This window comes from Melospiza melodia, chromosome 30, assembly GCF_035770615.1.
Source record: "Melospiza melodia melodia isolate bMelMel2 chromosome 30, bMelMel2.pri, whole genome shotgun sequence".
NCBI lineage: Eukaryota > Metazoa > Chordata > Aves > Passeriformes > Passerellidae > Melospiza > Melospiza melodia.
This window is the reverse complement of record NC_086223.1, coordinates 2,656,406-2,783,396: the sequence shown is the minus strand read 5'-3', so window position 1 is coordinate 2,783,396 and position 126,991 is coordinate 2,656,406. Positions and strand designations below refer to the sequence as shown.

Here is a 126,991-nt window from a genome sequence, read left to right as displayed (position 1 = left end):
TAGCAGTTTGATTTTCACCTAAAAGGTGATTTTACAGCAAAATATCAGCTGGGAGAGAACTCAGCTTCTGGAATCTCCCCCCTTCTCTGCACAGCATGGTCCTGTGTGAGCTCCTGTCTGGTGGGTTCTGGAGCTTGGTGCTGTCAGGCCCAGGGGTTGTGCTCAGTTTGGGGTGTTGGGGAGGGAGGGGCTGTGCCTGGGGGTCCTGGGCTCAGAAAGGGGCACAGGGGCTGTGCCTGGGGGTCCTGGGGGCACAGGGGCTGTGCCTGGGGGTCCTGGGCTCAGAAAGGGGCACAGGGGCTGTGCCTGGGGCGTCCTGGGCTCACCCTGCCAGTGTGGGGCTGTTGGAGGCTGCAGTTTGCTCAGAGGATGGGTGTTTGTGCATGCAGGGCTGTGCTGAGAGAACCTGCCAGCGATTCTTTGCCTCCCCACGGCAGAACAAACCCTGCAGGGAGCTCCTTGCACCAGGTGGTCACTGGGAATGGCACCTCTTTGTCTTCCTCCCTCCCTGCAGCAGGACAGGGACTCTGAATTCCATGGTGTCGTGGTCCTGCTGTGGTGTTTGGTCAGGATTCTTGACAATCTGCTTCAACAGAGGGAAAATTTAAGGGCTTAAATTTAGAATATTTTACAACTCGTTTGAAGCTCAGCTTTCTAAGTGAACCAGTGCTGAGTAATGCTTTCAAAACCTGACTCTCCCACGTTTGTTCAAGTCCTTCACGCCAGTGTGAGGGATGGACCCAAGAGCAGCTGGGTCCTGGCACTTTCCAGGCTCTGAAATGGTGAGAACGTGGGGAACTGAAATACTGGTCTATGCACACTGATGCTTCCTTCCCCAGCTTTCCTGGCACTGTAATCTGAGTTTACAAGAGTTTAGTGGCATTTTGGTTCCATGACATCTGGTCCTGTGTGTGTGTGTGTGTGTGTGTTGATGTCACTGTACAGTTTGGGCTGTTCTCAGTCTCCCATTGCTGAGCAGAGCCATGTTCTGTGTCTGTCAGTGAGTTTATTCTCATTTTCCCCTGCCCCAGGGAAGTGTGAGCAGCTCCCTCCCTTCTCTCCAAGCTGCCTGGGCCCATTCCTTGGAGCACAGGAGTGGAATGGCTCTGCTTCTGGGAGAGGAAATGTATACAGCAGCTATTTATAACCTGTACATGAATGCATGATTTAATGTAGTTCAATATTCATATGGTGAGTGCCAAGACTTTCTACAGCACGTTGTTACGTGAATCAAGGTGAAGGCAAATGCACAGAACCATGGGATGGGTTGGGCTTGGAGGCTTTTAAAAGCTGCCAAGTCCAACCCCTGCCATGGGCAGGGACACCTTCCACTAGCCCAGAGTGCCCCATGCCCTGTGCAGTCCCTGTCCCCTGGCACAGAGCAGGGCTTGGTGGCACCTGGCACCTCAGGGCAGCAGCAGTGTCCAGTGGCACTGTGACCCCACCGTGTCCCAGCACGGCTTGGGGAGACAAAAATCTGCATTTTCCAAAAAAATGGGCTCAGCTGTGCTTTGCTTTGGAGTGTTGCCTCCACACGTGGTGGTTCCAGCACATTGTCCATGGGTTGTGGTTGGGTGTGAAGCTGAGTGCCAGGGCTCCAGCTACCCACACCAGCCCCAGGGATTTGCCACAATGAGCATCTTCAGGTGATGCTGTCCCAGAAGGACAGAGAGGTGCAGAGGTGGTGCTGTGGTGGCACGGACACTCTTTGGTGTGACTCTCAGCCTGGCACCTCCTGCCAGGGCTCTCCAAGGGGGAATGGCTGGTGCTGTGGGAGCTGCTGCTCTCCAGAAAGGCCTGGAAAGAGCAGAGCTGCTGTGGCTGAGAGCCAGACCAGGCTGGGGGCGTTTTCCAGCAGCTGAGTGTGGAGTGGATGCTCTGAGCAGCTCGAGAGCTTCTCTGGGGAAGTTGTGAAGAGAAGTGTGTGAGTGTGGCTGTGGGCAGAGCTGGCATGTGAGGGCTCTGCTGCAGGACTGCAGCTCTGGCAGGGAGATCAGGAATTGTGTGGCTGTTGGGCTTTGCCTTGGATGTGGTTTTGTCTGGCCATGCTCAGAGAATCGTGGAATAGTTTGGGTTGGAAAGCTGTGAAGTCCATTCAGGAGGTTCTGGCCACCCTCTCAAGGTTCCTCATTGCTCTGGCTGCACAGAAATGTACCTGATTCCTGATTTGCTTTTGATCCTGGGAGTGTTCAGTGAGCAGGATCCCCAGCGCTGCTGGCTGTTGTAAATGCAGAAATGCAAGTTGAAAAATGGGAGAAAGACAAATTGTTCAGGTACAAGAGTATTTTCCATGGAATAGAATGGCCCCTCCACTCTCTGTACCTGCTGAGACACAGACTGGGCACTGCTGTGGTGTGTCTGAGATGGAGGCTGGGGCCAGAGTCTGTCCAGCCACACTGGCCCTGGGCCTGCAGCCATCCAGCAGCCCCAGGGCTGGGCCATGTGCTGCTTTGCCACTTCCAAATGACCTCCTCAGTTTCACTAATAACTCCAGATATTCTCTTATCTCTAATGGATGGTTTTCATCCTGTTTAAATTCGTGCCTTGTCCTTTCCCCTCCTCTTCCCTAGGGAACAGGACAACTGTGTGCTGCAGCCAGCCGTGTCCCTGGAGCAGTGCTGTCCCTGGGTGGCTGTGGCAGGGCTGGGTGGCAATAGCTGGTGGCTGTCCCTGCCCTTGGCTCTGTGGGGCCATTCTGGGTCCCTGCATGACTGTGGGAGCTGATGTGAAACTCTTTGGCCTTCCTGGCCCACTCCCAGCATCATGGATGGGGTTATTCCTGTTTGGAGCAGTGCTGGGCATTTTCCCTCACCCAGATCTGAGCTTGGAGGGGCAGCTCTGCCTCTGTGCTGGAGCGTCCCTGGGCACTGCCCAGCCCTGCTGCCACCCCAGCCCTGTCCCCAGTGTCCCCTCCTGGCTCCTGTGAGCAGAGTGAGGTGTGAGGCAGCATCCCAGGGGCCGGGGGAGCCCCCAGAGCCCCACGGTGCCCGCGGGTCACGAGTGTGGAGCAGTCAGGACAAACGCAGGCGCCGATGCGGAGCCGCTCGGAGAGGAGCTCGTCCCTGCGCTGCCCTGTTTCTCTGAACTGGAATTGGGAATGTTTACCTCAGTGTACATAGCTCAACCTTTCCCTGGGAGGAAAGGGGAATTGCATGGAGCAATTGCTGTCCCATTGCTTTGCCAAACTCCTCGTCCTCTCCCAGCCGGGCTCCGCATCGGTACCAGCTGTCCCTCTTGGACCTTTCTAGGATGTGAATGGTAAAAAAATGTGAATATTTGTTGTTTACTTCCTTAGCAGAACTCCTGATGCCGTGTTTGTATGGGAAATCAGCCTGAGCAGACCCATATGCAATCGGTTTTACTTTATTATAAACTGTATATGATGTACAAACTAATAAAAACTCAAACGACGACAATGTCACTGTTGTTCTTGAACAGGCAGATGAAGGAGAGATTCCAGCTGTGTATTCTGGTGCTGGAGTGATCTGGGCACTGGGGGTGTGGGCTCAGCCAGCCCCTGAGCAGGTGCTGGCAAATCCCTTGTAGAGCTTTGGTGGAACAAACCCTTAAGGTTCTGTCAGCTGAGTGTTGGGCACTCGGCTGCTGCCAGTGTGGAAGGTTAGAGGGATTTCTCTATGAAGGGTCACAGGTGCTCTGGGTGGGTTTATAGCTCACTATTTTATGGTAGAACGAGAATTTATTCTTATCCTTTGCTTCTGATCAGCAGGAAGTATTTTGCTTTCACGGCAGAGTGTTTGGTAGCAGAAAAGCACCAAAGCTCTCCCTGCTTTTGGCCTCAACAATCAGAGAGAAATGCTCCTTGCCCCAGCAACATTGGACTCAGGGTGAGCTGCGCCCAGGCCTCAAACACAGTCAGTATTTACAGGGTTAGTTGGGTTAATTCACTCTGCTGGGAGCGTCCCTGGGGCTGTTAGTGGAGCTTTGTGTTAAACAATGCCCAGGAGCCACGGCCCTGCTGGGCCAGGGCCTGCCAGAGCACAAACCCAGGTTTCAATAGAACACATTTAATGACACAAGTGCTGGGTCAGTAACTTCCAGCTGGGGTTTAGGTTCGAGCAGACATGAGTTACAAGGTTACGGTGCCTCCACTTCCTACACTACGGGGTTACTCCAGCCTAACTCTTAACATTCAAGTGCATTAGAGGAAAGGAGTAAAATCTTGCATGAAGTCCAGTTGTGTACTTCAGACATGATTTTAGTTTCTTATCAAATAAGATGGAAAAGATGTTAGTTCATCTCTTCCACTCCCTGCCAAGGCAGGATTGTTCCCTACAGGACAGGGGATGGTGCTCGGTCCAGCCCAGGTGGAGGGAAATGGCTGGAGCTGCTTTGCAGGAATTGGCTCCCTGTCCTGGTGTTTCACTTGATTTCCCCAAAGTTGGTGTCTTTAAGGCATCACCTGGCACGGTGCCCTCCTCCTGGCTGTCCCCAGAGCATCCCAGGAGCTGGGATGGAGCCCACTGGGGGCAGCTGTGATTAGGGCTGCCAGGACCCGCTGCCCTCAGCAAGGTCTGTCCTTAGGGCCAAACCCTTGGTAAGGGCAGGACTCCTGACAGGAGTGACCCATGCCCAGGTCTCACTGGTTCTGACCCTGTGATCAGCTGCCAGAATGGCCAGTGCCAGCCCCAGGGTGTGGGAGGGGAGGGACATCCTGCAGTTCCCTTGGCTCCAGACCAGCGACTGCCAGGCTTTGGTCAGTGCCAGCAGGTAAAGATCGAACGATTGTGGTTCAGAGGGAAGCAATAGAAGCCCCAGAGCTGATCTTTCTCCAAGGAAGAAAACAAGCAGGACACCCCAGCAGGTTCCCTCCAAAACTCACATTAAAATCCGAGACAGTTGCAGTCAGGAGTTGCTTGTTTTCTTCCTTTCCTGAGGCCGATAACTCCCCACAGGCTTCACGCTGGGGTGGGCAGGAGGGTTGACTTTAGTAAAGGTAGAAATTATTTCTCTTTACACTTTTAAGGTTACAGGATTACTTGCCTTTTAAAAACAAACCGAGGAGCTGCCCTGCCCGTGCTCCTAGATGATGGTGCAGGAGCTGAAGGCAGCACCCCGTTTGTTGGTGCTCTGCGTTGGCACGAGCTTTCCCTTCCCGTAGTACCCCGAGAATATCGCCCTCACATCAATCTTCTTCAACAGCACAAGCATCCACATCCCATTATCAAAATACAGCAGTTTCCCTCCTCCAATTTCCCCCACTTGCTCCCCTTTGTTCCCTGCCTTTTCCAGCTTGACAAACTCCAGCAGGTCGAGCCCGGTCTGGACGGCCTCGACGCCGTTGGCGCAGCCCAGGGTGATGTGGGCACGGCTGCCCCGGGGCAGGTTGTCCGTGGGCAGGATCTTGTCAGCATCCCCCGGCCACAGCAGCAGCTGCTGCTCGCTCAGCTCGATGCGAGCCCCGACAGTCTTTGTGGTGATGAACAGGGCAGAGATGGACAGGGTGAAGCCTTTGCCATAGGAAGCCTTCACAGCCTGCAGAGGGACACACACAGGGGACAGGGTTAGTGCCTCTGGTGGGGATTCACTGGGGCAGCTCCTGCTGTGACATGGACAAAACATCCGGAGCAAGGAGAAGGTCAGTGCCTGGTGTGCCCGCTCTGTGGATCTGGAGCTGGTAACGTCTTTCCAATATTTCACCTTTCCAATATTTAACCTGGCCTTATGTGCTCTGAAATAATCAATCTGAGGATCTAAATACCTCAATTCGTCATCATTCAGCTCAAGCTGTCAGAGATGATGCTGGAAGTCATGTGTGATTGGGGAAAGTTGGGGTTGGAAAGTTGGTATTTTGTTTGGAAATAGGAAACAAAATCACCATGTCCACAGTTTGGAGTTTTCTCTGCACAGGCCATATGGATGTAGTTCCTGTCCCTATATTTGGCCTCTTGGGTCAGAGCAAAGCCCATCCCCAGCCCTCTCTCAGGCTCATGGACACCCAAAGGGGAGGGAGGGGACGTGGGGGTGTGGGGAGGAGGTGGGACCCCAACACTCACTTCCTGCTGCGCGTATTCCTCGGCTCCAGCTGCTTTTCCAAACTCAGTGTATTTCGTGGTGCAGTGCAGGACCCCAGGTGGCCTCTTCACAAAGTAGCTGGTGAGATCTGTTTTTATTTTGGGATCTTCGATAGCAGAAGGAACTGCAGATACAGGTGAACAATGTCACTGTCACAAAGTGATGGCCCTGATGTCAACCCACGAGCCCTGGTCCCGTCACATCTCATCTCTGACTGCTGGGTGGGAAACCAAACCCCTCCCTCCTCCCAGGCTCACTGCAGATGGAGCCAGGGAACAGAAGCTCCTGTGCATCATCGTGGCTCATCTTAAACCTGATGAGATGTGAGAGTCCCCTAAGGGATGGGATGTTCAGTTCAGCCTTTCCCATTTCCCTCTCTTTGCCTTTTTCCCACCCAACCCCTTGGAACCAGGGGACACCCAGGATCCCATGTCCTGCTGCTGCCACCTGAGCTCAGTGCCCTGTGGCGCCAGACCTAAACAGACTTGGGAAAAGCTCTTTAATTTACTCAAAAAAGCAACTTTGTCAACTATGAAGACCAGGTTAGTAGCCTTAAAAAGCTTTTTTTGTTGGCAGTGTTAGAAATTTACTTTAGAAGCTAATCAGACTCATCAAGAGGTAAGAATTTGTAAGATAACATCAATACATACAGTATTTACTCTCCTTTTTGAAGGCTTTGAGACTCCCAAGCTCATCCAAGAATGCCTGGCCAGCCTTCCTCAGGATCTCCGAACTTCTTTTGCTCAAAAACCACCCAAAATACATGGGCAGGAATTCCTTCTCTAAGCTTGGCTTCATCTTCTTCAGCTCTTCCACAGACAGTTTCCACTGGTTCTTGTCCTTGAGCTGGGGGCAATCCAAGCGCCAGGGGGTTTTGGGCTCGGCAAAGATGACTTTGTAGCGATACTTGTCAGCAATGTCAAAGAGCTGCTCCAGCCGCTCCCGCTCGTGGTGGGTGTCGTCCAAAACAATGACGCTGATCTCCCGTTTGCAATAGTCAACTAGATCCTCATCCACCTTGGAGTACTCTTCAGGAATGGAGCTCCTGATTAACGGTGTGATTTTGTAGTGATCGACAGAGATGACCTTGCAGGCGTCTTTGTAGCGATCGTGGATGGCCTGGGCCAGGGTGGATTTCCCGCTGCCAGGCAGGCCCCGGAGGATGAAAAAGGTTTTGGATTCTTTCAGCGTGGAGATGGTGTCTTCATCGTCCAGGAATGGGAAATGCAAACTCTCAGGTCTCTCTTTCGCAGATTGAGTAGACATTTTTCTAAATATTTTAGGCAGGAAAGGGTGACTCTTCTTGGAGAAGCCTCTGTTCTGGAATGGAAGGAGAAAACACTTTGCAGGGCAGGAACCCCAGAGACAGTGTGGACCTTTAGTGGAAAGGATGGGCACAGGGAGCTTCTCCCCCACACTGCCTCACTTGGGTGCCCTGCTCAGCTGACTCCTTCTCCCACAGCTGCTCTGGGTGGTTGTACAGCAGGGATCCACTGAATCCCCCCCAAGGGCTGAAGGTTCAGCTCCCCGCTCTGGGCTCACAGCTGCAGTCCTGCCCCACTGGGAAGGGATTTCTCAGGCACCAGGAGCTGCCACAAAGCCCCAGCCCTCCTCGTGTGGCACATTCAGTCTGAGCTCTTGAACAAACACACCTGTGGCTGCCGGATGTGAGGGCAGTGACCCACGGAGGAGCCCAGGGGAACGGAAAGTCCCAGCAGGCTGAGAGCTGCCACGCTCCCGTCCCTTCAGCTGAACCACAAACTCAATTCCCAGGCTGTTTCCTAGAGCAGCCCACAAGGATGCTGCTGTCTCTGTCTGAGCTGCACTGAGGATCAGCGGCTGAGCACCTCACAGGAGGGAATTTGGGCTCCCAGGAAAGGCAAACCCCTCCCAGCAGGTGCAAGGCAGAACTCGAAAGTGAAACCTCGAGTGCTGGAGGAAATGAAACACTGGCGGTTGGCAGCAGTGAGCGGGAGATGCCGCGGGGAGCTGGCACGGCTGTCCCTCCCCTCCTGCCAGCAGCTCCCGTAAGCAGAATCCCAGATGAATTCCCAGTAGGGCCTGGGAAAACACGGGACTGAAAGGAAAGCAGGGATTTCTTCAGCTGTGCGAGTCCTCAATAGTATCACCGAGGCAGACAGTGTTTGTTGGGTCAATAAATGAACTGCCTGTGGGCCAGCCCAGCCTGGGATGCACTGGACTGTGGGAGTGATGCCCAAGAAGTGAGTTTTGCCTTTGATGCAAAAATTGAGAAGTTTTACATAAAATATAACCGCACTGCCTGGGCCAGAAAAATGTGTTTCCAGTTCGCAGTTTTTAAAAAACACTTTTCAAGTGTTGATTTCCCCATCTCTTTATTCCAGAAGGTACAGATGGGTTTGGTTCCAAACGCCCAAATGGGAGCAGAAGCAGGACCCCACATTTCCCAGGGGCACTGCCTGCCCTGGGCTCAGCTGCAGCCGGAGGGACAGAGGAGCCCCTGAGAGCAGCGGGGACCTGCGGGCTCCCCGTGCTGCTTTCCCGGCACACTCGGGGCTCAAAGTGCTCACAGCGGAGGGAGCCGTGAGTTACCTGGGGCGCAGGTGCCCCCTTGCCCGGGGGGCGCAGGGCCGGGCCGTGCCCGCTCCGCACCGGGCTGTCCCCGCTCCGCACCGGGCTGTCCCCGCTCCGCACCGGGCTGTCCCCGCTCCGCACCGGGCTGTCCCCGTTCCGCACCGGGCCGTGCCCGCTCCGCACCGGGCCGTGCCCGCTCCGCACCGGGCCGTGCCCGCTCCGCACCGGGCTGTCCCCGCATCGCACCGGGCCGTGCCCGCTCCGCACCGGGCCGTGCCGCGGGCGGGGACCGGGGCCGCTGTTCTGCCGCGGCAGCTGCCGAGGGGACTGAGGCGCTTTTCAGCCCCGTGAACAAAGGAACAATCGCGGCCCCCCCGGGCCATTGTTCGCCGCCGGCTCGGGGACAATGGGCGCCTTCACGGGCCGGGCCGGGCGGACAAAGGCTCCGCAGAGCCCGGGGGAGCGGGGTCCCGCCGGACAATCTCCCATTGAGCCGCCCCCACAAAGCTCCCGCTTGTCTCCTGCTCCCCGCCGTGGAGGGAGCCGTCGCTGCCGGCCGCGGGCTGCCCCGGCAGCCCCCAGAGCGTCCCGGGACCCCCGAGAGGGACCCACGGACCCCGGGGCCGTTCCCGGTGCCCGGCTGCCTCCGAGCGCCCTCAGGCTCAGCGCCCGCGTGTGGGCACCGCCGCCGGCGCTTCCGCCCTCCGGGGCATCGGAACCTTCGCCGGGCGGAGCCGCAGCCCCGATCCCGGTGCTGATCCCGATGCTAACAATCCCGATGCCAGTCCCGGTCCCAGTCCCCGTCCCGCTTACCATGGTGAGGGCAGCGGCTCCGGGGCGGCCGCCGGTGCGGAGCGGCGCGGCGGGGAAGCGGCTCTGGGGCGGGCGCGGCCGCCGCTCCTTTCATAGCCCCGGGACTCGCCCGCCCCCGAGGGCCGGACCGAGCCCTCCCCGGGGCGGCGGGGGGGCCCCGGGGCTCAGCCCTGCCCCGCCCGGTGCCGGGGATGCTCCGGGGCAGTCCCGGGGTGCGGGCCGGGGGCAGGCAGCGCTCCGAGATCGGCGGCGGCTCGGACCGGCTCCTTCCCGGCTAGGGACGCACCACTGCACTGCTGGGTACGACGCTTGCTCAATATTTATTTCAACTTCCCGCCTAGGCTCTACTTTTTCCCTTTGCTGTCCTTTATTTCCTTGTCTATTTTCCCCCTTTAACCTTTTCTTCTGCTTATTTACTTCCCCCCCCCCCCTTTAACCTTTCTTATTCTCTATATCGTTTCTGGCTTCCTCTTATGGCTGTTCATCTTCATTCCCTTTCTCCTCCTCCTCTTCCACATTCTCAGCGGTGGTTTTTATGCTTTCCCTGCTGAAAAGGCGATCTGGGAAGGGAAAAGGAAACTTAAGCCAAGTCCTAGAACACAGCGCCCTGCCAGAACCCTCCCCGAACCCCAGCAGGGCTGGGACAGGGCTGGGATGATGGTGACATTGTGACAGCCTGCAGGGGACACTCAGGGAGCTGGGCATGGCCAGACCTGGGAGTGCAGCTGAGGCAATCCCAGACTTCCACCAAGATTTTAATTCAATACTTGCAAGGAAACGGGTGCTGTGGGAATTCTGAGGTGCAGAACAGGAGAGTGGGGATTTTCCCCATTTCTGGGTGCAGAGGTGTGAACAACAAGTACCTTCATGTGAGGGAATCGCCCCGTCTTTCTGGCCTTTGTTCAGCTCTGCAATGAGGCTTTTGCTCACGTTATCCAAGGCCTGAAAGGGATGAAGTTCTTAATAAAAGCCCCAGAAATGCAGCTACACACCCAACATTGTCCTGTTTTCTATTGCTATCATTACCAACTTCTTTCCCACTATAAAACTGCATTTCTGTGGCATTGCTGGCTGGAATATCCCAGCTGGGATAACAGCTTCTCCCAGAGGCTGCCCAGAGCTCCTCCTCCATCTCCCTTACCGCAATGATGCCATTTTGAGCAGTTTCACTGGGCAAAAGCCTTGCCTTCTCCAGAGCCCTTTCAAAATTCAGGATTGCAGACGGGTAATTTTTCAATTTCACTGGAACAGACAGGGATATCAGCTGGTTTAGCCCAGGAGCAGGAGAACATCAAGAAGCAATCAAGCCAGTCTCGACCTGAGCAGTTGCTTTGGCTGTTAAATCTTAGAGATGTTTTCAGACCAGCTTTTCCACCCTGTGCCCACATCTTTACCTTGTGCCTGTGCCACCAGCACAGTGGCATGGAGCTGCCACTCCACATCTCCCTCTTCATCGGCTGACTGCAGGGACTGCTCTCCATAATCCTGGGCTACTTCAGCATTGTCCAGCTCGAGGTAGCACCGCCCAATTTCATGGAACAGCCAGGCCTTCTCCAGGCTGGACTGGGCCAGTGGAATCTTCTCCTCCCAGCTTCAAGCAGAGTAAGACAGACAAACCTTTACCAACCATCACTGGGTACAGTTATAACTCAAACACTGATTTGACAGCAAAGGGTTCATGTCACAGACATCTTTTCTGAAAAATCCTTTCCTTAGGGCTTTTCCTCCTGAGAAGCTGAGAGGCCTCAGGAAAAAATGTAAACAATGGTTATCTGCTGCTGTGGAATGTAACAGGTAGATCTTTAATTAGCCCATGTTGCTTGTTTCTAATTAATGGCGAATCACAGTCAGCTGGCTCAGACTCTCTGTCCGAGACACAAGCCTTTTTATGATTCCTTCTTTTTCTATTCTTAGCTAGCCTTCTGATGAAATCCTTTCTTCTATTTTTTAGTATAGTTTTAATGTAATATATATCATAAAATAATAAATCAGCCTTCGGAAACATGGAGTCAGATCCTCATCTCTTCCCTCATCCTCGGACCCCTGTGACCATCGTCACAGGCTCAGGTGTGAAAATTTCCCCAGGCCTGGCTGCAGTGAGAACACACAACTGAAAAACCACGACCTGGGTGCCTCCAGCCCCTGATGCCTTTGCTGCAGGGCTGTACTCACGTGCTGATGGCCTGCTGGAACTTTCCAAGTCGGGCGTACACGTGGCCGATGTTGTCCAGGGCCCGGGACACGGAATCTGTCAGAGAGCTGGGGCAGGGAGACAAAGGGATTGTGGCACTGACATCCTCCTGCTCCTCACTCACTCTGCACTTCTTGGTGCTCCCCATGCCCTCAGAGAATTGTTAGGAAGTAAAGGGCCCCAGTCAGGCTGAAAGTCATGAAATCAAGGTGGATTTTCAATTTTATCTACAGCTCTGGCAGCTGACCCCATGAGACTCAGGGAAAATGGTTTAGCTGTGCCTTTGATTATTAATAATTTTTGTGCAAATCTGACAGCCCTTGGGAAAGTCTTCCCACTTTTTTCCTCTGTTTCCCTTTGTGGGAACAACCAATGGCTGATTTCTGTTTTTTAAAGCAAAGACACAAAAAGGTGTCTACAGTGTGTCTGCAGGTCCCTGACACCAGCCCTGATCCTGTGCTTTGCTCCATGCTACAGGCAGCTCCTTCTATAATAAAATTCTTTAATGGCCTTTAATTTTTTTCTTAATTATTGTCATTCTCATCTTCAGAAGCAGTCAGATGCTTCTTTGCCTACCTTTACCTTAGAGATGGAGAAGCCTGTGCGAGGAGCAGATAAATGCCATGGGAGTCATGGAATCACAGAGCGGTTTGGGTGGGAAGGGACCGTAAGGACTCAAACCCCCGTCAGGGGGTAATTAACGCGAGTAATTAAGGAGTCATTAGCGGCATCTCCAGCTGCAGCCGCCAGAGGGTGCAGCCTGTCCGTCCTTCCCAGCACCTCGGGTTCAGCCAGGTCCCAAACGCGGCATCTCCTCCCCTCTCTCCTGCTAATTCAGCATCTCCTCCCCTCTCTCCTGCTAATTCCTGCCTTTACCTGGCCTGCTCGGGCAGGGCCACCACCAGCAGAGAGGCAGCCTTTTCCTAAACCAACATTCATTTCCAAAAGGATTTTTGAAAATGAGAAACAACCACCCAGTGATATTTTAAAAGCTCAATATACTTCTGCCAAATCTAAGTCCTAAATCACTTCAGGGCACTGTTGCATGATTTCTGCTATGTTTTGCAAATTCTTCCTACATCTAAGACTACATTTTGCTCCACTGTGGGTCAGCTGTGTCTGGTGCAGACAGGTAAGTGCTCCTGGAAGTGACCTTTATTTCAAGCCATGCTTAATGGTCTCTATGAAAAGAAGTTTAAGACAAAATGTAGCAGAAAAGTGGAGCAATTTCAACCCTGAACTTCCTGAGAAGAAAGTACCTGCTCAAGATTTCAGTGCTGAAACTGGGAGTTGTGTTCTTTTGCTTTGCTACAGAAGAGGTTTTGATGTGCCCTGTGCTGTGGGTCCTTAAAAATCTGCTTCAGGTTCCTTATTTTGAAGCACTGAAGATAAAAATTCACCACACACCCTAATACTTGTGCAGAGCTGAATGTGTAACCCTGTTAAACCCCCCCAGGTGAGGATTACTTTACCTAATGCTAAAACACCCCCACAGAGGTATTTCCCAGAACTTACTGCTCCCTGGCACATTCCAGATCCATCTTATGGCTGTGCAAAGCTGCCTCCATCTGTCCCATTGCCAGCTGGGCATTCCCAATGCAGCTGTGGAGGTTCCCAATCAGTTCATACTTGTTGGGAACATCATCCTCTGACCAGGCTCGTATCTTCTTCAGCAGATGTTCAGCTTTCCTGCAGCTTTGCTCAGCGGAACCTCTGGCCAGCACTGGGGACAGGGAGCAGAGTTGGACACTGGGGTGTGATACAGAGACATTGAGAAGTTGTGAATTCCCCATCCCTAGAGGTGTCCCAGGCCAGGTTGGATGGGGCTTGGAGCAACCTGGGATAGTGGAAGGTGTCCCTGCCCATGGTGGGGGGGTGGGGTGGGATGAACTTCAAGGTCCCTTCTGTCACCATCATATTTTCCAAAAAATCCTCTTTGCCCAGGATTCTTCTCCTGGGAAGCTTAGAGGCCTCAGAAAAAAAAGGAAAACAATATTATCTCATTTGCTTCTCCTGTGTTTTGGTGCTTTGGAATGTGATTTGGTGAGTGTTTACCCAACAGGTGGTTGTTTGATTAGTTTCATGTCAATTGTTTTAACTTAATGACCAATCATGGTCCAAGCTGTGTCGAACTCTGGAGAAAGAGTCACAAAATTCATTATCATTCTTTTTAGCCTTCTGTAAGTATCCTTCCTCTATTCTTTAGTATAGTTTTAGTATAGCATAATATAATATAATATAATATAATATAATATAATATAATATAATATAATATAATATAATATAATATAATATAATAATAAATTAGTCTTCTAAGAACATGGAGTCAGATTCATTCCCTCCTGCCACAGGGAAATATCACAACCTTCCAACCCAAACCATCTTGGTATTCTGGGATACTTGGGAATTGAGACCTGGTGAAGTGGCTAACCCTCAGACAAAGCTCAGGAATAGTCCCCACAGCCAGGAACCTACTCAGCTCAATATCCTCCATCTCCTTGGCAATGGCCCTGGCAATGTCAGATGGTTTCTGTTTCTTGTCCTGTGCCCAGCTCTGCTGCAGGACCCTGTGCTCATAAATCAGCTTTCTGCTGCTGCCAGAAGTCTCCTGCCGCTGGTTCAGGTAGGAGATGCCACCCATAACCAGGTCCATGACTTTGGTCCCCTGCCTTGTGAATTCCCCATCCCTGGAGGTGTTCCAGACCAGGCTGGACGGGGCTTGAAGCCACCTGAGATAGTGGAAGATGTCCCTGCCCATGGTAAGGGTGGTGGAACAGGATGAACTTCAAGGGGCCTTCCAACCCAAACCATCTCGGGACTCTGTGATACTCAGGAATTGAAACCTCAGAGCTCAGGAATAGATCTCCCCAGAGCCAGGAACCTACTCTGCTCGATATCCTCCATCTCCTTGGCGATGGCCCTGGCGATCTCGGCTGGTTTCAGTTTCCTGTCCCGCCCCCAGCCCAGCCGCAGGAGCTTGCGCTCGTACTCGCGCGCGTACATCGGCTTCTGCTGCTGCCAGAAGTCCCGCCGCTGGTTCAGGTAGGAGATGCCACCCATAACCAGGTCCATGACTTTGGTCCCCTGCCTTGTGCTGCTCTGCATCAAGTCTGGGAATAAGATAAGGTAGAATTGAGGTGAGAATCAACAGACCTGAGCTGCAGCAGATTGGGAATATTTTTCTGTTCTGACACAGACACTCCTGGACATGAAAGTGTCCTGTGCTCCTCAGAGCTGAGGTGATGAGGGAGCTAACAATAAACTCTGTGACATTCACATTTTCTGAAAAATCCCTTCACCCAGGATTTTTCTCCTGGGAAGCTGAGAAGCCTCAGAGAAAAAGGGAAACAATTCTTATCTCATTTGTTTCTCCTGTGTTTTGCTCCTTTGGAATGTGTTTGGTGATTGTTTGATTGGATTCTGCTGTGAGTTGTTTTCACTCATTGGCCAACTGGGGCCAAGCTGTGTTGAGACTCTGGAAAGAGTCATGAGTTTTCATGATTATCTTTTTAGCATTGTATAAGTATCCTTTCTGTATTCTTTAGTATAGCAGAATAGAATAGAATAGAATAGAATAGAATAGAATAGAATAGAATAGAATAGAATAGAATAGAATAGAATAGAATAGAATAGAATAGAATAGAATAATTATCTTTCTAGCATGGTATAAATATCCTTTCTGTATTCTTTAGTATGATATGATTAATATAATAGCCTTCTGAGAACACAGAGTCAGATTCCTCATTCTTTCCTTCATCAGGGCACCCCACAAACACAATAAAACTCTGCTGCCCCTGTGGTTCAGTGAGCTGAGCTGGCGTTCCAGCCTCATCTCTGCTGCCTTCTCTGCTGATCAGAGCCAAGAAAGGGCCCAGGAAAGGGGGCCAGCTGTGCTGAGCACCTGTGCTCTGGGTCAGAACATCTGTATGGCACATCTGTACTGACAGGGCACTTTGAACAGTGCTGTGGATCAGGCTGGCAGATGGAAAGTGAGAGGGCTTTTACCTGCCTGCAAACCAGACCGCCCACATGGGTAATTAGTGCTGGCAACACTGTAAAACCTGTGAGCAAAGCAACCTTAATAACTTCTCTATTTCTGGGGGAAAAGTTCCCTAGAAATATGACTAAAGGAGCATCATCTTTGTGCCTTTTTCTAAAATAAGATACTTCTCCAATTCCTGCATTTTGACCTTAAAGCATTTATAACAAACTCACAGAGGAGTCACAGCCCCATGAGCAGACACCTGCCTGTGTCCCCACCACTGTGAGCTCTGGAATAGTTAACTAAGAGTCACAGGGATTTAAAAGAAGAAAAGAAATAAAGAAGAATAAAAAAGGGATGAAAGAAAAACAGAATGTGCTGAGAAGGAGAAACACCTTCATCCTTGAGCAACTTCTCCAGATATGCCTTGTCATCATAAAGCCGTCCCAGAAGCTGTTGCTCTGTTTTTGGACTCTTCTTCTTGGTGTGTTTTTGATCCTTTTGGTCCTTTGGTTTTTTTTGCTGTTTCTGGCTGTCTTTTTTGCTCTGCAGCTAGAGAAAAACAAAAAGAGTTGAGGGACATCGGTGGGGAACACTGGAATGAGCAGAATTCTGTTTACATTCCATATATGACAATTTATTTTTTAAATAAAAGCAAAAAGCCAAAGTCTCATCAGATGCTTTGGCCATGAGCAACTGAAATTCTGCAGCCAATTGTGCTCCCTGAGGATCACAAGGGTGTTACAGAAAGGGTAAGAACTAGTTCTGGCTTTTCAGAGGAACAAGACACTACTGCAGTGGAGCCCCAAAAGTGAAGCAATAAAGAAAGTGTCCATTATCAAAACTGTGACCCTTAAACATTAGGTAAACCCAAAATCAATACTGGAGCTCACTGTGCCCTCTTTGACCTCTGGGCTGTTACTCATTAGATGGGTGGCTGGAAACACCCCCAGACATGGGGCTGGAGGAGAAATTCCAGATTTTGTTCTTGCATGGTTGCTCTTCCTGCCCTTCTGATTCTCCCTTTAAATTCTGGGTGAATTGAGCCAGACCTGCATTAGAAGCAGGTCACAAACCATGACAGGTCAGTGTTTTTAATGCTCCAGAGGCCCTTCAGCAGGCCCACTGCTCCCACAGCCACGTCCCTGCAGGGACTGTCCTTCCTCTGGTCTCATTTCAGCACCACAACAACTCCAGAAGCTTCTCCAGCCAGAGCCCTGTGCTGTACCTCTGCCTGCCTGCTCACAAAGCACAGCCCCTCCTTGTTCTCCAGCTTCACTGTGGATGGATCTGCAAACACAGAGGAGTCTGGGTTAGTGCTGCACTCAGCCGTGCAGGGTCTGCTGTCTGTCCTGGCCCCCAGGGGAGCTCTGACTCTGACCCTCACTCATGGAGAAAGTTTCCCAGACTTCAAGATAGACTGGAATCCACAAAAGTGTGAAATGGATTATAGACAGCAGTGTAGGCGCATCACTGGGTGAGAAATTTACCAAGTAAAAATTCTCACCAAGTATTTGTGAAATAAATACTCACAAATTGAGTTGAGTAAATTTGTGAGTTGTGAGTAAAAAGCCCATAAATGTGCCGAGCACAAAACATTCAGTTACAACCCCTTTTCTCATCCCTTCCCATGGGATAGGGGGTGTTGGTGTGTTCTGGGAGCAGGGAATGCCACCAGCTCCTCTTGGGATTTTAATTCACACAGTTGCAATATTCCTACAGACAGGGTTTATCCTGCATGGAAACTGAAGGAGAAGGATGCAGCTGCTTCTGGGGGATCACAGCTGGAGCATGAAATGGAAGGAAAGGTGTTTTACAGGTTTGTGCACTGATTAGGGCAAAAGGCCCATTGTGTTTACCACCATCTGTCTGCACCCTGGGAAGGAAGAGTGAGGAGCAGCTCTTTGTTTGGTCTGAGGGAAGGACAGAGCTGCCAAGGCTGCTGCAGAATTCCCTTCAGCAGCCCTGGGGCCCAGAGCAGCAGCACAAACACAGGGGGGTCACAGGGGCAGGTGTCCCCACCGAGCCAAGGAGGCAGCTTGGGGATGTGCCCTGTTAATGTGTGTGCATTTCCCAACTGTTCAAACATCCACGTGTTTCCCTGCACCTCACAGCTATTGACTGATTTAAAATATTTTTAGTTATATTAGTTTAGTTATGTTTAGTTAAATAGCAGTTTTCTATTTTTTAAATTCATTTTTGTGCCTGCAGCCCAGGGGGTCCAAAGGTGGTTAAAGCTCTTGGCTCAGGATATCAAGCTGGGAAGATTTCAGCTGGAGCTGTGATGATACCTGAGCATTGTGCTAAGCTCAGGAAGCTGCAGGAATGGAGGAAAGCAAGCCAGATCTGGAAACCTTCCCTGTTTTTTTTTTTTTTTAAACAACTATCCCATCTGAAAGTGCTGCAGGCTCTGGTGCCACTGTTTAACAGGGGGAAGGGCTGAAGTTTTGAAATTTTGGGAGAGGGAGGCCCTGGCCTAGCTGGGAATGTGTGTGGGGTGTGAGTGGGGTGTGCCAAAGCTGGGCAGGGACAGGCTCCAAGCCACCCCACAGGTTTGGCAGCCTCAGAGGAGCCCTGCCACGTGTTGCACTCACATGGCAGAGGAGGCAGCCCCAGGTGAGTGAGCTGTGTCTGTGCCCCACACTGGGACACGTCCTGTCCACGCCTGCTGCCAGGGCTGAGGGCAAAGCTAAGTGAAAAGGGATGAGTTTTCTGTTTGTTTTAAACCCCACCAGGTCCTTGGCCTTTTCTGTCTCTCCAGGAGCTGATCTGAGCCAGGAATGGTGAAAGCAGAGCTCGTTACAAGAGTCAACAGTTTCACTGCTCTTTTGCAATGAAAATTGGAGGAGAGTCAGGATTTCAGGAGGCCAGCCTGAGGTGGCATGGCACATTGCACTCCAAGCTTTGAACAAAAGGGAGAAAGGTCTCAAAATGGATTCTGCCTTTAGTGCTGCAGGTAGATCAGAGAATCGTGGAATCCCAGAATGGTTTGAATGAAACAATGGAATCCCAGAATGGTTTGAATGAAATAATGGAATCCCAGAATGGTTTGAATAAATCATGGAGTCCCAGAATCGTTTGAATAAAATCATGGAATCCTAGAATGGTTTGAATGAAATAATGGAATCCCAGAGTGGTTTGAATGAAACAATGGAATCCCAGAATGGTTTGAATAAAACAATGGAATCCCAGAATGATTTCAATGAAATCATGGAATCCCAGAATGGTTTGAATGAAATCATGGAGTCCCAGAATGGTTTGAATAAAATCATGGAGTCCCAGACTGGAAGGAACTTTAGTGCTCATGCAGCTCCATCCCCTGGAATTGCACCTCCCATGGGCATGGACACCTTCCACTACCCCAAATTGCTCCAAGCCTCATCCAAGCTGGCCTTGGACACTTCCAGGGGTGGGGCAGCCACAGCTTCTCTGGGCACCCTGTGCCAGGGCATCACCACCCTCACAGGGAATGAATTCTTCCCAATATCCCATCCAACCCTGCCCTCTGGCAGTGGGAATCCATTCCCCCTTGTCCTGGCACTCCAGGGTGTCTCCACCTTCCTTGTCAGCTCCCCTCATGTACAGGGAGGCCACAGGCAGCTCATGGATTGGATGAGCTGCTCTGCTCTGTATTCTCTGGAAAGTTTCCATGATGACTTTGGAAACTGGAGTGTCAGGATTTACCTACAGAACTAAAGGGATCAGGCACTGCGTGTGAGCAACATTCAGAGAAAGAAAGAACAAAAGAAAAAAAGGAGCAGGGTTGGCTCTTTGTGGTGCCTCTGGATTTATCTGGCACAGAGAACAAGAACCCAGAAGCAGAGGGGCTCTGCTGTGGGGCTCTTGGGTCACTTGCAGAGCTGCTTTGGCACCAGCTGTGCCCTGAACAGCATTGTCCAGGCTCGTGGGGGACAGAAGGTGACACTCCTTACTCCCAATGCAGTTGATTATGGCCTCCTCAGCCTTGTGGATGCCCAGCAGGAACTTGTGCAGGTCGGGGCGGAGCCTTCGGCCTCGGTGGTAAAACACCAGTGCAAACTCAAAGTCCCCCATGGCATACAGGCTCTCTGCTTTCTGGTAAAGCCCCTAAAATGACATTTGGGGGAAGAAATTGATAAAACGAGGGAAAGTTTTGATGGATCTCAAGTAACTCCTGTGTGAGAGCCCAGGGCTGTAACAGCTTGCTGTCACTGACATATTGTGTGAAAAATCCTTTGGTTAGGATTTTTCTCCTGAGAAGCTGGAGGCCTCAGGAACAAAATGTAAACAATGGTTATCTGCTGCTGTGGAATGCAACAGGTGCATCTTTAATTAGCCCATGTTGGTTGTTTCTAATTAATGGCCAATCACAGTCAGCTGGCTCGGACTCTCTGCTCAGTCACAAGATTTTATTATCATTCCTTCCTATTCCTTTCAAGCCTTCTGATGAAATAATTTCTTCTTTTCTTTTAGTATAGTTTTAGTATATAATTATCTTTTAATATATCATAAAATAATAAATCAGCCTTCTGAAACATGGAGTCAAGGTTCTCATCTCTTCCTTTGTTGGGGTTTCCTGAAATTCCACATTTGGTGAGCCCTGAGTGAGGAACATTGCACACATCAAACCCCACACCTGAGAGCCCAACAGCTCTGAGAGCAGCAGAAATCTCAGGAGGGTTTGGAGTTTCCTCACAGCTCTGCCTCAGACCCTGCAGGGTCTCACAGATCCTTGGCCACCCCCTCTCCTACCCCTCCAGCTGGTTACCTCATAGAATGTATCGTCAATTTGGAGAGAGGCTTCGGCATCTTTCAGGGAGTTTTCTGTGTCCCCAAGTCTCAGAAAACACTTGGAGCGGGTGATGAGGCAGTGCTTGTCTGCTCCTCTCAGCTTCAGGGCCTGGAACCACAGACAGGGACGTGTCACCTGTGCTGGACATGTCACCACACGCGTGACAGTTGAAGTTTTGAAGTTTTTCTCAGCCTTCTGATGTTTACATTCTTGTAAGGAACTTTCTCACACGCTTTATGTAAATAACTTATTGTTTTGCATTCTTTTATGGAGGAAGAGAAATTTGATGGGCTGTTGGTTTGTCCAGGGTCATTGGAGAGGTGGCACTGTCACCCTCCAATCCTCCAATCTATAAATGTTGGAGTCAGAAATTCAAAGTTCTCTTTTTACCATCAAAAAGCTGCGTGTCCTATAGCGACAGATAAAACTGCAAGGATTTTACTGAAGAGTCTGCTCTCGTTTTTCACAGTTGCTGCAGCCGCTGCCCTGTCCCTGAACTGCCCCGTCTGGGTCACACGTCCCTCCGTGTCCCCCCCTTGCCCCGCTGCCTCTTCCTCCGCCTGAACCGAACCGAACCCGAGGCCCCTCCCGCCCGTGGGCATCCCGGTGCCCTCGGACCGCCCGTGGGCATCCCGGTGCCCTCGGCCCACAGTGCCCTCACGTCATTGAAGCGGCCCAGAGCCTTTTCGTGCTGGCCGCGCCGGCTCAGGGCTATCCCCTCGCTCATGAGGTTCCCGAAGGAGAGGACGGGCAACAGCTCGTCGTCCGCCATGGCTGCGCCGCGGCGCCGTTGCCAAGCAACGGTTACCGGGTAACGCTCACTTCCGGTGAGCTGCCCCCGCCCCGGAAGTGACGGACGCGCCCACCCGGTGCCCACGTGCGGCGCCGGTGGCCCCGCTCCGGTCTCGGCGCTCGCTCGCTGTGCCTCTGACCCGGCCCAGGCACCCGCGTTCCCGGAGCCCTGCGCGGCCGCTCCGTTCAGCCGCGGTGCCACGGAACACCGGGCAGAGGCGGTTCCTCTGCCCTGGCGGGCAATGGCCCGTGTGTCCCGCAGGGGCAACGCGAGGGCAGCCAGTGCCTCCCTACAGCCGGTTATTCGGTACCGGTTTCGCCGCTGAGGGCGAAATCCTGGCCAAATAAATGAACGGCGAACGCTGCTCGCTCCCTCCCATCAGCACTCCGGTCCTGACTTTATTTTGGCGCCGGTTCAGATTCTCGCTTGAAACACTTTGTTCCTGCCAAGTGACTCAGAGTAAGGGCGGGGGGAGGACGAGGGCGTCTGTCCCGCTCGGCACCGGGGACATTTAATGGCACCACGAGGCACTGCCCGGCTCCACACGCTGCTCGGCGCTGCCCGGGGCTTGGCCCCGGCCCAGCACCGCTGGCCGGCCGCCGCCGGGGCGGGAGGCGGGGTGGGGGTCACGCCAGAGTGGGGAGACACGCACTGCCGAGCTCCGGAGTGGGCGGCCGGCCTGACACACCCCGTCTCCGGGGAACCGGGCGCGCCATTTCAGGCAGATTAAGCGCTCCGTAGCTGTTTTACCGGGAGATTTTCCCCCACTGGGTGTAAAACGCCGTCCCCAGCGGGGCGGGCAGTAACACTGTGTTCGTGAGGGGCTGCCGCAGGTCTGTGCCCATCCCGGTGACATTGCCACCACACCGGGACAGGGCTGCCCGTCCGCCGAGCCCGGTGCTCCCTCAGCTCCCCTTCAGCGCCCCGGTGTTCCCTCAGCTCCCCTTCAACGCCCGGTGCTCTCTCAGCGCCCGGTGCTCCCTCAGCTCCCCCTCAGCGCCCCGGTGCTCCCTCAATGCCATTCCTCAGCGTTAGTCACGGGCCGGGAGCCCCGGGGAAAAGCCATTTGGGGTGGGGGTTCCCGGGAAGCGGGAGAACCGTGGTGGCTGCCCTCAGAAGCTGTCAGGAAACGGAGCAGCGCTCCCGGTGCTTCGGGAGGCACCGGTGACCCGGCTCTGGCAGTGCCGCCAATCCCCCGTGGATACCACCGGGCACCGCCCGGCCCCGCAGCCACAGTCCCAGCGCTGGCGAACGAGCCCCGTTCCCGCCGGCGGTACCGCTGGGCGGTGGGCCTACTGACGTCATCGCCGCCGGTTACGTCAGCGGCGGCGGGTCCGGCGTGGGGGGTCACGGCCGCGGGCTCCGCCGAGGGCGGGGCGAGGGTGCCGGAACTACGACTCCCACAAGACCGCGCGGCCGCACCCCACGGGCGGCTGCCAATGGGTGCGCGGCGAGCGCTCAGGCAACGCGCACGTGGTAGCGGCGGCGGCCAATGGGCGGCGGCGGCGGCCGTAGCCCGATGGGCCGGGGAGGCCGCGCTCCGCGAACAAAAGGCGGCGGCGGCGGCGCGAGCGGGGCCGGAGCGGCAGCGGAGTGGGGCGGGAGCGGTAGCGGCCTGAGCGGGGCCCAGGTGAGTGCCGGGGCGGCTGCGGTGCCGGGCTCCGCCTGGCACGTGGCGCGGCCCCTCCGCCAGTGGCGCCCACGCGTCTGAGGAGGCGGGAGCCGCACCGGCTCTGGCCGGCCGCGGCCCCCGTGGCTGGCGGTGTGGGCTGGCGGGCACCGGGAGCGGCCCGCGGGCTGAGGGGGCGCCGCGGGCTCGCTCCAGAGGCGGGTGTGCTGTGCTGGCCCTGACCTTGCTGGGGCTCCATCAGCCGTGCTGATGCCCCGCTCGGGGCGCGGTGGCACGGCCGGTGTGCGGTGGTGACAGCGCGGGGGTTATCACGGGACTGGGAAAGGGTTTGGCTTTATGCATTTCCCCCCCTGGTCTGAGGGGGCCTTGGCTAAAGCGCTTTCCTCTCCTGCCATGAGGAAAATCCCTTCGGTGGCACTGTCACCTTCCAATCCACCGTCACTTTTGGAAATCTATAAATGTTGGAGTCAGAAATTAAAAGTACTCCTTTAGGAGCAGCCCCGCATGAGGATCGCGCTGTTCCCGTGCGGGCGGCGGTGTGTGCGCAGCCCGTGTGTCGCTCCCTCCCCAGAACAGCCGGCTGTGTTCCAGCTGTCCTGTTTGCTGCTTGCAAACACCTCCTGTTTGTCTTGCTGCTTTCGAAATTCTCATCCTGCTCTGCGACTCTCCCTCCTCTCTCTGTTGAGCAGTTTGTTGTCTGCAGGCTGAAAGCTGAGCTGCGCCCTGGCTGTCTTGTTTGGAGGTGCCTGTACTTTCTGATCCCTAAGTGGGTTTGGAGCTCAGAGTATCAGCTCTGGAAATGCTGGGGCTGTAGAGCCCCCAGATTCCCTGCTGGGTAGCTGCTCACAGCTGGGTGTATGAATTCCATCCTTCAGAGTGCACTAATCACAGGGTTTGTTTGATGAGAGCCCCACCAGCCCCCTCTGACAGGGTTTGTGCAGTGTGGTTTCCAGTGCTGCTACCCAAACCCCGGTGGGTGTCCTGCATGTGAGACTGTGCAGCTCTCCCCAGGTATCAGGGCTATTCCAGCACTGCCTGAGGTGGTTCCCAAACAAGGACAGCCACAGTTGGAAGTCCTGCCCATTCATGGTGGCCAGGGAGCCCTTTATTGCTATACACTGTGCAGGTAATTTAAGGAATAAGCTTGTTAAGGAGCCCTAAGGCTGCAGAATGAGATGCTCTTCAATGACAGGATTCCCAAATTCCCCCCGCCCCGTGGCACCCACCAGGTCTCTGTTGGCCACATGTAACCAACCAGTCCATGCTCCCTGCTCCTCCCTGGCTGCCGTGTTTCTCTCAGAGGTTCTGTGTGTGCAGGAGCCTCCCCCAGAGCTGGGCATGCAGCACCTGTTTGCATCACCCCACAGAGCATTTCCCAACCCCAGCTGGGGGACCGTGACCTCACGTTGGCTGCAGCTCTGAGCCCTCACCATCCTCTGATGAAACACACGGGTCTGCCAGGTGGGAGCTGATGTAACTTTTCACGCTGCCATGGGCTGAAAATACTGGCTTGGCTTGAACTGTGTTAATAAATTACCCAGCATGGAGGGGAGAGGCTGCTTTATGGTGTGGGTTTGTTGACACGGTTCTTGGGAGAGTGGGCGTCGAGCCTTCTGCAGAGGGAGTCCTTTCCTCCTGGCCTGAAGTGTTGTTCTGGTGCAGCTGGAGCTCAGCACCCATCCAGATCTCAGGGAGCTCCCTATGTGAACACAGATTGGTGAAGCTGAGTTACACCTCTTCTTCTGGCTAGAAGAAAAACAAACTAAATCAATGTCTGATGCTTTTTCTCCCCTTGCAGAGCAGACTTTGTCACACTGAGCAGTGCCACATCACTGATCTCCTGGAAGTCAGGGAAATTTCCCCTGAGTTCTGTGTCAGGAACGCCTCCCTGTTTCTCCAGCTGTGTTTCCTTTGGATTTTTTTGGGTGCACCCTTCAGCTGGTAGCAGCTACACCACAGCAAACACAACATCCAGCTCCAGGACTCTTGCCTGCCTTGCCACCATCCCGCTGATTTCTCTGTCACTACACTCAGTAAACTCTCCTCAAGCATCAACTTATCTGTATATATTTGACAGGTGATGTTTTGAGGGAATAAGTGCTGCTGAGCTCCTGAAAATATGATCTAATCCATGTCTCTTACTTGCTAGCAAAGGCTGGAATTCAGCTCTTTTTGAATTGTTGGGTATGGGTGATGAGGGAAAGGTCTCCAGGGTGTTGCAGGGAAGCTGTTGGTGTTGGAGCCTCACTAAATGAACACAATAATTCATGGAAATCTGTGGCACTGGTCCTGCTCACATGAATCTGCCCTTGTGTGTGGTGGGTGCAAGGTCTGGGGCTTGAAATGCTGAGAAAATTTCAGATCAGTCTTGGCAATGAATGCTGAACAGAGCAGTGGAAGAGAACGTTGTTATCCCACAGCCTGTGTTTTGGGCACAGAAAAGGCCGTTTTTCCCTGAGTTTACCTTCAGAGATGCAGCCTCTGCTCTCCCCAGGACTGCAGGTGCTAAACACGACTGAAAATAAGATTAATTCTGACAGATAAGAGTTTGAACCTGCCTCATTGCTGGGTAACGGGGGAGATTGAGTTCCTCTGTAGTGACATGAGCTGTGCCCTGTTCTGTTTGGTGTTAGCAGAGCAGATGCAGTGAGTTAATGAACCTGCTCTGATGGAGCTGCACAAGCACACACAGCCAGCAATTGCTGATGCCCTATGGATTATTTTCCTGCTGATCTCTCTTAGCTTAACAGTTCAGCAGACTGAAGCATTTGCTTTGTGCTCTCTGTCCCATGAGAAAGGCAGGGTTAGAACAGTGGAAAAACTGAGTGAGGGGGGTGATTAAAGACTTGCTAATATTTAGGAAATGTGAAACTCAGGCAGATAAGGTCAGAACAGCCTCATTCCTGCTGTTCTGTTGCCATGACACAAGGATGTTATTATTCATCTACTGCTATTGTAAAAATTCTGTAGTTTCCTTTCTTTACCCCAGTAGTGTTACTGCAAAAAAGGTGATGGAGTTGTGAGGGAAAGCAGGGGAAGAGCAGAATGGAGCAACATAAAAAAGACCAGAAATGGTTCTTTCTGGGAGGGGAATGGCTCAAATTTAAGGAATCCCATGCATTTCACTTGTTCCCACTGAGGCTTTTTTATAGGACTACTCTTAATAAAACCTGAGGAACAGCCTGGCTCCAGTGTCCTGCAATTGCAGGGTATTCATTGGCATAACCAGCATCAGCCTGAGTGGTTTTATTTGTAATGGTGGGCTGAAATTCTGCAGTGCTGTTTAGAGGCTCTGTGACACCCTGGAGAAATGACAAACACTAAGAAGTGCTTATTTCTTAAAGAAATATGTTTGCCATTTTCTTTTACCCATCTGCTTGTGCTGCAGTGAGATGTGACACTGTTTCTCTGGGACAGGCCCTGAGCAAATTGTGGAATTGGTGGATTTTGAAGCAGGAATATTGCAGCTCCCTCTCAGGCAGAACAAATGGTGGCTGTAGGTATTGTGGGAGCAGGTTTGCTCTCAGAAATAGCTCTGCTCAAATTCCAGTGGGAAGTTTTGGGCTCTGCAGTACAGATGAGGTGTGTGTGTGTGCAGTCAGGCTGGGCAGTGCTGTGGTGCCTGTGGGAATGTGTCTGTCTTTTGGGGTTTGGTGTCCTCTGGCTGCTCACAGGAGCTCCTCTCTTGTCCAGGCCACCTTGGGGCTAACAAACTAACAGGGGCTGTTTCAGCTGGGACAAGATTTCTAGTGGCAGGATGGGGGTTGAGGCTGATGAAAGATGGGGTGCTGCAGGAGCGTTGCCCGATCCTGTTTTGAAATGGGATTAAATTGGAAGCTGTGCTGCAATCCCGTTCAGGTTTTACATCAGAGCTCTTTGAAAGTGGGCCTGCAGTTCTTTGTCTTTTGCATTTGTCGATTTTTAACCCTTTAAATTGCATTTGAAAAGGTGGCAGTGGCAAGGTTGGTCCTTGAGCACAGTTATCAGCTTTCAGTAATAGCACTTGCTCAGCCTGACCTATTTGCTTTTGGAAGCTCAGGGAATGCAGCCTGCCTCCTACCATGGAGTAGGAGTTGGGATGGACCCACCTCCTCCTTTCTGCACTAGGGAGAAAGGTTCTTTATTTCTAATTGTAGCTAGTTAATCACTGCCTATTCTGTGTTTGCTTGTAGGATGAAAAGCCCAGCTGATTACTGATGGTTATTACCCAGAGGGCAGCACAAGAAATAATTGAAATTTATTAACTGTTTCCCTCTGTGGGTCTGCAGTGGGGTATGTGTTTTGTGAGGACAGGTAGTCTTACTGAGCAGTTCTAGTATTTGGCTGTCCAGGTGTTTAGATGGAATCTGAATTCCTCTTTTTTGTGTTGGTGCTTCTCTGCTTTGCAGCTCTCCCAGAATCCATCCCAAGGGTGCTTTTGCCTTGAGGAAAGAGAAAAGGAGGAAGAGAAAAGGGAAGAAAGGTATTTTCTTAAAAAATACCTCCTAGTAGTCCTTTAGGTGAACTTTTAATAAATTGGGATACTAATGAGGGAATGAAGGATCTAGATAAAATAAAAATTATAAGGTACTGTACAAAACAACACTGGCAGTGCTTGGGAAACAGTGACATGACCCCAGTCACTCAGAATTCAGGAGGAGCTGCTGCTTGAGCCTCCCTGTCAGCAGTGTGACCCCCAGACACACCAAACCTGCTGGCTGGTCACAGCACTCAGTTCTGATGTGTGACACATCAGACAGGGTCGCTGGCATGAAGTATTCTTTTAAAAAAGTGTTTATGGCAGCCAAAAATAAATGGGTCTTTGACACCTTATCAAAAAGAATAGTTGCACTCTTGAGGTCAGAAATTATTTGCTTGCATCAGTTTGGAATATGCTCGAAAAGAGAAGAAAACCATCCATAGGAAAGGGACTGAATTTAGGATTTTTCTTTAAAAAAGCAATCCCAAAACCAAAACAAGCTGTCAAAACTTAATCTTTGTTGTTGTCTTGAGCATCTTATTCTGTCAGATGTAAAGCTCTTTCCAAGAAACCTGGTTCTGAAACAAAAACCAGTGATGTAAACCTATTCTAGTTTTGGTAATCCTGGCAGTGTTTTCTTTTCCCTTTGGAAAAGGGATGGGGATTGCTGACATGCCCACAGCCAGGCTTGGCTGGGAATATGGGGTGCCTTAGAGAAGTGAGTAGGAGGGAGGGATCCCTCCCTGGAAATGCACCAGGAAATGGGGTAGGTGGGTTACACCAGGGGCAATCCTGGGGTGCTGTGACACTGGGGAGAGCTGGATGGGAGGGGATGCTCCAAGCTGTGGCTTTGGGAAAGGCTTGGTGCTGCCTGGGACAAGCTGCAGGGATTCTGCCTTTCCCTGCAGACAGGGCTGGATGAAAACAGTGTGCACGGCAGGGGAGGAGTTTTAAGCAAAGTGAGGAATTCTTGCTTATCAGGGGAGTTTTATGATCTTACATATAATTGCTTTGCCTTGGGTTTGTGTTGAGCTGAGTGATGCAGGGCTCTATTCCTGATGGATTTTTGCTTTTTTTTTTTTTTTTCCCCATCCAGACTAAGCAGCCATGTCAGCCAAAGCCATCTCAGAGCAGACAGGGAAGGAGTTCTTGTACAAGTACATCTGCACGTCCTCTGCCATCCAGAACCGCTTCAAGTATGCCCGGGTGACGCCAGCCACGGACTGGGCACGGCTCACCCAGGACCACCCCTGGCTCCTGAGTGAGGTAAGGGCAGGGACAGCAGGGTCTGCCCTCCTGCAGCCCCTGGGCACTGCTCCACACCCTTCCTGAAGGACCAGCTGCAATATGGTTTTCTTTGAGTTAGGTCTCATAAGAATTTGGAGATAGATTTTGCGCCCAAGATAGCTCAGCTACCTTATCCTGATGGTTTTATGCTTTCTAACTTCTGTTATTTTGCCTTTTATCAAAACCTTTTTGTTTCCAAACCTTTTTTGGGACATAAACAAATAAAAACCAATCTAGGTGCAAGAGGTTGTTGTTCCTGGTAAAACACCTCACAAAAGCCATTAGTTCTTTCTTCTCTTCTTTTTCCAATAAATTGCTCAGGTGAAACTTTTTGGATCCTGTCTAATTAGCTATCCTTAAGTTTAAAGTGAAGTTCCCCAAGTCCTATAAAATGCCTTTTCACCTAATTGAGAAGAGAAACTTTTGGGCTTATTTTGTTTTTACGGGGATAAAGGATAGTTTTGTCACTCCATCAACAAAGAGCACATTCCTATAACCAGTCACTGCTGCTGCTCTGCAGCCTGATGAAGAAACAAATCTTGCTTCAAAGCTCAGTATCACCTCATGGGGGGCTGATTATTCCTTTAAGACTGAAATATAGGAGCAGGGATAGCTGTGAAGCAGTTGCTCATAACTGTAAAGACGGTTGATTCAGAGATGTCAGTCCCTGTTCTCAAAGCTGAGCTCTCTGAAATGAGAAACTCTCTCTGAAACTCTCCCCATGTCAAGTTAGGACACTGCTTTTCTTGAATCCAAGCAAAATGTTAGGGAAAACTTCCTTTTTTCAATTTTTCAGTGCAAAATCATTTATCTCTCTATCTCATATCCTCACACTTTCTGTAGAGAAAACATTCCCAGAGCTCTTTTTTATTAGCTGTCCAAGCTGGCTCCCTCCCAGTGGTTAATATAATTAAGTCATTGGCTGCAGAACATGAATGTCTCATAGTCCTTGACTGACTGACTGACTGATAAAAGCCCTGCACTAATTAGATGTTCCATGCTCAAGTGCCTGAATGAACTGCAGGAGGAGATCAGCAGTGCTTCTGAAAGCCTTGCAGGGAGCCAGAAAGAGAGCAAGGTTGTTTTTGGGATTTTAAGGCAGGTTCTGTAAGGCTGGGAAGAGCTTCAGGTGCAGCAGCAAGACCATGCTCAGTGTCCTTTACTGCAGCACAGTGTGTTCTGACTCTTCAGTTGCTGAAGTTCCAAGACATGTCAGTGGTGCAGGAGAATGACAACCAGTTCTAGTTTGGCTCTTTAAAAGGATATTTGCAAGCTGGAGATGTGTGTAACCCAGGAGCAGCTATCCATGGGTATCTTCTAAAAAGCCACAGCCACTTGGCTGAAATGTGTATGACCCTGGCCCTAGCAGGAGCTCTTTTTTTTTAAATTTTTGTGAGCAACTGTCTATGTCTGTCATGACTTTTATTGGGTTTTTTCATCAAAAAAAAAAAGGCAGAACAAGCTGTCACCTCAGCCTCTGATGTCTGCTTACAGCTGAGTAGAAACAAGGCAGCTTTTCTCAAAGTACAGCATAAGAAAACCCAAACTTGCAGGCATACTGTACCAGAAGATGGATTTACCAAGATTAAAAGAATTTTACTAGGATGGGTGCTGTGCAGAACTGATTTAAGTTTTTACTTCACTATTTGCAGAAAGTACAGCATAAGAAAACACAAACTTGCAGGCGTATTGTACCAGGAGCTGGATTTGCCAAGATTAAAGGAATTTTACAAGGATGGATGCTGTGCAGAACTGATTTAAATTTTTACTTCACTATTTGCAGAGAACCACTCAACCAAAATCACTTTCTAATGCTTCTTCCTTTAACTCTTGCCCAACCCGTGCAGCGTTTGGTGGTGAAGCCAGACCAGCTCATTAAGAGACGTGGGAAGCTGGGACTGGTTGGGATTAACCTCACCCTGGATCAGGTCAAGGCTTGGCTCAAGCAGCGCCTGGGCCAGGAAACCACGGTGAGTGAGCCACAAAAGTGGCTTCATTTTTGTTCCCAGAACAGGAAAAATAGCTCTAAAATCCTCTCCTGCAGCCAGCCCGTGTGTTTTAGTTGATTGAGTGTTACTTCAGGCCTTTATTTTAACTCGGTGCTGCCATATAATATTTATTTTCCTGGGAATGACAGTGCAGTGCTAATGATAATGAAGTGCCTGCCATGCCTGCTGCTGTGTGTTGGGAGCTGATGGAGTGCTGCCTGAAGGAATTTATGCTTTTGGCCCTGCTGGGATTGATTTGCCTCTGGCTCTGAGCTGGTGCAGCAGGAATTGGGAAACAGCAGGAGCAGCTCTGTGAGTGCTCCCCGTTGGGAAAACCATGGGTGTGGAAATTACTCCTTTAGCACAACAACAGCCATATCAAAAGCAAGGTCTGGGCCACAGACTCAGGACCACTGGTGTCCTCAGAAGCAGGGAGTGTCCCCCAGTGTCTCTTGGGTTTGGAGATCAGTGCCTGCACAAAACAGTTCCTGGACTCTTAAGAAGAGGCTAAAGGATTTTCCTGCTCTTCTGTGCTCCCTGATACCATTTCAGGGTGATCACTACTCTGAGGCCTCTGCTCCTGCCACTAGTCAGGCATTCCTCACTTCTGAGTTTTCCACTACTCCAAGAGCCTCTCAAGCCCTTGTGCCTCACTGTGCTGAGCAGGGCCCAGTGACAGAGCTGGCTCTGGGACAGAAGAGGAGAGGAGAGCAGCTGTCCTGGTGTAATTCTGATACCCCTCTGCCCTGTTAGGAATGGGAAAGGTGAGCATCTCCTGTAACCAGATATCCTCAATGCTGTGCTGGACAGGGAGCAGTGGTTCCCCAGCAGGCACAGTGGGAGGGGATCAATTTTAGAGCAGTGCTGATTAATTCTCAAAGCTTTCCTTATGCTGTCACAAATGTGCTGGACAAGTGGTTATGGGTGTTTATCTTGTTTCTGTCCCCAGATTGCTAATGCCAAGGGAATCCTGAAGAACTTTCTGATTGAACCCTTTGTCCCTCACAAGCAGGTTAGTACAACATTAAAGGGGGATTTTAAATCTCTCTGGGCTTCATGCTTAGCTGGATTGCTACAGTGGAGAAAGCAGAAGTTTGGGAGTGTGCTGTTGAGCTGACAGTGTTGCTGCACTCCCTGGGCAAAAGCATCTTCTGTATTTCCACACTGAAATTTTAAGTAGAAAATTAATTCATACACTTTCATATTCCTTATAATTTTTAATCAGTTTGCCAATGAAGTGAAAACTCCCAAGAGAGTACATCATAGCAAGGCTACTACAAAACAAATAAAACTGCAATTATAACAGAAGAAGGGTCTGCCAGACACTTCTGCACACAGATCTTTTTGTTAATCATGGTCTTTGCTGAGATAATATTTCTGTTTCTTTTTCCTGTTTGAAATAAAAATGACTGTCAAGTCTTTCTCAGTGTCAGGGCCACTCCAGCACTGCTGCTCCTTGGTTGTAGCTGCTCTGAGAGGCCCTGACAAGGGAGCAATGATGAGGAGGACTCCATGGATATCAGAAGGCTAATTAATTAGTTTATTCTATATTATACTATATTACATTACATCTAAACTCAATCTGCCAAGCACTCACTCTGCACACACTGCACAGAATCTCGTGGCTGTCAGTGACAGTCCTGACACACACACACACACCTGGCCCTGACAGGCCAAGGAAACAAACACCATCACTGTGGGTAAACAATCTCCATATTGCATTTTACTTTGGCACAAACACAGGCACAGCAAATGATAAGACTTGTTTTTCCTTTCTCTGATGCCCAGAGAATGTGAAACCCAGAAATATTCTCGGGAAGAATTGTGCCTTGCTTTTCTCTGTGAGGAGACATGTGAGGCTACACTTGAGAAGCTTGACTTTGGGCTCAGCTTCCCCAATCCCAACACTGGCACAAAAGCCTCTAGGGTCCCTGCTAAATGCTTGTCCCTGCTGTGTGGCACAGGAGGAAGAGTTCTATGTGTGCATCTATGCTGCCCGTGAGGGAGACTATGTGCTCTTCCACCACGAAGGGGGTGTGGATGTGGGAGATGTGGATGCCAAGGCTCAGAAGCTGCTGGTGGCAGTGGATGAGAAGCTCAGTGAATCAGATGTGAAGAAGCATCTCCTGCAGCATGCACCAGCTGACAAGAAGGAGTAAGTAGAGATGCAGTTCTGGGTAGGAGCAGCCATGCAGCAGTTGCTGTATTTTGTCTCAGTGCTACATCTCTCTGTTTTCTTAACCCTGAATCTCACTCTCCTGCCCTTCTTGCTGGTCTCCAGAATATGCCATGCATCCTGAATCCAAGCTCTCTGACCTTATCTCAGCTGCCTGTAAAACCCAAAAATAAGATTTCCTAGTGCTGAGCCTGTACTTGGCAGCAGCACTTGTCAGCCTGCTTAGGTCTCAACCTGAGACTGGAGGCATGTGCTGAATTCTGATCCTTTGTGCCAGCATAGAAGTTTCTTTTGTTTAGTGAACTGGTGGTGAGATGTGGCTCTGACTGCTAATTCAGAATATCCCTTTCTCTTGCTCTGGCCTGATCTCCAAAGTTATTCTCCTGTTCTTCCTTCTGCAGGCTTATCTGTAGATCTCCAGGCTTCTGCATCTCCCTCAATTAGATGCCCATACTTAGTTAGCTTAATATGAGTCATGATTTTTCCAAACAAGCTTAATCCTTGCTGACACTGTGCAGTACTGAAGGGTGAAGGAGCCTGTCACTCCACCAGTTGACTGCAGCCTCCCCCTTATCACAGCTAAGGAAGCTCAGATCTGACAAAGATGGGTATCAGCAGAGAGGCAAAGATGTGCTTCTGTCTTGTAGGGAGATAAATCAGACTGCACAGCTCCGACAGTTGTGAGCAACTGTGTCCTCAGCAGAGTTTGGTGGAGGGTGATTCAGATGAGTCATCAAGGTCTTCCTTCCCTTGAGTCATCCATCACCCAGGCTCCATCCAGAGGAGATGAATGAGAATGAAAGAAATGGATGCCAAGTAGATTTGCAGATTGCCACTCATACCAATGAACAGAGCAGGCTGTACTTAGATTTGGCTACTTTCATTAACTTGTGTTAATTTTTTTTTCCTCTTTTTTTACAGCATCTTGGCCAGCTTCATCTGTGGCCTGTTCAACCTTTATGAAGATCTGTATTTTACGTACCTTGAGATCAATCCATTAGGTAATGAATATCTTTGGAAGCAGAACTATCTGTTCTGAACTACTGAAATGTGTTCTTGATCCTTCCTTTGGTTCTGTAATCCACAACAGCAGCAGGTGCCATGTGCAGAAGTATGGAAGTGGCAGTGATCTGTCTTTGAGCTGTTCATTCGGTGAAATAAAAATGAGGAAATGAAAAATTCCCTTGAAAGGAATGTCAAGGCAGAACTGAAGAATATAAAAATTACACTTTAGAACAAAATAACCCATGAGACAGAGCTGGACCATGGCCACAGTTACTGGTTAATTCCTCAGGGAACTTGCTGGGGCTGGTCAATACTGCCCAGTGCCAGGGGAAACAGCAGTTTCCAATTTTGCAATGATGCCTGTGTGGTTCCAGCTGCTGGAGTAAATCTGTAATGTGTCTCTGTACAACCCAGAGCTAACTGTGATGTTTTTCCCTGCAGTGGTCACCAAGGATGGTGTTTACATCCTTGATCTGGCTGCAAAGATTGACGCCACGGCTGACTACATCTGCAAAGTGAAGTGGGGGGATGTGGAGTTCCCCCCTCCTTTTGGCAGGGAAGCTTACCCTGAGGCAAGTGACAGCTGAATTCCTTCACTGTGCCATGAATTTACCATTGCTTGTATGCCCATGTATCACCAAAGGGGTATCAGGGACAGACAAAGGTGATACAGAGACTCCATCATGAAAAGGCACTTTATTATTAGAAATCCACAGTTTTTATACAGTGGTGGACCTAAGACCTGATTGGCCTTTGGGAATCTTCTCTCACCTATTGGTCAGGAAGGGAAAACTCTTTCTTGTAAACATCTCTGACAAACAGAGCTTGCCTGCCAGGTGCAGAGGTTGAGATAATAATTGTTTTAATTCTTTCTCTGAGCTTTCTCATAGCTTCCCATGAAAATCCTGGGAGAGAAATACTGTTCAGAGGATATGTGACTACCACATCCATGGCATTGCTGTTTCCAGTGGTTTTGTTGTTGTGTCTCAGCCCCCTTGGCTGTGCTGTCCATGATAACCCGTGCATGGTTAGCTGCAGTTCTAGGGCTGCTCAGAATCACACTCTGAACTGCAGCTGCTTCCCACCTCTGTTTGGTCAGTTCTTTAATTCAGAATTGACTTTTTTTTTAATGGAAGCTGATATTTAACTTCCATCAGCTGTGTGCCAAAGCTCTGTGCCTGTGCAGAGCTTCCTTTTGTGCTTTCTGCCCATGTTGCTGCCCTCAACATCACTGTTTTCCTCTTGGAGCAGTGGTTACTGGGAGCTGACATTCCCTCAGAGCAGCAGCTGTGTGCCCATGCTGCATCCAAGGGTGAACCCAGAGAAAATAATCCCCATTTCTGGAACTTCTATAAGTAAGATGATGTTAATACACCTATTTTTCCAAAAATTTACCATGAGCACTTTCTTACAAAGCTGGCAGTGCCTGTTCCCTCCCCAAATTCCCTGGGTCTGTACTGCTGGATGCACAAGCGTTGCTCCAGACAGGTCCCAGCAGCTTCAGAGGCTGTTGGAAGTAGAGCTCTCTCCCTAATTATTCTGTTACTTATTTCAGGGGTCTGTTCTTCTCTCTCCAAAATGATTTCTGTCCTGACTTTTTTCATTTTAATCATTATAATTATGCTTCAGTCGGAAGGTTTTTGTACTGTGGCCAGGAAATCCATTTAGCTGTTCCTTTCCATGTAGCTTGCTGGATGCCAACACTCAACTCAGTTTGCTCTTAAAAGGATTAGTTCAGATTTTGTCTCTGAATCATCCCTCTCTGAGTCCCTGGGAAGGTTGTTATGGCAGAGTCTTTGCTGGGAATGTTAATGAACTCTGATGAAGTGCTGCTGGCACACTGGGCTGCAGGGGCACCACGTTGAGCCAAATCACAGCTCTCAGTGATTTTGTTCCTGGCTCCAGCACAGCCAGAGTGGGCACCATGGGTGGGATGATTTTTAGATTCCTTCAGGTCTCAGTCTTGGACGAGGCCAGAGCAGACTTTACACTTGTGTTCAGATTTTGTGCCTGTTGTGGGATGGAGGGATGGAGCTGGGACTGACAATCCCTGACAAATGCTGAGTTTGCAGCCCTGCTGTCCCTGAGGTGTGACTGTCTGTGGGTCCAAATGCACCCAGCACTGTAAGCCCTTGGGATGGAGAAGGGGGATGCAGGAGGGAGCTGAGGTTGTGCTGCTCTCTCTGCAGGAAGCCTACATTGCTGACCTGGATGCCAAGAGTGGGGCCAGCCTGAAGCTTACCATCCTGAACCCCAAAGGCAGGATCTGGACCATGGTGGCTGGTGGTGGTGCCTCAGTGGTGTACAGGTACAGGAAGCAAGCTTTCCAGAGGGGGAGGATCTCAAGTGCTGGCAGAACATAATTGCTGCAGAAAGCAGAGTCTCCTAAAGCCATTTTTCCTGTGCTGTGACTGTTTGGGATCTGTTCAGAATGAAGATGCTGTGTGGATTTTTCACGTAGTGTCGGCTGTGGAATTTAATTTTGCAAGGGTTAGGGTTAGGTACAGTTTCTTACAGAGTTACTGTAAGTACTGTAGTTACTCTACTGTAACTAACTCTGTCAGTTCCTTTCTGACTGACAAAGAAACAAGCTGGCTGGAGGCTGTTGAGGGTGATATGATTGTTGTAGTGGTCACTGAGTTTGCATCTGGGGAACATGACAATATTAATTGTAACTGGCACCAAGATGAGAGCAGCTTTGTGTTCAGCAGACAGCACTGTCCCTCTGTTAAGAGTCCCACTTCCCAGGGATTTGGAATACTTTAGGAACTTTATAGTGGCTCAAATTATAACTAATCTCTTAAATAACTGCTTTTTTATTGTTAGTGACACCATTTGTGACCTGGGGGGTGTGAATGAGCTGGCAAACTATGGGGAGTACTCAGGAGCCCCGAGTGAGCAGCAGACCTATGACTATGCTAAAACCATCCTCTCCCTCATGACCCGAGAGAAGCACCCAGAAGGTAAGGGAGATGCTGCAGTTCCAAAGCTGTGAACCTGGCTGGCAGAAGAACCTGGAGAAATCTGGGCTGTTACTATGCTGAGCCTTCCCTGGCAGAGCTTTCAGTGTACTTCTGCCTTCTGAACAAATCAGGGTTGGATTTCTGTCAGCTCTTGCTTCTAAGAGAGGACTTGTGGTTTTTCATGGGGCCTGAGAGATCCTTATCAGACATTCTTGCTTGGTACAAAGCTCTTATCTTGCAGGCTCTACTAAACTTAACTGCTTTAGGGTTTTTTTTGTTTTTTTTTTTTTTTTCTACTAAATACAGCTGGTTACTCTGCAGCTTTGTTTGACTTTGTCCTTAACTGCTTCCTGATCTGGGAGCACTCTGCTCTGGGGATGGCTTTACTTACCTGTGTTTCTTCCCTCAGGGAAGATCCTGATTATTGGAGGCAGCATTGCAAACTTCACCAATGTAGCAGCTACCTTTAAAGTAAGTGACCAGTCTCAAACAGCAGCAAACACACAATTGCCACCCTCCAGCCCTTCTTCCCAATTCCACATTTGGCTGAGGCTCATAGTCCATCTCTTCCAGGAGTTTCTGAGATGGTGGGACAGGGTGAATGTGGCTGCCTGGGTCACCAGTCCTGTGTGTTTCTTTTAGGGCATTGTGAGAGCAATTAAGGATTACCAAGGCCCTCTGAAGGAGCATGAGGTGAGGATCTTTGTACGGAGAGGAGGCCCCAACTACCAGGAAGGGCTGCGTGTCATGGGAGAAGTTGGTAAGGACCAAGCTCATCCTTAAGTTTTATTCTTGCATCTTTTGATTTCCACTGTGGGAGTTTCAGTGGTTAGTTTCTCTGGGTCAGGATTGGAGGCACTTGAGACAGTAGTTCATGTTTGGACTCAAGTGTTTGTTATTTCTTATCAGTAAAACAGTCTCACCACTGTGAGTTGGGCAGCTTTTCATTAGAAGGCACAAAATGGCCAACAATCTCTTGGTACAAGGTCTTTTAAAACTAAACTATCCAATTAAGAACTGACACGTGGATTATTTTCCCTTTTAACCCAATAACAGATCCCAGTGTGGACTTTTCTGCCCAATTACAAAATGCCACCCAAACCCATGAAGAAGGAGGAAGAAGAAGAAACCCAGGACAACACCCTGTGCCCTCCATCTTGCTTCCATCCACAACACACTAAAAATCCCAAAACCTCAATTTCTCACCAAGTGATGCACCTACACTACTCTCTATAATCTATTTCACACTTTTGTGGGTTCCAGTCTATCTTGAAGTCTGGGAAATTTTCTCCATGAATGAGGGTCAAAGTCAGAGCTCCCCTGGGGGTCAGGGCACCCCAAAGCAGACACAGAAATATTCCCTGGGTGCCCTGGGTTTCCAGAGCTTTCTTACAGAGGATCAGTAACACCAGGACATCACACCATGATCAATCTGATCAAGTGAAACCAATTTATTGCAAAAATCAAGCTGTATTTATACTGTTTTCTATTGTTCACGCCTCAAGCTAATACATGACTGGTTAAATCCTTCTAGACACTCATTTTAATATTTTAGTTAGTCCTTATTCATGTGTCTTGCTGTGGTTTTCTTGTCTGCCTTTGCATCCTGAACTGTCTCCTTCTGCTTTTGTGTCCTTCAAGGGTGCTGTGACCTTACTCAGGTCTCTGAAGGCTGCATTGTGCATATGTTGCACGTGTCCATTGTCCTGCAAAAAAACCCTCAGCTCTTTCTCCTTGAGAAAGTGTTTTCCCCTGAGGATACTGACTGCTCTTGTATCCTTCCACAGGGAAGACCACGGGGATCCCCATCCACGTGTTTGGCACGGAGACCCACATGACAGCCATCGTGGGCATGGCCCTGGGCCACCGGCCCATCCCCAACCAGCCTCCAGCTGCAGCCCACACTGCCAACTTCCTGCTCAACGCCAGTGGCAGCCCCTCGGTGAGCTCCTCCCCATGGGAGGGGACAGGATCAGGAGCCTCCCAGAGGCAGCTGGAAAGGCATTTTGGCCACTAGTGTGTGTGTAGGATGGTTTAGGAAAACAAACGTGGCTCTACTGGGGCAGTTCAGAGGCCACCCCAGTCTCACTCATGCACAGAATGTGGCCTCTCAAATTCCTCCTCAATGCCAGCAGCAACCCCTTGGTGAGCTCCTCCCCATGGGGACAGGGCACAGGGTGAGGAGCATCCCAAAGGCCCATCCAAACAGGCTGGAAAGGCATTTTGGCCACTAGTGTATTTGTAGGAAGCTTTAGGAAAACAAATGTGGCTTTACTGGGGTAAATTATCAGGAGAGACCACCCCAATCTCACTCATGCACAAAATGTGGCCTGTCAAATTCCTCCTCAATGCCAGCAGCAACCCCTTAGTGAGCTCCTCCCCATGGGGACAGGGTCAGGAGCCTCCCACAGGCAGCTGGAAAGGCATTTTGGCCACTAGTGTGTGTGTAGGATGGTTAGGAGCTCCTCCCCATGGGGACAGGGTGAGGAGCATCCCAAAGGCCCATCCAAACAGGCTGGAAAGGCATTTTGGCCACTAGTGTATTTGTAGGAAGCTTTAGGAAAACAAATGTGGCTTTACTGGGGTAGTTTATCAGGAGAGGCCACCCCAATCTCACTCGTGCACAAAATGGGGCCCCTCAAAGCTGGCAGTGTGACTGTTGAACCTGCTGGGTGTTGTAAGGGTTTCTAGGACAAGATGAGAGATGAGAATCTTGACTCCATGTTTCAGAAGGCTGATTTATTATTTTATGATATTATATTATAAGAAAATGATATAGTAAAACTGTACTAAAAGAAGAGAAAGGATACATCAGAAGGCTGGACAAGAATGATAATTAAAACCCATGACTGACCAGTGTCCCAACACAGCTGGACTGGGATTGGTTATCAAATCAACACTATTGATGTGGAACTAATCAAAGATGCACTTGTTAGTAAATAACTTCTAAACTATATTTCAAAGCAATTAAATAATTATTATTTGCATTTCTTTTCTGAGGCTTCTCAGGAGAAAAATCCTGGCAAAGGGATTTTTCATAACGTATCACAGTAACAACCAGGTCATTCAGTTTTCTGTTGCTTGACTGAAAGCTCATTTTTTTGGTTTTATTTGTAGTAACCAGTGTAGCCAAAGCAAGGCCACCTCCTCCTCTGTGCCCCAGGCCATACCTGGAGCACTGTCCCTCACTGACTTGGCTTCTGAATCTTTCAGACTCCAGCCCCGAGCAGAACTGCCTCCTTCTCTGAGTCCAAACCAGATGGCATTGCTCCAGCCAAGAAGGCAAAACCAACAGCTCCTCTTGGTAAGTCCAGCCCTGGCAGTGCTGCTGGCAGTGCTGTGCTGTTCCCAAAGGCAGGATGGGCATGAGACAAATGCTTTTTTACCTGGATGTAAAGGGAAGCAGTTTTGTGGTGCCTATCTTTGTCTGGAATGTAAAGTGGTTTAGCAGTTGTGCCATGAGCTCATCATACACACAGCAAGTCAGAGTTGCCCTGATCTGGGATGTTCAGGAACAGCACAAACAGAGGAAATACAGTGAGAGGGCTCCAGTTTCTTGCTTTTTTAACAAGAGCAAACCCCAAAGTGCTGTGGAGAGGAGAGCAGGGCTGCTGCAGCACCTGCCTGGGTGCCTGGCCAGGGGCTGGCAGCAGTCAGCTCTGTCATTCCACTGCATGAGTGATTCTCTCTCCAACAGATTCAATCCCAGCCTCGAGACCTGGTTCAGGTAGGACCTGTGTGACCTGCTGAATGTGCCTGGCCTGGCTGGCAGCTGACTTTTTTTAGTTCTTAGTTTTGTTGCTGTTTTATCTCTCCAAAAGTTTGCTGTGTTTGTTGTCTGGTCCTTTCCTCCTGCCCAGCATTTTTAGCTGTCACCATGTGAATTCTCATCTGTTTTTTCAAGTGCCTCTGCACAAATACTTCCCATTTCTGCGGGAGAGAGGGCCAGGTCTCAAACAAACTTTGTTTTTTCTTCCCTTCCCCCCACACAACCACCACAGAGAAGATCAGCCTGAGGCACTTAGTGAAAAGTTCTCTTTGCTTTCCAAAAGAAGGAGTGACCAGTAACTGGTATCTTATTTCAAAGGGAAACAAAGTAGTGCAGGGGGTGCTGGTTATCAGGTGTGGAGAGTACAGAAAAGTCACAAATTAACTAGATGTTGTCTTAACAATCCAGCAAACCATTAAAGCTCAGTGAAGTTATTTTGTAGGGACTTTAAAACTCTGTTGGGCTCTGTGCTGTGTGACAATAAACTGCTGAACTGAGGCAAAGTAGAGCTTCAAGTTACCTCCCTTATCATGAGGAGGGAGAGCAGAAGGGGAATTCTTGGATTGTTGCTCTCAAACAAACATCATTGCCTCTCTGGGTCTGCATTGTGGTGTTCCTGAGAACATATTCACAGTACCCCCCTGCAGGCACCTGCAAGACAAACAGAATTTTCAGTTCCCTAATAACAAGTCATGTTGCAGTGAATGTGAACTCTGATATAAATTATTTGAGCCATGAAATTTGTGGTGGATTCTGATAACTAAAGAAAAAAAAACCCAAGTGTGTTGAGCTCCTTATTTTTTTTTAAGTTTTCTATCATTCTGCTATGGTGCCCTGACCAGCCTCTCATGGTTCACCCACACTGGGTTACATGCAAATAAATACATGAAATTCAAAGTTCTCTTCAGCTTTGCATAAGAAAACTGGGAGAAATATGAAAGGCTCATGAGAGAAGAGGCAGTTTTCACTGCTCTCCTATACCAGCTCCCTCCTGTGATTCACTTGCCCATTTTTAGTGAACCCCAAAACCTGGCTGTTGTGTTCAGAATCCAAGGAAGGGATTGCAAATTCATCTACAGTTTCTTAATTTGCCCAGTGTGCCTACTCCATCCTACAAACTCCATTTCATCTCCTGGGTTCAGTTTGGAGGTGGGGGAATTCTCATCCAGGAGCCTTTCAGCAGGCATTTGGTGAAGTTGCAGTTTGTGTCTTGCTCGAGTTTGAACTTGGATTGGTGTGATATTTTCAGGGACCCCCTTGAAGGCGGGAAAGATAAATTTGACTCTATGTTCTTAGAAGGCTAATTTATTATTTTATGATTTATATTATATTAAAGAATGCTATACTAAACTATACTAAAGAATAGAGAAAGGATACAAACTGAAGGCTAAAAGATACTAATGAAAAACTTGTGACTCTCTCTTCAGAGTCCAACACAGTTTGACCATGATTGGTTATTAAGTAAAAACAATTCACATTAAATTAATGGAACAACTACCTGTTGGATAAACAATCTTCAAACCACATTCCAAAGCAGCAAAACACAAGAGAAACAAATCAGATAATTATTATTTTCATTTTTCTCTGAGGCTTCTTAGCTTCCCAGGAGAAAATCTTAGGCAAAGAGATTTTTCAGAAAATACGACGGTGACAGATTGATTTTTGGTTTTTTCCCCTCTTTGTGAGCAGGTAAAGCCACAACCCTGTTCAGCCGTCACACCAAGGCCATTGTGTGGGGGATGCAGACCAGGGCTGTCCAAGGAATGCTGGACTTTGATTATATTTGCTCCAGGGATGAGCCCTCAGTGGCTGCCATGGTTTATCCCTTCACGTAAGTACCTGTGACTGTGTCACATTTCCACTTCCCTCCAGCTCTTCTGTGACCTTCCTCCTCTCTCAGTCTCTGTGGTTCTGTAGTGGGGCTCTGCCCTGGTCTCCATCCCTGCTGGAACACCTTCCCTCTGCTCCTTTCCACCCTGGGTTGGCTTTGTAGGCTGCTTTCTTCAACCATTGATTTTGGGCTGTGCTGTTCAAACAGCTTAGTTTGAAGTTCACCACGGAACTGAAGTTCCACTTTTTAAAAGATGTCTGTGGCGTTTGCAGGGGTCCCCAGGAGAAGGTGAGAGATGAGTGAATCTGACTCCATGTTCTTAGAAGGCTAAATTATTATTTTATGTTACTATAATATAGAATGCTGTACTAAAACTATACTAATGAAAGAGGATACAGACAGAAGGCTTAACAAGAATGATAATGAAAACTTGACTCCTCAGTCTGACACAGCTGATGGTGATTGGTTATTAGGTAAAAAACAATTCACATGAAACCAATCAAACATGCACCTGTTGGTAAACAATTCCAAAGCAGCAAAATGGGGAGAAGCAAATGAGATAATATTGGTTTTTCTCTAAGGCTTCTCATCTTCCCAGGAGCAGAAATCCTGGCAAAGGGATTTTTCAGAAAATATGACAGTGACAAGATTTGGCTACCTTGGCTTTCTTTCCAGCCCCCTGGCTCAGCAAAGGCAGGCAGGCTGTGTAAGGCTTCTTCCACTCACCTGCTGTTGGCCATGTGCTTGTCTAAGACACCTTAATTTGTGCCTGCAGCAGCAGGAATTACTCCTCCAAATATTATCCACAATCATAGCAGCTCTGCTGACAAACCAAAGCCAAACAAAATTTAAAAAAAAAAATAAAATCTTGTTCATTTTCTTTGCAATAGGGATTTCTTAGCAGGCAGGAAGCCTGTGGATCCTTTGGTGGAATAGAGAGTTCCCTTGTGGTGTTGACCCTCTTTTACCCATCCCTACAGGGATGAGAAGGGCTGTTGGGTGTGCATGAGCTGTTTTATTGTTCCTCCTCAGTGTGGGGATAGGGAAAATAGGGAGAAAGGAAACAGCAGCTGTTGCTTCCAGAACAGTGAGGTGGGAGCCCAGAGCCTGGCAGGAGCTTTGGTTCATTCCTGTGGTATTTACAGACATCCTGGAGAGCTGATGTCTAATCAGCCTCTGTCCTGCAGAGAATTTCTCCTCTTGACAATTAAGACCTTGTACAGTTATTCTGCAGCTCTGATGGTAATTGCAGCTCTGTAATAACTTCTCAGCAAGGGCAAACCTCAGGGTACTGAGAGCAGGCACAGCCATGTCCAAATGTGAGTGGCAGCCTCAGGCAGTGCTGCACTTGATTAAGGAGGAAAAAGCAACAGGGATTGAAGTTAAAGGCTACCTGTAATTATCTGATTCTGCTTGACCTTTTGGAGGGAGCCAGGCTGGCAAAACCTGGAATGTTCTGTTGTGAATGTACTGGTATGGGAGCACAGCCAGTACCCACACACACAAATAACTGCTCAGTCAGACTTCACTGCAGTTCCAGTCAGAGCATCTGCTGTGTATAAATACCTACAGTGAAACCTTCCCAGGTGCTGCCCCTCCAGTGCCTGTGGGATGGGCAGAATTGTTGAATTTGCAGGCAACCCTGACTTGAGATGAGAATCTTGACTCCATGTTTCAGAAGGCTGATTTATTATTTTATGATATATTAAAAGGAAATTATATATTAAAACTATGCTAAAAGAATAGAAAGGATTTCATCAGAAGGCTTGAAAGGAATGGAATGATAATAAAATCTTGTGACTGACTGGAGAGTCTGAGACAGCTGGACTGTGATTGACCATTAATTAAAAACAAACACATGAGACCAATCAAAGATGCACCTGTTGCATTGCACAGCAGCAGATAATCATTGTTTACATTTCATTTCTGAGGCTTCTCAGGAGAAAAGATCCTAGCAAAAGGATTTCTCATAAAATATATCCATGACACAGAATCCCCCTGTAGCAGGATTGGGAAGCTGACTGGCCCTCCCATGGCTGTCCTGGCTGTTCACTACAGATCTTGGTTTGCTGTTCCCTCAGTCCAGTGTTAGCCCAGCCCAGTGACACAGCTTTGCACGCCTCTCATTCATTACTCTTTCTGTGCCTCATTCTGTCTTCCAGCTTGGAGTAGAGTTAAGGCTCTGGTAACTTCACTGTGGGAGAGCTTATTCATCTTGCTGGATGCCTCTGTCCCCATTAGCCCGTCTCCTTCCATATGCTGCTCTGTCCTATTCTCTGAAGATCCTTCTGCTGTCATATGGTCCCTCCCCAGACACGCTCACGTGCTCGTGAGTGTCTCAGTCAGTCTCAGGGACTGAGAACATGGGGTTTGTAAACTCCTCTGTCTGCATGCACTGTGTCCCTTTGCCTTTCCAGCAGCCTTCAGGTCAGGGCTTTTCTGTCTTCTCTTCCACAGGGGTGACCACAGGCAGAAGTTCTACTGGGGCCACAAGGAGATCCTGATCCCAGTCTACAAGAACATGTCAGATGCCATGAGGAAGCACCCAGAGGTGGATGTTCTCATCAACTTTGCGTCCCTGCGCTCTGCCTATGACAGCACTGTTGAAACCATGAATTATCCTCAGGTGAGTGCAGGATCCAGAAGAAGCCTAAACGAAGAAGGAATCATTTACCCAGTGAGGTGGTAGAGGCATCATCCCTTGAAGAATTCAAAAAAAGACTGGATGTGGCACTTGCTGCCATGATCTAGTTGAACAGTTAGAACATCGGCTGGACTAGATGATCTTATAGGTCTCTTCCAGTCTTGAAATTCTGTGATTCTGTGATTCTGTGTGACCCTGTCAGCAGGATACTGGTGTTTCTTAAACCATGATGGCATTAGCAAATTGTCTTGGTTTTCTGAGTTAGTAGATAACCCCCAATTCTAACCCTTTACAGAATGTAAGGAGGATGCTGAGGGTCCCTGGCAAATCCTAATGCTGGACTTGCAATTTGTTTAAGAGGAACTTGGTGTTTCTGGGTTAGCAGTAACTACTTCAGTGCTGCTCTGATGTGCAAGGGGGAGAAAATTCCCTGACCAGAGCATTGAGGCTGTTGTGAAGATCATGGCAACCTGCAGATTCATGCACTGGGGCCTTCCTGGATGAGAATGCACAGGGTGACCTCCCAGGGGCCTGGCAGGGGCAGCTCTGTGGGGTACCAGTGATTTTCTTTCTCTCACCATTGGCAGATCCGCACCATTGCCATTATTGCTGAGGGCATTCCGGAGGCCCTGACACGCAAACTGATCAAGGCAGCTGATAAAAAGGGAGTCACCATCATTGGGCCTGCAACTGTAAGTGCTGATGGCCACCTTCTCCTGTCTTTCTTAACCTTCAGATCAGCTTTCTGCAATAAAGACAATCCACTTTGTCTTTACTCACAGGAAGTGCATGCTAGTCTCCCACCTTAAAGTCTTTGCCATCCTCCATCCTCCTTTCTCTATGGAAGTGCTGCCTTACACAAATGTTCCTGAGTTTCACAATTTTAAAGAGCTTTACACCTTTCTCTTCCAGGTTGGTGGGATCAAGCCAGGTTGCTTTAAAATAGGCAACACAGGAGGCATGCTGGATAACATCCTGGCATCGAAGCTGTACCGCCCTGGCAGCGTGGCCTACGTGTCCCGCTCTGGAGGGATGTCCAACGAGCTCAACAACATCATCTCCCGCACCACTGACGGGGTCTACGAGGGGGTGGCCATTGGAGGGGACAGGTATGAGCTGGCACCTTCAGCTGGCACTGGTTTTCAAGTTGGTCAGCAGAGGAATTGTTGGTAATTTGGAGAAGGAAGTGTTGCTGTTTGCAATTCGGGCTGCAACAAGAGCAGGTTGGGTGTTAGTTTTTCTTTCCGAAAAATATATGTAATAAATTTCTACCATTTCTTCTGATTGCACACAGATATCCTGGTTCAACTTTTATGGATCATGTCTTGCGTTATCAGGATACTCCAGGAGTGAAGATGATTGTAGTGCTGGGGGAGGTGAGTGAGACCACTTAACTCTCTGAGAAATACCTGTGTGTGGTTTTTGTTTTGGGAGCATCTGACCTGGTTACAAGGATCCTAAATTGCAGCTTCTACTGTTCCTGAATATTCCAAATTTTATTTCTTGCTGCTTTCGTCAAAAGAAATTGAATGTATTCCACAGGCAAGCATAGTCTTCCCTACTTAAAATAAATAAAAAGAAAAATCAGGAGGTTTTGTTATGACACTTAAGCCATTATTCTGTGAAAAAGGAGGAAAATTCTCAGCAATGCTTCTTTGTGTGTTTTGGAGCTGGTTTTAGCAAAAGTGCAGCTTGAAACCATCTCTCTCTCCTTCAGATTGGAGGCACAGAAGAGTACAAGATCTGCAGGGGTATTAAAGAGGGCCGGATCACCAAGCCAGTGGTGTGCTGGTGCATTGGTACCTGTGCCACCATGTTCTCCTCAGAGGTATGTGTAAAAATGGGGGAAAATGCATAAAATAGGAATATATCCACAACAGGAAATAAAACACAACTTCATTCATTGTACCTAAACCTTCCAGAACTGGCAGTAGTAACTTTAATGTGCAAAAGTTCATAAATATAAATTATAAAGTTAAAGATATCCTGTGCTTCTCTAGTTCTGTCACAGGAAATTTCCAGAGGATTCTGCTTACTTGTGAAGGGACCCCAAAGATGCCAGGGAAAGTAACAAATTCCAATAGCTGCCTGTTTCTGGAGTGGGAATGGCAAAGATCTATGTTAAACAGCTCTGAAGAGGGGCAGTTTAGGGAGCCAGAAATTGAATGAGCCTGGAGTGATTCCAGTTCAGAACATCCCTGTTGGCTCTGACTGTAACCAGGAGTTTTGGCAGCCTAGATGAGACAGATGTGCAGCCACTGCTGTTCCCAGTCAGGACTCTGTTCTGTTGCACTCTGCAGGTAACAATCTGTATTCCTTAGTGCTCTCTTCTCCTGTTTGTAGGTGCAGTTTGGCCATGCAGGAGCTTGTGCCAACCAGGCCTCTGAAACTGCTGTAGCAAAGAACAAAGCCTTAAAGGAAGCTGGAGTGTTTGTTCCCCGGAGTTTTGATGAGCTGGGAGAGGTCATTCAGTAAGTCACACTCACAGGACACCTTCAGCACTGTCAGGACACTGATTCTGGCCTGATAGGGAATATATTTTTGCTTAAGGAAAGCAGATTCTACTTATTGTGGGGTTTTAAGGTCTAAGGGGTTTTAACCTCTCTTGGATCTTTTAGAAGGACCGAAGTTACTGAATGGATTCTCTCCCTAGGTCTGTGTACCAGGATCTTGTGGCCAAAAGAGTGATTGAACCAGCTGAGGAAGTGCCTCCTCCCACTGTACCCATGGATTACTCCTGGGCAAGGGTGAGCTGTGCTGGTTTAGCTGCTTTTGGGTTTCTTGGAATCTGCCAGAGCATTGGCTGTGATTCTGGATGCCACATTGGGGTTGTACCTTGTGCTTTGTAGTGTCACTTTGTGAGCTGTGCTGATTTTGGGCTGTGGAAGCTGCTCTGAGGGCAAGCCTGAGGTGTTGCTGTTTGCCCTCTCTGCTGCAGTGGGGTGTTTAACATCCTGTTTCACCCTGAATTCCAGGAGCTGGGGCTGATCCGCAAACCTGCTTCCTTCATGACCAGCATCTGTGACGAGCGAGGCCAGGAGCTGATCTATGCTGGCATGCCCATCACTGAGGTCTTCAAAGAGGAGATGGGAATTGGAGGGGTTCTAGGCCTGCTCTGGTTTCAGAGGAGGTGAGGTGGTTCTTGCAAATTCTTTGTCGTTTTGCTTGTTTATTAATGGACTTCTAAGCAAAAAAAAGTAACTCCAGGATTCCTTTGTGAAGGTAGATTCACTGGAATGCCATCTCTGTGTTTCCTCCATGACACTCTATCAGCATTTTGGGTTGCATACAGTGTGTTTTAATCTCAGGATGAAGTTTTCCACAAGTCTTGTGGTGCATTGAGGAAACTTCTGTATTCTAGGCCTGATTCACACTCTGTGACTACTTGTGTCACCTCAACTCTGGAGGGGCTGGGGACTTTACAAACATCTGCATTTGTGTTGTGTCCCTGACTGATGTGGTGTCTGTGCCCAGGTTGCCCAGGTACGCCTGCCAGTTCATTGAGATGTGCCTGATGGTGACAGCAGACCACGGGCCAGCCGTGTCTGGAGCCCACAACACCATTGTCTGTGCCAGGGCTGGCAAAGATCTGGTTTCAAGCCTCACTTCAGGCCTTCTTACTATTGTGAGTACCTGATATTCAGGAGGTTTAGCTTTGTTACTCATTACTCTTCTAGCTTTTATTACTATTTATTTTTGGGTTGGCTGCAGTCACAGACTGGTGTGGTGTGTGTCCACTCAAACTTTGAATTTCAACTGTAGTAGTTTGATTTTGGTTTCAAATCTGGTCCATTTTTCCAGTAAGTCAGACTAGTTTGACTCCTTTGAGTCTAGAAATATTTTGTAGCAGCCAAATTGCTGTCAGTGTTGACTCTGGTGCCTGAACTGTGACAAGATTTGCTAAAACAGACACTGAATTGCATTTCCCCCCACATTGTCTCTAGCAGAGATGCACTGGCTGCAAATTGGCATTCTTGTGAGAGATAAGCAAATGCTTTCTCTCAGGTGCCTGCCCAACTCTAATGTCATGAATTCCAGAGATCAGGAGGGTGGATGGGGGAGATAATCTTGGGTTTGTATCTTAATTGTTGAGTCCTTTGATGTAATTGCCTTTGTTCTGCACCCAGGGTGACCGGTTTGGGGGAGCACTTGATGCTGCAGCCAAGATGTTCAGCAAAGCTTTTGACAGTGGGATTATCCCCATGGAATTTGTGAATAAGATGAAGAAAGAAGGGAAGCTGATCATGGGCATTGGACACCGAGTGAAATCAGTAAGAAAACTGCATTAGGAGAAACTTTGAGGGATTTTTACAAATGGGTGGGGGAGAGCAAAAACAAAGGAAAGAAAATCGGCAAGTTTCAGAGGCAGCTATTGACCAAATTCTCCCAAATCTACAAACGGTATCAGTGAGAGGCAACATCACTGACTGTTAATGTGCTGTGAACTTGCAGATAAACAACCCTGACATGAGAGTTCAGATTCTCAAGGACTATGTGAAGCAGCACTTCCCAGCCACTCCCCTGCTGGACTACGCGCTCGAAGTAGAAAAAATCACGACTTCCAAGGTGAGGGGCAGCAGCTCTGAATGCTCTGGCCACTGCTTCTCATGGCAGGGAAGGTGACTGGGCCCTCAGCTGGATTTTCAGTGCAGTGCTTCATAAATTGTTGCTGGGGATTGTGTCTGGGGTGGACTTGAAGCCAAGTACAGCTGCAGTTTGGGAAGGGTTGAAGGCATTTGGCTACCAGGAAAATGCTGAACAAGCCAAACCATCATCTGTGTGGCCACAGTGGCACTGCTGGGTGTAAATCCCAGGCTGCTGGCTGCTAGGAACCTCTGGGGGGTGACTCTAGAGGGTTTTGGGTTGATTTTCCAGCATTTCCATTAAGTGTAGCTCTTGCTCAGGCTGCTGGGCTGGTGTGCCCCCAGCTACAGGCAGCCCTCAAATCATCAGTGAAAGGTGCCATGTAAACACCATTTGCACTGTTGACATCTTTATTGCATGTGTTTTATTTCCTGCAGAAACCAAACCTTATCCTGAATGTAGATGGCTTTATTGGAGTGGCCTTTGTTGACGTGCTCAGGAATTGTGGCTCTTTCACACGGTGAGTGAGGGGAAGCTGTTCTTGCATCATGTGAAGCTGCACTGCCAGCTCCTGAGGGGCAGAATTCCATGACATGGCAAGGATACAGCCTGGCTTGACTTTTGGGGGCAGAAAGCTGCCAGGGGAATTTGTGTGGCTTGTGGCACTAGAGCAGGTGGCAGCCCATCTGATATTGAATGGCTCCTGGTAATCATCTGTTTAAGGAATCATTTTCCTTTGTTTTGCAGGGAAGAAGCAGATGAATATATTGATATAGGAGCTCTCAATGGCATCTTTGTGCTGGGCAGGAGTATGGGATTCATTGGTGAGTTCACCACATCCCCCTGCCCCTTCCCTCCTCCTGGGGCTGCCCTGCCTTAGGAACACCAGAAAAACCTGAAACTCAGGGGGGGATTTAATGCACCCCAGAAATCCAACTCAAGGCAAAGACTTAAAAGGAGGGATGGGGATTTTGTAACATAAACCACTCTCCTTTCAGGGCACTACCTGGACCAGAAGAGATTGAAGCAGGGTCTGTACCGTCACCCCTGGGATGACATCTCCTACGTCCTGCCGGAGCACATGACCATGTGAGAAGCTGCTGGTGCCTTGGAGTGCACCAGGACAGAAACCTGGCCAGGGGACAGCCACAGTGGGACTGTGATGTGTAAAGATGATTATTGGGACAGAGATGTCGAGCTGCCTGGTCAAACTGTGCAAAGCGACTGTTTTATAAGGATAGAAACTTACTCTAATAAAACCAAAACTTGTGCTATTCCCTCTGTTACCTGCTGTATTTAATACCGTCTCTCACACTTTTATTTTTTTCTATTCTCATTTCATTTTGTTCCAGAAGTGATTTAGGGTTTGGGGGGTAGAGTTTGGCTCATAGGTATGCCTTACTGAACTCTGGTAACAAGCTGTACCTTTCCCATGAGGGGAACGTGCCTGTCATTCCCATAAGCCATCACTTTGGATTTTTTTTTTTTTTATCTGTTGTTTTTCAATTTGTTTATCATGTTCTTGTCCTTGGTCTGACTGTACCTGAATCCTGGGACCACTGCTAAAGTATAACCGATGTTACTCAAGCTGGTGTAGTAATTTAAAGTGTAAAGTTGTAACATACTGCTGTGAAAACTGTGAAATCCCTGTACTCCAGTGTCTGTATTTATGCAAACAACCTCTCCTTTCCTCTGACTGCTGCTCTGTGCACTGTCACTCATGTAATCTGCAGCTGCAAAAATATCTCAGTAATAATTTCAGTGTCCTCCTTGTCTGTGTACTGTAACCAAATGCAAATAAATACACGTTACTAATTTATTCTCTTTCCATGTGTGATTTGTGTGAGTTGTCCCTAAACAGTGTCTAAGGGGATGTGACAAGTTGTCATTTAACAAAATAACTTTCAAAGCAATTACTCCTCAGGGTCTGTTTCAGGTGATTTAGAAGGGGAGAAATAAAAACAAACTGCAGACAGACTTCACCTTGGGTGGAAAAAGGTCAAAAAGACAAAATTTAAGTAGAGAATAAGCAGAAGGACACAAGCTAGTTCTGATACCATTATACAAGAGTTAGAGAACTGCACTGTGTGTATAGCAAACATGAAATAACCACCTATACACCTTACTGCGTTGTAATTAAAAACCCAATGTACCATGGAGTGAGAGAATTCCTAATTGCCCAGGTGCAGGGAGGGCACGGGGAAGAAGAAAAGGATGAGGATTGCCTGAGTCTCCGAGTGGAAAGGCACCGGGGCCCTGCCACGACGGGGACGCGGGGGCCCGGGGGTTCTGGGCTGAGGGGATGGGGGGATACGAGAAAGTGCCGAGCGGTCCGGGCTGAGGGGACGCGGGGTCCTGGGGGCTCCGGGCTGAGGGGATGGAGAGCCGAGGGGTCCCGGCCTGAGGGCACGGGGGATGCGGCAAAGTCCCGAGGGGTCCGGGGTGAGGGGACGCGGTGTCCCGGGCGGTTCCGGGGGCTCCCGGGCTGTATGGGGGTCCCGAGTGAAGGGAAGGCGGGCTCTCGTGGAGAGCCGCGGGGTCTTGGCGGGTCCCGGGCGCTGCGCTGGCAGCCGCTCCCCTCACGGCGTCGCCACCATTGCCCTGCAACGCGCGCTCTCTCCGCCAGGGGGCGGCGCCGCGCCCCGCCCGCCATGTCCGACAAGATGGCGGCGGCCGCGGCCTGTCCGCAGCCGCAGCCCGGTCCCAGCCCCGGTCCCGGCCCCGGTCCTGGCCCGCCGGCGGCCGAGGCGGAGCGCGGGGCCCCACGCGGGAGCGCGGCGGATGGAGAGGCTGAGGCGGAGGAGTTCGGGTGCCCGGCGCACTGCTCCGACCTGGCCTGGCGGCAGAACGAGCAGCGCCGCCACGGCCTGTACTGCGACATCACGCTGGCTTTCGGCGGCGCGGGCATGGCCCGCGAGTACCGGGCGCACCGGTCCGTCCTGGCCGCCGCCACCGAGTACTTCACGCCGCTGCTCTCGGGAGGGTTCGCGGAGTCGCGCTCGGGTCGCGTGGAGCTGCAGAAGTGGAGCTCGGAGGGCGGCCCCGACCCCGACACGGTGGAGGCCGTTATCGGCTTCATGTACACCGGCACCATCCGCGTGAGCCCCGGCAACGTCCATGAGGTGCTGGAGATGGCGGACAGGTAAGTGCGGCCCTGGCGGGGGCTGGCAGGGACCGGGTCACTGCAGCAGAGGATCGCGCACTGGTTTGGGTTGGAAGGGACCTTAGAGGTTCATCTCGTTGCACCCCCTGCCATGGGCAGGGACACGTTCTCTATCCCAGTTGCTCCAAGCCCCATCCAGTCTGGCCTGGAACACCTCTAGGGATGTCTAACTCCCTTGTTTGTCTGTAGGTTTCTGCTGACCCGGTTGAAGGATTTTTGCGGAGAGTTTCTGAAGAAGAAGCTGAATCTTTCCAACTGTGTGGCGGTTCACAGCTTGGCCCACATGTATTCCCTGAATCAGCTGGCCCTCAAAGCGCAGGATATGATCAGGAGGAACTTCCACAAAGTCATCCAAGATGAGGAGTTCTACACTTTGCCATTTCACCTTGTCCGCGACTGGCTCTCAGACTCGGAGATCACGGTGGACTCTGAAGAAATCCTCTTTGAGACTGTTTTGAAGTGGGTTCAGAAAAACCCTGAGGAAAGAGAGAGGTACTTTGAAGATCTCTTTAAGCTGCTAAGATTGTCTCAGATGAAACCCACGTACCTGACTCGCCACGTGAAATCCGAGCGGCTGGTGTCGAGCAGCGAGGCCTGTGTGAAGCTGGTGTCCGAGGCCGTGGAGAGCCATGCCCTGCGCTCTGAGAACCTGCAATCAGGGAACCTGCAGCACTCAGCCTGCCCTGCTGCACTGCTGCCACGCTTTGGCCAGAACATGGACGTCATCATGGTCATCGGCGGTGTGTCCGAGGGTGGCGATTACCTGAGCGAGTGTGTGGGCTACTTCATCGATGAGGACAGGTGGGTCAACCTGCCTCACATCCACAACCACCTGGATGGGCACGCTGTGGCCGTGACAGAGTCCTACGTGTATGTGGCCGGCTCCATGGAACCAGGCTTTGCCAAGACTGTGGAGAGGTACAATCCAAACAGAAATATTTGGGAGCAGGTTTCAAACCTCATCACCAGGAAGCATTCCTTTGGCCTTACTGAAGTGAAAGGCAACTTGTACAGTATTGGCGGGCACGGCAATTTCAGCCCAGGCTTTAAAGATGTGGCCATTTATAATCCTGAGCAGGACAAATGGCTGAACCTGGAGTCGGCGCCGAAGATCCTGCGGGATGTCAAGGCTGTCTCCGTGGAGGACCGGTACGTGTACGTGGCCGCCCGCACCCCGGTCGACAGCGACAGCGAGGACGGGCTCAGGGCTGTTATTATCAGATACGATGCTGAAACCAGGCAGTGGCAGGACGTGGAATCCCTGCCCCTCATCGACAACTACTGCTCCTTCCAGATGTCTGTGGCCAGCACCAACTTCTACCACACGGCATCGTGCTGCCCCAAGAGTTACCCCATAGACAACGAGGAGGCCAAGGGAAAGATCTCCAGCAGGGCCTCGGATGAAATCCTGGAATCCTTGCCCCCCGAGGTGCTGAGCATTGAAGGAGCAGCTATTTGTTACTACAAAGATGACGTGTTTATCATTGGGGGCTGGAAGAACAGCGATGACATTGACAAGCAGTACAGGAAGGAGGCCTATCGCTACTGCGCCGAGCGCAAGCGCTGGATGCTCCTGCCCCCCATGCCACAGCCCCGCTGCAGAGCCACTGCCTGCCACGTGAGAATCCCCTTCAGGTGCCTGCAGGGAACACAGAGGTACCCCATGCCACAAAATCTCATGTGGCAAAAAGATAGAATCAGGCAGATGCAGGAAAGGCAGATGCAGGAGATCCACCGATACTCCCTGAGCTTACGGAGGATGCCGCGCTCCCAGATCGAGTGCTAGTGTCTGCAGTGTCACTCCTGATGAGCCTAGGAAATAAACCCGTTTGTTAGGCTTGATGTGTCTTTATAAGACATGAGGGTGTGGATTTGTTTTGATGCATAAAACCAGCATCTGTTGTGTACTGAAAATTCAGAAGCTCAGAAGTTGAGGGTGGGTAGGAATTGAGACACTCCATGAATCCAACAGTATTCCTTAATGATGCCCAGGGAAAAGCTGTAGCCTGTATCGGGCTGTGAAACGTCTCTGGGAGCATTAAGCCTGTTACTTCTTTCCTCAGATCTTTGGTTCCAAGGATTTCTGTAGAGTTAGTCTCTAACAGTTCTACTTGGAAAATCAAAGATCTCTCTCTTAATAATTTAGTGGTTACATTTGTGTGTGCTTGAAAGCACCCGTTTCATTTGCACTTATCTCTTGACATTCCTTTGATTCTCTCCTCAGTGACTAAACTTCACAGGATTGGTGTTGGTGTACTTGGCTTTCCCAAGCTGGAGGCAAGTGCAATAGCTCTGTATGAAACAAAAGCACAATCTTTCTTTATGAAATTACTTCAGGATGTTTCTATGTGTATTAAATATTTTGTATTTGTGTGTTATAGAGAGGCTGCAGAGTTTGTTTATGAATGGATGATTGGTTGGACACAAAACCCTTGCTAAAAGAGAGCTTGAGGCAGTGGATTTTTTTTTCGGGTGTATTGCAGGTTTAAGTCTGTCTCTGACTCAAAACCTTGGGTCAACAGCCTGAGCAAAGGAGTGACACCCAGCCATGAGCCACCCACCCACACTGGTTGTTCAGTTCTGTCAGAGTGGATCAGTGAGAGTGGGATTATTTCATGGGAATACAGTGAAACCTGAGTTACTCGTAGGTCTTTTCTCAAATGTTGCACGTTTTCATTCTAGTGAAAAGTGATGAAAGAGCCCCTGCTGTTCCCAGCCTCTCTGACAATCAGAAAGAACCCTTTGCCCTCCTGTGCTGTCCCAAGGGGCTCCCAGCTGTGCTCCTGCAGGGGGGAGAGCTGGGCTTTCAGAGTCTCCAGGTATCTGAATTTCCCCACTTGCTCTGGGGTGACATTTACACTCATTTAAACACCTTTTGGCATTTTGGGGTGGCTGTACATGCAGGTGCCCTGGTTGGCTCTGGATGCTTCCTGCTGCACTCCCAGGGAACAAACAGAATGTGGGATAGTCCCTTTGGGGTATCCCTGCCTCTCTGCCCCACTGAGCACTCCTTCTCCCCATCCAAGAAGCTCCAGGACCCTTTCATTTACCAACAGTTTCAGTGCATACCTCCTACCTCCTTTTCTCCCCATCCTTCCCTTCTTTTGAATGTTCCAGGTTTTTCCATGCAGTCTTAACTCAGGATCTTAGGGAAGGGAATGGGAGGAGTAACCTGGGTATTACAAAATTTGTGTAGACAAACCTTTCTGGAAAATCTGTTACTGTTCTTGGTTCATTGATGATTTGCTGGTGGTTTTGATGTGGGTTAATTCTTTGCAAAGAACTTTTAACCAATTTGGGGTTTGTTTTGGTCTTAATTGTTTTGCTTCCTGAGCTGCTCATTCTCCTTTTCCAGTTCAACAGGCAGCCCAGATCATATCTGAAACTTGGGGTAAGTCTTTCCACCACTCAGTGTGTAAAGGTTTCTCTGATGTGTATGTCCCTTAAAGCTCCACTTTGTGGTTCGTGGGCCACTTTGATGTCAACAACTTGTCTTTTTGTGAGAGAGTCTCCAGCCTTAGTTAAAAAAACTGCCAGACTTGAAATTCTGAACAGTTTGTCTTGGTTTACTCCTCTGTGGTAACCATGTTTTATTTTCTTTGCCTGTTTGGTTGTTGGGGCAGGTGAAGTCTGTACTGCTGGCTTCATGCAAGAGGAAATAGGTGAGTTTAAGGTGATGTGTGCAGGTGGCTGTTCCCAAACAGCTGCTGCAGGTTTGTAAGCTGGGGTTGATCCATGGACTCTTGCAGGTCTGGCTGGAGTAGATATGGAATTGCTGCAGCAGTTTGTGATAAAATGCAAATTCCTCTGGTGCTGAATCCATCGATGTAACAGCAATTTGTGGGAGCTGATTTTAAGATACTTAAGAGGAGTTCTGTCCTCCACCCTGCTGAACCAGCTGGAGGGATTAAACAGGCAGCTGGGGAGTGGTAGGTCACCACCACAGCTCTCTCCAAGCTCTCTTGTAGCCTCTCCTCAAATACAGACAATCTGTAGGGAGAAACACCAAGATGGTTCTTTCAGTTGGAATAGAAGCTGAGTATTTAATCCATGGCACTGTGCGACAGAGAGGCAAGAACAAGCCTTGCAGTCTTGCCTTTTCTAAGCAAAATTGATATTGCACTTCCCAGGAGGACTTTGGGCCGCTGGACAAGCTGTGGCATTTACTCAAAGCACTCCCCTGAGAGCCAGCCCCATCCCTGGACAGGTAACCCGTGTGTGCCAGCTGCATGCTGTGTGTGCCTTGCTGTCCCTCCACGTGCTTGGGCTGGGGGCTGGCAGCAGCACAGGCTGCTCTCAGTGTTTGCTCTGCCACTTCTGGGATAGTTTTAAGCAGTTGGGGTTTTTTAGCCTTGAATCCCAGGGGGACCAGTGGCACTGGTGTGGTTTGTGACTGATAGATCAAATAAATAATCCATTGCATCACATGAGGTGGTGGGAGAATTGCATTCGTGGCTCTGGCTGCAGTTTAGCCCACAAGCCTGTGAATCCATAACAATTTCCTTGTGCCCTTGACCACCATATCTTGCTGGGTGTTTATCAAATGACCCCATAAACAAAAGCCTGGGAATTCCTCACGTGTGTTTCTGGAGGCTGCTCAGCTGTCAGCAGTGTGTGTTCAGTAAGGGTGAGAAGCTGAGTGCTGCCTCACTGAGGGAAAAGGACATTGGGGGGAGTTTTCCTCCTCATTAGGACAATCACACCTCTACACCTGTCCTGATTCCTGCCACCAAACACATGACATGTCCTGGATTTCTGCTTTTCTTTACCCCCTGCCAGGTGGTAGTGGTCACTTTAGTAACTCCCAGGGGCCATATGTGTACATAATATTTTATAACTACCTGGATACTCCATTAGAGGGGTTGTGTTTTTAATGGACTCCCTTGCACACAGTGGGAGTCCATTCCACAGATGAAGCAAACATGTTTCATGTGCTGTGAACAACTGTACCCAGCATTCTGCTTGACTATTGCAATGACATTTTTCTCCATTACAGTAAATATTAAAATCCAAACTCTTGGCTCGTCTTTTGTGTTGTGAAATACCCTGGTGGCTGAAAACAAACCCAGTCCCAAAGAATTAGAACTTTCTATGTTCTTAATATTACAGCCTTGTAACAGGATGTTGTAACATCCAATGGGCTTCGAAAAGCAAGTGTAAAGAAAGTGGTCTTGGATTTATTTTCAGCTCTGTCCACCTTAGGTTGGGGTACAAGCCATCTCCCCTTTGACAGTCCTGGGTGAAATCTGATAAAACAGGTGCTCTTGAGGATCTAACCCTGTTACTAATATGAATGTAGAGTGTGGAACTAACGAGCTGTTTGATGACCATTAATAGTCAGATTCTCCTCGTGGGTCCATGTCACTGTGGGTTGCAGCAGCTCTGCTCTCCTGGCATATTAACAGAGGGACAGCAGTTTCCTGGGGAGCAGCACTCCTGTCCCTACCTGTGAGGTAAAGTTGTGTGTGTCATAGGCCCTTTGAAACAGATCCTGCTGTCCTGTTCTTGACCTTAAATACACTGTACTAAAGTTTATTGTAAGAGGTGAATTAATGAAAATAAACCTTTTATTTCTCTAGCATTCTGTTGTGCTTTTGGTTTTTTTAAGTTAACGTACAGGGTGTGGCTGATGCTCACATCGGGTAGTGCTGTTGAGTGAAAATTTGAATTCGTAACGATCCTTTTGGCCTGCTACTATTGTTTTTATTTTAGAACAAGAGAACATTCTCCCATGCTGCCATGGGGACTTTATTACCTAAAAGACAACTATTTACACAGGCATCCAGTGGTGGGATGCTCAGAAGACTTTATTAGATACGCAGAACTATTTACACAAGCATCCAGTGATGGCTGATCACAACACTCCTAGCTAAGGGGAACTATTTACAACGGCGAGCTCCGAGTTGAGCTGGTGAACAAGATGTCCATGGAGGAGCTGTGCTGGTAGTAGTGTTGCCTGGCGATGTATTCCATGACATTGGAGAGTCCTGGCACCACGCAGCAGCTGACGGCGCTGCGGGTGATGCCCATGCTGTGGGCATCGTACCACTCGTTGGTGTCCTCCTCGTAGCACTCGGTGGCAACGGTGGTGCTGAACCCATTGAAGCCCCCAACCACGAACAAGAGGCCGTCCATCACCTCAATGCCAAAGTTGCTGCGTGGGTTTAGCATGGAGGGCACGGCGTGCCAGGCGTTGGCGATGGGGTTGTACGCTTCCACGCTCTGCAGCCGGCTGTTCCCGTCAAACCCTCCGACCTGGGAATGTCAAAGGGACACAGATTGAGAGGGGCCTTTCCTCAGGCAGGTCATGGCAGGTACAGTGAGATGGGAACTGCTGCTGCCTCCCTGGCTGCAGTCTGGGCAGGGCAGAGAGCACCAGATCTCTGAGCAGGGCAGAGAGCGCCAGATCTCTGAGCAGGGCAGAGAGCACCAGATCTCTGAGCAGGGCAGAGCACCAGATCTCCAACCATGGCAGAGAGCACCAGATCTCTGAGCAGGGCAGAGAGCACCAGATCTCTGAGCAGGGCAGAGCACCAGATCTCCAACCATGGCAGAGAGCACCAGATCTCTGGGCAGGGCCGAGAGCACCAGATCTCTGAGCATGGCAGAGCACCAGATCTCTGGGCAGGGCCGAGAGCACCAGATCTCCAACCATGGCAGAGAGCACCAGATCTCTGGGCAGGGCCGAGAGCACCAGATCTCTGAGCATGGCAGAGCACCAGATCTCTGAGCATGGCAGAGAGCGCCAGATCTCTGAGCATGGCAGAACACCAGATCTCTGAGCAGGGCAGAGAGCGCCAGATCTCTGAGCATGGCAGAACACCAGATCTCCAACCATGGCAGAGAGCGCAAGATCTCTGAGCAGGGCAGAGAGCACCAGATCTCCAACCATGGCAGAGAGCACCAGATCTCCAGCCATGGCAGAGAGCGGCAGATCTCCAACCATGGCAGAGAGCACCAGATCTCTGGGCAGGGCCGAGAGCACCAGATCTCTGGGCAGGGCAGAGAGCACCAGCTCTCCAAGCATGGTTCTTGCTTATTGCTCCCTCCTCTCTGAGCAGCTTTCCAAAGCACTTTATGCAACTGTCAATTTTGACATTTCTCCAGAGGCTGGATGCAGTCCATGGAGAGGATAAACAATGGATGAGCAGGCCCAAGTCCCTGCTCTGTGCTGCTGATGCTGCTGGCAGCAGCAGAAATTGCGTTCTTTGCTGCAGCTGCTTGAACATTGCCAAACACCCTTTTTATACCCAAAAGCGTGTGAGGGGTGATAACATTCTCAGGAAGTGCATCAACCCTTCTGGCTCTGACATCCCTAAACCTCACATAAGCAGATGGCCACCCTGGAGGTGTGGGAGCTGCAGCCACCCCAGGGACTGCAGTGCTGGGTGGTGTTGGCCCTTACCGCGTACACCTGGTTCCCATACGCCATCACCCCAACTCCACTTCTCCTGCTGCTCATTGGGGCGATCAGGGACCACTGGTTTGTGGTGGGGTTGAACACTTCAGCTGAGCTGAGGCACTGATCACCATCAAACCCACCACAGATGTACACCTGGGGACAGGAGAGGCGGGAAAGTGTGAATGGGGTGGTTAGACCCTTGGTGAGGAAACATGAATGCTGTAGCAGGATTTTTGGGGTGTTCTGTTTTAGAGTGGGAATGGTGTTGTCATCCTGGGTTTGAAGTAGCAGCAGTGCAAAGAGTTGATGCCAGCAAGATTTCTACTCTTGAGTTTCCAAGCTGCATGAAGCAGACAAGCCTGGTATTGTACCTATGGCCAGGAAAAGGGCTGTTGGGCACCAGGTTGGCAGCAGCTCTGGAAGAGTTTTTGTACTCCTGGTTACTGCCACAACAGGCAGGCTACTTTATATCTGCAGCTCCAGGATTTCATAAATTGTCATGAATTTAAGTGTTACAGATATAGTGAAGGTTTATGTGAACTTTCCTCATGCTGCAACCCCAGCTTCTCTCATCTGGGCTTACTTTACCTTTCCATTCAGCGTGGTTGCACTGGCGTCACTCCTCTGCTCGTGCATGGGGGTGATCAGGGTCCACTGGTTGGTGTCTGGGTCATAGCGCTCCGCTGTGTTGAGCCTCATGTAGCCATCAAACCCTCCCATGGCATAGATGAAGTTGTCCACAACGGTGACGCTGACGTAGCAGCGCCGTGAGTGCATGGGCGCTACCTGCTGCCACGTCTTCTGCAGCGGATCGAAGCGCTTGACGATGTTGAAATAATCCGTGCCATCAAATCCACCGATAACGTAGACGTGGCCTTTCAAATAAGCTGAGCCATGATAGGCAACAGGGCTCTCCTGCTCCCAGGGGATGTTCAGCCACTTGTCGGTGCGGCCGTCGTAGGTCTCGATGGCGCTGGTGGCGCCGCCGCCGCTCCAGCCCCCGATGGCAAAGAGGATGGCGTAGGGCAGGCGCGGCCGGGTGAGGGGGTTGGCGTTGACTGAGGAACTCTGGCCGTAGGAGTTCAGGTCGTAGATTTCGGACAGGGCACTGATGATGAGATCTTTGCAGTTGGCGTTGTCTTTCACGTACTCGTGAGCTTTGACGTTGTTCATGAAGTAGTCGGATTGTAGGAGTGCCAGTCGAACCTGGAACGGGCAAGGAGGAGGTTGGAGTGCTGACACTTGTTGTGGTGTGATGCTGTGGTTTGCCTCAGATGTCCCGGGTTTCTCCCTGAAGATTTCTTCCCCAGGTGTGTCAATCACCTTTCCACACTCTGACCCCTGCCCAGCACTGTCTGTCAATCCTGGCATTCGAGTGATTGGCAGATTCAAAGGATGCCCTCTACCCCTAGGGGGCATTGGGCCATCCAGGTGTCCTTTGTCCCTTGAGACCTCCTCTCCTGTACCTGGCTGGTGGTCCCCATATTCCTTTCCTTCCTCTCTCCCCCGGGTAAAAGAGCAAGCAAACCACAGGGATTGGGGAGTTCTGCTGGAGCTGGTGCTGCATTCAGAGGCCTGTGGGCCAGAATAAAGCTCTGGATCCAAACCCTCCATCAGAACCAACTCCTTTCCTTCACCATTGCCTTAAAGCTGCTCCAACAGAGGTAAACCCAAGGAGCAGACCCTGTTATGGGGGGAGGCTCCATCCCACCACCACCAGAGCTCCTGCAGGCCTGGAGCTGCCTCCAAGCACCCAGCTGCAGCATCCAGACAGCCAAAAGTGTTTCTGGGGTGAAGCACCACACACCCAGCCAGCCAAAAGTGTCTGTGGGGTGAAACACCACACACCCAGCCAGCCAAAAGTGTCTGTGGGGTGAAACACCACACACCCAGCCAGCCAAAAGTGTCTGTGGGGTGAAACACCACACACCCAGCCAGCCAAAAGTGTCTGTGGGGTGAAACACCACAGTGCCGCTGTTTGGTTCAGCAGCAGGGCCAGACAAGCTCAGGCACGTCCTGTCCAGCAACATTGGTAATTATTCCAATAGATCCTGATGGTTCCCCCCTCGGTAGCCTTCGGGCACAGCTCCAAAGCTGCTCTGCACCCACCTTGCTGAGCAAGCAGGCGATGTGCTGCCTCCTGTTCTGCGGGTCATGAGCGATCCACCTCAGCACAGCCTCAAACACGGCTTCTTCTCGCCGCACGTTCAGCTCATCCTTCTCAATGATGTGTGCCAGCTCCTCGGCAGAGAGGTCTAGGAACTCCTCGGACACCTGGGACACCTCCTCGAAGTGATGCAGGATGTACACGCAGGCAGCTGCGCGCAGGTCGGGGCAGTGGTAATAGTCAGTGAGTCTGCAAATGCCAATGCAATTCTCAAAGCACAGCCTGGAACTGAGGAACTCACAGCACAGGCTGACGATGCCCATGACATTGAACTGATCTGCTGCAGCCAGCAAACTCTCAACGTTGTCCTCTGTGATCGGTACTGTCCCGGTGTAGGCGTAATTGATGATGAGACCCATCATTTCAGCTGAAATGCCAGGGATTTGATAGACCATCTTGCCTGCGCTGTCCCAGTTGGTAAACAGAGTCCTGAAAACATTGGTGTTGCCGTGTTAAACCCTGCCCCCAAATCCCCTGTGCTCCCCCTGCCCCCAGGACACCAGTTTGGGCACTGGTAGGAGCCATTCTGGGAGGCCTCGTGGTTTATTGATTAATGTTTTACTTGCTGGTTTTGTTTGAAAAAGGAGACACAGCCTCTGGAGCACACCAGAGCTGGAGGCAGCAGGGCAGGGGGTTTCACCTGAGAGGAGCAGAGGGGCAGAATCCCCCCATGGCCTGCTGCCCACGCTGTGGGGATGAGCCCAGGACAATGGGGGGTTTTTGGGAGCCAGTGCACACAGCCAGGGCGTGTTCAGCCTCTCACCCACCAGCACCCCAACTTCTTCTCCCCAGGGCTGCCCTCCATCCATTCATCCTCCAGCCCACTGGGGTGGGGTTTCCCCAACCCAGGTGCAGCACCAACACTTGGCCTTGAACCCCAGAGAGTCACAGGGTGTGGGGAAGGCAAAGCTGCCCCGTGGCAGCTGGGCCAGGCTCCAGCCCTGCGCTGTGTCTGGGGCTCCTCCAACACCACTGCCAAGAGCCACTGGTACATGGATTAATCCTGGTCTTCAGGGAGGTGTCAGGACTATGGGAAATCACCTGGTGAGAGGTTCAGGGCAGGTGGAAGTCCTGGGGAAGTGCTGAGGTGGGGTGACCTCAACCAGGGCATACTGTTTGTCCCCATCCCCTTGTGCTTCAAGCACTGACCTGAAGTAGATACTGCAGCAAGAGAGGATGAGCTTGTGAGCCTTGAATTCCACCCCATCTACACTGATGATCACATCACAGAATCTCCCTTCCAGGCGGAGTTCATTGGAGATGCTGCAACTCCTATCGCTCATCTTCCTCTCCATGGCGGAGGGTGAATATTTGCTAGGTGCCAAGCTATCCCGCACGTTGGGGCCAGAGGCAGTGGACCTTGCTGAGGTGTGTGGAGCACTCTGGTGTTGTCCCCAAACATCCAGCACTGAACCCCCTTGCTGGTTCTGGACTGTGCCCCATAATGACATCACAGATGCAGGGCTGACCCAGGCCCAGCATTCTGTGGTTGCCCCCAGGCCTTGCTTCCCCACATCCCGGGTTATGCTGGCTCCTGGACCTGCCCTGTCTTGGTGGAGCAGAGCCAGCCATGTGCTCGATGCCCTGGCAGCCCTTCAGGGATATTCCACTGCCCCAGATGTGGGCATCAACCACTGCTGAAGTGCCTTGTGCCACCCAGGAGGAAGCTGAGGTACAGTCCAGCTCATGTCCGTGCTGTCACACACAGTGTCCCTGCTGCTTTGTCACTGACAATGTGCTAGGGGAGGTTTAGGTTTGTATATTGGAAATGTTGGGATTTTTTTTTTTCCCCGAATGGCCTGTTTAGCCCTGTCACAAGCTGCCGAGGGCAGTAGTGGGGTGAATCCTTATCCCTGGAGGGGTTTAAAACAGGGCGGTAGTGGTGGATCCTCATCCCTGGAGGGGTTTAAAAGTCTTGTGCACGTGGCACTTTGGGACATCGGTCACTGGTGGCCTCGGCAATGCTGGGGATGGTTCTTTGAGGGCTTCTCCCCCACAGCGTTCTGTGACTCAGCGCTCTCAATGTTCCAACAGTGTACGGAGCGGTTCAGTGCCAGGAGCCCTGAGGGCACGCACGGCGACTTTTCTTTTCATTTTAATTTTTTTAAAATTTTATTTTTAACATATCTGGCCTTCCCGGCTCGTCGCGGGGGAAACGCAACCGCCGCTCGGAGCCGCAGCGGGGCGGAGCACGGGAGGATTCTCCGGTTCTCCGGCCGCAGCAACCGCGGAACGCTCCCGGAACGCTGCCGGAGCCCCGCCCGGCGCCGCCGGGCCCCGTTCCGGTGCCGGGCCCCGTTCCGGTCCCGCCCCGCGGCTGCGCGGCCCGGAGCGAGCGGAGCGAGCGGCGATGGTGAGAGCGGGGCTGCGGGCCGGGACAGCGGCACCGGAGCGGGGCTCGGTGCCCCCGGAGCTGGGGCAGCCCGGGGCGGCACCGAGCGCGGTCTGTGCCCGCAGGTGCCCGAGCTGGGGAAAGCCACGGTGCGGATCCGGCAGCCCGAGCGAGTGCGGGAGATCATCCAGGCTCTCCGGGAGCAGGGGGCGGCCAAGCTGCAGGTACCGGCCCCGCTGGGCATTGCCTGTGCTCTGTCCTTTGCTCAGCCGCTCCTTCCTTGTCCCCCGGCCCCGCTGGGCATCGCTCCTGCTCTGTCCTTTGCTCAGCCGCTCCTTCCTCAACCCCCGGCCCCGCTGGGCACGGCCCCTGCTCTGTCCTTTGCTCAGCCGCTCCTTCCTTGTCCCTTGGCCCCGGCTTCTCCCAGCTCTGGGGGCATCGTCCCTCTCTGTCCTTTGCTCAGCCGCTCCTTCCTCAACCCCCGGCCCCTCTGGGCATCGCTCCTGCTCTGTCCTTTGCTGCCTTTCCTTATCCCCCGACCCCGGCCCGGCTTCTCCCAGCCCTCGAGGCATCGCCCTTGCTCTGTCCTTTGCTCAGCCGCCTGTTCCTCGTTCCCCGGCCCGCTGGGCATCGCCCCTCTCTGTCCTTTGCTCAGCCGCCCTTTCCTTGTCCCCCGCTCCCTGCCCGGCTTCTCCCGGCCCCGGGGGCAGCGCCTGCGGCTGGAGAAGGAGAAGCCCCCGAGGAGAGGGAGGGAGGGAGTGAGTTCGGGGCTGGCGGCTCCCTCCGGACGGAGCTTTTGGCTCCCGGTTGTGAAACATGAACTGTCCCCAGCGCCCCGCACCGCCCAGGCGGGGTGAAGCCGCTCTGCCCTCGGGTGCCGATAAGAGCTGCGGGGTTTGGGAGGGTGAGGGCAGCATCTGCCTCTGGATGGTAGGAGTGGCCCCGGGAGGTTGGTGGTGCTGGGTTCTCACGGGTGACAGCACCTTGGACCCAGTGCAGAATGCGCTGGGTCATGCGGGGATTTGGTTTTCTCCCCTCTTGCAGGTGATTTCTGACTTTGACATGACACTGAGCAGGTTTGGTTGCAATGGCAGGCGCTGCCCCACGTCTCACAGTGAGTGGAAGCCGTTGTTTTTATTGTTGCTGGTTCTGTTTGGTTTCTGTGTTTGTATTTGACGTGGCTCCTGTCTTCCCCTGTGCCAAGCCTGGCCACTCCATCCTGTCCTCCCCCATACAGGTCTGGGCCTCGCTGCCTGGTGCCAGCTGCCCACTGCAGGAGCTGAGAGCCAGCTCCAGGGCTGGTGCCTTCACCCACTGCCCACGGGCACCGAGGCTGCTGCCAGGGGCTCAGAGTGGGAACCAGGGGTTCAGAGTGGCAGCCAGGGGCTCAGAGTGGGAACCAGGGGCTCAGAGTGGGGGTCAGGGGCTCAGAGTGGGGGTCAGGGGCTCAGAATGGGAACCAGGGGCTCGGACTGGGAACCAGGGGCTCAGAGTGGGAACCAGGGGCTCAGAATGGGAACCAGGGGCTCAGAGTGGGGGTCAGGGGCTCAGAGTGGGGGTCAGGGGCTCAGAGTGGCAGCCAGGGGCTCAGAGTGGGAACCAGGGGCTCAGAGTGGGAACCAGGGGATCAGAGTGGCAGCCAGGGGCTCAGAGTGGGAACCAGGGGCTCAGAGTGGGAACCAGGGGCTCAGAGTGGGAACCAGGGGCTCAGAGTGGGAGCCAGGGGCTCAGAGTGGGGGTCAGGGGCTCAGAGTGGGGGTCAGGGGCTCAGAGTGGCCTTGGCATCCCACAACGAGCCTGTGCTCAGGTCACAGTGTCACCACAGCTTGTACTGGGAAGAGCCAGCACTGAGACACAGGGGAGCTGCTGTAGAAACTCAGTTTATGATTCTGTGCTGCATCATTTTGTTTTCTTTGCAGATATCCTTGATACCAGCCGAGTTATCAGCGAGGATGGCAAGAAGAAGGTGGGTGCTGTGTGTGAGGCTTGGTGGCTGTTGTACCTGTCACTGGAAGGTCACACTGGCTGCTGTGGCAGCTCTCCCACCTGTGGTGGCTGCCAGGATGGAGTGAGAAAGTGTCCAGGCTGCATTTCAGCCAACTGTGACAGGAGAAGTTAAAAAGGGAACTCGAATTTGCATGTGCAGCTGTGTGTTTCAGTTTGATAAGAGGAAGAAGGGGAGGGTTGCTTGTACCTGCAGCATTTGGGGTGAAGTGAGGTGAGGGCCAGCCAGGCTGCTGAGAGTTCCAGGTATGCTCACTGACAAGGTTTTGGGTGTGTTTAGAAGAGCAATGCTTTGGAGGACTGCAGAAATGCTAGTTTTGTTCAGTCTTTTCACACCCGATGTTCACTTTGTTCTTTTCCCTCTGTGTGACACTGCAGCTGAAGGATCTGCTCCACTATTACTATCCCATAGAAATAGATCCCAACCGGACCCTGGAAGAGAAACGTCCCCTCATGGTGGAGTGGTGAGTGCTGTCTGTGATCTTGACCTTGTCCTGACAACCTCTTGTCCCTGAGGACTTCAGGACATGGGGCTTGAACCATCCCTGGCCTTGGCAGTGATCCCACAAGGTTTAATTGTTGTTTGTGCTGCTGAGGGCCTCTGCCTGGCAGCTCTGTCACTGCTGCCCTTCCCACACCAAATCCAGGTGGACCAAGGCCCATGAGCTGCTGGTGCAGCAGAAGATCCACAAAAGTGACATTGCCCAGATCGTCAGAGAGTCAGAAGCAATGCTCAGGTAACAGGCTGGGGATGTGGTGCTGAGGTTTGGGTACAGGGATGTGACGGTACAGGTTGGGGGATGTGGGCATCTTGGACATCTTGGCTGCCCACACAGCCCTTCTCTCCTGCCCTTGTAGCTTTGCTCACTGCTCTCCAGCCCTGTGAGCAGTGCCAGCCTCCCCTTGCTCACTCCCTGAGGCTGAGTTGTGACTCAGAACACCAGACACAGCCTGAGCTCACTGCTTGGCTGCAGGCTGCTCCCTCGCTGCTCTGGAAGCACTGCCCCTCTCTTGGGCCTTGGCAGGGAGCACCTGAGGGGCTGGTGCAGGGCACAGCTCCCCGTTTGCAGGGCAGAGCTGTGTTCTTGGCACTGCAGCTGCCAAGCCTTATGCAGGCCCTTGGCTCAGCAGCAGATCTCACCCACAGCACAAAAATGTTGTGCTAGAGCTCAGTGCTGAAGCTGATCTGGCAGCTGTGGCCCTAAGGCTGGCTCAGGGAGCTGGGCTCTGCCAGGTTGCTGCCAGCCTCAGGGAGGAGATGGCTTTTTATGAGCCAGGTTTTACATGGAATTGTGTCCTGGCAGACTGGGGCAGCCACAGGTTGTTGTGATCATCCTCCCAAGCAGTCTGACCTGTTCACATCTCCTTTCCCATGGGTGTGTGTGGGCAGGCTGTGCCCTGTGCCCCTGCTGAGCAGCTGGTGTGCCCAGGAGGTGCCAGGCAAAGGGCTGCAGTGCTCCAGGCTCCCACAAACACCCACCCAGCTGCAGCCCCCAGAGCTCTGGGGCTCTGCACAGGGAAGCCACGGGTGTGCTGGTGCCACAGAGAGCTCGTGCTGCCTGCAGAGCTTCCCTGGGTGATTCTGTTTGGGCAGGGGCAGGGCACCAGGTGCCACTCTGTGAGCTGGTAACACAGCCCTGTGCAATGCACCCTGCTGCTCTAGGGATGGCTTCAGGGAGTTCTTTGATCAGCTGCATAAGAACAAGATCCCCCTGTTCATCTTCTCGGCTGGGGTTGGGGATGTCCTGGAGGAGATCATCCGTCAGGCCAACGTCTTCTACCCCAATGTCAACGTGGTGTCCAACTACATGGCCTTCAGTGATGAGGCGAGTCCTTGCTGGCACCTGTGTGCTCAGTGTGTGAGGAGAGTGGAGTGGTGTGATATTTTCTGGGTCCCCTGTTGGAGGAGGAAATGATGAATTTGACTCCATGTTCTTAGAAGGCCAAAATAAAATATAATATAATGTAATGTAATGTAATGTAATGTAATGTAATGTAATGTAATGTAATGTAATGTAATGTAATATAATGTAATGTAATATAATATAATATAATATAATATAATATCTATAATATAGATATTGTATCTATATAATATATATAATATATATCATATATATCATATACACATATATATAATATACATTGCATTACATTATATTGTATTATATTATATTACATTACATTACATCACATCACATCACTTTACATTACATTATGTTAATTGCACTATATTACATTATATTTATTATATTTTATTATATTTATTATATTATAATATATTATAATATATTATAATATATTATAATATATTAAATGTTATAATAAATTATATTATAATATTTATAAATTATTTCTATTTTATTATTTTTAGAAATATTTTTATAATTTATATATTATATAAATTATATTTATAAATAATCTATAGATATAATAAATAAATACAATAAATATAAAATAATTTATAAATATTATAAATACTATAATTTATTTATATTTTATAATTATATAAAATATAATTAGAAAATTATATTTTATTATATTTATTATATTTTATTATATTTATTATGCTATAATAAAAGATATAGGGAAATCCATATCTACATCTATACTAAAGAATAGAGAAAGGATACTTACAGAAGGCTCAACAAGATACTAATTAAAAACTTGTGACTCTCTTTTCAGAGTCCAGCACAGCTTGACTGTGGTTGGTCATTAAGTCAAAACAATTCACATGTTGGATAAACAATCTTCAAATCACATTCCAAAGCAGCAAAACACAGGAGAAGCACATGAGATAATATTGTTTTCCTTTTTTTTTCCTGAGGCTTCTCAGAGTCCCAGGAGAAGAAATCCTGGTGAAGAGATTTTTCAGAAAACATGTCAGGGACAGTGTGGGGCTGGGGCTGAGGACTGGGACGTGATTAACAGTGACACCATGGGGTTAAGAGCTGTCTGTCTGTCTGTCTGTGCTCAGGGAGTCCTCACACACTTCAAGGGGCCCCTCATCCACACCTACAACAAGAACAACTCCGTGCTGCAGGGCACAGGGTACTTCCAGCAGCTGAGCACCAGGACCAGCATCATCCTGCTGGGGGACTCCATGGGTGACCTGACCATGGCAGACGGCGTTCCCAGCGTGGAGAACATCCTCAAGATTGGCTTTCTCAATGACAAGGTGGGTGGCAGGAGCAGTTTGGTGCTCCTGGGTGCCAGCAGGGAGGGGCAGGGGCTGCCCCAGTGATTTGGGTGTGTGAGAGATTTGTACGAGCTCCCATGGAGTGTACAGAGGGACCTGGGGGTGTCTGCTGTGTCTGGGAAATGCTCAGGGTAGTTATTGACCCCTTTTTGGTGATCCTGACGCTCAGCTGTTGTCCTGGCAGGTGGAAGAGAGGAGGAAGAAGTACCTGGACTCGTATGACATCGTGCTGGAGAGTGATGAGACCCTGGACGTGGTGAACGGGATCCTGCGGTACCTCCTGGCTGAGACATGAGCTGGGGGCTCTGTGCCAGCTCCAGCCACACAGCAGGCACTGGGCAGGGATTGTCCTGCCCAGGACACAGCTGAGGGGCTGCTGGGGCTGCCTGGGCTCCATCCTGACCTCACCGAAGCCCTCGGCCAGCCCTGGAGCAGCAGAGGTGAGGTGGAGGAAGCTCCTCCTCTCCCTTTACCCCAGCTCTGCCTGGCCCTGCAGTTCCCCACCCTGACTGACTCTGCCCTGCTCAGGCTTCATCCCACTGGGAATTCACCCCTCCACCTCCTGAGGCCACAACAAACCATTCCATGTTCCAGACAGAGATGTTCTGCACTGCTCATCCCACCCTCTTGAGGGTGGGATGGAGATAATTTCACCATGGGCTGAGGACAGAGCCAGTTCAGATGTGTCACTGTGTTCCTGGCTAAGAAAACAACTTTTTCTCTTTGTCCTGTTCTCTGTGGGCTTCAGAGCTCTGGGGCTGCCTCTGGGCTGGTGTGGCCATCACATCACCCAGCCCCACATTCCCCATGTGCACCAGCAGCTCTGTGGCCTCATATCTCAGCTCATCCATCCTTTTAGCACCAGTACAGCTCTTATTGTGGGAATAAAACCTTTTCCAGCCGTCCCTGAAGGCCCCAGAGCTCAGCTGCTGCTGCTGCCCAAAGCCAGGAGTGAGTTTGTCTGCAGGGATCAGAGGGGTGGGAATGGTAGGGGGGAGAGGCCAGTGGCAGAATTTTGAATTTTAAACAATGTTTTACCTGACTGTGTTTGTGTAATAAATTTCTGGGCTGATCCTGGGCTCTCAGAGCAGCAATAGGAAAAGAGACCATTTTATTTCTGTGTAGCCTCTGGTTATGTGGGACTTTGGGAAGAGCAGATTTGTTCTGTTTTTGGAATAAAAACACAACTGGCTAAAGCTGGGTCACGGCTGGTTTGTAGCCAGCACTGAGGGGCTGGAGCTGCTCTGTTCCCTTGGTTGGCACTGGCAAACTGCTCCTCATCCCCATCCCACCAGAGCCCCTCAACCCTCACTGGGTGCTGAAACCAAACCCCTGTTGGCTTTGGTGGAGGATCCTAGGTGGGAATTTTGGTTTTTCCTGCCAGAGCCAGTGGATGTTGGAGCCTGGAATCCCCCTGGGTGAAGCTGGTCCCTGTGCCTGTACCCCAACACGTGGGAATGGTTTCATCGTGGCAAAGTAACCAAACACACTCAAACTCCTTGGAAACCTGGAGGAATGATTTATTTTGGTGAAAGGCAGAGTCTGTTTGAGGGGTTCACTCTGCACTGCTGTGCTCCTGCATTCCTCCTGTCCCTGCTGCCCAGGACAGACTGCAGAGGTTTTGGGAGCTGTGCAGGTCCCAGCAGGAGGACCTGAGCACCGTGACCTGCATTTGGGCATTGAAATGAAACAGCTCTGATGTGTCTCAGTCCCTGGGGAGGTGGGAGGGTGTGGAGGGGACAGTGCTGCTCCCTGAGGGCTGGGCAATGGGGGCTGTTCCCTTCTCCCAGCTGATGAGGGCTTTGCCAGGCCTCACAGTTGCAGATTTTTAGGGACAGCAGATGCCTGCAGAGTTCACCCTGGGAACCTGAGCCCTCCTCAGCCTCGTGGCCCGGGGAGGATGGCAGCAGGGGCAGAGCAGGGAATGGGACAAAACCTTCTCTTCCTTCTCTCTAAAGAATTTTAAGTGTGTATATAAAAAACCCAATCCCCAACCCTAAACTACAGAAAAGTGATGGAATGAGGGGGATCCCCCCCTACAGCACAGCCAGGTGAGGGGCTGGAGCTGGATGTGCACTCACTGGTGGGGGATGAAGGGGCTTAGGGAGGGGACATCTTCTTGTCGGGGTTTATTAGCTGGGGGCTGAGTTTGCCTGCTCAGGAGATAACATCAAAATACCCTCAGTTAAAAAGAGGTGAAAATCAAAACCCAACTCCCTGCAGGATGGAGAGGGGCAGGGGCAGGTCCTGGGGAGGTGGAAATCAAACCCCAACCCCTGCAGGATGGAGAGGGGCAAATCCCAGGGTGGGAGAGCAGCCATGACATGGCAAGGATGAGTCCTGTCTCCAGAACAGCACGGGCTGCCCCTCAGAGCTCCTCGTGAATCTTCTCCTGGTCCTCATCCGACTTGAGCTTCAGCTCCTCGGGCGTGATCTTCCCGTCCTGGTTGCGGTCCTGGTTCTGGAACATGTCAGCAATGACTTTCTCCGGGTCAGAGCTGGGCATCAGGCGGCCTTTCCCCTCTGCCACCTGGCTCTTGATGAAGGTGGAGAACTGCAGAGGGGAGAGGGAACAGATGATGCTGCTTGGTTCTGCACAGCCCATGCCAAGGACAGGGAGCAGAGGCTGCCCTCGGGGACACTGCCCACACCCAGCAGCAATGGTTTTGACTGGGATCTTCCTCCTGCAGAGCTCTGCAGGCTCCCAAGTGCCCCTCAAGTGCTGCTGCCCAGGGTGGGCTCCCGTGTGCCCCCATTCCCTCCCGCACCCAGCTCACCTCTTCAGCAGGGATCTCCCCGTCCTTGTTGAGGTCCATCTGCTCGTACAGGTTGGCTGGTGGCTCCCCGTGCCAGATGAAGAGGTAGCCCTCGGGAACGCCCTCCTCCATGGAGATCAGCTCCACCTCGAAGCGCAGCACGGCGCTGCCAGGCACGCCCCGGGCTGGAAACACAGCACGGGCAAAGCCCTGAGCCCCACAGCCCCGGCAGGGTGAGGGGTGATGGATGGAGCTCAGCAAGGCTGGACCACCCAGTTTGCTTTGCACACATCTCCCCTGTCGCAGACATCTTTTATGGAAAATCCTTTCCTTAGGATTTTTCCTCCTGAGAAAAAGTGAGAAGCTGAGAGACCTCAGGAGCAAAATGTAAACAATGGTTATCTGCTGCTGTGGAATGCAACAAGTAGATCTTTGATTAGCCCACGTTGGATGTTTGTAATTAATGGCCAATCACAGTCAGCTGGCTCAGACAGAGAGTCCGAGCCACAAACCTTTGTTATCATTCTTTCTTATTCTATTCTTAGCCAGCCTTCTGATGAAATCCTTTCTTCTATTCTTTTAGTATAGTCTTAATATGATATATATCATAAAATAGTAAATCAAGCCTTCTGAAACACAGAGTCAGATCCTCATCTCTTGCCCCATCCTCAGACCCCTGTGAACACGGTCACACTCCCCTACCTCCGCTCTCCCCGTGGCCCAGGTGTGGGGGCACGATGAGCACCCTCCTCTCCCCTGCACACATGTCCAGCAGGCCACTGTTGAGCCCCTCAATCACCTTGTTGGCCCCCAGAGTCACCTCCTGAGGCTTCTCATAGTCATGGCTGCAAGAAGCACAGAGGAAACAGGTGAGAAAAGCCCTGAAATCCCAACCCTTCCATCCCAGAATCCCACATCCTCCTCCATCCTGGCGTGCCATGAAGTTCCACCCTCTCCATGCCACAGCCACGTCCATCCCTCTGTGTCCCTTCAACCCTTCTTCTGTCCATCCCTCTGTGTCCCTTGAACCTTCCTGCTGTCCATCCCTCTGTGTCCCTTGAGCCCTTCTTGTGTCCATCCTTCTGTGTCCCTTGAACCCTTCTGTCCATCCCTCTGTGTCCCTTCAACCCTTCTTCTGTCCATCCCTCTGTATTCCTTGAACCCTTCTGTCCATCCCTCTGTGTCCCTTGAACCTTCCTGCTGTCCATCCCTCTGTGTCCCTTCAACCCTTCTTCTGTCCATCCCTCTGCATCCATTGAACCCTTCTGTCCATCCCTGTGTCCCTTGAACCCTTCTGTCCATCCCTCTGTATCCCTTCAACCCTTCCTGCTGTCCATCCCTCTGTGTCCCTTCAACCCTCCTGTCCATCCCTTTGTGTCCCTTGAGCCCTTCTGTCCATCCTTCTGTGTCCCTTGAGCCCTTCTGTCCATCCTTCTGTGTCCCTTGAACCTTCCTGCTGTCCATCCCTCTGTGTCCCTTGAACCCTTCTGTCCATCCCTCTGTGTCCCTTCAACCCTTCATCTGTCCATCCCTCTGTGTCCCTTGAGCCTTTCTTGTGTCCATCTTTCTGTGTCCCTTGAACCCTTCTTCTGTCCATCCTTCTGTGTCCCTTGAACCCTCCTTGTGTCCATCCCTCTGTATCCCTTGAACCTTCCTGCTGTCCATCCCTCTGTGTCCCTTCAACCCTTCCTTCTGTCCATCCCTCTGTGTCCCTTGAACCCTTCTGTCGATCCCTCTGTGTCCCTTGACCCCTTCATCTGTCCATCCCTCTGTGTCCCTTCAACCCTTCCTGCTGTCCATCCCCCTGTGTCCCTTGAACCCTTCTGTCCATCTCTCTGTGTCCCTTGAGCCTTTCTTGTGTCCATCCTTCTGTGTCCCTTGAACCCTTCATCTGTCCATCCCTGTGTCCCTTGAACCTTCCTGCTGTCCATCCCTGTGTCCCTTCAACCCTTCTTCTGTCCATCCCTCTGCATCCATTGAACCCTTCTGTCCATCCCTCTGTGTCCCTTAAACCGTTCTTCTGTCCATCCCTGTGTCCCTTGAACCCTTCTGTCCATCCCTGTGTCCCCTGACCCCTCCTGCTGCCCCGTGGTCGATCTGCCTGTCCCAGCTCCCGGTGCCTGTCACCCCCAGCCCAGTGCCATCAGGATTTGTCCCCAGCAGTGACAGGGATGCTCGGGGGGGGCACGCACGAGGAGAAGAGCCGGGTGCCATCCAGCAGGGAGCAGTTGTAGTGGTAGCGCACGAAGTCGCGGTGGCGGCTGGTGACATTGCAGCCCTCGGGCCGGAACACGGTCTCGATCTCCACCGGGTCCGCGGGGTTGTGGAAATCGATGATGTGAACGTCAAAGATGAGCATGGCTGAGCCGGGAATTTTATCCCCTGGAAGAGGAGGATGAGGAGAGCAGCTGGAGCCTTTCCCTGCCTCTTCCCACAGACACATTTTATGAAAAATCCTTTTGCTAGGATCTTTTCTCTTGAGAAGCTGAGAGGCCTCAGAAACTAAATGTAAACAATAATTATCTGCTGCTGTGGAATGCAACAGGTGCATCTTTGATTGGTCCATGTTGGTTGTTTTTAATTAATGGCCAATCACAGTCCGGCTATCTCAGACTGTCTGGTCAATGACAAGACTTTATTATCATTCCTCTCTATTTCTTCTGATTAAATCCTTTCTTCTATTCTTTTACTATAGTTTTAATATATAATTTTCTTTTAATACATAATTTTCTTTTAAGACAATATATATCATAAAATAATAAATCAGCCTTCTGAAACATGGAGTCAAAATTCTCATCTCTTCCCTCGTCCTGGGACCCCTGTGAACGCCGTCACAGCCTTTGATGTGCCCTCAGAGCACACCAGAGCCCCCACCTGTCCCTCAGAGCCCCCTGCCCGTTTACCTGCGCCGTTCTCCCCGTAAGCCAGGTGTGGGGGGATGACCACTCGCCGGTGCTCCCCAATGCAGACACCCTGCAGGCCCTGATCCATGCCAGGGATGATGTAGCCCTTTCCAATGTAGGTGTTGTAGGTCTGATTGCGGGAGTAACTGCAGCGAGAGAACCCCCAGCACCATCAATCCATCAATGCCCACAGCACCATCAATCCATCAATCCTCAGCCCCTACACCCCAACCCAGCCTCTCCTGCTTGCCCAGGAACCAAACTTTGCTCCAAAAGATGCAACAAACAGATATTGGGTTTTTTTAGCCTATTTCATGCCCATTGTCCCCTTGCTGAGGTTGCTCAGCATGACAGTCCGAGGCACTCTGCCCATCTTTTATCTTTTTATACTAAAACCTATGTGTACAATATTTACCATAACTTCCCAATACCTATCACCTATGTTAGACAGTGAGCTTCTACTCTAAACCAGTCTAAAAGTGCCACCATCACAGCAGAAGATGGAGGCCAAGAAGAAGAAGAAGGAGAAAGGCAGGATATGCCCAGATTCCTCTATGTTGCCCCCTGAACCCCCATTCTAAAAACAAAAAAAAATATATTTTTCACCCTGTGATAAATTCACTATCATTCTACTTAAACTTTCATGGCTTGTAATTCTTCATATAAGGTTGGTAACTGTTTTTTTTCCAAGGGCTAAATCAAAGGCACAGGGGTCCTGTGCTCTGTGCCAAGGTCTCTGAGCCCCCTGGGCAGGGGCTTGAGTCCTCCAGAGCAGCCAGAGGGATTTCCTGGGTTCTGACATCCCCTCTCCAGCCTTTCCTTGCAGCCAGGAGAGGAAATCAGGGGCTCTCCCTACATGGTCACTTCCTCCCACACCTGGAGCCAAAGAGGGTCCCATCCATGAGTATCCCATCCATGAGTGTCCCATCCATGAGTGTCCCCTCCCTCCCACACCTGGAGCCAAAGATTGTCCCATCCGTGAGTGTCCCATCCCACACCTGGAGTCAAAGATTGTCCCACCTATGAGAGTCCCCTCCCTCCCACACCTGGAGCCAAAGATAGTCCCATCCATCCATGAAGGTCCCATCCCACACCTGGAGCCAAAGATAGTCCCATCCATCCATGAAGGTCCCATCCCACACCTGGAGCCAAAGATTGTCCCATCCATGAGTATCCCATCCATGAGTGTCCCATCCATGAGTGTCCCATCCCACACCTGGAGTCAAAGATTGTCCTATCCATCCATGAAGGTCCCATCCCACACCTGGAATCAAAGACTGTCCCATCCATGAGTGTCCCATCCCATACCTGGAGTCAAAGATTGTCTTATCCATCCATGAGAGTCCCCTCCCTCCCACACCTGGAGTCAAAGATTGTCCTATCCATCCATGAGTGTCCCCTCCCTCCCACACCTGGAGTCAAAGAGGGTCCCATCCATGAGTGTCCCGTTGTAGTGGTAGCGGACAAAGTCCCCGGTCACAGCCCGGCGCTTGCAGGTCTCTGGCACCTCCAGGTGCTCCAGGAAGACGCCATCCTTGGGGTTGTGGAAATCCACCAGCAGCACGCTGAACACCAGCGACGCCTGCGGCGGGATCACCGTCCCTGGGGGATGAAACAGCTCATTCTGAAGGAGGGTCCTGCACCAGGGGGCTCTGCTCAGGGCTGGCAGCACGGGGGGGTGCCTGGCTCACCGTAGCCCTTCTCCCCATAGGCCAGGAACGGCGGGATGATGATGCTCCTCTTCTCCCCAGCGCACATCCCCAGCAGCCCCTGGTCCATGCCCTTGATCAGCCACCCCGTGCCCACGTAGGTGTCATAGGTGCTGCCCTTGCTGTAGCTGGTGATGGAGAATGAGGATGAGGATGGCTCTGGGGCCACAGCAGCAGCCCCAGGCAGAGCAGAGCTGTGCCAGAGGCTGCTTTGGGGGGTCACGGAGCTGCACCAGCCCTGCTGGAGAGCAGGACAGAGTGAGGCTGCTCTGACTTCTTGGGGAAGATGAAACAGTAAAGCCTTATGATTGTCTGGCAAAAGATTTTGAGAATATAAAAACTATAAGTGATATTGAAATGAAAGCAAGTTTTGAGATACTTTAGTTACTGAACATCTGGAAAACCCTGGCTGCTGAAGGTGAAACAACACCCTCTGCTTGCGGACAGGCCCAAGGGTCAGAGCAGACCCTACAGCTTGGCAGAAGGGGCCCAAAGAGGAGTTTTTAGGGTTTAAAATGTAACACAATATGGTAATGTAATGATTCTTATAGGCTGTATGTAAATGCTATAGGATTTGTATCTTGTACTAGACTGGTTAGTGAGAATTAGAATATTCAACACAGAAGAAGATTTATGGTATTGTAATGGGAACCTCGCTCTCTTACCCTTTTATGCTCTTACAATCTCATGCTCTCCACCCTCTCTTCTCTCAGGCCTGCTCTGAGCTGTGCCTGGCAGCTCCCAGCAGGGCCCCTTTGCAATAAACCCCAAATTCCATTACCTGGCTCCAGAGATCTCTCATCTCCATCTGTCCCAACCATCCTACCCCCTGCACTCCTACACCCTTGTGTGCCCAGGCTGCTGTCCCTGGGTCCCAGCCACCCCTAATGGCCCAGTGTCAGGCAGAGGGTGCATTCCAGGTGCCCTGAGGCCAGGGGACATCCCAGTGTCCCTACCTGGAGTCAAAGGGGGTCCCATCCAGCAGGGTGCCGTTGTAGTGGTACCGCACGAAGTCCGAGTTCTCCACGGTGCGGTTGCAGCGCTCGGGTTTGGACAGGGTGGTGATCTGCAGCTTGTCATTCTTGTTCCAGATGTCCAGCATGACCACGTCGAAGTACAGGGTGGCATCTGGGGGGATCAGCCCCGCTAAAGGGGCGGCAGCAAGGACAGAGCACCTTGAGTAGGGCCAACACTGAGCCCAGGCCAGCCATGGGCTCTGCCCCCAAAGCCTCCCCTGAAGCCACTGCTGGAGACCCAGCACAGCCCAGCTGGGGCAGGACCCCGCATTCCCAGGATGTCACTGACATATTTCCTGGAAAAATCCCTTCACCAGGATTTCTTCTCCTGGGAATCTACGAAGCCTCAGAGAAAAGGGAAAACAATATTATCCCATTTGCTTCTCCTGTGTTTTGCTGCTTTGGAATGTGGTTTGGAGATTGTTTATCCAACATGTGAATTGTTTTGATTTAATGACCAACCACAGTCAAGTTGTGCTGGACTCTGAAAAGAGAGTCACGAGTTTTTAATTAATATCTTGTTAATCCCTCTGTCTGTATCCTTTCTCTATTATTTTACATAGTATAATATAGTATAATGGAATGGAATGGAATGGAATGGAATATAATATAATGTAATGTAATGTAATATATATGATATATATGATACAATATATGGTATAATATGATATAATATATACCATATCACATCACATCATACCATATCATAATAAATTGACCTTCCAAGAACATGGAGTCAGATCCATCGTTTCCTTCCTGCCATGGGAAACACCACACCGGGGAAGCCTCACTTCAGCACCACTCTCTGGCCATGGAGCCACCCTAACTCGGGCCCCATCTCCCAGGGGACCTCTGGAGCCCTGTCCCTGCCCCTGGGGGCTTTTCTCCCCGAGCCCCCCGTGCCAGGGCCCCTTACCCACGCCGATGCTGCCGTAGCCCAGGTGGGGTGGCACGATGAGGTGGCGCCGCTCGTTGACGCACATGCCCTGCAGCCCCCGGTCCATGCCCGTGATCAGCCGCCCGACGCCCACCACGCCGGCCACCGTGGCCCCTCTGTCGTAGCTGGGGCAAAGGGACAGAGCCATCAGAGCTGAGAAAAGGGATGGAGCTCCCAAAGCTGCCAGGGCGGGTCTCACATCACTGTCTGTGTGGCAGGCAGGGCCCACAGATCAAAAATGTGGATGCTGGAGGGCTCAATCCCATGCTGCTGGTCAGGATTTCAGCCCCAGAAGCCATCCAGACGCTCCCCAGACCTCACCCACTGAGCTGGGCTGGAGGCTGGCAGCTCTGCTGCTTCCAAATCATTTTGTACCTGGCACATCAGAGCTTTACACAGTGATGAGGAAAGATGACGTCCCGGCCTCATTTTAAACTGCAAATTTGTTTTTATTTTTAAGCCTTAAAATACTCCAAGAAACTACTGGGGCAGCAGATGTCCTCCTGACAGAGAATTCTGTTTAGCAGTGAGGCTCCCACTGCAGTTAATTTGTTCCCCATTGATGCTCACAAGAAAGATAAGACATATCAAACTGTGTCTTATCACATCGAACTGTGAACCCCTTTTGCTTTCCAGAGCTCCAAAACAACACCTGCCTGGGAAATTCTGATTGCTATGTGGCTTCAGTTATTCCTGTGTGCCCAGTGCTCCTTCCTGCACATGGTGCTGCAAACCAGGGGCTGCCCCAGCCCCAATTCCCAGCCAGCACGAGCAGAGCAGGGGGCCAAGGAGCTCTGAGGCCAGCAGAGCAAAGCCTCCGCTATAATGAAGGGTTTTGCTGCTGCCACGTCTCAAAGTGCTCCGAGCATTTCCCTGCCTGTGCAGCACATGCACATACGTGTTCCTGCGTGCACAGCGTGCCAATTAGGGCCAAATTAGCACAGCTCTGTGGACTGAGGGGGCGCAGGCTCCCCGAAGGGCTGGGAGCTCCTATGGGATCAGTTTGGGGGCCGCAGCCTGGGCTGGGGATCGCTTCAGTGTGCAGGCTCCTGAGTTACCCCATCACCCACCAAAACCCCTCCTCGGTTCCAAGCCGGGCGTTGTCTCTGCGCTGGGGCTGGGGGAGGCATGCGGGGTCTCCAGGCCGCCTGCCCAGCCCGGAACGCGGGCTGGGGGCTGGGGGAGGCATGCAGGGTCCCGCAGCTGCCCCCCGCATGCAGCCGATACCTGGAGTCAAACTTTTTGCCATCTTTAAAGGTCCCATTGTAGTGGTAGCGAATGAAATCCCCCATCTGCGCCTCCCGCAGGCAGATTTTGGGGATATAGTATCTGTCTATCACCACGTCTTCCAAAGGGCCGGGGTCGCCCAGCGCCGGGGCGCCCAGGACGGCCAGGAGGAGGAGGAGGAGGAGGAGGAGGCAGCAGCGGCTGCCCGGGGCCATGGCCATGGCGCTGGGGCTCAGGCGGCGGAAGGGAAGGGAAGGAGGAGGGCGGGGGGTTCAGGACGCCCCTTTCTCTTTCCCGTGCCTTCCCCTCCGCCCGCCCAGCCCAGCCCAGCCCGGCCCGCCTGGAATTTCTGTAGACGTGTCCGGGCCCCGCCGCGCTCCCCCCGCCGCGCCGGGAGCTGACACCGCGGCACGGAGCGATCCACGCCGGAGGGGTCGTTCTGTTCCCCTCTTTTCTTTTTCCTCTTCGGTTTTCCCCCCTTCTTTATTTATTTTTCTTCTTACCCCTTTTCCTCTTTTTTTACTTTTCTATATTTTTTTCCTCCTCCCTCTCATTATTTCGTTATTTACTCTCTCTCCCTTTTTTTTTCCTTCCTTTTTTCCTTTCCTCCTCTGTGCGGCTGCAGGCCCAGCCCGGCCCTGCCCGTCCTGGCTCCAGGTCCTAGCGCTGCTGTGCCTCCTCCTCCTCTTCTTCCTCCTCCTCCTCTTCTTCCTCCTTCCCCTGCCAGCTCATTGCACCCGGCCCAAGATGCTGCTGCTCAGTCCCAGCAGCTCGGGAGAGTAAATAAAAGGAATAAAGTGTTTTAATAACGAGGCTGCTGCTGGCAGAGCCTTTACTCAAAAATATGAAATTCTCCCAGCAATCCTTCCCAGACAAACCGAGCCTCAAACTGTCACAGAGGTGTTACCCACACATCCCTGCTCCCCTAAATCCATCGGTGAAACAGGTCCTGTGGCAAGAGTCTTTGGTGAGTGCCAGGTGGGGAATGCAACAGGCTGTGAACCCAAACGCAAATCCCAGCCCAGCCCCTCTGAAGCTCAGTGCTACCAGTGAGAGAAACAGCTCCAGCCAAGCACCATCAGCTGCCCCAGCCCAGCCCCAGGGGGGTTTGCAGCCCCCCAGCCACCCCACACCGGGGGGAGCACCCTCAGCACGGCTCGGAGCAGCCTGGGGGGACACGAGCGAGTGCTGACAGGGCTGGTGGCACCACAGCCGCCCCCTCTGCTCCGCAGGGAGAAACCTCAGCGCTGTCCTGGCTGCTGCCCCGCGCTGTGACATCGCTCAGTGCCACCGTCCAGCCAGCGACAAAGCGCTGGGTTTGGGCCGGGGCCACTGCGGCCGTGCCGAGGCCTGGCACGGGCCAGCTCTGGGGCCGGGATCTGGCACGGCACAGGGCGTGTGGCCTCGGGCTTGGCACGGGCCGGCGGCGGGGACACCTCTGGCCACCGCCGGCCTGGAGAGCCTGCCCGCGCATGGCGCTGCTCTGCGCATCCCCCGCGCATCTCCTGCGCAGCCCCCGCGGGGCCGGCGGAGCCGCACTAAGACCCTGCGCGCCCGCCACGCACCGCCCATCCCCGCTGCTGCCCGCCCCCTGCGCGGGGCCCGGCGTGGAGCGTGGAGCGTGGAGCGCTGCGCGGACAGTGCGCGGGGCGGTGCGCGGACAGTGCGCGGGGCGGTGCGCGGGCGGTGCGCGGGGCGGTGCGCGGACAGTGCGCGGGCGGTGCGCGGGGCGGTGCGTGGAGTGCTGCGCGGTACGGTGCGCGGAGTGGCGGTGCGGTGCGCGGTGCGCGGTGCGCAGGGCAGTGCGCGGGTAGTGCGCGGGCGGTGCGCGGGCAGTGCGCGGCAGCAGGGATGGGCGGCGCGGTGCCGGTAGCGGTGCCGGTAGCGCGGGCACTGCCGGTGTTGCTGCTGGCGGCCGGGCTGTGCGCGGCGCAGTACGAGCAGTACAGCGTGCGCGGCTTCCCCGCGGCCGCGCTGGAGCCGCTGCAGAGCGCCTACGAGCGGGCGCTGGAGCAGTACGCGGACGCGCAGTGGGCGGAGAGCGCTCGGGGGCTGGAGGCCAGCCTGCGGCTGCACCGGCTGCTGCGGGACAGCGAGGCGCATTGCCACCGCCGCTGCGCCGGGGAGCCCCCTCCTGCCGGGGAGGGTCCGGCCGGGGAGCGGGAGTGGGAGCGGGAGCTGCGGCTCTTCGGGCGGCTGCTGCTCCGGGCCGGCTGCCTGCGCGCCTGCAAGCGGGAGCTGCCCGTGTTCCAGCTGCGCTACCCGCCGGCGCAGACCCTGCGCGACTTCCAGCGCCGCCAGCCCTACCAGTACCTGCACTACGCGCTCTTCAAGGTGAGGCGGCGCAAATGGACGGGGGAAGGGGTGGGGGAGTCCTGCTCCTCTGTCCTGCACCACTGATCTTTCCACTCCGTGATACCCCCCTGACTGGGCACACCCCTTCCCGGGTCTCATCCTGTGCCACTCATCCTGTACCTCCTCTTTGACACCCCCATTCTGCATCCTCATCCTGTGCCCTCCCTCCATCCTACACTGTCAGCCTCTGATCTGCCCACCCTGAACCCCACTCCCGTCTATCTGTGCCCCGCTCCATCCTGCACCCTGCTGTCAGGTGCTTCCCCTTTCCTTCCCTCCCCATCTGGCATCCCCCAGCAGCTCCTCCATGCTGCCCCTGAGCCGTGGGGGACACGTCAGCATCATCTGGGACACATCAGGCAGCACGACTGGGGGGTTCCCTGTGCTTGTGTCCCTCTGTCCCACCTTGTGTTGCCCTGGTGGCCCAAGGTCTCCCTGGACAGGCAGAGAGCACTCAGGGGCTGCCCCAGCCTGAGGGGCCTGGGCTGGAGGGTGCAGTGCCTCTGTGAGTGTGGTGGGACACGTGTCTGGATGCTCCATAAGAAAGAAGGAGTTGCTCAGCTTCACAGTGCAGACGTGGAGGGAGGTTTTGGGGAGGGAGGTTTCATCAGGCACCCCTCTCAGGTGGCCAAGTGCTGGCCAGAGTGGCTCTGGCAGGGCACAGTGCTCTGGTCCCTGGCACCTTCCACTGCTGGTGCTGTTTTAGCACTCAGCACTGCAGCCCCACTCACCTGGCAGTGGTGAGGGACTGCCTGGCTTCATCCTTAATGCCTTTTCCTCTTGCTGCTCTGGCCCAAACCCATTTCATGGATGGATTGTTCAAACCACCCTCCCTCCCTGCTCCTCTGAGCTGCAACCTGAGCCCATAAAGCAGCAGGGGCAGCAGCCAGGTCTGATGGCAGTGCTGGAGAGGGGTGGAGATGTGGGTCAAACCCACAGCACTTGGATCTTCCTCACACCACGAGGATCCTCCTCACACCACTGGGTCACTCCTGGCTGGATATGGGAGCCCATGGGAGGCTGAGCTGCCCCTGTGCCCAAAATGGGCACAGCCAGGATGTTGGCATGGCTGGAGTTACGTGCTCCCAGATCCTGTCTGTTCATCCCTGCAGTGGATGATTGTGCACTGTGGATTCAGGGGTGCTCCCCACAAGGGTCACCCCTCTGTCCTGCAGCCCAGGGCTCCGGCTGGGTGCTGAGGTCCCTTTGGCTGCACTCTGGGTTCAGGCTGCCCTCCAGAAGGTCTCTGCACCTCCCTCCACAGTCAAACAAGATCGAGAAGGCCGTGTCTGCTGCCCACACCTTCCTGCAGAAGAACCCCAAGCATGAGATGACCTTGAGGTACCTGAACTACTACAGGACCATGCTGGATGTGGATGAATACCTGGTGGACCTGGAAGCTCAGCCCTATGAGGTGAGGAGGGGAGGGGGCTGGGGCAGGGCTCAGAGGGGCTCCCCAGGGCTCCAAGCCCACCTGGTGCTGCCAAGCCCCGAGGGGAGCAGCTCTCCCTCACTGAGCCGGGGTCCTTGCAGCCGATATTCGTGCGGGCAGTGAAGCTGTACAACAGTGGGGATTTCAGGAGCAGCGCAGCCGACATGGAGCAGGCTCTGGCCGAGTACTACAAGGCCTACGAGGATTGTCTGGCCGGCTGTGAGGGCGCCTACGAGCTCCAGGAGTTCAAGGATTTCTACCCTGCCATCGCAGGTAGTGGGGGGGCTGGGGGATGGCAGATTTGGGGAGATAATCAGGGGGTGTAACACCCAGCATCTCCCCCCAGACCACTTTGTGAGCGTGCTGCAGTGCAAGGTGGACTGCGAGACCGAGCTCACCCCCAACGTGGGCGGCTACTTCGTGGAGAAATTCGTGGCCACCATGTACCACTACCTGCAATTCGCTTACTACAAGCGTGAGTGCCGCTGGGGCTGTGCTGTGTGCCCTGTCAGGGGTGTCCCCCCGTGTCAGCTTGTTGGAATTAGATACCAATATTGCCAGATGGAACATGCCTGGGCTCATCTGGCCCTTGCTGCTTGACCAGAGCCGGCAGCTGTGGTGGTTTCACCTCAGAGACACCTTTGGCTGGCTGGATATTGCAGCAAAAGTGAGTGTGCCACCTCAGGGGTCTCTTCCCTGACTGATCCATCCCCAGGATGGAGCTGCCCCACGTTGGGCACCAATATATTTGGATTAAATACCAATATAGCTGGATGGAACGTGCCTGGGCTCGTCTGGCCCTTGCTGCTTGACCAGAGCCAGCAGCTGTGGTGGTTTCACCTCAGAGACACCTTTGTCTGGCTGGATGCTGCAGCAAAAGTGAGGGTGCCACCTCAGGGGTCTCTTCCCTGACTGATCCATCCCCAGGATGGAGCTGCCCCACGTTGGGCACCAATGTATTGGAATTAAATACCAATATATAAATACCAATACCAATACTATATATTGGTATTTAATTCCAGTATTGGAATTGGCCCTTGCTGCTTGACCAAAGGCGGCAGCTGTGGTGGTTTCACCTCAGAGACACCTTTGGCTGGCCAGATGCTGCAGCTGGGCAACTGGGACAAGTCCAGGCATGCAGGAGCTCAGGTTTACCTCTGGTGGAAAGGCTTCAAGGCAAGGTGAAGGAAAAGGAGTCAGGTTCTGCTGGAGGATTTCGATCCAGAGCTTTATCCCTGGCCCTCAGGCCTCTGAATGCAGCAACAGCTCCAACAGAACTCCCTGACCCCGTGGTTGCTGCTCCTTTCAACCCCAGGGAGAGGAGCAGGGAAGGGATAGTGGTCCCACCAACCAGGTAAGAGGGGGTAAGTCTCAGGGGACAAATGACTCCTGGATGGCCCAATGTCCCCAGGGCTGAGAGGCATCTTTTGAACTTCACCAATCAAACAATGCCCTTTCTGGACTGCCAAGATTGACGGACATCACTCAGCAGGGGCAAGGGAGGGGAAGGGAGAGGGTATTGGCACACCTGGGGAAGGAACCAGGATGACTGTGACAGGCTGTTCCATCACGCCCCAACATCAGCCGGCTCTGCTCCCCGCAGTGAACGACGTGCAGGACGCGGTGCGCAGCGTCTCCAGCTACATGCTCTTCGACCCGGGGGACACGGTGATGCAGCAGAACCTGGTCTACTACCGCTTCCACCGCGAGCGCTGGCGCCTGCGCGAGGAAGACTTCGAGCCACGGCCGGTGAGGACCCCCCCAGCCCCCCGTGCTGTGCCCTGCGTGCCCAGGGAGGGTCTGACCCAGCCCCTCTCCCCTTGGGTGCCCAGGAAGCCGTGAGGTACCACAACCAGACGGCGGCTCAGAAGAAGATGCTGGAGTTCGCCCGGCAGTACCTGCAGGATGATGATGATGAGGTACCTGGTGTGGGGTGCAGGGTGGTGTGGGTGTGGGTGGGGGTGGGACCCCCCCAAAGCAGCTCTGGAGCAGACTGCAGGTGAGGATGCCGAGCTCCTCTGCCTCCTCCTGTGCTGCAGATGGAGGTGGATGGTGCTGAGGGGCCCGAGGTGCTGGAGCTGCCCTCTGATGGCGAGTTCGAGGGTGAAGGTGACTACGAGGAGGGATTCTTCTCAGAGTGGTGGCAGGAGCCCAAGACCAAAGGAGACAAAGACGACCAAGGTCTGGGGGTCATGCTATAGGGCGGGGGGGGTCTGCTGTCCACACCCCTGGTGCCACCAAACTCTCCTTGTTTGCAGAGATCCTATGATGAGCCAGGTCAAGGGGGAGCCAGCACCAGCTGAGCTGGAGGGTGGTGGCTCTGCGATGCCATCTTGGGGACATCGGGCTCCTCCCAGCCACCGGTAAAACTCAGACTCGTGGGGAGGGGCCAGTCCTGCCCAGCATCCTGCAGCAGGGCTGCCTTTGCCACCGGGATGTCTGCTGGCACAGCCCAGTTCCCATCAGAGGAACAGCAGCAGCCCTGAAGGTCCCTGCCTGCCCAGGAGCCTGGGCCACCCCTGTCCCCAGTGCCCCAGGAGCCCTGGCCAGCAGTGATGCCCCACAGCATGGGGATGGATTTCTGTGTCCCTCAGCTGCTCCCCAGGAGCTGTGGATGATGCACCAGGATCCACCCCTGTGTTGTGCTCAGGGGTTTGGGGGCTACCCCTGCTTTGGGAGCAGTGCACAATGCTGCTGGAGCTGCTCCTGCCCCTTCCTGAGGCTCCTGCTCCTGTTCCTCCAGCCTCCCAGGCAATCTGCCAGCTCCCCTTGGACTCCTCAGCCTGGTGCTACAGGGGGCTCCTGGTGTGTCACCTCCCTGTGTCACCTCCCCGTGTCACCTCCCTGTGTCACCACAGGGTGAGGCTGTGGCACCCATGCCCTGCCTGTGCCTTGAATTTTTGCCACACCAGCCCTCTCTAGCCTTAAGCTCCGTTAATTTAAGATTTCCCCTCTTGCACAGTTGCTCTTTTTATATATTTACTGGTGCTGAACTTTTAATAAAACCCAGACTGGTCTTTTCAAGGCTGCCTCCACCTTCCATGTGCTGGGATCCAGGAGCTCAGGGTAGGAAAAGCTCTGCTGTGGGAGAGGAAGGGATGAGTTCAGGCCTGGATGTCCCCATAGATGACCTGGGGGAACTTGTGGGGACCCACAGAGGCCATGACAGCAGCCAGGCTCCTGTGGGGCTCTGGGTTCCATGAGGGGCACCCCAAAAGGGATCCATGACTATTGAGGCTGTCAGGTGAGGTAGGGGGGAGCTGCAGGGGGCTGGATGCAGGTCCTACCCCATGTGGGTCTTTGGGGTGTGATATCCATGAGCTGATGGTTGTTTTGGGGTGTGATATCCATGAGTGATGGTTGTTTTGGGGTGTGATATCCATCAGTGATGGTTGTTGGGGTGTGATATCCACGAGCTGATGGTTGTTTTGGGGTGTGATATCCACGTGTGATGGTTGTTTTGGGGTGTGATATCCATGAGTGATGGCTGTTTTGGGGTGGAGCACTGTGACCCTGCTCCTTGGGGATGCTCCTGGGTCAGAGGGTGCAGCCTGCATCCCTCCATGGAGGTGGGGGTGGCAGGGTGGGGTGCCCTCCTGTGTTTTGGGGCCCTCTGGGGGTCTCTGTTGGTGCCCACAAACCTGTGCCAGGGGGAAGCTGCAGGGGGCTGGAGGCAGGTCCTACCCCATGTGGGTCTTTGGGGTGTGATGTCCATGAGTGATGGTTGTTTTGGGGTGTGATGTCCATGAGTGATGGGTGTTTTGGGGTGTGATGTCCATGAGTGATGGGTGTTTTGGGGTGTGATGTCCATGAACTGATGGTTGTTTTGGGGTGTGATATCCACGAGCTGATGGTTGTTTTGGGGTGTATATCCATGAACTGATGGTTGTTTTGGGGTGTGATATCCATGAGTGATGGGTGTTTTGGGGTGTGATATCCATGAATGATGGTTGTTTTGGGCTGTGATATCCATAAGTGATGGTTGTTTTGGGGTGTGATATCCATGAGTGATGGTTGTTGGGGTGTGATATCCATAAGTGATGGTTGTTTTGGGGTGCAGCACTGTGATCCTGCTCCTTGGGGATGCTCCTGGATCAGAGGGTGCAGCCTGCATCCCCTGATGGAGGTGGGGGTGGCAGGGTGGGGTGCCCTCCTGTGTTTTGGGGTGTCTCTGTTGGTGCCCACAAACCCGTGCCAGCCCTGGGCACGAGGCACAGGGCACTGTGGCTGCTCACTCCTCCCTGCCCTGTTCCCTCCCGCTCCGCATGGAAATTGGCTACGAGGACTGAAACTGAGAGGCTGAATCACGGCGTTGGCCCCGGGGGAGGGAAGGGATGGGAATGGAAGGAAGGGGGTGGCAAGAGGCTGCCAGCACCCCACCCTGCCCTGCTGGAACCCCTGCTCACCGCGGCTTTTGCAGCTCTGGCAGGGGCTGAGCCCCCAGACCCGCGGGCAGAGCTCGGGGCTGGGGGAGGCAGCGCTGGGAGGGGGCACCCGCTGCACCCTGCGCAGGGACAGGGCTGTGCTGTCACCTGGGAGGAGCTGCCTTTGTCACCGATGGGTCACAGCCGCCTCGGAGGGCAGTGCCAGCCCGTGGGGTGTGGCTGGAGGCACCAGCAGAGGATGAGCGGGAGCACAGCCCAGGGGACAATGACCTGTGGATCTTCCCAACAGCTGGGCGAGGGTGGCACCGTGCCCACGGGGCCTCCGCCCTGCTCTGACGCACTCCTGGGCACCGTGTCCCCTCCCAGCCCCGGCTCCTCCCTCCCGCTGATCCCCGGGCACCAGGCAGAGCCGTGGGGTGCCCGGGCTCCCTGTCCCGCTGCCACCTGCAGCCGCTGGATGTGCATCCATCACCCCTGGCAGTGCCAGGCGGGAGCAGCAGCTCTGGGAGCGGCGGTGTGACCTGGCAGCGGCGGTGACCTGAGCATGGCCACCGTCCTGTCCTGCATGGCCACTGTCCTGTCCCCCATGGCCACCGTCCTGTCCCTCATGGCCACCGTCCTGTCCCCCATTGTCACCGTCCTGTCCCCCATGGCCACCGTCCTGTCCCTCATGGCCACCGTCCTGTCCCCCATTGTCACTGTCCTGTCCCCCATGGTCACCGTCCTGTCCCGCATGGTCACCGTCCTGTCCTGCATGGTCACCGTCCTGTCCCCCATGGCCACTGTCCTGTCCTGCATGGCCACCGTCCTGTCCCCCATGGTCACCGTCCTGTCCCCCATGGCCACCGTCCTGTCCTGCATGGCCACCGTCCTGTCCTGCATGGTCACTGTCCTGTCCCTCATGGCCACCGTCCTGTCCCGCATGGTCACTGTCCTGTGCCCCATGGCCACCGTCCTGTCCCCCATGGTCACCATCCTGTCCCCCATGGTCACCGTCCTGTCACACATGGTCACCGTCCTGTCCCCCATGGTCACTGTCCTGTCACACATGGTCACTGTCCTGTCCCCCATGGTCACCGTCCTGTCCCTCATGGTCACCGTCCTGTCCCTCATGGTCACTGTCCTGTCCCCCATGGCCACCGTCCTGTCCCCAGGACACAGAGTGGAGCTGCAGGGCAGTGCCAGGGGTGCAGAGACGGGATGCACAGTGACTGTTGGGGACATGGAGGTGGCATGCAGGGCATGCAGGGGATGCAGGGCATGCAGGGGATGCAGGGGCACGCCTGCAGGAAGCTGGGTCACACCAGCTTCCTGGCACCCTCGACCTTGACCAAGAGGGGAGCACGAATGAGATTTCTGGCTGACGCCTGAGCTGTGCCATGCCGTGCCGTGCCGTGCCATGTGCCCATTTCCTCTCTCCCGCTCAGCGCACAGCCATGAATTCCCTTTCCCTTGCAGGGGCGGTGGAAGCGCTGTCTCTCACCTCCCTTCGGAGCTGAGAATCGAATCCCCGCCTGGCAGCGCTCGCTGCCAGACGTACCAGGGAACCGCGCAGGCAGCGGGGGGTGCAGGATGCTCCCTCCTCATCCTCACCGGGGCACAATCCTCCTGCTCCCCACACCTGGGGGGTCCTGAGGTGGGCTGGGACGTATCCAGTGGATGACTCCGGCACTGGGTGACGGCGGCTTCGCCCGGGACGCGGCGGCAGCACCCGGCTGGACCGGTCCGGCGGGGACGGGGCTGACGCAGCGCCAGCAGCGCCAGCAGCCCCGAGCCCTTCCCGAGCGCCGCTTCCCGCCGCCCCCGCGCTCCTGCCTCGGGGGGTCCCCGTTCGGCCCGGGGGTCCCCGCTCGGCCCCGGGGGTCCCCCCGAGCCCCCGGCCCTGCCCATGGGCGGGTCCGGCCCCACCTGGCCGCGCCCACTGACGTCACCCAGGTGGTCCCCTCGTGGTCGCGCCCTTGCTCTGCCGCCGCCGCGCCCCGCCCACCCCGCCCCGCTGTCCAATCACCTGCGGGCAGGGGGCGGGGCGGCCGCGCCCCCGCCAATGGGGAGCGGATAAACACGTCCGGCGGGGGCGGGGCCTGGCGGGGCCAGGAGTTGATGGGCGTGCGGAGCAGCCAATAGAGAGCGGGCGGCGTGAGGGCGTGGCCTGTGGTGGGCGGGGCGGGGCGCGGGGCGCTGCTCGCCTTTTGTTCGGGCAGGAGCGGGCGGGCGGCGGAGAGCGACGGTGAGCGGGGCTGGGACACCGGGGACGGGTGGGGAGCGACGGTGAGCGGGGCCGGGGCACCGGGGACGGGCCGGGAGGGACGGTGAGCGGGGCCGGGGCACCGGGAACGGGTGGCGGCAGTGAACGGGACTGGCGCACCGGGCACGGGGAGCGACGGTGAGCGGGGCGGGGCACCGGGAGCGGCGGTGAGTGGAGCCAGTCAGCGAGCATCGGACATGGGGGACCGGCGGTGAGCGGCAATAGGCCGGCGGAACCGGGCAGGGATCGCTCCGGTGAGCGGGGAGGCTCCGGGGGACCGGGCTGGCGGGGAGGGATCCGGTGAGCGGAGTTGGGGCGGCCGGGCCGGGCCGGGGCCGTGGCTGTCGCTGTCGGTTGTTCCGGGCTGGGCTGCACCGGACTCCGCCGCGCGGCGCTGGGGAGCGGCCGCGCTCGGGGCGGGGAGGGCCGGGGGGGTGGCCGGGCCGGGCAGTACCGGCAGCACCGGCAGTCCCGGCTCGGCCGTGGGGCAGCGCTCCCCGTGTGCTGCCCGGGAGCTCGGCCGCTGCTGCGCGGCACCAGCAGGGCGGGTCCCCACGGGCAGCCGGGCTGTCCCGGCCCTTTCCCGGTGCCGAGTGGCGGCTCCGGGAGTGCGAGGCGCTGACTCTGTCCCGGCCCCGCCCGGAGCCGCCGCTGGGCGGGCGAGGCCCTGGCACGGCGCTCGCCCGGTGCTGTTGGGGCTCTTACGCAAACCGGGGCTGCTCCGTGCCACAGCCACACCTGGGGACACCGCGTGCTGCTCTTGAGGCCGCCTCGGATCGCCTCGACATCGCCATCCCTACCCGTGGCACCGGGGATATCCTTGGCTTGCCACCCGGCGTGTGAGGTCGGGGGGCTGAGAGGGTCTGGGGGGGTCCTGGCATCACCCCACAGCCCCCCGCGGGTGAGGGGTGCTGGGCACGGTGAGCACGGAGGGTCCCAGCTGAGCCCCCCGGACAGCGGCCATCCGCACCGGGAAACGGCGGGGGGAGCGAAACTTGGCTGTTTGTCTGATGTTTGGAGAGGAGAGAGCGCTCTAATTGCGTTAGCTGAGTGATTAGCTTAATTAATCAGGTTTACAGCGCAGATGAAAGGATAATGCTGAAATGTTGCTGGGAGTTGCCCGGAGAAGGCAAACGTGGGCTGTCATACGAGCAGCGTGTGCTGGGAGAGGAGCGGACGGGACAGGGTGACCTGCGCCACCATCGTGCCTGCCCGGCTGTGGGACCATCAGCTGCACCCTCTCCGGCCGGGCTGGGAGTCCCTGCACCCCCGAGACGCTGTTGGGGTGCCGGGGTGAGTCCCATGCCTGGTTTCACGTTCCCTTCTCAGCTTCCCCATACCAGAAGGGAGGTGGCGGCTGGGGACACAGCGCCGTGACACAGCCCCCCCAGTGGCTTCACCTCCTGCTCCAGCCCACGTCGTGCTGCTTCTGGCGCCGGTGCCAGCCCCGGGCAGGGCACAGCTCCGGTGTCCGTCTGCCATCGGCCGGGGGGAGCCGGGGGCGCGGCGTGGCCCCGCCAGCTGCCGCGGGGATGGGGATGGGGATGGAGCCGTGCCGGGGGCGTTTGCTCCGGGCTGGCAGGTGCAGTGTCTGCGGGGGCTGCTCCGGGCTCCGCGCTCGGAGTGTCCGGTCCAGCCGGAAACAGGGAGGAGAAAATTATAGGGGTCCATCTCTGTGTCCTTGTCGCTGTCGGAGCTGGCTGGGAAGGGTGCAGGGCACCCACAGGAACTGCGTTTGCACATCCGAAGCCTGTTATCGCTCGTTGTTTTGGAGGGTTTCCATGAAGTGTCACGAAAAAGCCATTTTTACTGCTATTTTGGCTTAAACAAGTTGGCCATGGGGACGGGGCCGCGCAGAGCTCCTGGCAGCGGTGGCTCGGGGTGGTTCTCCCTCCTTGCCCTGTGCAGGAGCAGGGACAGACGCGGCTCCCCAGGGCTCGGGGCGCTGGGGAAAGGTGGGGCGGCCGTGCGGGGCCCTCTCTCAGACAATGGCGTTCCAGTCTATTGTCTGGCCGATGTGCCGTGTCCTTGCCGGCTCCAGGAAGCGCGTTCATCCCCGGGAGGGGCTGTGGGGACGAGCCGGGCTGCAGGGAGGGGTCTCCTGGCGCTGGGTGTGCGAGTAGTTTGTGCTCCGTGCCTGGGCTAGCGCGGCTGCATCGTGGCCGGGCTGCAGGCAGGGGCATTGAGGGATGTCCCCTCCGGTCCTGGTGCCGCATTTCAGTGTTTCAGCGCTGCCCTAATCCTATTAACTCCCCCCCTTTGTTTCCCCCACCTGAAAGCCTCGCTCAGCCCAGCCGGGCGGGCGCTGCGGTGCAGCTGCACGGCTCCTGCAGCCCAGCCCGTTCCTGGGGAGGACGGCTTCCCTTCGAGACTGTGCTTTGGTGTGGGAGCGCTTGATGGGATTTTGGCTTTTTATCACACTTCCAGATCTCCGGGATTTCAGGCGGCGCTTTTGCCGGGCGCGCTGCCGCTCGCAGATGGCAGAGCTGCCCTTGGCCCCGCTCCGCAGGCTGGGGGAGCGAGCAGAGCCTCTCTGTGCGCAGAGAACTTGCAGAACTTTAATTGAAGCATCCCTAACGACGCTTGTGCCGGTTTGGAAGGTTTAAATTAGACGGGCTTGTAATTAACAGAAGTTAAAAAGAAATGTCGTGTCTGTTACAGCAGTAGGAGCCTAACTCGGGGTTCAGACAGGGTGTGTGGGCACCCAGAGCTGGGGGTGGGTGTCAGTCTCAGCCCCGTGGGGTGTCTCAGGTGGGTCTGTGTGAATGGACACGTCTGGGGATGGCAGCTCGGGAGGACACCAGGGCAGCATCCGTGCCTTGAATCGCATTCTCTGCTCTGGCAGGGTTGATTTTACCCCTCTTTGCTCATGGACAGACCTGACAAAGATGTGGACAAGGGCGTGGGAAGGTTCAGGTACTCCCTCCCTACAAAAGCTTAAAACTTGACCTCAGCCCCGTGTCTGCGCTTAAACAGGGCTGGCTTTGCAGCCACACCCGCTTTGTCCATGGCTGCGCGGGCTGGGCAGGGGGGAGATGAAGATGTTTCTATTTAAGCAGAGGTTTGAAATACCCTTCTAAATCCTCCATCCCCGATGGGTTGTGCGGCGGCTGCCGGCGGCCCTGGAGGCATCCTGGCACGCCTTGGGCTCGGGAATTGCTTTGGGAACGGGGCCGGAGCCTCGAGCCGCGGCTGCCGGGGCTTGTTGGGCAGCCCGCGACATCTGCGCCGCCTGTTCCCAGCCCTCCTCGGGCCTCCTTCCCAGACCCGGAGCTCCTGCAGGGGTGGAGACGGAATGCTCGGTGTTTTCCCGATATCCCACGCCTGGCTGAGCTGACCTGGCAGGGGTGACGGTGGCAGTGCCCTCTGGGCGCTGCCCTGCTGTTGAGGCACAGACCCCGTGGGGTGGGTGCATGGGGGGGTCCTGTGTGGCTTTTTGGGGTAGGGGGCTGGATGGAAAGCGTTCCTGTGTGTGTGGGGAGAGACCTTTGGCAGCTGGCAGAGCTGCTGTAATCGCGGTGACGCGGGGGCAGAGCCCTGGTGACAAATCATTAACTTGCTCCGACAGGCCGGGTGCTGACGGCTGTGGGTGATAATTTCTTGTGAAGCGTCTGAACTTTGCAGCTGTAATGCAACTGGATGGAGAAATTAAGCCGGGGCTCAGCACCTCTGTGCCCCTCCTCGCTGCCCCAGCTCCTCTGGCAGGGCTGGGTGGCAATCCCAGTGTGCTGGGCACCGTGGCTGGAGCTGGGAACAGCCAGCAAGGTCCAGAGCCTGCAGTTAGACTGTTCTTATTGTTCTTTGTGCTCATTGAAACAAAATAATGGTTTTTGGGTTGTTTTTATCCAGATGGAGTAATTGTGATTAATCTCACCATGCCAGTTCTCCATTTCATGGACAAGTGGCAAATTCCCATCTTTCCCAGACGTGATTCTAATGAGATCAGCAGAGTGTGAGGAGATGAGCCCATGTGGGTCCTCCTGATCCTGCAGGTGGAGGTGTCTGTGCCAACAGCCATTGATGTGGGGAGGGGGATGCGCTGCCAGAGACCCCACAGTGGGTCTTGGGCAGGTGGGTGTCCCTGGGAAAGCCATCCCTGGGCTGAGGGTCCTGCTGTGGGCCCTGCCCTGCACAGGAGCTGGGGGTGGGTGTCATGCTCAGCGCCGTGCGTGCGCACGCAGCGGGAGAGCACTTGATGGATAACACTGTGTTGGTTTGTGATGTGAAGTGCCAAAACATCACAGCCTGGGCCTGGCATGTGCTGGAGCTGTCAGGAGCTGTTAATTCAGGTGCAGGCGAGGCGTTTCGGGGACACGGTCCGGGTTGATGGAGAGCATCAGCTGAGCGCTGCAGGTCGTGGCACAGTTGTCACCTTCTGGGGCTGCTCTGCTGCCAGAGCCTGGCCTGGTGCTCAGGGGGATGCAGCATCCCCAGCAAGAGGAGCTGGAGCTTTGCATGAGGCATTCAGCAGCTCAAGTATAACAAAATCACAGTAGCTGAAATATAGAAAAGGTTTGGAGCCTGGATCTGAAGCTCCTGCACCCTGCTGCCTTTCCTGAGTGCCCAGGAGCCATTCTGGACCAGGGCACATCCACACACAAAGGCCATGGGCTCCTTTGTGTGCAAGGCCAGGCCAGTGGTTTTGCCTGCTCTAACGAGAGGCTGATCCCCCGCCGCTGTCTCCTCCTCATTAAACTTCAAGCTGCTCTCGCTCCCCTTTGAATTCTTCCACTCATCTTCCCTGTGAAGCCCCATTGAAAGGGCTCCCGGTGCTGGGATCTGACTCCAACGCTTCCCATTGATGCTGCTGAGGTCTTGACAAGCTCCTTTCTCTGCCTGCTCCCGCTGTGTGTTCCTGAGGATCCTCTTCAAAACCACTGAAGCTTTTGTGCTGTGTCTGCAGGGCCTTCGTTAGCGGCTGCCTCGGCTTCCCCAGCCCTTGGTGTCACTTGAGAGCACCTTGGGGCAGGGGCAGGGTGCTGGGGGACTTCAAGGTGCCCTCTCACAGGGCTCTGGTGCCCTTGTCTGTGGGGAGACCTTGTGCTCTGGCTGCCCAGGGCTGTCTGAGCTGCTAATCCCTGGCTGCTCCAGGGAGGGGGGGACCGGAGATGGCTTCTGTGTAGTGTAAGTGCTTCTAAAATAGAGTCTTTTCTTGTGCTGCATTTATTGAATTGCCTTAACTGCCTCTTCCCTTTCCCTTATAAGCCTTGGCCACTGTAATTGCAGTGAGCTCAGCCGAGCTCAGCCCCTCACATGCTGGGGCTGCATGAGGGGCTCCCCCCAGCACTGTGGGGCTCTGTGGAGCACCCACACTGCTCCATGCTGGGCTGAGGGCAGGCTGGACCTGCCTTGATGAGCTCAGGCTGCCCCTCACACCCCCTGACCCTGAGACCCAGTGCTTGTGGGGGCTTGTGAGGGTGCCCTGTGCCCCACACCTGCTGCCCTTGGGGTGACCCCACACTGGGGATCACAGCTGCTCACCCCAGGGGCTGCTGCTCCCCGAGAAGCCCCCGAGCAGAGGATATTCCTGCATAAAGCAGCACTCGCTGCTCTCCTGATGCTGTTCTGGGCAGCCCAGCCCTGTGTGCCGGCTGTGCCCTGCCTGCTGGGGCTGAAGGCTTCACAGCAGCTGGTGAGAAGGGCTACTCAGGCCTGGGGCTGCGTGTTTGCCAGAGACTTCCTCTGCAGACGGTGTCCCGGGGGGGCTGTGCTGCTTGGACCACGATCAAATGGCTCTGGGGGCGGATGAGCTGCTGGCCGGTGCCCGACAGCCTGCAGGAGCTTCCTCTGCCTTCCTGGCTCAGGGAAGCGGTGGGAGAGGGATTAACCTCTTCCTGGCAGTGCCCTGCTTGAGTGCCTGAAGGCCCTGCCTGTCCTGCATCCCATGGCTGAAACCCCTCGGGTGTCTTGGCTGCTTTCCTGTTGTGGTGCAGGAGCAGCCTGGAGGTTCTCCCCAAACCTGCTGGCCCCTCTGAACAGTCCCCCACAGCTGCCTCACTGCTTCCTGGGGGATTTCTCACTGTTTGAGGAACAAACCCTGTTTCCCTGGGGTCTAGGTTTGTGTGGAGTGGGGCTCAGGTGAGGCCTGGTGGGTTCGTTCTGCCCCCACTGTTCTCCCCTTCCCACTCCACCAGCTCGGTGGGGCAGGCATGGCTGGGCTCAGCAGCAATCATCCTGCCCACAGGCCTGATGTGGGAAGGCTGGAGCCCACCCAGACATGCCCCTTGCTCGTGGCTGACCCTTCAGTGTGGGTATTGTCACATGTGCCCCAAATAACACCCTGCCTCTCCCTCCTGCACATGGGTCCTTCCCTGCTGCAGCACTTCCCTAGAAATGCTGGGAATGGCTCCTGAACCCAGGGCTAACCAGCTCTCCTGATCCTGCTGAGGAGAGAGGACACCTGAGGACAGAGCCAGGCTGTGGAGGATGAGGGGGAAGCTTGTGTCAGTGTCTGCCCCTCACGGAGTGATGAGCAGGGCACGCTTGACACAGGGCTCAGAAAATGTCACTGCTCACAGCAGGAGTGTCTGGCATTTGCTCCACTGGCCCTGTCACCTCGGGTGCTGCTGGCTTCGCTGTTCCCTGTGGCCATGAGCAAATGCTGTTGGGGGGATGCTCAGGGGAAGCACAGGCGCCCGTGTCTCTTCTGTGGGGCTCCTGGTCCTGCTCTCCTGCTTGGAGCTCGTCTGGGGCAGCTCGTGTCAGAGCTGGAGGAGCCGTGCTGGCTTTTGATGTCCCTGGGTGCTGTGGTGCAGACAGAAGGGGTGGCTCATGCATAATGCAGGGCTCTGTACGGTGTCTGAGCCCAGCTCCTGGAGGTTTGGAAAATTAAGTGCCTGTCTGATGCCTCTAAATTGTGGCGTGGATGTCACTGTTCAGCAGTGGTGCAGCAGCATCAGCCCCTGCCAGATCTGCCAGCTGCTGCCCGGGGTCCCTGCCCTGGCTGTGTGGTGTGTGCTGCCCTCAGCTCTGCTCTCCCCATGCCCACCTTGTCCAGGGCAGCTTTCCAGTGCTGGCCTGGGCTGTTGTGGCCTTGCAGTGCAGGTGGGATGGTGCCAGCTCAGCCAGCCCCACGGCGCCGTGCCCTGCCAGTGTCACAGGGCCCTCTCCTGCCTCCCACCTCCACACTTCATAAAACGCGGCTATTGCTTCTCTTGGGTTTCCCAACACGATTTAGAGGCTGCCACCGTGCCAGGGTGACCCAGCTGGAGGACCCGCCCTCCCAAATACCAACGCAGGTGTGCGGCACTCCCAGCTCCGCCCCGGGGCTCCCACGGCCCATCCCTGCTGCCACGCGGGGTGGGGAGCGGCTCTGCCTCTCTGGCCCCTGGCACCGTGTGTCACACACGGTCCTGCCCCACTGCTCAGATCCACCGCCCTCCATTAGCGGCTCCTCTGTTTCCTGACCGCCGTGCATGATGCTCAGCCCATTAGAGCCGCTCTCAGTCTGCCGGTGCTGCTTGACAGCTCAAAAAATATCGGATTGGCAGGAGCTGCGCCCTGCCGCGGCTCCGGGCAGGCGGTGGGGCCGGGGCTGGGCGTTGCGGGATGCTCCTACCAGGGGGGACACGCGTGGGGGGCGTATTTCCCATCTGAAGGATGAGAGATTGGGGTTCCTCCCCTGTGCAGAGTGATTGGGGTTCCTCCCTGTGCAGAGTGATTGGGGTTCCTCCCTGTGCAGAGAGATTGGGGTTCCTCCCTGTGCAGAGAGGGCTCGGGATTGCTCCCTGTGCAGAGAGATTGGGGTTCCTCCCTGTGCAGAGAGGGCTCGGGGTTCCCATCTGTACAAAGGGTTTGGGATTTCTCCCTGTGCAGAGGGTTTGGGATTCCTCCCTGTACAGAGAGATTGGGGTTCCTCCCTGTGCAGAGACGGCTCGGGGTTCCCATCTGTGCAAAGGGTCTGGGGTTCCTCCCCTGTGCAGAAGGTTTGGGGTTCCTCCCTGTGCAGAGAGATTGGGATTTCTCCCTATGCAGAGGGTTTGGGGTTCCTCCCTGCGCAGAGGGTTTGGGGTTCCCATCTGTGCAAAGGGTTTGGGATGCCTCCCTATGCAGAGGGCTCGGGAATCCTCCCTATGCAGAAGGTTTGGGGTTCCTCCCCTGTGCAGAGAGATTTGGGTTCCTCCCTGTGCAGAGAGGGCTCGGGGTTCCTCCCTGTGCAGAGGGTTTGGGATTTCTCCCTGTGCAGAGGGTTTGGGATTCCTCCCTGTGCAGAGAGGGCTCGGGAATCCTCCCTGTGCAGAGGGTTTGGGATTCCTCCCTGTGCAGAGAGGGCTCGGGAATCCTCCCTGCGCAGAGGGTTCGGGGTTCCTCCCTTGCAGCTCCTTGGGAACAGCCGGCAGCGCCGGACGAGCCGCGCCAAGCCCTAGCGCGCCGTGCCCCGCCGAGCCGCGTCCTCGGCCACCACCCGACGCCCTGACTCAGCCTGGGGCCTGGCGGGGGGCTCAGCTCCGTGTTCTCGCTCCCCCAGGAGGGTTTTGGGCCCGGGGTGCCGCCCCAGCCCGGCCGGTCCCTGCGGGTCCCGCGCGGTGCTGGTGGCTGGAGCGGGGCCAGGGATGCGCGGCCGCCCCGGCGCAGGAACCGGGGCCGGTGCAGGTGGTAATTAGGGTGTTTGCGATGGGTGCTGCTGCTGCTGCTCCCTTATCGCCTCTGAAACTCTGACTCATTCCTCTCCTGCGCGGCCGGGAAGGGATAGGAATGCTGGGTGATGGGTCAGCGGAGGGCTGGGCGGGTGCTGCCTCCATCCCTCCTTCCCTGCCTGCCTCCATCCCTGCTGGTCGTGCCGGAGGCCTGGATGCAGGGCTGGTGACTCACAGCCCTGAGTGAGCTCAGGCATTAATCCCTGAGCCATTCTCCCTCCTCCTGTATCTCCAAATTAAAGACAAGGAAATCCCAGCCCTGCTCCCAGCAACCTTGGCTGGTTTGTCCTGAGTGTTGGGATGTGCCGGGCTGCCCTGTCCTGGCGCTGAGTGGGGAGTGCCGAGCCCCAGACCACGCCGTGGGCGCCTGTGGGAGAGCTGAGCCAGTGGCTTTGCCTGCTTATTTTTAGGTGCTTTAGGAGTGTCCCAGGAAGCTTCTAAAAAAGTTCATTTTATGCTTGAAACTCCAGCCATATGGAGCTTGGAGCTCCTGGCATGCCCCCATCTCTGAGCAGGTTGTGTCTCTGGAAAGGGTCTTAAAAAAGCTCGTGGGACCCTGGAGCTTGTGGTGTGTCTGTGCTGGGCAGAGCCTGCCCACACCTTGGCCGTGGCAGTGGTGAGACACAGCTCGGTGAGACGCAGCCGCCGTTCATGTCTGAACACGAGCAGCAAAGTGCTGAGCTTTGGGTTCGTCATCGCGGTGCCGCCTTTCATCTCCAGTGGGGGAGGAGGGCAGATAGGGATCGGCTCCATCTGCGCAGGGCCGGCTGCTGCACGGGGCCTGCCGTGCCATTCGGGGCCAGGACAGGGGCAGCAGGGTCCTGAGGCTGCCTGGAGGTGTAACATCTGCCCTGCCCACCCCGCAGAGCAGCCATGGAGGTGATGAACATGATGGAGCAGCCCATCAAGGTGACGGAGTGGCAGCAAACCTACACCTACGACTCCGGGATCCACTCCGGCGTCAACACGCAGGTGCCCTCGGTCAGCAGCAAGTGCCTGGGGGACGATGACGAGGTGTATGGGAAGCAGTACACCATCAAGAAGACAACCACCACGAGTTACTGCCAGGGAGGGAGCCAGAGCCAGAGCCAAGCGCAAGGTAAGGGGCTGTGAGGCCCGGCACATCCGCGGGCTCAGCTGCTCAGCTCCTGCCTTCCTCTTCCTCCCCCGCAGCCGTGCTGCTTCTGGGTACTCCTCCATGCTGGCTTCCACACCCTGGGAGTTGTTGCTGCCTAAAATATGCTTCCTCCTGTCCTCCTCCCCAGCGCCGAGGGGCTGTGGCGTGGGGGCGGCGCGCGGTCAGCCCGCGCTGGAGCTGAACCGAGCTGTGCGCACATCCGAGCGCGCCAGCGGGTTGGCTCGGGATGGGAACAGCTGATCCCATCCCACGGAGCTGCCACCTGCTCCACTGCCTGTCTGCCTGCTGGGAAACCTGTCCCAGTGTGGCTGCCAGAGCTGCCAGTCTGTGCCATAACACTGTGGGCACTGCCACGGCTTCTCCTGCTGAGGCGAGGACGATGTGGAGCCGCAGCCTGGGGTGAAGGAGATGCTCCCCCCAGCTTTATCCCCTCAAAGGGGCTGGTTTGCTCTGCTTGCCTCTGCAGTTCCCTGTCAGCAGTAGGTTTATTGACAGTTCCCATGGGGATCAGAACTCGCCGTGGGACCCTGTGCAGTCCTTGTGGTGCAGAGGTGGTGACCATGGGTGGCTACCACAGTATCACAGCTCAGCATCCTCGATGGGCAAGGCCTCAGTGTTGTCCTTTTTTCCAGTGCCAGCTAGTCCCAAGTTGCAAATATCCTTAATTTTTTTAATTAATAGGCCTTGTGTGACAACTGCCCCATCACGCTGCCTAATTGAGTGTTGTCTTATCTCTGTGCTGCCGGATCTGTTTACGCTTTGAAGCTCCAGCTCTGCGCAGAGCGCGCGGGCACTGCTGACGTGGCCGGTGTCTCTGCGCTAAGCTCTTGCTCATCTCGTTGGGTTTGGGGAGCAGGGCTGGGAGTGCTCCTTGGAGAGAGCCTCATGCTGCCTCCCTGTCCCCCCTCGTGCAGCGGACATGGAGGCCCAGCTGGCCATGACCCGTGCCCAGCGTGTGCGGGCTGCCATGTACCCCGAGACGGTGGAGGACCGCTCGCTCCTCATCACCACCCAGCTGGAGGGGCAGCAGACCAACGTGCAGCGCCTGGCTGAGCCCTCCCAGATGCTGAAGTCTGCCATCGTGCACCTTATCAACTACCAGGATGATGCTGAGCTGGCCACACGTGCCATCCCTGAGCTCACCAAGCTGCTCAACGATGAGGACCCGGTAAGGAGCTCTGTTTGCTGTGTTTGTCTCTGCAGCTGATGTGTGGTGGAGTTTGCAGGGGTCCCAGGATGGGGGAAGGGATGAGAATCTTGACTCCATGTTTCAGAAGGCTGATTTATTATTTTATGATATATATTACATTAAAAGAAAATTATATATTAAAGCTATACTAAAGAATAGAGGAAAGGATTTCATCAGAAGGCTAGCAAGGAAAATGATGGAATGATGATAAAATCTTGTGACTGCTCACAGCCTTGACACAGGTGGCTGTCATTGGTCATCAAGTAAGAACAATTTCACATGCTGGGTAAACAGTTTTCCAAATCACGTTTCAAAGCAGCAAAACATGGAGAAGCTGAAGCTTCTCAGCTTCTCAGGAGAAAAGGATTTTTCATAAAATATATCTGTGACACTGGGCTCCTGTCCCTGTGGGGCTCTGTGGCCATGTCTGTCTCCTTATTCGCCAAACTCCTGCTTGCCTCTGCCCTGCACCAGGACTGAGCCCACCCTGCCCAGCCACATCACCTCACACCCTGTCCTTGCTATGGGACCTCTTCCCACACCTCTCCTATTGGAATATTACCAATATAGCCAGATGGATGTGCCTGAGCTTGTCTGGCCCTTGCTGCTTGACCAAAAGGCGGCAACTGTGGTGATCTCACCTCAGAGACACCTTTGGCTGGCTGCATGCTGCAGCTGGGTGCTTGGAGACTAGTGATTTGGATAATTGTTTATCCAGACATGCAGGAGCTCAGGTTTACCTTGGTGGAGAAGCTTTAAGGCGATGGTGAAGGAAAGGAGTTGTTCTGATGGAGGGTTTGGATCCAGACCTTTATTCTGGCTCACAGCCTCTAAATCCAGCAACAGCTCCAGCAGAACTCCCTGAGCCCGTGGTTGCTGCTCCTTTTAACCCTGGGGAGAGGGGCAGGGAAGGGGTAGAAAGCCAACAACTAGGTACAAGGGACAAAGGACACCTGGATGGCCCAATGCCCGCCCAGGGGTAGAGGGCATCCTTTGAATCACTTGATGCTCTTCTGGCATGCCAGGATTGACAGACAGTGCTGGGAGGCGAAGGAGAGGTGACTGACACACCTGGGGAAGGAATCTTCAGGTAGAAACCCGGGCTATCTGAGGCAAACCACGACCCCTCAACGCTCTCCCTGCAGGTGGTTGTCAGCAAGGCAGCCATGATCGTGAACCAGCTGTCCAAGAAGGAGGCGTCGCGCCGCGCGCTGATGCAGTCGCCGCAGATCGTGGCGGCCGTGGTGCGCACCATGCAGAGCACCAGCGACCTGGACACCGCCCGCTGCACCACCAGCATCCTGCACAACCTCTCCCACCACCGCGAGGGCCTGCTCTCCATCTTCAAGTCGGGCGGCATCCCAGCCCTCGTCAGGATGCTGAGGTACACGGGGGTGTGGAGCCTTTTGCTGGGTTTGGGGTGTCCTGGATAGCTCAGTGCTGTTTGGGACAGGCTGCCCGAGCTCCCAGGCAGTTCTCAGCTGCAGGCAAGCTTGGCAAGCTTGAGTGAGATCAGCTCTTGAGTGATTGTCAGCTCATTGTGATTTCAGCCCTTCAGCTTGCTAAGTGCCTAGGCAGGCAGGGAGAGAGGAGAAGGCTGTATGGGGTTCCACAGTGATGTCTTTATTAATTCTTCTGTGGAGGTTCCCAGTGACAACTCTTCAACCAGAACCAGGCTAAAACAGCTCTTTATATATATATATATATATATATATATATATATATATATATATACACATATATATATACATATATATGGGATGGGATATATATATATACATATACACATATACATATACACATATATATATACACATATATATATACATATATATATACACACACATATATACACACATATATATATACATATATATACATATATACACATATATATATACATATATATACATATATATATATGTATATATTAATATATATGGGGTACAGGGGGATCAGAAATTGTCCAATGGCAAGGGTTAAGGGAAAGTGACCTCCTATAGGGTTACAGAGAGGTAAACATGGGCTCCAAAAGGCAGAAGAAGGGCTTCTAGCCCATTCACCATGACTTGGCATCTCCTGTCTTAGGTTTCTGCACACCTGTGCCTGCTACAGTGGTGGGGATGCCAGGGGGATGGCAGAGCCTGGCAGCCCCTCCTGGGATGGGGGCAGAGGAAGGGAGGGCTCATGCTGCCCTCAATGTGGGTCCTCCTGCTCACCAAAGCAATGGGAGAGTGTGAACCTGTGAAAACCCCTGGGGTTTGTGTATGGAACCTGCATGGGGGCAGGAGGAGGAGCAGCTACCTGACCCACACTGGCCGCAGAGATGGGGCTCAGGCTCTGAGGTGTCCATTCCCTGGGGTGCTGCTGGGTGCTGGGCTCGGGGCAGCCCTGGGGGCTCTGCTGCAGCCTGCTGTGAGTGTGGTGTAGCTCCTGCCCTGACGTGGAGCGTGCTGCCCTCCCACAGCTCACCCGTGGAGTCTGTCCTCTTCTACGCCATCACCACCCTGCACAACCTGCTGCTGTACCAGGAGGGGGCCAAGATGGCCGTGCGCTTGGCCGACGGGCTGCAGAAGATGGTGCCTCTGCTGAACAAGAACAACCCCAAGTTCCTGGCCATCACCACTGACTGCCTCCAGCTCCTGGCCTATGGGAACCAGGAGAGCAAGGTGGGCTGGGGGTCCCAGAGGTGTGGGGAAGGCAGGAAGGGGGGGTGGTTGCCCAACTTTGCACCTCAAGGATGTGCAGGAGGCAGTGGTGGAGACCCCACCATCCGTGTATCCCTGGTGATGTGACCAGAGCGTTCCTGCATGCCAAGGGGCTGGAGCTCCTGCCTGGTTTGTGTCCTGGCATGAGCTGGGGAATCTGGAAAGGGGGTCCCCACCCCAACCCTCCATTCTTGATGTCCATGCCTGGAAATGTTCAGGATCAGGTTGGGCAGGCCTTGGAGCCGCCTCATCCAGTGGAATGTCCTGCTGCCCGTGGTGGAGGGTGGAACTGGAACTTTAAGGTGCCTTCCAGCCCAACCCATTGTGGGATTGTGCCTTGCAGCTGATTATTCTGGCCAACGGGGGACCCCAGGCCCTGGTGCAGATCATGCGCAGCTACAACTACGAGAAGCTGCTCTGGACCACGAGCCGCGTGCTGAAGGTGCTGTCCGTGTGTCCCAGCAACAAACCTGCCATCGTTGAGGCTGGTAAGAGAGGCTGGGGCACAGCCACAGGGGGAGGTGAATGGTGGTGGCAGGGTGATGTGGATGGGGATGTGTCCTCCTGCATGGCTGTGGGATGGGCAGGGGTCTGCTCAGCCTGTGCTGGCCTGGATTCCTGCTCTGAAGGCTGCTTAGGCATGTTCCTGTGTGGGCAGGATCCATCCTGGCTGTCCAAGAGCTCTTCACACACCACATTTGGCCTCTGCTGAGCTGCTCTGTGTGCAGGAGCATCAGCCCAGCCCACCCAGCCCTGCTGCTGCTCCTGCTGGGATGGCCAGGGCTGCTCACAGGACTGTCCCCTTCCCTGCAGGTGGCATGCAGGCCCTGGGCAAGCACCTGACCAGCTCCAGCCCCAGGCTGGTCCAGAACTGCCTGTGGACCCTGAGGAACCTTTCTGACGTGGCAACCAAGCAGGTGAGGCTGCAGGACCCCTGGCTGTGCTTTGGTGCCACATTTTGGAGCCGTGTCCCTGCCAGGTGCTGGGTGGCTGGTGCCAGGCTGAGCCCAAAGCCTTGTGTTCCTTGTTCCATGTGCCTGGCAGGGTGAGGGGATGCCCTGCTGTGCCCGAGCTTGCCCTGCATCCCAGTGCTGCTCGTTCCAGCTGGCTGCCAGCACTCCTGCGTGTCCCCAGCGCCGGGCCAAGGCCACCACGGTCACTCAGCAGTGCCACCAGAGTTTGCTTTGGCTCGGGAGCCCCATCAGCCTGTCCTGGGCTGGCTGCCTGCCCAGCTCCTTGGGGAGCTGCTGGCAGAGCTGCTGCCAAGGCTGTTGTGCCACAGTCTGTGCAGAGGTGACCCCAGCCCTGCTCTGGGTCTGCTCTCCCAGCCCTTTGCTGCCTCCTGATGAGTTTTCCCATCTGCTGGAGCTGCTCTATGTGGATTAGCTCTGATGCAGCCTGGAAACTATTTTGGCTGTCATGGAACCATCCCTGGCTCTGATGACTGAAGGGTTGGAGGAGGATGTGGTCATGGCTCTTTAACTCTTTCCTGACCTGCTGCTGGCTGCTGGCCAGGGCTGGGGTCACTCCATCACCGTGTGGGGAGTGCTGGCAGGGGCATTAAAAGTGTGAGCCCAGCAGGAGACATTAAACTCTGAGTGAAACTGCACATGTTAGAGTGGGGCTCACCATGAAGGAGCAGCTCCATCTGTGGGGGATTGAAAAGGAGCCATGGGGGGATGGAAAAGGAGCTATGTGGGGCTGCTGTGGGGCTGGATGTGGGGCTGGAACTGGGTCTGGCTGTGTGTGTGCTGCTCTCACCTCCCATCCCCACCCCTGCAGGAGGGCCTGGACGGCGTCCTCAAGATCCTGGTGAACCAGCTGAGCTCTGATGATGTGAACGTGCTGACCTGTGCCACCGGCACCCTCTCCAACCTGACCTGCAACAACAGCAAGAACAAGACCCTGGTGACGCAGTCCAACGGGGTGGAGGCCCTGATCCACACCATCCTGAGGGCAGGTGACAAGGAGGACATCACCGAGCCAGCTGTGTGTGCCCTGAGGCACCTCACCAGCCGGCACCCCGAGGCTGAGATGGCCCAGAACTCCGTGCGCCTCAACTACGGCATCCCTGCCATCGTCAAGCTCCTCAACCAGCCCAACCAGTGGCCACTGGTGAAGGTGAGGGGCCAGAGGGGTGTTGTGGGCAGGAGGAGGCCCATGAATGGGCTGGAGAGGGCTCCTGGCTGCTGTTCTGTGGTGGGATGGGGATGGGATGGGATGGGATGGGATGGGGATGGATGGGATGGGATGGATGGGATGGGGATGGGGATGGGGATGGGGATGGGATGGATGGGATGGATGGGATGGGATGGGGATGGGATGGGGATGGGGATGGATGGGATGGGGATGGGGATGGGGATGGGATGGGATGGGAGGGGAGGGGATGGGAGGGGATGGGATGGGATGGGATGCTGAGGGGGCAGCAGCTGGGGCTGTGCACAGAGTGATGGTGGCTGCTGCTGCCACAGCCCTGCTCCTGGTGGGTCATGTCCCAATGGAGGAAGTGGCTCGTGCCTGCTGCTCATTGGAATTGGAGCTCAGCTTGGGGAGAGGGAGGATCCAGGGCAGGGAGAGGCTGAGTCAGCTGCACCACAGAGGGGATGGGGTGGGAAACATGGGGAGGATGCAGCCAATGTGTCTCTGGGGGAACACAGACTGTTCTGATGCACAGTTGAGACAAATGGCTCCTTCCTCCTCCTCCTCCTCCTCCTCTCCCCCAGGCTACCATAGGCCTGATCCGCAACCTGGCCCTGTGTCCAGCCAACCACGCCCCGCTGCAGGAGGCTGCTGTCATCCCCCGCCTGGTCCAGCTGCTGGTCAAGGCTCACCAGGACGCCCAGAGACACGCAGCTGCTGGCACACAACAGCCCTACACAGTGAGCACCCACCCCTGTGCCCCCAGCACAGCCTGGCACCCCAAAATCCAGCCCTTCTCTGACTTACAGGAGATTTTTCAAATGCACAGAAGGTGTTTAGATGCTGTCGCTAGCCTGCAGCACTGAACATATCTCCTCCTGCAGTCCAAGACTGAAAACTAATTCACAAATCAAACGGGATGAATCTGTTTAAAATATTTTGTCACCTTAAAAACCTGGGCGTGCCCTGTGCCCATACTTCAGGTGGCTGTGCCCCGTGTGTGAGGCTCTGTCTGAACTCTTGTTCCCTGGCAGGATGGAGTGAAGATGGAAGAGATTGTGGAGGGTTGCACGGGGGCACTGCACATCCTGGCCCGGGACCCCATGAACCGCATGGAGATCTTCCGCCTCAACACCATCCCTCTCTTCGTGCAGGTCAGGGACACAGGGCCGCCTCCTGCCCAGCCTGCACGGGGAGCTGCATCCTGCCCAGAGCACAGGGGCTCCTGGCAGGCTGCTTCACACAGCTGCTGATCTCTCCTGACAGCTCCTGTACTCGCCGGTGGAGAACATCCAGCGCGTGGCGGCCGGCGTGCTCTGCGAGCTGGCCCAGGACAAGGAGGCAGCAGATGCCATCGATGCCGAGGGCGCCTCAGCTCCCCTGATGGAGCTGCTGCACTCCAGGAATGAGGGCACAGGTGAGTGCTGCCGTGCTGGGGGCTCTCCTGGTGCTGGTGCTGCGTGGCAGCAGGAGCTGAGGCTCTGGCTGTCCCCACAGCCACCTACGCGGCCGCTGTGCTGTTCCGCATCTCGGAGGACAAGAACCCCGACTACAGGAAACGTGTCTCCGTGGAGCTCACCAACTCCCTCTTCAAGCATGACCCCGCAGCCTGGGAAGCGGTGAGCATCGCAGCCAGACCTGGATTTCCCTGGGGATGCCCCCTGAGCATCCCAGCCAGACCTGGGTTTTTGGGTTTCCCTGGGGATGCCCCCTGAGCATCCCAGCCAGACCTGGGTTTTTGGGTTTCCCTGGGGATGCCCCCTGAGCATCCCAGCCAGACCTGGGTTTTTGGGTTTCCCTGGGGATGCCCCCTGAGCATCCCAGCCAGACCTGGGTTTCCCTGGGGATGCCCCGTGCTGCTTCCAAAAGCTGTTGGCATCACCTCCAGCCTGGAGCTCAGCCAGGAGGGGCTGTCAGACAGTGGGAGGTGGGAGGCAGAGGGGCTGCGGCCTCAGCTCCTGGCTCATGGTCCCTGAGCATCATGAGCATCAATCCCTTCAGTTTTGCCATCTTCTTCCCCAGGCTCAGAGCATGATCCCCATCAACGAGCCCTACTCAGATGGTGAGTATGGCACCAGCCCTCCTTGCAGGGTCCCCTGGTGGGCTGGGTTCTGGGGGGCAGCTGCCTCATGTCACTAAGCCAGGCTGGTTTTAAAACCTTTCTCAGGTGGCTGTCAGGCAATTGCCAGCCCAGTCTGCTGGGGATTGAGTGGGATGCTCAGCTTAGAAAGTTTGTGCTTCCTAACTTCCCCACGATTTGTTCTGCGTGTTAGTGTTCTAGGAGAGGAAATCTGACGTGGAAAAACCCTTTGCTTCCTGCAAATCCCAACTGAATGAGGCCAATCCAGTTTGCTGAAAGCAAAGGGTCCGTGTCCCAGGACCTTTGGGGTGTCTGAGGTTTAATTCTTTCTTATCTGAGAGCTGACTTTGTGTCCCTGTCCTGCCAATCCCCACAGAGGGAAACACACAGCTCATGCCCTTGGGCTCGGGGATGGTGGGACACTTTTACAGCACCACGTGTCACATGCTGCCCTGGATGGGGAGGACAAGGAGGTGGCCGAGATCCTGATGGGAGCTGAGGCTGCCACACTCTTTCCCTGCAGAGCTGGACCCTGGTTACCGCCCCATGTACTCGGGTGACATCCCCCTGGACCCCATGGACATGCACATGGACATGGACGGGGACTACCCCATGGATGCCTACAGCGACGGCGTCCGAGCGCCCTTCGCTGACCACATGCTCGCCTAACCCGCCCACAGCCCCACACCAGGTACCTGCCAGCACCCCTGGCACCTGTGGCAGGGCTGCCTGCTGGCACCTGCCACCCTGGTGCCACCACGGCGTCCCTGGCGCTGTCAATGTCCCCATAACCTGTGAGCCCAGGGTGTCCCACGCGCTGGTGTCCTCCCAAATCCCCCCTGGGTGGGTGACAGGAGCTCTCTGCCCCTGCAGGTGTTCTCTCCATGCAGAAGAGGGTGGCCCCAGAGCTGAGCATTCGCGAGGAGGACTTGGGAGACAGAAGTGCCTGAGAAGACAAAACTTTTCCATTCCCACGAGAGGTTTTAGTTTTCGATTTGTTTTCTTCGCTGTGGGTCTGTGGAGAAGGTCCTTCCTCCTGGGACTGCTTCGAGCACCTACTGCCACATCCAGCATCCAAGATACTGTTTCTGAAGCTTTAAAACACAAACCTTGCACCGTTAGTGATCTTTCATTGGCAAAATAGTCTTTTCTATGAATATATATTTCTTTTTTATTTTTAATATGGTGCCAACGGCTTTTGCCGTCTTTAAGTTTGTGCTTTCTAACCTCCCCACGATTTGTTCTGCGTGTTAGTGTTCTAGGAGAGGAATCTGACATGGAAAACCCCTTTGCTTCCTGCGAACCCCAACTGAATGAGGCCAATCCAGTTTGCTGAAAGCAAAGGGTCCGTGTCCCAGGACCTTTGGGGTGTCTGAGGTTTAATTCTTTCCCATCTGGGAGCTGACTTTGTGTCCCTGTCCTGCCAGTCCCCATAGAGGAGTGACTCCAGCATTAGGAACTGTGTCCTTGTACTGATCTTTGTTGCACATTTTAACCCCTTTCCCTTCTCTTTGGTGAGTGGTGTGTTTCCGTCCCCTCCTCCCTTATCTAACGCATTTTTTAAAAGAGGCTTTAGATCTGATGGTGGTTTAACACTCCAGCTGGAAAGGGATGGACAGCTACTGGAGTGTGGGTCAGGAATGGAAGATTTTATTATTTCTGTAAGTTGTTTTTGTATAGACCAAAGCAAAGAATAAAATAACCCCTGCAGCCCCGTGCTGCCCTGAGCCTGTTCTTCTGTCGGCTGGGGACGGTCCCTTGGGGCAAACCAGGGGAAAGCACAGCTCTCACCCTCTGGTGAGCCCCTCCACGGGCCAGAGTGATCCCGGGGAGCTCATTCCCATGCTTGGCACCTGCTTTGCCTGGATGTGGGCCCAGGCTGCCGCAGAGCGCGGCAGGACAGCGAGGTTCATGTGCTGTGCTCAGGACAGGAGCAAGCGGGGACAAAGCAGCAGGAGCTGGGCTGGGAAGTGGGGCTGGGGGGGACATCCTGCCTGCCTGAGCTCGGTGCTGTGGCCACAGCCAACCCCAGTGCTCGGGGAAATGGAGCTGCTTCCTGCCACAGCCCGTGCCAGGACCTGCAGCGAGCAAAACAACAGCTGCTTTCCGGGCAGAACCCAGTGCACTTCCCGAGGGCCGTGGGGCTGGGGTGCCTCATGGGATGGGGGCCAGACAGCCCCTGGGCTGCTGCAGCTGCTGCACGATCTGTGACAGGCCTTGGCTCCAGCGCTGTGTGCCTGGGATGGGGGTTTGGCTGTGCTGAGCCTGGACCCCAGCTCGTGGAGCCCTGCTGCGTTCACAGGGATGTTCGTGCTGTCACAGCTGCCTGTGCCCAAAGTGCCAGCGGGTCTGGAGATGCCCCAAAGAGCTGCCCTAGGAGGGGCCGGGTCCTGCAGCCCTCCTGGAGCCGTGGGCAGGGATGCACATGCCGAGATCCCCAGTTCCCTCGGGCGGAGCTGCCAGCGGCACGTGCGGGATTTTGGGGGGGAAATGGAGCTAGAGGACACCTGGACCAGAGCAACCAGAGCTGCTTGCGGGGTCCTCAGGGAGGGATGGACTGCGGGTCCCGGCATCCTCGGCCGGGAGCGGCTTTTGCTGTCGGCGGGGCCGGGAGCGATGTCCATGGGAGCGATGTCCGTGGTTCCGATGGCTCCGCAGCCAGGAGCAGCGCCCAGCGTGTGTGCGGATCGCCCTCCTCGCAATCCCTGCACCCAAACCCGGCATTCCCGCACTCCCGGTGCCCCCGGGCTCCCGCGGTGTCCCACTCCACGCCCGCTGTCACCGGCTGCGCTGTGCCTCCCGTTCTCACGGCGTCCCCCGTTCCCCAGGCTGGGCACCCCAAATCCCCGGGCCGTGCCCAGCCGGTCCCCTCCGCTCCCCGGAGAATCTGAGGGCGGCAGCCGCAGCCCCAGGAGAATTTGCCGCATCTCTCCCCCTTCTCACGGCGCTCCTCGGGAGGTGCCCGGGCAGGAGGCGCAGGATGGCACCGGGCAGGGCACAGAGCGAGTCTGCACAGGCACCTGCGCCAGGCTGAGCCAGGACCGTGCTCCTCCTGGCCCGTGTCCCATCGGTGCCCGGGACCCCCGTCCTGCCCTGGCCCAGCTCCCGGGGCAGCTCCCGGCTCATCAAGCGCTGCTGGAGGGCGGACAGCGGGGTCCGGGCTCGGTGGGGTCCGGGCTCGGTGGGAGCAGCTCTGGGGCGATGGGAGCTGCTCCGCACGTGTCTGAACAAGGTTCCCCCGGGGAGAGTGAATGTACGTGCAGGAGCGGGGCCAAAAGCAGACGCAGGGCTCTGGCAGCCCCGGCTGAGCTGACTCACCCTCAGCGGCCGCGCTCCCTCCGCAGCCAGCGGCACCTCCGAACACGGTGGGTCCCGGTGCCTCCCTGGGGACAGGAGGGGATGAGGGTTTGGGGATGGGGAGCTGCTTCCTGGGCCGCCCCGAGGTGTGTGTGTGGCAGTGCCAGGGGCACAGGGCCGGGGAAGGCTGTGGGTGTGATTCGGGGTCTGTGTGTTGCTTTGTGCTGTCCCTGTGTGCCAGGGGGAGCAGCGTGGCCTGGTGTGGGTGCTGTGCATGTGGCAGCGACCCCGAGCATCTGCCAGGAGAGATGCCCTGGCATGAGCTGGGGACGAGGGGCTGCTTGTGGCACAATGGGGGAGGTGGGAGCAGGGCTGGGGATGCAGCAGGGAGCTCCTGCCCTGCAGGGCAGAAGGGCAGCTGTGCCAGCAGCGGCTGCAGCCCGAGCCAGAGCCATTGGAGGTGGCCAGAGAGCAGGGATATGCTGGATTTATGGCCCGTCTCATGATGTTTATGGTTGGCATGAGGCAGCTGCAGATGCTGCCCAGCCCTGCCCCGCTCCCTGCTCTGCATCCTGCTGCCGACAGGGCGGAGGTTCGCAGGTGGACTTTGCTCTGCGAGGTGGAGCTGCCCAGGGCTCTCCTGGCACTCCTGCCGTGTCTGCCCAGCGCCGGGCGACTCGACAGCTCCTCCCTGCTCGTTCCACAGGCAGCGACCCGGCAGGGACCCTGTGGGGGCAGGCTCCTCTCCTGTCCTGTGCTGTCCTGTCCTCTCCTGGTGCTGCTTTGGTGCTGAGCCCTCCGGTCACACAGCAGCCACCGCAGAGCAGGTACGCTGACCCCTCGCCTCTGCCAAACCTGCCCCACATTCAGGGGTGGAGCTGAGCTGGATTCTGTTCCCGCAGCTCTCCTGTGCCAGGACACCTGAGCCCTGGCTATGCCTCCTGGGCTGGCAGATGCTGCCTCCAGGAAGGTTTTTGTCCTATGGGGGGTCAGGATGCGTCCCTGGAGCCCTCGAGCATCACCTGAACAGCTCCTTCCCCCCAGGCAGGGCCCGCAGGAGGGACTCTGGTGTGCCTCTCCCCATGGCAGCCGGGCCCCCACGCAACACCAGCCAAACTGGACACGCCGCTCCCACGAGAGACCCTCCCCAGCCAGAGCCCACCCGCCTGCCACGCCCTGCCCAGCCCGGGCTCAGCTGTCCCCGCCTGTCCCCAGCCCAGCCCGGCGTCCCAGGCGGGCACACGCCGCGATGCCGCGACCATCACTGGTGGGTACAGCTGAGGGTGCCGGCGGGAGCTGGGGTGCGGGGGGCGAGGAGCTGGGTCTCCTTTGGGCTGTTCCTCCATCCTGTCACTGTTCTGTGTCGGAGATGAGCCATTGTCCCGGCATCCTTCACCCCGCACTGCGTGCCAGGCCCGCTGTGCCCAGCGCAGAGCGTGGCCAGGAGATGGCAGCAGGACCCTGCCCGCGGGCAGCGGGGGGATGAGGGGAGCAGGACAGAGCTGGGGAAGGGTCCTTGAGTGCCACCCTGCGGGGGACCCCCCCAATCCCTGCACCAGTGGCTCTGGGGATGGACCCAGCCCCAAACCCCCCGGGCACAGAGTGGGCTGAGGGGTGCAGGAGGTTCCCCCCTGCACAGCTCCCTCCCCACATACCACCCTGGGCTGATGGTGACAGTGAGGGGGTGACAATCCCCCTTTTTCGGGGCTCCACAGAATCCCAGCTACCAATGGAGGCAAAACGTGAAACAAAAAGGCCCCAGCAGCAGCACGGGCCTGGGTGGCACTGGGGTGGCACTGGGGTGGCACTGGGTTCCTTTATTTGATGTTACACTCCCCGAGTCCCAGGCAATGAGCTGGGGGAAAACAACAGCTTATAGGGGGGGACAGGTCTCAAGGGAGGATACCATGCTCAGCTAATCAAAAGCACTGGGGGTGGAACACAAAGGCAAGGGATACAAGGGAGGAAAACTGCTTGGGACAGGAGGGGTCAACAAGTGGACGTGTGGGAGGAAGGGGTTTGAAACTTGGCAGAGAAGTAGCTAAGCAGCAAAGAGACAAACCGACACTAAAAGCAGGGGGCGGGGGGGAAGCCCAAATAAACTACCAAACAACAAACCGAACAATAACCTGCAGAACAAAACCACCCTGACGCCGTGGCCCTGTGTCCCCCTGTCCCCAGAGCTGTGCAGCGAGGCTGTCCCCGAGGTGGAGATCGTCAGCCTGCTGGGCGAGCAGCTGCCCCGCTACACGCTGCGGGCCGACACCGTGTTGGGCTACGAGCACAGGGACTGGCTGCGAGCCCCCAGCGCCCCCCCGCAGCCCGTAGCCCCCCTGACCCCCCGGCAGATCGAGGAGACCCTGCAGTATTTCCGTGAGTGCAGCGGGGCCGGGGAGGGGCGGCGGGCACGGCCGGGCTGATCGCCGCTAATGGGATTGACGGGCTGGATTTCCTCACCCGGAACATCCCGGGCTAATTCTGGGAGCAGCTGCTGCTGAGCCAAGGCGGATGCTGGGAGAGAGAGAGAGCCCCCCCAGCATTTTCTTGGGACCCCCTGCACGTCCCTGCTCCCCTGTGCTGGGCTGGGACGCTGGTGGGCTTGGCGAGGTGTGCCAGGGGATGCCAGGGCTGCTGCTCCTCCAGCATGCCAGCCTGGAGCAGGGGGCTGCCAGCAGAGCCCGCAGAGCTGTGGGGACCCCAGGGGGAGATCCCTGCTGCCAGCAGAGCTGTGGGGATCCCAGCAGAGCCCCCAGAGCTGTGGGGAACCCAGCAGAGCCCCCAGAGCTGTGGGGATCCATCCCTGGTGCCAGCAGAGCCCCCAGAGCTGAGGGGACCCCAGGGGGAGATCCCTGCTGCCAGCAGAGCTGTGGGGATCTCAGCAGAGCCCCCAGAGCTGTGGGGACCCCAAGGGGAGATCCCTGCAGCCCCCAGCAGAGCCCCCAGAGCTGTGGGGATCTCAGCAGAGCCCCTAGAGCTGTGGGGACTCCAGGGGGAGATTCCTGCTGCCAGCAGACCCCCAGAGCTGAGGAGATCCATCCCTGCTGCCAGCAGACCCCCAGAGCTGAGGGGATCCATCCCTGGTGCCAGCAGAGCCCCCAGAGCTGTGGGGATCCCAGCAGAGCCCCCAGAGCTGTGGGGATGCCATGGGGACACTCCTGCAGCCCCCATGCCAGGCAGGGGCAGTGCCCACGGCCCTGTGATGTGTTCCATCCCTGGGCAAGGTCGGGGTTCAGCGGGGGGCACAGACGGATTATCTCTGCCTTGTTTATGCCTCTGGGCCGCGTGTGGCGGGGACAGGATTAGAGCAGGGGGCTGGGGGATGGATGTGGGGCAGTGGGAGACAGATGGGGGCAAAGCCTCCACCCAGCTGCTCCCTGCAGGCTGGGCATCACCCTCACCGTGCCCTGCCTGTGCTCGCAGCCTTCCCCTGGTGGCTGCTCCCTCTCTGGTCAGCAGGCGACCATCAGTGGCCGTACAAGGGATTGAACCCCAAATTCTGTCTCTGTGCCATGGGGTGGGGAGCACGCAGCACACCAGCACCCCAGCCCTGCTCCATGGGGCCAGGGGCTCTCAGTGCCACACTCCTGCAGGTCACAGCCACTCCTGTGCTGCTGGCATGTGCTGGAGGGGGCCCATGGCGTCAAACCTTTAAGCCGCCATCAGAAATAGCCCCCTGTAATCTGCTTGTGCGGGCACAGGGAACCTGCCCAGAGCAGCAAATCCTGGGGCAGGGGATTAGGAAGAAGCAGCTCCTGCCTGTCCGTGCTGAGACGTGTGCTTGAGTCCTTGGGGTCCCTGGAGGGTGGGTGGTGCTGGCTGTGTCATCCCAGGCCTTACCAAGGTGAAATCCAGCTCCAGGAGGAGGGAGAGGGTGAGACTGAGGGCATCTGCTCCAATCTCACCCCAGAGAGGACTGAGGGTTTATGGCAGGGTCCCAATGGGTAGGAGTGAAGCAGGCAAAGGCGTGCAGTGCTGAGGGGCAGCTCCAGCTGCATCCCTTCACTGATTGTTTGGGTGCTCACAAGGGTGGGCATTGGGGCAGGTGATGAGGACAGAGCACGTTGGCATTTCCAGCACACGTTGGCATTACCACACCCACGGCCTGGGCTACGTGCCTGCCAGCTCCTCCATAATTCAGCACATCATGATTTATTCACCTTTCCTGCTTCTGTGCTGCCTCTGCACCAGTGTTGTGGGGACGAGAGGGTGCCAGCCAGGCAGTGTGGGGCATCCTGGCTCATGCCAGGCCGTGCCTGGAGCCAGGGCTGGTGAACGGGGAGGCTGGAGTGGGATGGAAAAGCCCCTTTGCTGATCAGGGACCTGGCAGGGCCCAGCACTGCAATGGGCACTGCAGGTGCAGGGTTTGTGACGTGGGTGGTGATGGGGGGATGGCAGAGCAGGGCTGGCCAGACAAACGTACCCTGACCCTCATGGGGACCCCATGGCTTTGTGTGAGGGGCCCCAAATCTCTCCCCGTCCTTCCCAAGGGGCAGAGCTGCCGTCTGTGGGTGACCCACAGCATCAACACTGCAGAGCGGCTGCTCAGGGACCCGCAGGGTCCCAAGCGGTGGGAGGGACACCTCCACCAGCCCCCAGGGCTGAGCAGGGCTGTCCTGGCGGGTTCCCCAGCAAAGAGCCCAGTCCTGGGGTGCCTGATGGGGATCGTGTCCCTGGGGAAAACGGGGGAAATGCGCACCCCGAGCCCCGCATCGCCCCCGCGCGGCTCCGCCCCCGTCCCGGCCCCGTTCCCGTCCCCGCCGCCGGGGGATGCGCCGGGCAGGTGCGCGGGGAGCGGGCGATCCTATAAATAGGGGCGGCAGCGGCCGCAGCGGCTCCGCTCGGCGCGGCGGGGCTGGGCACGGCTGGGTGGGCACGGCTGGGTGGGCACGGCGCGATGGAGATCTGGAGCAGCCCCGCCGCCTACGATGAGTTGAACGGGAACGCGGAGCGCGGCGCGGACCCCATCGCCCGGGAGCTGGAGGAAGGTGAGGGCGGCGCGGGCGGTCCCGCCCCGGGGATGGGGGTGAGGATGAGGATGGGGGTGAGGATGAGGGTGAGGATGAGGCTGCGGCAGGGCTGGGCTCCCCGCGGGGTTGGTTTGGAGCGGCGGGGCCGGGGTGTCCCCGGGGCCGGGGCCGGTCCGGAGGGGTCAGGGCCGGGCTCTTCCCTCGGGAGGTGCCCTGCGCTCCCCACCTGTGCCTTCCCTCAACCCCCGGCTCCCTCGCCGCCCTCTGGCCCGAGGTTGCCGCCGCCCCGTCCCTTGGGGACCCCCAGGGTCACCTGACCCCAAGGAGAGCTGTCCCCACGGACAGGGGACAGCCAGGTGTGCCAGGTGTGCCCGTGGGGAAGGAGAAGGGCGCCCCTCCTGCCGTGGGAACGGGGTGCTCCCCCCCCAATCGGGCCCTGGGTGGATGTTTACATCTTCGCCAGCGCCGCAGCCCCCGTCTGCCAGGGCCAGCCGCTCGCTCCAAGCGGAACGATGCTCATGCTCTAATTACTTCCAATTAACGGCTCAGGGGCCTGACGAGGTGCAGTTGGGGACCCCCGCGGAGAGCGGCTCCTGTCGGGGTGCAGAGAGGGGGGTGAGGCTGGGGATGGGGCTGGCCCTGCGCCCCCTGGCCGTGTTTGGGGTCCGTGTTTGGGGTCCGTGTTTGGGGTCCGTGTTTGGGGTCCGTGTTTGGGGTCCGTGCCCTCCGGGGCGTGGGGCGGTGCGGGCCGGACGGGCCCGGCGTGGCGAGTGGGGGCATTGCCATGACAACGCACTCGCCATTACACAACCCCAGCTGGGGACGCCTAATGGGATTTGTGTGGCTGAGCTTCCCCGTTAACCCACTTCGTCTGCGCCGCCGGGGGGTGCCTCTGACTGGGGCCCTGAGCGCAGCCGGGGGAAACTGAGGCACGCAGCCTCGGGGCAGCAGAGCATGGAAAGGGCACCGGGCAGGGTGCGGGGCACAGGCAGCTCCGGGGCTGTAGCCGGCTCTGGGGTGCGGGCAGGGCTCGGGGCTCTGCTCGGGCTCCCTCCGGCTCCAGCGCCGGTGCGTGCCCGGGTGCGTGCCCGGCGCTGCCTGGCGGGACCCGCAGCGGGGGCACCGAGACTCGGTGCTGGCACCGCCTCTCCCCGCCAGACCCGGAGCGGCGGGGCACGCAGGGCTGTGCCGGGGGCCCGGTGGGAGCCCCCGATCCCTCCCCGCCGCCGGGGCCGTGCAGCTGCGGGGGCAGCGTCCCCTCCCCCAGAGAGAAACCAAACTAGGGCAGGGGGGATCTGGGGGAGGGGGCTGGGGACAGCTTGGAGGGGACGCCGCCCGCGAGCCCGGCTCGGCACGGTGCCACCCACGGCTGTTTATGCTGGAGCTCCAGCCTGCTTTCTGCTGGAGATGTCACCTCTGATCCTGTCTCTGCTGCTGCCCTTCCTTGTCCCCCTGCTGTCCGTGAGTCCTGCAGTGGGGCTGGCGCTGTGCCTGTGCTGTGGGGTCAGCAAGGGTGCCAAGCGTTTTTCTTGCCCCCTCAAGGTGTGGGCAGGGTTGGGGGTGAGGTGTGAGCCCCCCCATTTCCCACGATGCTGTCACTGCTGTGGGGATCCCTGCCTGGCACTGTGTGAGGTGCCACCCAGCTGACAAAAGTCCTTTCTGGAGACCAGCTTGGGGGGACAGTGCTGAGCCCCTGGGTCAGTGCTCCCACAGTGTGGGGGTTCACCTTGTGCCCTCTCCCCCCAGTCCTGTGTGCTGAGCGGGTGGCCAGGATCACAAAGACCTACCACGATATCGACGCTGTCACCAACCTGCTGGATGAGGTACGCTGGAGATGCCACCTGTGTGAGGGCTGGTGGCACCCTGGGGACACAGGGCTGGGTGAGGAGTGGGGAAGGGATGAGTCCCAGCTGAGGCAGACCTGCCCCTGCAGAAAGAGCGGGATCTGGAGCTGGCAGCACGCATCGGGCAGTCCCTGCTGAAGCAGAACCGGAGCCTGACTGAGCGCAATGAGCTCCTGGAGGAGCAGCTGGAATTGGCCAAAGAGGAGGTAACAGCTCCTGGGCACAGGTCTGGGCTGTGGCCCCCTGTGTGCCCCGCTGGGGGCTGCTGTGGTCCCTTTGGCCACGTCCTGAAGCGCTTTTGTATCTCCAGATTGCGCAGCTGCGCCACGAGGTGTCCATGCGGGATGACCTCCTGCACTTCTACACCACCAGCACGGAGGAGAGCGAGCCCACCACCACCACCTCCACCCCGTGAGTGGGACCCCCTGTCCTGCTGCTCCTGTGGGCAGGCCAGGAGCCATCACATCCCTGGGCTGGCACTGGCCACATCCCTGCCCTCCCTTGGTGGCCGTGGGTCCGACCCCACAGAGCTCGGTCGCTGTGGGTGCCTGGGGGAGCGGGCAGGGGTCAGAGTGGGCATTGCCACCCTGCCTGCCCTGCTCAGGCCATCCCTGCTGTCCCCAGGCTGCGCAGGCACGAGTCCTCGCTGTCCTTGCAGCAGTACTTCCAGTACGACACCCTGCAGCAGAAGCTCCGGAGCCTGGAGGAGGAGAACCAGAAGCTGCGCATGGAGGTGGGCACAGCCAGCTGCAGGATGCCCTCAGTGCCCACCCATGCCCTGCTCTCCCTGGGGGGACCCGAGCTGCCCCCTCAGTGTCCTGCCTGTCCCGCTCAGCCTCTCCAACCCTGTCCCCCAGGCCACCAACATCGCCACCGAGACGTGTCAGTACGAGCAGCAGGAGCAGCAGCTGATGATCGACTGCGTGGAGCAGTTCTGTAAGCAGGGCTCGGGGCTCTGCCCGGGTGGGTGGGCTGGGGCCGGGGCGGTGCCCGGCGGTGACGGAGCCCCCTCCCGCAGCCGAGGCGAGCCAGCAGGTCGTTCACCTGTCGGAGGAGCTGGCGCACCGGGCGGAGGACGCGGCGCGGCAGCAGGAGGAGATCAGCCAGCTGCTGGCGCAGGTCGCGGATCTGCAGCACAAGTGTCGCACGGTGAGGGGGTGAGGGTCCCCTGCCCGTGTCCGGGGGGTCGAGGGGTGCGGCCACAGCGCCCTGACCCGGCCTCTCCTGCCCGCAGTACGGCTCCGAGGTGGAGGAGCTCCAGCAGCACCTGACGGCGGCCAAGGAGGTGCAGCAGCAGCTGCGGATGGAGGTGAGCCCGGGGGGAGCCCTGGGTGCCCCCCTGGCCGGGGGTCCTGTCCCGGGGCCGTGCTCCAGCCGTGCCGGTGTCCCCGCAGCTGCGGGATCTGCAGGACAAGTACGCGGAGTGCGGCGGGATGCTGCAGGAGGCGCGGGAGGAGGTGAAGAGCCTGCGGAGCCGCAGCGTCCCCAACAGCACCGTGAGCCGCTACAGCGCTGCCAGCCTGCTGCCCGTGGTGAGCGGGGACCGGGGGGCACGGGGGGGTGCCTGCTGTGCCCCTGGTACCGACACTGCACCCCCGTGCTGACACTGCACCCCCAGTGCTGACACTGTGCACCCCATACTGACACTGTGCACCCCCATACTGACACTGCACCCCCATACTGACACTGCCCCCCAGTACTGACACTGTGCACCCCCATACTGACACTGTGCACCCCCATACTGACACTGTGCACCCCCATACCGACACTGCACCCCCATACTGACACTGCCCCCCATGCTGACACTGTGCACCCCCATACTGACACTGCCCCCCAGCACTGACACCGACACTGTGCACCCCCAATACTGACACTGCCCCCCCCATACTGACACTGTGCACCCCCATACTGACACTGTGCACCCCAGTACCGACACTGCACCCCCATACTGACACTGCCCCCCAGCACTGACACTGCACCCCCATACTGACACTGTGCACCCCCAATACTGACACTGCACCCCCATACTTACACTGCCCCCCAGCGCTGACACTGCACCCCCAGTGCTGACACTGCCCCCCCAGTGCTGACACTGCACCCCCATACTGACACTGCCCCCCCCCAGTGCTGACACTGCACCCCCATACTGACACCGACACTGCCCCCCGATACTGACACTGCCCCCCAGCACTGACACTGTCCCCCCATACTGACACAACTTATGTCCCCAGGACTCGCTGGCGGCTGAGATCAAGGGCATGATGAGGAAGAGGACGGACAGCTCCTGCTCGGACTACAAGTGAGTGCTGTCTTTGGTGGTTTGTGCCGTGCCCTGGGACGGCTCCGGCTCACCCCGAGCTCCCTCCTGCCCGCAGGAGCTACCAGCGCGTCTTCGAGACGGTGAAGGCCGTGAACCAGGCAGCCAAGGCCAAGTCCTGCTCCGAGTCTCCCCACCACGTCCCGGGCTCCAAGCAGGTGTCCACTGCCCACTCTGGGGGGGCCAGCACCCCCCAAACCAACTGCTCCGGCTCGGAGGATGCTCAGTGAGTGCTGGGGCGGGGGAGAACGGGGCCGGGTTGGGGATGAACGGGGCTGGGTGAGGGCAGAACGGGGCCGGGTTGGGGATGAACGGGGCTGGGTGAGGGCAGAACGGGGCCGGGGGTGGGGGCAGAACGGGGCTGGGTTGGGGATGAACGGGGCTGGGTTGGGGATGGTTGGGGATGGTTGGGGATGAACGGGGCCGGGTGAGGGCAGAACGGGGCTGGGTTGGGGATGAACGGGGCCGGGGGGGGCAGAACGGGGCTGGGTTGGGGATGAACGGGGCCGGGTGGGACAGCGGCTGCTCCTGCACAGGAGTTGGGATGCTGGCAGCAGCCTGAGGCAGGGAGGGCAGGGTCTGGGGGGGTCCCTGAGGTGCAGCCCTAAGCTGTGCCCCCATCAGGGCCGATGGGGCCATCAAGGAGCCCCGGGCAGCCCCGGGCCGGCAGGACCTGGAGGCGGCGGTGCAGCGGCTCTCGGAGCGCTCCTTCTTCGAGGCCGAGCGGGAGCGCAAGCTCTGGAGGCTGAGGGATGGGGAGAGCTCCAGCGGCTTCCTCACCCCCGAGGGCAGCGTCGTCTCCACCGGGACAAGCTACTCGGGGGGCTCGGAGCTCACGGCTGGCTCCGGCTTCTCCCTGGGCTCCCTCACCTGCTTCCCCGACAAGCTGCAGATCGTGAAGCCGCTGGAAGGTGAGGGCCAGAGGGGGTGGGTGAGGAGCTGCAGGTGCTCTGAGGGTCCAACAGCCCCTCCTGAGCTCCCCTGGGCTGTGTTCCCATCCCCAGGCTCTGTGACGCTCCACCACTGGCAGCAGCTGGCACAGCCCAACCTGGGCGGGATCCTGGTGCCCCGGCCCGGGGTGCTCACCAAAGACTTCAGGCAGCTGGACACCGACCTGGAGGAGGTCTACAGCCTCAATGACCTGGAGGAGGACGATGTGGACGCCAGCTCCTTCCAGCTGCTCCCTACCTCAGCGCCCACCAAAGCCAAGGAGCGCCCCAGGGGTGAGCGGGGGGCGAGGGGACGGAGGGGCCGCAGCCCCCGGGGTGCCCCTGCCCTCCTGTCCCGGCTGGCCCTCGCCTCCCCCGGTGCTTTCCCCTCTTGCAGCAGCCTGTCCGTGGCACCCCGCGCTCCCCGGGGGGATGCTCCGCCCGCGGCTGTGCCAGGGCTGCTCTCGGACAGGGGGATGAGCCCCGGCGAGCCCCTGCTGCCCCCCGGCTGCCTGCAAGGGGCCGCTCTGGCATCTCCTGGCCCGTCCTGTGCCGGCTGCCCGCTCTGAGCAGGCCCCGGGCGCAGCTGCTGCTGAATCCCCGTGCAAGGAGCTCCCAGCCCGGCTCTGGCTGCCCCGCCTGCCCTCCGTGCCCTGGGTCCTGACCCCTTGTCTCCTGTCCCTTCCAGTGTTCCTCTCTGTTAACAACCTCCCCCAGACCCCGTCTACCTTCACCATCACCACCTGCCACATCCTCCACCCCACCTCTGCGACCACCACCAGGTAAGGTGCGGGGCCCCCGCTGCCTGCCCCGGCCTTCCTCCTCCTCCTCCTCCTCCTCCCCCGTGCCTGGCTCCCTGCAGCCCCTGATGCTCTGAGCGGTGCCAGCACCAGAAATCTCCCCAAATGTGTCTGTGTGTCTGTGGATGGATGGATGGACGGACAGACGGACAGCCTTCCTCGGCTGGGCTCGCCCAGGGGAGCAGTAAATGCTCCTGGCACTCTGGGGAGCAGACACAGGTTTTTGGTTTTTTTTCCTCCCTCCACACTTGGGCAGCAGCCAGGAACTTTTCGCAGCCGGCTGCTGGGCTGTCCCCTCATTAACGAGCGCCGGTGATTAGCCCTAATGAGCCCCCCTAAGGCTCGCTGGGGGTTGGTGTGAGCTGGAGTTCGCTGTTAGACAAACCCCGGTGTCTGGACATTGCTGCGGGAGCTGTGCCCGTGTCCCAGCGTGTCCCGGCTGATGAGGAGCAGCCCCAGCACCCTCTGGGGGCTTTGGGGTCTCCTGCAGCCCAGGGCCCTTTAGGGGAAGGACAGGGGGTCCTGCCTGGCCCCCCAGCTGATCCCCCTTCTGCTCTCTCTTCCCTCCAGTCTGTATCATGCCGTCGTGCCTTCTTGTGGGCCCTTTGAGGGGCTGAGCCTCTGCAGCCCCTCCCCAGAACCGGCTCCCCCCACGCTGGCGCTGGGCCCTGGACCCCCCAGCGCCCCCAGGGGACTCGTGAGGCTCCTGCTGGGCCGAGATTCCCACCTGGCACCAGGCACTGGATCGTGGAGGGCCCCCTCGCTGCACTGCCAGGAGCCCCCCGTGGCCAGGGGCCTGCAGGGACCCCCAGGCAGGAGCAGCACCTTCAGCTGGAACCTGGTGGAGAAGCTGCAGCGCCTGGGGCTGGACAAGGTGGTGGCCAGAGGGCAGAGAGCTCCTGTGCCCTCTGGGGTACCCAGAGGTGACACTGCTGCAGAGCCCCCAGGCTCAGGGTGAGACACATCCTCTTCCTCACCCGTCCATGGGGAAATGGAGACGGGAGAAGCTTCGGCCTCAGCTCCTGGTGCTGCCCCAGCTCCATCAGCGCTCCTGGCACCAGCACGGAGGGCTCTGCCCTGGCTGCAAGGACAGAACTGGCCCTGCTCCCCATGGATGGGGGTACAGGGGGTGCTGGCTGGCCCTGGTTCTGCTGGGGCAGTGTGGACCCTGCACAGGAGCCGATTTCTGGCAATAAAAACTGTTCCTGCTTCTGCTGAGCCTGTCTGCGGAGCGAGAGGCAGCTCGGCCCGTCTGGGGCTGTCCAGATGCTGCAGGGATGGAGAACACCCAGTGTGGGCTCAGGTGTGTCCTGGGGCAACCCACTGGGGCCAGGGGGACCCCCTGCACCCCGGGCTGGGCCCTGGCCAGCACCTGGCCTGGACTGGCTTCAAAGGGAATGCTGCTTTAGCTCTTCCCTGCTCACTGAGTAGCAATAGTAGCAGCACCCACAGCTTGGGATGTTCCTGGGGGTGCTTCTGCTGCTCCCCCTAATTGTGTCCTTCCCTCCAAGCTGTGCCCAAACCCCTGGCAAATAAATGTGAATTCACAGAGCAGCTGCTGTGTGCTGTGTGTGCTGCTGTGCCCAGCTCAGCCTCTGCCCCTTGCATCCCTCTGGGGCTGGGGGTAAATCCCCTCTGGGGCTGGGGGCAAATCTCTTCTGCCCTCTGGGGCTGGGGGCAAATCCCCTCTGGGGCTGGGGGCAAATCTCTTCTGCCCTCTGGGGCTGGGGGTAAATCCCCTCTGCATTCTGGGGGCAAATTCCTTCTGCCCTTTGGGGCTGGGGGCAAATCCCTTTTGCCCTCTGGGGCTAAATCCCTCTGGGGTTGGGGGTAAATTCCCTTTGCCCTTTGGGGCTGGGGGCAAATCCCCTCTGGGGCTTAGAGCAAATCCCCTCTGCCCTCTGGAACTGGGGGCAAATCCCTTCTGCCCTCTGGGGTTGGGGGCAAATCCCTTCTGCCCTCTGGGGTTGGGGGCAAATCCCCCTGCCCACCTTCCCAGGCTCTCCCCAGCACATACAGGAGTGCAGAGGCCGTGGTGCCAGAGTTTTATTGAGGGAAAGGGCAGGCCCTGAGTGTGGCAGTGCCCTGCCCAGCCAGCCCAGCCCAGCAGCTACACAGCACCATCCTCATCCTCAGCGCTGCGGCGGCCAAAGTCCATCCAGTCGGGGTAGAAGTGGTCGTGCAGAGCCTCCAGCCCCTCGTCCTCATGCACAAAGGCCTTGTGCTTGTTCAGCTCTGCCAGGGCAAAGGCAGCAGTTAGAGCTGGAAATTGCTGGAAATTTGGAAATTGCTGGTATTTCCCCCCCTTCCATGGGGGCCAGGCTGTGCCCACCCACCCATAGCTTGCAGTACCTGTGAGGATGTGGGGCAGGAACTGGGACAGGAGGTGCTGCTGCTCCTGGGACAGCTGCTGGGGCCATTCCCGGCGGGCCAGGCTCGGGGGGGGCTCCTGGGGGTCCCCCGAGGCCGCTGGGGGCCGGCACAGGCTGGGGGCCACCGCGAGGGCCAGGGTGAGGCACAGGCACAGGGACGCCTTCATGGCTGTGGGGACACTGAACAGGGGGGGCAGCTGCAGCCCCTGGACTGGGACAGGCTCAGCCCCGGCCCATGGACGGTTCACAGTCCCCTCTGTCCCCGCCTTTGTGTCCCCAAGTCCCCTCCATCCCCTGCAGCTTCTCCCCAAGCCTTTTCCATCCCTCTCTCCTGGCTGGTTCCCAATTCCCCCAGAATCAGAGTGAAGGCAGAGGGATCCACGAGGATCAATCCCACTTGTGGCTCCTTGCAAGGATGCTGAAAACTAAAGCCCATGGCTAAGAGCATCATCCAGCCCCTCCTTGAATCCAAACAGCTGGGGAGCTTCTCCTCCCCAGGGCATGGCCAGGCCCAGACCCCCTCTGTTCCCCTCAGTGGGACTCTGAGTTGCTTTGTCCCTCCCGTCTGCTCCTCAGGTTTTCTCCATCTTTCCCTCTCCCCAAGTCACCTGCAGCCAGTGCCAGAGCCCTGTGAGACTCTGAGACTCACCTGTGGGTTCTGAGGCTCAGCAGGGTGTCCTGGAGGTGTCCTGGTGGGTGTCAGTGGGTGTCCCAGTGGGATTCTCTCTACAGGATCACCCCAGCTCAGCCCTGCTTTTAAAGGCACTGCCGGGGCTGCCACACCCCAAGGAGGCTCCAATCACATCCACCCACCCCCAGGGGGACATCGGGCATCTGTGCGTGCTCACATACACACAGACAGACAGACACACACACAGACACACACACAGACACACAGGCAGACCCACAGAGCCACACAGACAGATATATATATATATACTCATACATATATATAAAATATATATTAAAAACATTATATTATATTATATTATATTATATTATATTATATTATATTATATTATATTATATTATATTATATTATATTATATTATATTATATTATATTATATTATATTATATTACATTACATTACATTACATTACATTATATTATATTATATTATATTATATTACATTATATTTATAAATATGTATATATGTATGTAGGGAAACACAGATGAATGCTTACATAAATACATATATATATATGCATATATTTTTATGTGCATGTCTACATACATGTATTCATGTATTCATACATACAAGTATTCACAATTATAAATCCATACACACATGTTGGACTTCTAACATAAATTATTCTGGGATTATGTGTATATATATATATATATAAAATGTATATATATTTATATATATATTTATATATATATAAATAAAAGATATACACATATATATGTAAATATATTACATATATAAATGTATATATATTTATATATATATAAATAAAAGATATACACATATATATGTAAATATATTACATATTATAAATATATAATATATAATATATAATATATAATATATAATATATAATATATAATATATAATATATAATATATAATATATAATATATAATATATAATATGTAATATATATACACATATATACACGTGTATATATATATATATGAAAATATATGAATATTTGTACACATATATCTAAATCTGTACACATTTATACATACATACATGTTTATAAATAGCAATATATATGCAAATATCTGTATAAACACACATGCACATGTATGTATGCATATACAGGAGTATGTGTGTGTACATATGTGTATTCTCACACGTGTGTCCGTGTGTCTGTACACACACACACACACACATAGATGTACCCACACCCTCACACCCAG

At 54.9% G+C, this 126,991-nt stretch overlaps 11 protein-coding genes and 1 long non-coding RNA gene across 16 annotated transcripts; 7 read left to right on the top strand and 5 right to left on the bottom strand.

Moving 5' to 3' along the window:
* Positions 1 to 3,347: 3,347 nt before the first annotated feature.
* Positions 3,348 to 9,475, bottom strand: CNP (2',3'-cyclic nucleotide 3' phosphodiesterase). The gene is made up of 4 exons (XM_063178908.1): positions 9,400 to 9,475; positions 6,684 to 7,353; positions 6,015 to 6,157; positions 3,348 to 5,493 (listed from the first exon to the last, which is right to left on the bottom strand). The coding sequence occupies exons 1-4, from the start codon at positions 9,400 to 9,402 to the stop codon at positions 5,041 to 5,043; spliced, it is 1,269 nt and encodes a 422-aa protein (XP_063034978.1). The 5' UTR covers positions 9,403 to 9,475; the 3' UTR covers positions 3,348 to 5,040.
* A 148-nt stretch (positions 9,476 to 9,623) lies between these two features.
* LOC134430931 (uncharacterized) lies at positions 9,624 to 20,092 on the top strand. Of its 2 annotated transcripts, XR_010030921.1 has the most exons (3): positions 9,624 to 9,699; positions 17,295 to 17,391; positions 18,334 to 20,092. It is a non-coding gene; the product is annotated as an uncharacterized LOC134430931 (long non-coding RNA). The 2 variants fall into 2 exon arrangements; XR_010030920.1 differs by lacking the exon at positions 9,624 to 9,699 and having other exon boundaries at positions 16,118 to 17,391.
* Positions 9,664 to 21,123, bottom strand: ODAD4 (outer dynein arm docking complex subunit 4). 3 transcript variants are annotated; one of them, XM_063178825.1, is made up of 12 exons: positions 21,005 to 21,123; positions 20,320 to 20,451; positions 19,505 to 19,658; positions 16,801 to 16,862; positions 15,968 to 16,124; positions 14,476 to 14,700; positions 13,106 to 13,313; positions 11,572 to 11,658; positions 10,794 to 10,990; positions 10,541 to 10,641; positions 10,263 to 10,341; positions 9,664 to 9,959 (listed from the first exon to the last, which is right to left on the bottom strand). In XM_063178825.1, exons 1-12 carry the CDS (start codon positions 21,113 to 21,115, stop codon positions 9,871 to 9,873), a joined length of 1,602 nt encoding a protein of 533 aa, XP_063034895.1. In that variant the 5' UTR covers positions 21,116 to 21,123; the 3' UTR covers positions 9,664 to 9,870. The 3 variants fall into 3 exon arrangements, with proteins under 3 accessions (XP_063034895.1, XP_063034893.1, XP_063034894.1); XM_063178823.1 differs by having other exon boundaries at positions 9,664 to 10,341; XM_063178824.1 differs by lacking the exons at positions 16,801 to 16,862; positions 19,505 to 19,658 and having other exon boundaries at positions 9,664 to 10,341.
* A 1,558-nt stretch (positions 21,124 to 22,681) lies between these two features.
* ACLY (ATP citrate lyase) lies at positions 22,682 to 51,291 on the top strand. Its single transcript, XM_063179115.1, has 28 exons — positions 22,682 to 22,766; positions 28,322 to 28,491; positions 30,360 to 30,482; positions 31,450 to 31,512; positions 32,465 to 32,655; positions 33,598 to 33,677; positions 34,123 to 34,253; positions 35,871 to 35,989; positions 36,508 to 36,644; positions 37,054 to 37,115; positions 37,287 to 37,404; positions 38,432 to 38,586; positions 39,858 to 39,948; positions 42,103 to 42,244; positions 44,702 to 44,870; positions 45,476 to 45,580; positions 45,801 to 45,997; positions 46,183 to 46,264; positions 46,606 to 46,716; positions 47,232 to 47,359; positions 47,542 to 47,635; positions 47,864 to 48,018; positions 48,363 to 48,513; positions 49,016 to 49,159; positions 49,341 to 49,454; positions 49,910 to 49,992; positions 50,220 to 50,296; positions 50,471 to 51,291. The coding sequence occupies exons 2-28, from the start codon at positions 28,333 to 28,335 to the stop codon at positions 50,563 to 50,565; spliced, it is 3,276 nt and encodes a 1,091-aa protein (XP_063035185.1). The 5' UTR covers positions 22,682 to 22,766; positions 28,322 to 28,332; the 3' UTR covers positions 50,566 to 51,291.
* An 832-nt stretch (positions 51,292 to 52,123) lies between these two features.
* KLHL11 (kelch like family member 11) lies at positions 52,124 to 58,216 on the top strand. The gene is made up of 2 exons (XM_063179126.1): positions 52,124 to 52,614; positions 52,825 to 58,216. The coding sequence occupies exons 1-2, from the start codon at positions 52,124 to 52,126 to the stop codon at positions 54,419 to 54,421; spliced, it is 2,088 nt and encodes a 695-aa protein (XP_063035196.1). The 3' UTR covers positions 54,422 to 58,216.
* Positions 58,217 to 58,479: 263 nt separating this feature from the next.
* On the bottom strand, positions 58,480 to 62,581 carry KLHL10 (kelch like family member 10). Its single transcript, XM_063179127.1, has 4 exons — positions 62,147 to 62,581; positions 60,626 to 61,243; positions 60,041 to 60,190; positions 58,480 to 58,890 (listed from the first exon to the last, which is right to left on the bottom strand). Exons 1-4 carry the CDS (start codon positions 62,564 to 62,566, stop codon positions 58,519 to 58,521), a joined length of 1,560 nt encoding a protein of 519 aa, XP_063035197.1. The 5' UTR covers positions 62,567 to 62,581; the 3' UTR covers positions 58,480 to 58,518.
* Positions 62,582 to 64,488: 1,907 nt separating this feature from the next.
* NT5C3B (5'-nucleotidase, cytosolic IIIB) lies at positions 64,489 to 70,935 on the top strand. Its single transcript, XM_063178863.1, has 9 exons — positions 64,489 to 64,557; positions 64,662 to 64,760; positions 65,581 to 65,650; positions 66,456 to 66,502; positions 66,919 to 67,004; positions 67,188 to 67,277; positions 68,204 to 68,366; positions 69,518 to 69,718; positions 69,924 to 70,935. Exons 1-9 carry the CDS (start codon positions 64,555 to 64,557, stop codon positions 70,032 to 70,034), a joined length of 870 nt encoding a protein of 289 aa, XP_063034933.1. The 5' UTR covers positions 64,489 to 64,554; the 3' UTR covers positions 70,035 to 70,935.
* Positions 70,936 to 71,238: 303 nt separating this feature from the next.
* FKBP10 (FKBP prolyl isomerase 10) lies at positions 71,239 to 80,629 on the bottom strand. Its single transcript, XM_063178814.1, has 10 exons — positions 80,288 to 80,629; positions 79,040 to 79,185; positions 78,064 to 78,253; positions 77,090 to 77,235; positions 76,811 to 77,000; positions 75,399 to 75,544; positions 74,688 to 74,877; positions 73,198 to 73,340; positions 72,517 to 72,680; positions 71,239 to 72,293 (listed from the first exon to the last, which is right to left on the bottom strand). Exons 1-10 carry the CDS (start codon positions 80,506 to 80,508, stop codon positions 72,108 to 72,110), a joined length of 1,722 nt encoding a protein of 573 aa, XP_063034884.1. The 5' UTR covers positions 80,509 to 80,629; the 3' UTR covers positions 71,239 to 72,107.
* Positions 80,630 to 82,128: 1,499 nt separating this feature from the next.
* On the top strand, positions 82,129 to 87,098 carry P3H4 (prolyl 3-hydroxylase family member 4 (inactive)). 2 transcript variants are annotated; one of them, XM_063178816.1, is made up of 8 exons: positions 82,129 to 82,621; positions 83,907 to 84,056; positions 84,176 to 84,347; positions 84,421 to 84,549; positions 85,678 to 85,823; positions 85,907 to 85,993; positions 86,114 to 86,255; positions 86,333 to 87,098. In XM_063178816.1, the coding sequence occupies exons 1-8, from the start codon at positions 82,139 to 82,141 to the stop codon at positions 86,341 to 86,343; spliced, it is 1,320 nt and encodes a 439-aa protein (XP_063034886.1). In that variant the 5' UTR covers positions 82,129 to 82,138; the 3' UTR covers positions 86,344 to 87,098. The 2 variants fall into 2 exon arrangements, with proteins under 2 accessions (XP_063034886.1, XP_063034885.1); XM_063178815.1 differs by having other exon boundaries at positions 84,176 to 84,350.
* Positions 87,099 to 90,629: 3,531 nt separating this feature from the next.
* JUP (junction plakoglobin) lies at positions 90,630 to 110,309 on the top strand. Its single transcript, XM_063178771.1, has 15 exons — positions 90,630 to 90,686; positions 100,207 to 100,439; positions 101,393 to 101,646; positions 102,813 to 103,051; positions 104,135 to 104,336; positions 104,719 to 104,863; positions 105,189 to 105,292; positions 106,158 to 106,496; positions 107,099 to 107,254; positions 107,549 to 107,668; positions 107,781 to 107,931; positions 108,012 to 108,133; positions 108,537 to 108,576; positions 109,118 to 109,285; positions 109,468 to 110,309. The coding sequence occupies exons 2-14, from the start codon at positions 100,214 to 100,216 to the stop codon at positions 109,261 to 109,263; spliced, it is 2,244 nt and encodes a 747-aa protein (XP_063034841.1). The 5' UTR covers positions 90,630 to 90,686; positions 100,207 to 100,213; the 3' UTR covers positions 109,264 to 109,285; positions 109,468 to 110,309.
* Positions 110,310 to 116,747: 6,438 nt separating this feature from the next.
* HAP1 (huntingtin associated protein 1) lies at positions 116,748 to 124,302 on the top strand. The gene is made up of 15 exons (XM_063178887.1): positions 116,748 to 116,876; positions 118,605 to 118,681; positions 118,792 to 118,908; positions 119,013 to 119,113; positions 119,327 to 119,435; positions 119,560 to 119,638; positions 119,721 to 119,851; positions 119,937 to 120,011; positions 120,097 to 120,234; positions 120,934 to 121,001; positions 121,078 to 121,245; positions 121,644 to 121,930; positions 122,024 to 122,242; positions 122,637 to 122,730; positions 123,319 to 124,302. The coding sequence occupies exons 1-15, from the start codon at positions 116,786 to 116,788 to the stop codon at positions 123,704 to 123,706; spliced, it is 2,142 nt and encodes a 713-aa protein (XP_063034957.1). The 5' UTR covers positions 116,748 to 116,785; the 3' UTR covers positions 123,707 to 124,302.
* A 549-nt stretch (positions 124,303 to 124,851) lies between these two features.
* LOC134431096 (gastrin/cholecystokinin-like peptide) lies at positions 124,852 to 125,290 on the bottom strand. The gene is made up of 2 exons (XM_063179087.1): positions 125,101 to 125,290; positions 124,852 to 124,983 (listed from the first exon to the last, which is right to left on the bottom strand). The coding sequence occupies exons 1-2, from the start codon at positions 125,285 to 125,287 to the stop codon at positions 124,859 to 124,861; spliced, it is 312 nt and encodes a 103-aa protein (XP_063035157.1). The 5' UTR covers positions 125,288 to 125,290; the 3' UTR covers positions 124,852 to 124,858.
* Positions 125,291 to 126,991: the final 1,701 nt, after the last annotated feature.

Bases quoted from the DNA above. Each gene is read 5' to 3' on its own strand.
- CNP (XM_063178908.1), bottom strand. The intron at 6,158-6,683 runs GTATGTATTGAT...CTGTATCTGCAG, and splicing joins CAAAAAGGAGAGTAAATACT to TTCCTTCTGCTATCGAAGAT. The intron at 5,494-6,014 runs GTGAGTGTTGGG...GTCCCTCTGCAG, and splicing joins AGGAATACGCGCAGCAGGAA to GCTGTGAAGGCTTCCTATGG.
- ODAD4 (XM_063178823.1), bottom strand. From the start codon at position 21,115: ATGGCGGACGACGAGCTGTTGCCCGTCCTCTCCTTCGGGAACCTCATG. The intron at 20,452-21,004 runs GTGAGGGCACTG...CTGTGGTTCCAG, and splicing joins CTCTGGGCCGCTTCAATGAC to GCCCTGAAGCTGAGAGGAGC. The intron at 16,125-16,800 runs GTACAGCACAGG...GTTTTTCTCTAG, and splicing joins TTGTGAGCAGGCAGGCAGAG to CTGCAGAGCAAAAAAGACAG.
- ACLY (XM_063179115.1), top strand. From the start codon at position 28,333: ATGTCAGCCAAAGCCATCTCAGAGCAGACAGGGAAGGAGTTCTTGTAC. The intron at 36,645-37,053 runs GTAAGGGAGATG...TTCTTCCCTCAG, and splicing joins CCGAGAGAAGCACCCAGAAG to GGAAGATCCTGATTATTGGA. The intron at 45,998-46,182 runs GTATGAGCTGGC...GATTGCACACAG, and splicing joins GTGGCCATTGGAGGGGACAG to ATATCCTGGTTCAACTTTTA.
- KLHL11 (XM_063179126.1), top strand. From the start codon at position 52,124: ATGTCCGACAAGATGGCGGCGGCCGCGGCCTGTCCGCAGCCGCAGCCC. The intron at 52,615-52,824 runs GTAAGTGCGGCC...GTTTGTCTGTAG, and splicing joins GTGCTGGAGATGGCGGACAG to GTTTCTGCTGACCCGGTTGA.
- KLHL10 (XM_063179127.1), bottom strand. From the start codon at position 62,566: ATGATGGGTCTCATCATCAATTACGCCTACACCGGGACAGTACCGATC. The intron at 61,244-62,146 runs GTGGGTGCAGAG...TGCCCGTTCCAG, and splicing joins TCGCCTGCTTGCTCAGCAAG to GTTCGACTGGCACTCCTACA. The intron at 60,191-60,625 runs GTAAAGTAAGCC...TCCTGTCCCCAG, and splicing joins CAACCACGCTGAATGGAAAG to GTGTACATCTGTGGTGGGTT.
- NT5C3B (XM_063178863.1), top strand. The intron at 67,278-68,203 runs GTAACAGGCTGG...CTGCTGCTCTAG, and splicing joins GAGTCAGAAGCAATGCTCAG to GGATGGCTTCAGGGAGTTCT. The intron at 68,367-69,517 runs GCGAGTCCTTGC...GTCTGTGCTCAG, and splicing joins ACATGGCCTTCAGTGATGAG to GGAGTCCTCACACACTTCAA.
- FKBP10 (XM_063178814.1), bottom strand. From the start codon at position 80,508: ATGGCCATGGCCCCGGGCAGCCGCTGCTGCCTCCTCCTCCTCCTCCTC. The intron at 77,001-77,089 runs GTGAGCCAGGCA...TTCATCCCCCAG, and splicing joins CTATGGGGAGAAGGGCTACG to GGACGGTGATCCCGCCGCAG. The intron at 72,681-73,197 runs GTAGGGGAGTGT...CTGTGTTTCCAG, and splicing joins GGGCCACGGGGAGAGCGGAG to CCCGGGGCGTGCCTGGCAGC.
- P3H4 (XM_063178815.1), top strand. From the start codon at position 82,139: ATGGGCGGCGCGGTGCCGGTAGCGGTGCCGGTAGCGCGGGCACTGCCG. The intron at 84,057-84,175 runs GTGAGGAGGGGA...GGGTCCTTGCAG, and splicing joins TGGAAGCTCAGCCCTATGAG to CCGATATTCGTGCGGGCAGT. The intron at 84,550-85,677 runs GTGAGTGCCGCT...TGCTCCCCGCAG, and splicing joins GCAATTCGCTTACTACAAGC to TGAACGACGTGCAGGACGCG.
- JUP (XM_063178771.1), top strand. From the start codon at position 100,214: ATGGAGGTGATGAACATGATGGAGCAGCCCATCAAGGTGACGGAGTGG. The intron at 100,440-101,392 runs GTAAGGGGCTGT...CCCCTCGTGCAG, and splicing joins GAGCCAGAGCCAAGCGCAAG to CGGACATGGAGGCCCAGCTG. The intron at 106,497-107,098 runs GTGAGGGGCCAG...CCTCTCCCCCAG, and splicing joins ACCAGTGGCCACTGGTGAAG to GCTACCATAGGCCTGATCCG.
- HAP1 (XM_063178887.1), top strand. From the start codon at position 116,786: ATGGAGATCTGGAGCAGCCCCGCCGCCTACGATGAGTTGAACGGGAAC. The intron at 119,436-119,559 runs GTGGGCACAGCC...CCTGTCCCCCAG, and splicing joins ACCAGAAGCTGCGCATGGAG to GCCACCAACATCGCCACCGA. The intron at 121,246-121,643 runs GTGAGTGCTGGG...TGCCCCCATCAG, and splicing joins TCCGGCTCGGAGGATGCTCA to GGCCGATGGGGCCATCAAGG.
- LOC134431096 (XM_063179087.1), bottom strand. From the start codon at position 125,287: ATGAAGGCGTCCCTGTGCCTGTGCCTCACCCTGGCCCTCGCGGTGGCC. The intron at 124,984-125,100 runs GTACTGCAAGCT...TTGCCCTGGCAG, and splicing joins CCTGCCCCACATCCTCACAG to AGCTGAACAAGCACAAGGCC.